General features: G+C 47.6%; 1 protein-coding gene across 1 annotated transcript; it reads right to left on the minus strand.

Annotated features, from left to right (window-relative positions):
• Window positions 1-1,197: 1,197 nt before the first annotated feature.
• Srrm4 (serine/arginine repetitive matrix 4) lies at window positions 1,198-101,987 on the minus strand. The gene is made up of 13 exons (XM_048340913.1): window positions 101,857-101,987; window positions 37,940-38,086; window positions 32,677-32,763; window positions 30,741-30,812; window positions 27,845-27,871; window positions 26,339-26,389; window positions 22,797-22,895; window positions 20,263-20,419; window positions 11,709-12,013; window positions 7,022-7,213; window positions 4,146-4,256; window positions 3,389-3,529; window positions 1,198-1,468 (listed from the first exon to the last, which is right to left on the minus strand). The coding sequence occupies exons 1-13, from the start codon at window positions 101,985-101,987 to the stop codon at window positions 1,198-1,200; spliced, it is 1,791 nt and encodes a 596-aa protein (XP_048196870.1).
• Window positions 101,988-144,179: the final 42,192 nt, after the last annotated feature.

Consider the following 144,179-nt stretch of genomic DNA (forward strand, 5'->3'; position numbering starts at 1 on the left):
CACTGGCCATGGCACTGAGGAATTTTCAGCAGATGGTCCCGTGGAATTAAGTTGGTGCCAGCTAGTAGCACTGAAGGAAATTGGGGGCTGTAGCTCAAGCTGTCCTGGCTGTGGTACTGTCTGTTCTTTCCTGTAGGGCTACGGGGCTCCTGTATACAGCCAAAAGGTTTTGTACCAATCGTGTGGGGGGCTTCACATAGCCAGAACCTGCTGAGACACAGGACAGATAGAAGACCGTCATCCTTACATGTTCGTAAATGTAACCAGAGAAATGAGCGCCAGTCTCCAGAGGTTCCCCCTCCCCCATTCTAATGTCTTCTTCTTCTTCTTCTTCTTCTTCTTCTTCTTCTTCTTCTTCTTCTTCTTCTTCTTCTTCTTCTTCTCCTTCTCCTTCTCCTTCTCCTTCTCCTTCTTCTCCTCTGTATGTTTGAGGACCTTTAATCTCCAACTCCTCCCCATTATTTTGTTTGTCAGTTGTAGGGCTTGAATTCAGGGCCTGGATGCTGTCCCTGAGCTTTGTAGTTCAAGGCTAGCACTCTACCACTTTGAGCCACAGCACCACTTCCTATTTTCTGGTGGCTCACTGGAGATAAGAATCTCACAGACTTTCTTACCTGGGCTGGCTTTGAACTGCGGTCCTCAGATCTCAGCCTCCTGAGTAGCTGGGAGGACAGGTGTGAGCCACCGGTGCCAGGCTTCTGACCCTTAATCATGGACCTCAACTGCCCTCCTGTCTCCAATCTCACCTCCTCCTGCTGTCACGTGCCAGGTGAAGGGAGGAGGAATGGGGATGGCATGGATTCCCCTTGGCCTTTGGGAAGCATCCTGAGAGCAGTGTTCTGGTCGCTCCATGTCCCTGGCCAAACCTAAACTTCCCAGTCACAGAACCATTGCTCCCCATGAAGCCTTGCGTGTGTGTGAATATGAGTGTGTGAGTGAATGTGTGCGCCCAGAGAGAATGGCTCTGCCCAGGCCTGGCGTGAGCCCCATGAGGGTGCTGGTAAGTCGAGGCTCCACGCAGCTGACATCTTGACATGGGGGTGGCCTCCCCCAGCTCCCCTCTCCTCCTCCCCAGGAAAAGCCGGAGGACGGGGTCCTGCGGCCAGGGAGGAGGCCGGGGAGGCAGGTGGTAGGAAAGGCCGGCGGGGCACGAAGCAAGGGGCCCTGTGGCAGCCGGTTCGAGGGAGGGCCCTTGCTTTAGCGCCTGGTGCTGGAATAGCTGTCCACCGAGCTGTAGCTGCGGCTGCGGCTCCGGGAGCCCAGGCTGGGGCTGCGGGAGCTGGAGCTGCTCCTGGTCCGGCTGCGGCTGCTGCGGCTGCGGCTGCGGCTTCGGCTGGGGCTACGGCTGCGCGAGCGGCTGGGGCTGGCGGCGCGGCTGCTGCCGCTGCTGTACCAGGAGGAGGCGCTGCTGAGGCTGCTGGACGACGAGGGGCTGGGCCGGTAGTAAGGGATGGGGCGCTTCCGGGCACTGCGGAGACCAAGGGGGCTGCGGTCGGGGCGGGTCGGGCCTCCTCCAGCCGCAGCCCGGCTCGGGGACGCGCAGCCCAGCCCGCCCTGACCCCTCCTTGGGGGCTAAGCAACCCCTAACAGGAATATGACATTTCCAGGACAGTCAGGCCACCTGCCCTGAAATGCCACAGGACGCCCCCAGGGCTCCAGCCCCCAACCCCCAACTGGCAATACAATCTCCATCTCAACTTTTAACCACAATTTTGTTTTGCTATTTTTTACTTTTACTAGAGCCTTCTATTTCCAGGATCTTCTAGTTTCTATTTCTAGCTTTTTTTTTTTAATAGTGCATCGTTTCTTTAAAAAAAAATAAATGTAGGGGCCTTTGTGAAGGGCATATCCATTTAAAGAAAATTATCTCAGCTGTCGTAGTTATGTAGTTACTGGGGGTGGGTGGGGAGGCAGAAGCAGTAAAGATGGACGGGAAGCATGCGCTGTGGAATATGGGGGGGGGGATGACTCCATGTCCAAAGAAGGCACATGTGACCCCAGGGGTCCCTGGGTTAAGGTGCTGATGCAGGACAGCCTATTTTTTTTTTGGGGGGGGGGTTGTCATTAAACCTTTCTCCCAGCTCTCAAGGCCTGAGAAAATCATTTTTGTTCAAACCACTAGCTCTCTCTGCCACAGCTTTACTGAAGTCTTACCCTAGTGCACTTTGCATTTACAGTTAGAGGAATGGAGGGAGGAAGGGTGAGTGAATACGATCATAATATTCGGTGTAAGTAAGTAAAAATGGAAGCAGGTAACTTGAGGTTGGCAGAAATGGGGAAGAATGATGAAAAGGTTGATGCTGATAGGGTGCACTGTACCATACTCGTAAACTGACAACGTTGAATTGGAACCCCTTTGTACAACTATTTTCAAATAATAAAAATTATATATATATATACACACGAACAAGCAATTAAAAAGAAGTGCATTTACATCTCTCTGCTCCCCTTCCAGTTCACCTGTATGATACTCCTGGGGTTTCATTTTTCCTTCTGGCATTTCATGCGAGAAAACCGGCTCTGGGAGGCCTCACAGCCAGGATTCAATGCCAAACCCAGTTTTCTCCCCCTCTCCTCGTGGTGTCTTCCTCTAGTTCCGTGCAGCAAGCACCTAAGCAAGCAATCCTGCTTTCCCTTCTCTACACTTCGGTCAGAGAATAATCAATCACACCTATATCGATTTAAGCCTGTCATCTGAGCGTGCAGGTCTAGGGTGAAGGTTGTTATCTCTTCCCAGAGGACAACCGTCAGGCCAACGCCTGGGCCAGTGGCCCTTAGCCAGTTGTTCTCCTCTCTCTCCCCAGTCTGCCTCCTGGGCCCCAGCTGGAACCCCCCAGCCTCTAACTCCATCCCAAGGCTAGACCCCACCTCTTCCCTCCAGCCCACACACTCCTAGAACCCCTCCTTTTGCTCTTAGGCCCTGCCTATATGCTCCCTTAGGTCCTCCCACCCGTCCCAGGCCCCACCCATATGCTCCTGGGCCCCGCCCACACTCTCCTAGACACAAACTCCCACTCTTCTGCATTTAGGCCCCCCCCACGCCCCAATACCCACTCACATGCTCCTAGACACATACTCATGCACTCAGACACCTAGGCCCCGCCCACATGACTCCCAAGCCCCGTCCACACGCCCCAACACCGGCTCTCCGCTCCCAGGCCCCAGCATTTATGCCTTAGGCCCCGCCCCTATGCTCCTGAGCCCCGCCCACGCGCACCAGCCCCGCCCAGCCCCCTGCCCCTTGCAGGAGCAGAAGTTTTGAACCCAAACCAATTTCAGTGTTTGGGAGGGGTGTCCCTGAGCTGCCCCAGTCTCCAGGGCCCAGCTCCCAGGAAGCATGAGGGGACCAGGGGTGGGCCGGCGGGTTCCCCCTGCCCTCTGGCCTCACCTTGTAATCCTTCGAGCCTCCAGGTGGCTCGGGGAGTCTCTCCGGCGCTTCCTCATAGGTGAGTAGGACCGGCGCCGCCGACAGGCTCGCTGGCGCTCCCTCTGCTGCGAGTCCTTCTCGCAGTATTTGGGGTCCCGCTCCCTGAAGGAGTGCGAGGGCAGGGTTACTGGGGAGCTAGGGCTGCGCTGGGCTCTCTGTGGGAGCACGTGGGAAGGGTGCGTCCACTTCCTCTCCTCACCTGCCCCCTCTCCCCGACTGGGGCTGGGAGGGGACTTGCGGGGAAGTGGGAGGGGGAGGGGGGCTCCAGGTGAGCACTGTGGTGTTGGGGAGCTGGGTGTGCGTGGGGAGGGGGGGAATGGGGGAGCGGCCTTCGCGGGGGCATTGCAGGGGTGAGGAGGTGAATGTCACCGGGACCCTGGTGTGGGTAAGAACGGGTGTGGGTGGGGGGGTGACGGGGGCGCTGAGCACAGGACTGAAACAGGAGAGGAGGTTGGAGCCTGGGATTTGAATTCTGGGGTGTGGTTGTGGGAATGGTCTGGGGTGGGGACATTAGGATGTCAGGGTAATATTTGGGCGTTATTGCTGCTCCTGATTGAGCGGAGGGAATTTTTTTTTTTTTTTAAAGAAAAGGGTCCTCATCCCTCAGTGTGGGGTAACAAAAAGGAACAGTTGGGCGGGGCTCGGGGGCGTGTCCGGGGGCGGGGCCTTTCAGAGGCGGGGCCATCCCGGGGCGGGACCGGCATGGGGCGGGGCCTACCTGCTGGGGCTGTAGCGTGAGTAGCTGGGGCTGCGTCGGGACCGCGAACTTCTGCTGGGCGGGCTCCTCTTGCCAGATTTGGAAGAATAGCTGGGAGAGCGTGAGTAGGACCTGGGAAGCAGGAGCAGACCTTGAAGAACCTTCTGCACATGTGCTCTAGGGTAGTACCTCACATCTAGGGTTTTGTTCACCTGGTCGCCAGGTGGGGGAGGCCCGCTCAGGAATCAGAGCTGATCAATGTCCCCATCCCCTTAAGTGGTTAGAAATAATAAGGACAATTCTCTCAAATATACTTGCTATCCTGGCCTTTTATTGGTGGTGTGACCTTGGGCAAGCGGCTTAACATCTTTGGGCTTCTTTTATCTATTCATTTTTTTTCTTTCATCTGTAAAATGAGAGTTATAATAGTACTTGCTTGCCCTGTAAGGTTGTGCAAATCAAATAAGCGAATTAGGGTAAATCGTTTAGTATATTGACATATTTGCTAAGTGCTAATTTAATTAGCACGTGGGGAATGTTAATTGTGGCTAGTTTATTATGTACCAGACATTGGACTAACACTTTCTCTGCCTTTCATTTCATCCTCAACCCATGCACCTTAGGGTTAGATACTATTTATCAGTTCCCTCCAGTAGATGGGGGACTGGAGATACAGAGAATGGATACATGAAATGGAACATTCCAGAAATAAACAGTCTCCTAAGTTTGAAGTTGTGTGTCAACTCTGAGTAGCAAAGTGAGGTTTCTTGTTGACCCACTCTGTATTCCCCAGGTGAATGGTTTTGACCAGACCCACCATCCACTCACTTCAGGGCTTGTTTGCAAGTGACCCCCCCCTCATTTCCTTACTAATGTTGCCCCCATCAAGGGTGAGCACAGTGGGGCTGGCAGCTCAGATTTGCCAGAGAGAAACTGTAGTGTCCTTCATATACATGGAAAGGTAAGCATTCTTCAGCTTACAGGAAAGCTGAAGTGGCTAAGATCTACTGTCTGAGCAAATCTTCCCTCAATGAAATTGAAGGAGAGGAGATCAGTGCTACCTTTACTCAAGCTGCAAAGTGCACCATAGGTGATTAGTTAAGATGGAAAAAGTAGTTATGATAGGGTTTGGTGCTCCCTGTGGGGTCATGGAACAAGTCTGCGGCAGACCCTGGGCCTGAGCTAGCTGTCGCCTCTGGGAAAGAGGCAGTAGTGCATTGAGAAATACTGTGTATATGCTAGCCTTAGGACTTGAACTCAGGGCCTGGGTGCTATCCCTGAACTTCTTTTGCTCAAGGCTAACACTCTACTATTTGAGCCACAACTCCACTTCTGGCTTTTTCTGTGATTAGACATAAGAGTCTCATGGATCTTCTGCCCCAGCTGGCTTCAAACCACAAACCTCAGAGCTCAGCCTCCTAAGTAGCTAGGATTTACAAGTGTGAGCCATTGGTGTGCAGCTCTCTTATTTCCTTTTTCTGGTTAATAATGTAACAATTAATGGAGTAATTTTTCTCTTTGCTTTGTCCACCAGGGAGCTCAGAGGTACATCTCCATAGCAACTATACATAATATGGGACAGGCCTTTGAGGATTTAAACTTCCTTTTGACTTAATTTATATTTTTCTCCTCAGTTTTCCTTCCTGCCTAATCTGTTCTCTCACTGACATCATGCTATCATGTGGAATGTGTGTGTGTGTGTGTGTGTGTGTGTGTGTGAGCTGCCTTATCTATGTTTTGGAAATAGATTGGTCTTGAAATAACCAACTACGTGAGCAAATGCATTTTAACCATGTGATTTCAGGAGAGGAATAGTCCTCCCTCTGTTGGGAGTTTTTTGTTTGCTGAAAAAGGCTGGTCTGGTTAAATAGGATGAGTAGAGTGTGCCAGTCCCTGAGGTGTGTGCCTATATACACCATAACATCATTACTCCCCATGAGGTTATCAGGTGATTATCAGTGGTTATTAAATTGGGAGGGGATGTTGTAGAATGGGAAAGGAGCCACAAAGATCATTCTAACTGCAGTGAGACTTTGCAATTTTGAGGGGCATTCTTGCATATGGATTAGTCTTGTGACTAAAATCATAGCTAATACTACACTCAGACTACATTATTAGTATACTGTATAGTGTGTATGTAGTATATATATGTGTGTGTGTGTGGTCTATACTATCATATAGTATAGTATGACTACATATAGTTTAATACTGTATATAATGTACATATCTATAGTATATATACATAATATGAAGTATATGTAGTATCTAGTCTATATAGTATATAGTGCATATGCACTGCATACCACATATAGTATGTACTTTAAATTATGTATTAAATATACTATGTATATAGAGCATAGATAGTGTGTATGTATGTATATTTAGTGTATATAGTGTGGTATATGTAGTGTACGTGTGTGTGGTACATATAGTCCATATACACTATATATATGTGTGGGTGTGTGGTCTATACTATCATATAGTATAGACTATATAGTATAATACTGTATATTATATATATCATATAGTGTATATACATAGTATATAGTATATGCACACCGCATTTAGTATGCATTTTATATAGATACTATGTATATAGAGTATAGTGCATTTGTATGTATACTGTATATAGTGCAGTCTATGCAGTGTACATACGTGTGTGGTATATATAGTCCATATACACTATGTAGAGAGTGTTTTTCAAGTACGCCTCTAAGCACGTTAGGCTTCTCAGAGCCACCCATCAGGAGTGGTGGGCTGTGAAGTGTCTCAGCTCAGCGAGGCTGACTGACTTCCCCAAGGCCATGCACGAGTCGCCCTGGGTGAATGGGTGGAGGCTGCGGCTGCCTCACCTTGCTGCTGGTGAGGAGTAGAGGGGAGGCGACAGCCTCACTCACCTTTCCTCCGAGGAGGTGGAGCGGCTCCGGGAGTACCTGGGGGAGGCCCTGGGATCAGGGGATCTGGAAGAGTGGCTGGAGGATCGCGTGCTGTCATAGGAAGGGCTGCGAGAGCACGCCTTCAGCGGGGGACTCCGCGCCGAGCCGGCCTTCTTCACCTCAGTGCATTCGGGACATGGAGACTGAAACCCCCTGTGGGAGGAAGAGCAAGGTCACCACCCAAAAGCCATCTCCTCCGAGGGCCTCTTCAGCTGGTACTCTCCTCTCCGCCTTTGCCCGGAGGACAGTGGGCTCCCCCAAGTCCAAAGCCACCCTCTGAGGAGATGGGCCACTGATGGCACCCCTGGGTGTCGGCCACGCACCCCAGGGCCACGCCACAAGCACTCCACGAGGTCAGTGTGGGCATGACATGAAATCGCCTAAGTCACACACGAAGGGATTTCTTCTCCTTCTGGTCTCTCTCTTTAGTCCCTGATGACATTAATGAGAAATCCATAGCTGAGGGTTCTGGTGTGTTCTTAACACCTCACTAGCACTTTGTAATCTCCCAAAGACAGGAGGAGGGAGAAGGTGTCAAGTTCAGAGCCTTGGACAGGAACCTAAAGGGGATGGCAATTCAACGCATTGTTTTTTAATCAGAGGTCATTTTATGGGGGGGTCTTCTAGGTCAGGTCAGTGACCTTAACCTTTTTCCTGTTTCCGATAGTACCATATACTTTCTTATAGAAACAGCGAGTCTGTTACGGTAACTAGATGACCCCACAGACATAGTAAAAAGTTTTAGAAAGGTGACCTATGGTTGGTTGAAGTTTGAGAATCTTTGATGGAATCTGTTTTGCAGAAGGAAGTATTGAACCCTCCCTCCCACCCCCCTCAACCCCCCCCAAAAAAGGAATGTGGGGCTGGGAATATGGCCTAGTGGCAAGAGCGCTTGCCTCGTATACATGGAGCCCTGGGTTCGATTCCCCAGCACCACATATATAGAAAATGGCTAGAAGTAGCGCTGTGGCTCAAGTGGCAGAGTGCTAGCCTTGAGCAAAAGGAAGCCAGGGACAGTGCTCAGGCCCTGAGTCCAAGGCCCAGGACTGGCCACAAAAAAAAAAAAAAAGGAATGTTTAGAAGCTTGGTCAGAATCCTTCCAAAAGACAAGGTCTTTGCCTTGCATTCTCATCCTGTCCAGGGCCATATTGGATGGTTTGGGGCTCTCCACCAAGACCTGGAATTGGGGCAGGAGTCAAGTTCAAGTTACATTCGTGTGGTTGCAGCCTTGGTGGTGAACATGCTCCTGCTCACAGCCCTAGTATCAGCAAGTCACTCCTCTCAGCTTCCACTTTGAATTGCAGAGTATTCATTCCTCCTGGACCATCCATCTGCTCTTTCCCTGGTCGCCTGCCTTCCAGGGTTGGGGCTTCTGCTCCTTCTCACTTGACATCTAGTTACGATTCTGCCTTCGTGTGAAGCCCCCTTTTCTGGAAATTTCCCTTCCACCCCACACTGGGATGAGGGTCTATCTACCGTAGACCCTATTCCCCAGTGACAAGGAGTCACTTGTATCTGTCCCCTCTTACCCTGCCCATCGAAGTCCTGGGGTACAGGGCTTATAAGTCCCTGGACACTGTCCTTGCACCTAGGTGGGTGCGTATGGCCTGTGTCATCAATACATAGGTATGGATGGACTCTTTGAACCTCTTCAGCATCATGTTATGGAGTCCTCCTGTCCACCTGATGAAACTGGTCTTTCAAGTGGGTGCCATTGGCAGAGGAGGCTCAGAAGGGCTAGCTACTTGCCTCCAGCCACCCGGAGTCTGAAACTCTGCTCCATCTCCAGCTCCCCTCTTTTCAGTGACTGTGACCCCCTTAGTTCAAAGCTGATGTCTGTGTGTCTCACTGAAGCCTTCTGCCCATGGCTGGTATGGGACAGCTAGCTGCTCAAGGATTTCACCATCATTGGTTCTGCATGACTTAATCCAACTGTCTATGGAGATCAAATGAAGCAGGAAACCTCTAGATGTCTCCTGGATTTGGTTCTGGAAACAACTTCATCTTTGGCTGATGATGCTGTCACTTATTAACTAGCTTTTCAATCACCCTGAGCCTCAATTTGTCAGTCATTTTTCCAAAAAGGTTATAACGGAACCCTTTTCACAAACCTCTGATGAGGAGCTAAGGTAGGCTATTTAGGGGGAAACACTTTGTAGAGCACCTAACATGTGCTGGGGCTCAATGAATACTGTCATTATTGTTCCTTATTATTTTTTGTGTGCCAATACCGGAGCTTGAATTCAAGTCCTCCTTGTCTCACTTGGCTTGTTTGTTCAAGGCTGGCCCTCTACAACTTGAGCCACACCACTGCTTCCAGCCTTTTTTGCTGGTTAATGGGAAATGAGCATCTCATACACTTTTCTGGCTGGCTTTGAACTATGATCCTTCAGATTTCAACCTCCTGAGCTAGGAAGACAGACAGGTGTGAGTTGCCAGAGCCCAGCTTGGCATTTTTAGAAAGTTGTCACCGTGACTATTGCTTTTCTCTGTTTTCCCTTTTTAGCAACACTTCAGTCTATCAGCAGACACATCTGCAGTCTCCCTCCCCCATCTGGGAACTTCATTGCTTGTTTGTGGACATGGCAACACGTTGACTCTGAACCAGCTCTGGCTCCCAGCCAAGCTTGGGTATAAGCAGAGGCTGAGGATGTCCTGAAGCGGGCAAACCAGGACTACAGATGGCTGCCAGGAGGGTTGTCCAAGACTAAAGTGGGCTGTGCACTGGGGACAATTGTCCCTCTGTCCTTGTAACAATCGTGCTCTGTTTCCGTTGCTAAGGCAGGCGACATCTTTTGAAAATCTTGGCCACTGTGAACAAAGACAGACTCCCATCACAGTAAGAGGCAAGCCTCCCTGTTGCAGGCAAAGTGCACCAGCCAAGCCCCTCTCCTGCACACTCATGCATGAGGCCCACCAATGAGAAACCCCAGAGGCAAGTGCCCACGCTGGTTTGAAGGCCTCGGCAGCAAGCCGTCAAGTGTCTGGCACTTCTGGTAACAAGCCGAGGGCTAAATAACTGAACAAATAGTGCAGACAGATGCTCTAAATGTGTTAGTGACTCTGTTTCTTAGTTTCCTCTCTGATTATCATTTTGCTGTGAGTTTTCTTTTAGGGGAGGGAGGGTAAGATAATAGGGATGAATGAAATAGTGGCTCTGTGACTAGATTCAACATAATAGGGTGGAAGTATAGTTTACAGGAAACTATCTTAGCTAGGTGTGTGGACATTAAATAAAATACCTCTACCTAAAAATTGTGCCAGTAGGTAGCTATCTGTCTGTCTATGCATTGGATTAATGAGCCTTTATTTAGAGTAGTGTCATTTTTTATAGAATAATAGAGTCATAAATGCATAGAGAAATTCCGTACACCCCACCTGCCAGACACACCCACCCCTCCTGGTCAGCAAATCCTCCCCCACCCCAGCAGGGACTATTTGTTGAGAGGGAAGAATTTAAATCAACCCCCCAAATCCATAGTTTGCATTGGTGTTGCAGCTCTTAGGGCCTGGAGTCATGTGTAGTGATGAACATCCATCATTGTCACTTCATTCAGAATGATTTCAGGGCCTTAAAGGACCTCTGTGACCTGACTCTTCATCCCTCCCTCTTCATCTCACCCCCTGGCACCCACTGGTCTTTTTCCTTGCTTCATAGCTTTCCTTAGCCCCAGCATGGCACTGAGTTAGACTGGCATCTTTCACTTGGTAACACACATTGAGGGGCCCTCCTTGCTTTTCCATGGCTTGCCAGCTCTTTCTTTTATTAACGACTCTTATTGCATTGTCTGGATGGATCATAGTTATTATTATTTTTTGTTTTGTTTGTCTTTGTTTTTACTCAGTCACCTACTGACGGGGTAGTTTGACTGCTCTTAAGCCTTTATTGATGATAAAGGAACCTGCTATGGACATACATGCGCAGGGCTTGGTATGGATATGTTTACAGCTCATTTGGGTAACTATTGTAGTGTATTCTTATTCTTATTATTTTAATGAGAGCAACTTCAGATGCCATTAATGTGAAGGCTTTCTCCTGAGATGCTGGGTAAAGTTGACATCTGCTTTTCCCCCGCTAGGCCTCCTTTCTTCTGGCTGCCAGCGCTCTGGCTTTGCCTGCAGAGGCATCTGGGAAAGCCAACCTTATGAGTCTCAGGGGGTGCATATGACACAATCCAGTCGGGGAGCTTTGCAGTCCCCGGGCCACAATGATTGGTCCAGGAGTGAATAAGTAACAACCTAAGCTGGGACAAGCAGAGTCAGCAAACACCTGGCCTGGCTGTTTGGGGCTGACATTTTTTCAGGGAGGAAGAGAGACTTCTTCTACTGGCTAGCTAAACAGAGTATTTCCCGCTTGTTCCCTGATGCTTGGGAGGCTGGAGAGGAGACCATCACAGTGCAGGGAACAGAGCCAGCAGATGCAATAGGAAAGACAAATGACCAAGGATATATATGTTTTGAGTTTCTGGATCCAGCTAGACCTGAAGCTACAACTCTAGGATTTAAAAAAAAAAAAAAGTAAATCCATTTGTTCTTTTCTCTTCAGCAAAGAAAAGAATTCTGGGGGACAGGGTGCCATGAGTGTGAGAAGCTGACATTAAAGTGGGATTCCCCCCACTTACCCCTGCCCACACCCCAGTACACTGACCTTGATTCTCTGCCCCTGCTGGTGGGAGAGAGATTCTCCAAAATGGCCCCCTTGTTCTGGGGTGAAGAGGTGGTGAAGGAGTTCCCTGAATCAGAGCTGTCGCCACCGTTGAGGTCTCCTCTCTTGCTCAAGCCCCCATGGGGGCTCCCCTTCTCCGGGCCCTGAGACCTGGCAGAGCTGGCTTGGGTGGAGGGTGGCGAGGAGGTATCGTTGCCGGAGTCGTACTCCTGGGAGCGTCCTCGGGACGTGGCAAGCCGGCTGGCTGCTTTGCTAAAGGGGTCAGCGGCAGGCTCAGACCCAGTGATCTGAAATCAGAAAGACCCATTGGACAACTGCTGAGCTCCGGGCTGGCTGTGTTTAATTAACCAAGAATGTTAGCCATCATGAGGCACTGGAATGATAGCAAAGAGAGAGAGGAGAGGAGAAAGAAGAGACGCCAAATAAAAAACAAGAGCACAAATTCCTGAAAGAATACCACAGAAATAGGAGATAGAGAGATAGATAGATTTCTTTTAAACCCCCTAATAGGATAATTGGAAGATAAAATAAAAATCTATCATGCAGAGAAAAAAGCATGCGATCCAGATGAAACAAAAGTAAAGAGAAATTATACAAAATTTAATTCCTAATGAATGAACTCAAACAAAAGAAACAACTTAATAGAAAGGGAGGGTGTGTGTGTAAACACCCTTAACCTAAAATAATAATTTTAAAAATAAAGGAAGGGGTAGAGGGAAAAGAAATAGGGTCTATGGGCCTCAACAAATATACCTTGGAAATTAAGAAAAACAAAGACAAAAAAATAGGAGATAAAGCTAAAATCTTGAACTTCAGCTAAATCCTCAATGAATGTAACATTTCTTTTTGGTTTACTTATTTTTTTTTTAAGCCAAAGTTGCCTGAATAGAATCCTGAGCAAATGTCACATGGGGAAAAGCAATGCAATAAAGAGGAGAGTTTTGTGTTTTGTTCTTTTTTTTTTTTTTTTAAATAAAGTCAAGGTCACAAACTGACATTTGAGCAGTTTTCAACTAAAGGGAAAAAGAAAGGAAAGGGGAGGGAGGGGGCAAAATAAATGTAAGTCAAATAGTTTGACTGAAAGCAAACAAATAAACAACAAAAAAGTCTCTACGGGTATTTGTGTGTGTCTTTTTCCCCTTTGTAGATCTTGAGTGGCTGCTAATAAATTCTCTCATGTCTTTGCGGATTATATCCACTTACCAAGCAAGAACTCCTCCTTTAGTAGGTAAGGTGTAAGAGAAAGGGAAGAGCGGGTAACGTGAGTCCATTATCAGAGTCTCAATGACAAGTAAAAACACACACCTTCCTGCACAAGCTCACACTCAGCCCTCAGCTTGGGAGTAGTGGCGCTCTCTGGACCTGTGGGGGCATCCATTCTGTTGGTTTTCCTCATTCATGGGGGGTCTAACTAAGTTAACCTAGTCCATCCCTTTATGCCTGGGTAGGTTTGAGATACCCCTCCCCCCCTTTGTGAAAACAGAAAGGGAGTGTGTCCTTACAACTGGGGGAAGGGGTTGGAAGGGACCTGGAAATACGGCTGGGGTGGGGGAGGGTCATTGGGATGGATGTCCAGGATGCTGTCTGAGGCTGATCTAGAACAGATGGCATACAGACAGCGAAGAGAAGAGCCCTTGGGAAGTTAGTCACCACTTGGAGAATGACAATGAATGGTTTTCCTCAAACATCAAGCCAGGATGGAGCATGGCTGAGAGGACACAGCCCTGGCTCCCAACAACACCACACTTAATACTATAGGCAAGAAGGATCCCCTGCCATGGGCCTAAAATTACTAGGACTAGCCAGCCATCTTTATGGGGATGGAAAACCTGTAGGGCCAAGAGGAAGCCATTGCACCCCCTAGACCACTCTGCATCTCTGCCATCCCAGAATTCTCTGTTCCCCTAGTCCTTGGGCACCCTTCCAGGGCCGTTGTATATCTCTACCCACAGAAAACAAGATGGCTGTCAGAAAGGAGGAGTCATCATGGCAGGCATGCCTGACCCTGGGACTGGAGCTCCTCCTAGGCCAGGGCATAGCTTGAGGATAGACTCAAGAGATCTTTGTCCTACATGCATTCATATTTTGGTGGCTAGTATATATTTGGTGGCGAATAAGTCAGGCAAGCCCACCTGGTAGGGAATGGGGTTGGCAGAGAGTTAAAAGGCGAGATCACCTAACACAGTGGTTTCCAGTATCTCCTGATCTCCTATCTGGGGACACCGCCTTGTTCTTTCTCTCCCAGGTTCTTGTTACCATCTTGACTACCAACTTCAAAGCATTTCCCTGATGCATCTACAGTCTCCATAGGCAAGGATTTTTTTTTTTAATTGGTCATGGGGCTTGAATTCAGGGCCTGGGTGCAGTCTCTGAGCTCTTTCACTCAAGGCTAGCACTCTACCACTCAGAGCCACATCTCCACTTCTGGTTTCCTGGTGTTTCCTTAGAGATAAGAGTCTCATGGACTTTCTTGCCCAGGCTGGCTTAGAACCTCAATCCTCAGATCTTGGCTGCCTGAGTATCTAGGATGACAGGTGTACGACACCAGTGCCCACTGGGCAAGGATATTTTGAAGGTGAGGTCCTTCCAGGCTGGCAAGTATTCAAGAGGACCTTGCTCTAGTTGTATTCTCTATCCTATGCCCTGAACTGGGGGGGGGGGGGGGTGTCACAGGAGTATTTTCACAGTGAGACCTGGCTGTGAACTCACTGCATTTAACTTGAGTGGTTGACACTAAGAATTCCACATGGAGGTGTGTGTTGTCACCAGAAAACAGAGACAAATAAAAGTAGTGTTGAAATGCTCTCATTGGATTAACCAGAGAGCTTGGAAATACCAAGCTCTTTAAAGCCCCAGTTCTTTAGATGAACCTAAGCCTTTTGATATGGCCTATGACATCCCCTACAACCCTGCCCTGCCTTCTTCCTAAACGTGTCTTGAAAAACCTCTCAGAACCCACATGGACTCCTTGGCTTTCTTGATTTTGCCAATACAACTTGGTTTTCCAACCCCAAGCCATTTGCACATTCTATTTTCCTTTTTACACAAGGCTCTGCCCCTCTCCCCCACTTCACACACCTAGGATAGCACAATACTGTGTACTTCACTCACTTGTCACTCATTCATCCACTATTTCAACCATTCTTTCATTAAAAAACTTGAGTGTCCTCTGTATAGTACAGCCCTGAAACTGTTACATGAGCTCTGAGAAGTTTTGCAAGGCATGTGACTAGAGCAGGAGATTTCACCTAACAATCTCATTTGGGATTATTGTTGAGAAGTAAGATCTGGGCCTCTAGCCTCAGAACTACCATCTTCTCTGCCCAGATCCTTGAAATCTCCATTGGATTATTGTCAAGGACAGAAACCAGGAGACTAGGTCAAGACTCGAAGCCACACGGAGATTCTCCAGCCACAAACTTAACTATGCTGGCCCAGTCAGAGGGATCCATTTCAGGTTTGTATTTATTGTGTTATTATCTTTTGTTTGGATAAACTTCTTTTCCTGAATTCATAGTCATTGAGGAAATGCTAATACATAGTTCCCTCTGAAGCCCCCAAATTCCATTCTTTCTATTCCTTCCTTCCCTCCCTCCTTCCTTTTCTCCCTGTATGCTTCCCTCCTTCTCCCTTCATTGTTCCCTCCTTCCTTTCTTCTTTCTCTTTTTTTCTCCCTCCCTGCCTCCCTTCCCTTTTTCCTCTCCCTCTCCTCTTCTTTCCTTCCTTCCACTCATAAATTTACCTTACCTCCTGGTTTCTTGCCATGCTTGAGGTTACCACTTGAGTTTTCCTAATAAGTAATTAAATCCCCTCACCATGCACTCCAGCTCCCTGGTGTTTCACTAGAAATCTCTCTCAGCCCTCCAGGGGATCACATACTGTTATTTATTGTTTTTGTTTCAAATCATTATTTAATCAAGAACCGGGGAGGGGGGAAAAAAGGCAACCTCTCACTTACACTTCAAAATTTAATTTCGGCTGAATTTGGAGATCAAGAGGCAGCTCGGCCTAATAGGTTACAAAAATACAATCAAGAAAAGATTTCCAATTAAACTGAACACGTCCATTTACAGAGCTTCAAATGGCCCCATGGAGAGAGTCAGCTATAAATTTTTTCCTTCCCCTCTCTGCCATATGGGAACTAGAAATTCTCGTGTGAGCAGAGCGAGGCAGAATAGAGTGTATAGCTAGAGGGTTCTGGTTCCTTTTTTTAAAAAAAAATTTTATTTCACAAAGGCATCAAGTTTATTTTCCTTGATGTCATTCATCTTCCTTTGTACACTAATTAGGAAGACAGCAAGAGAACAGATTCATTGACCTGTTGGGAATTCTTCTGGGAGGAAAGGGGAAGATAGGAGGAGGGAGGGAAAAAGGGAGGGGAGGGAGAAAAGATGTTTGCTGGAGATTATGGGAAAATGAAAAACCCATGAGGACAACCCAAGGGCCATGATCTTTGGTAGGGGGAGATGGTTTGACCTTCAGCAGGAGCCTGAAAGGAATTCTTGCTCCCTTCTCCCATGTCTATTGGGAGAGCACCCAGCTCATCGGTGTTTGAAAATCTCCATATAGACCTAATTAGATATATTTTCTCCCTGCCCAAATAGAAAGAGGAAAATAAGTTTGTTGGAATGAATTTTTCATCCAGCTAAATGCATTCCACTAAGAGTCTTGCCCTTCATTCTAAAGCCATGCCCTTCTGGTGATGCTTAAAAAAAACAACAACAAAAAAACCAGGAGGGGGTGTGTGTGTGTGTGTGTGTGTGTGTGTGTGTGTGTGTGTGTGCGCGCGTGCATGTGTGTGTTTCTTTCCTCTGTCTTGACTTAGCAAAAGCAAACATTGACAGTGATGTGTCATTTATTTGAGCTCTCCAAGGCCAGAGATCACTTCTGGGTTGATCTGGAGCAAGGTTTTCAATAAGCCTCTGTGATTTCAGTTATATTAGCCCCTGTCCTATTGGGAACATTGCATTTCCAAGTGTGGGAACCAACTTTTCTTCCAGATCAAGAAGCATTGCTTAAGCCTGGACCATGTCTGCTTTGTTCAAGGCAGCCTCTCAGTGCTTGGTACGTGCCTGGCAGATAATAGGTGCTTAGTGCACAGTTTACAAATGGATGCATACCTAGTCTCCCCCCACCCTGTCAGGAGCTCAATAAGCATGAGGTACCCATATCACCCAGGGGCTCACAGGCAGACATTATCTGCACCCAAGTCTGTGAACCATCAACTCTCTTTGGCTTCTTACAGTTCACAAAATTCCACTGCACTCCTTTATGGATCAATCCCCTTCTCTCTCTAGGTCTCTCTCTGTCTCTGCCTGTTTCTCTGTCACTGTTTCTGTGTATCTCTCCTCTCTCTCTTTCTCTCCCCCCTGACTCTCTCTTTCTTTCCCCCTCCCTCCCTCCCTCTCTCTCTCTCTCTCTGAGGTCTTGTTTCCTACAATTTCTTGTTGACAAGGACATGTGGTCCAAGCTAGCAAGACAAAAATGAGCCAAGCCCTTCTGGGTTGAGCTTTGGTCTTGGTTGGTAGGTACCCTCTCTGTGGCTTCCCCAGTGTGTGGAGACTTGGCAGAGAACTCCATGCCACAGGGAAAGGACCCAGGCACACCTCAAGACCACCAGCCTCCCTGTCTATCCAGTCTACCCTCCGTGATGGCTTCAAGGCTCTAACTCTGGCTCCTACCCAGCTCTGTCTCCTCCCAGTGGGGTGACCTTCCTGTGTCACTTTTGCCTCAGAGAACCTCAGTTTTCCCATCTGTATTGGGGGTAATAATTACACTTACCTCAAAGAACTGGCATGCATATCAAATGAGGAAAATCCTGTGTTGAGGATTTGATGGTGCTTGGCATATAGTTGTATTTTCCCCCCTTCTAGTCACCAGCCATCTCAAACCGACAAACTCCTGGACCATCCTTCATATCCCAACTCAAATAGTCCCTTCTTGGTAAAGTACTCTCAGACAATTTAACATTGTCCGAGTCTTCCTGCGTGGACTAACTCTGTGTTATACCTGCTTCCATCACTGCCAGGGGTGAGGTTCAAATTACTCTACAACAGGTGTGAAATATTCCTTTCTTACTCATCAGGTCCCCAGCCTGACCACCCACAGATGTCCAGTAGATGCTGATACACCTGAATGAATGATCATGATCATCAGGTGACCCAGTACATCTCTAACACCGAGGAAAACCTCACAGTCAGGACTCTGAAAACCTTTGCTCTAACTTAGAGCCATCTTCAGTTGTAAGAGAGAAGGTGAGAAGGGGCCACACATGGGGAGTGCTCAGAAGACCAGGTTTGGAGGCCACTGGATGGATGTGGGAAAGTGCCTGAGATTGCAGCTGGTATATTAAGATGGAAGGAAAAAGAAAAAACAAAACAAAACCCTGGTCTGGGCAGCAGGGTCCTGGATTGAGGCCCCTCTTAGCCTCTGATTTGCATGAGTCTGGAGTGAGGGTATAATTATTTCTGTTAGCTCTGCTATTACCATGACTTTCTCCATTGTCTGCCTTTGTTCTGCCACTAGCATTGGTGGCACACACGACATTGCATTTTTCTTATGCCTAGCACAGTCTAGAACATTGTCTCACACGGTTATAGCATCTCTGTAACAATTGTGATGTTCTGATTTTGAGGAGACAGAAACACAGTGAGTGGCTGTACCCAGCTTAGCGAGTTACGTGCAGAACTGAGGTCTTGAATGCTAATGATCAATTACCACACCACGAGTATTTATGGATATGTGTTCCTGAGCTAAATGCTGGGCTCAAAAGCTATCTTTGAAGAAGGGACTGTCACCATCTCTTTATATATTCATTTTACAGATGAAATGGTATCTCTGGAAGAGTTTGATCACAGAGTCAGAATCCCACAGCCCCTGTCAGTGATGTCTCGTCGGTAAGTCCCACTTTCCCCACTTTGAAAATCAGGGCTGTGAGTGAGATGAGCTCTTAAGGCCACCTTTGATTCCCACTCTTCTGATGGGGACTGAGACCGGGGGTGGAGGGAGGAGGGGAGCCATGGAAGCATCTCATTCTCTCGCCCTCTGACAGACCCATGAAACTCACTCTCCCTGTCCCAGGTGAGAAGCTGAGGCTGATGGGGGAGGTGAAAATCATCAGTCTGGACAAAACAAGATTCAAACACAGGCTGTAGAGGGGACTCCCTGTTTTTGTTTTTTTTTTTTTTTTTGGGGGGGTGGAGAGGAGAGACTTATGACCTGCTAGGGCTCCATCCACATGGGTATCTTTATAAAGAAGGGATCAGAGGGTGAGGGGGGCTGTGGGGTGGCTCCAGAAAGGCAGATGATTTGGAGAAAATTGGATGTTGGTATTACTTGATGCTCTGGGAGAAGAGTTTCCCAGAATGCCAGGCAGGCAACTATTGTGTGAACGGAGCCTCACTGTTTATCGTCAGTGCATCCCCTTTCCCAGAACTCCCCACAAGTAACCCTGAGGTTTTCCCTGCAAGGGGTGGGTGAGGAAAGGGAGAAAGACAGGGAAGGGGAGGGCAGCTTCCTGAAGGGTTCAAGTTCTCAAGTAGCTAGAGAAAACAAGTCCCCTGCCCAGCTAGGTCAACAGCTCCTGGCTTCCTCTTTGTTCCTTTAGAGTCTGCCCAAGGCCTTCTTCACCTACTTTATCTTCTTGTGATGCCCAACAATCCCGTGTGCAAATGGTTGTTATTTCAAGTTTACCAAAGTGAAAATCCAGGGCTACAGGCCTTGCCCAGAGCCACATAGTCAGGAAGCACCCCCAAATTAGGATTTCAACCCCTTCCCAACTGTCTCTACATCTCTTATTCACGTGTCCAGCTCTCTGACATCACATTCTACTCCTCCTGCCTTGTGGTTGACCCAGGATTCCATTCCATGCCAGGTGGCTAAATTGCATTCACTTAGAATCCTCTTCATTGCTTTCCATTGGGCTCTTTAACCTCCCTGAGCTCTGGCATTTCTGTATCATCACTGGGAGAGAAGAGTGATGGAAGTGAGCCTCTGTTTCCCTGACAGTTTGCATGGTCTCAGGAGAAGACATAAGGCCTACAAGCACTTCTAAGGGAAATTCTCATCCTGGAAACTCAAGGTGGCATCTGTGGGAGAAACCAGATTCCTGTTGTCAGCCAATGTGGCTGGCCAGCTGCTATGAAAGATCACTTTGTATAATGACCAGAATGCCTCCCTCGTCTCAAAGACCTTCCTCTCCGCCTCCCTTCCCAAAGACTCCTCCTGTGACATCTCACACACATGTGCTTGTGGACAGCCCTCTGGAGACCAGTATTTACTTTTCAACATGTTCCTCAGAAAAGAGCCTAGGTACTTTTTAGTTTTATCACCCTCTGACCCCCAAGTCCTCAAGCCAAGTGCTGCCAAAGGCTGGTGGATGGCCATTTGCTTAATCAGAAATGACATCTGAAGCCAGTGGGAGACGTTTCCCCAACCTGAAGTAAGCATATATCATACGCTGCCCTGAACTTGTGCCTCCCTCCGCCTCCCCCATGTGTCACGGCAAGGCAGGCAGAGGGACTGCGGTAATACTTACTACACCCCTGGCTGACAGGAAGCTGAGCATCTGGAGAGGCTGGCTGGGCAGGTGGCTGGACCGGGCCTCCGGACTGGACTTACAGATGGTCTTGGAGCAGCGGCGAGAGTGCCTTCGTCGGGACTTCCGCCCTTCCTCGGGGGACCGTCCTCGGTGCCTGGCATTAAGGGAGAGAAACCTGAGGGTCCTTTGAAGGTGAGCGTGACAGAGAGTCAGCTGAGAGAAAAGCACATCATCTAGAGAGGAGAGCATGTGTCAGAATATATGTGTCCATGTTCATGCTTTTGTCCTGTGGGGGGGGGGGGTCTGTGTGTGTCGGTGTCAAGTGACTTGTATGCATGTCCACCCATCTATCCATCCATCCATCCATTTTCCACCTCATCCATCCAATCACCTTCTCATCCATACACTCACTCATTCACCCATCCATCGTTCCGTCTAATCACCCACCTATCATGCATCTACCTTCCCATCCATCCATCCATCCATCCACCTGCCTAGTCACCCATCCATCTATCTTCCTAGTCACTCATCCACTCATATCCCCAATTATTTTCATCCATGTACATAGTTGCCCATCTATCCCATATTCACTAATCCACTCCTTCATTCATCCACCATCTTGTCTACTTACACATCCATTCACTCATTCATTCATCCATTTACTCACTCACTCATCCATCCACCTACCCATCCTCCCACCCACCCAGTTACCCCTATATATCTATCCACCCATCCATCATTTATTCATTCATTCTCACTTAACAAGTACTTAGGGCCCAGCTGGGAGGAGAAAAGAAGTCTCTTCCTTGATTTGGTTTAAGGTCCCTTATGAGCCTGTGTGATTGTCCTGCCACTGTGTGCATCTGGCTATATCCACTTATGCTTCCACCTGTTTGTCTGAACGTATAACTGTGTCTTCATGTATGTTACTTTACTATCTGAGAAATGGAGCCATGCCCTTGAGTGTCACCTAAAATGTTGGGAAAATAAGTGGCTGACAAAAGCAATGACAGCTCGATGCAAGCTCGTCAGCTGTAGAACCTGGTGTCTGGTCTGTCTGACTTCCCAAAATGGCCATGTTTGGATTCTGCACATCCTGAGTCACAGTAGTGAATCAGAATAGTGCTGTATGGATTTGCATGGACCTGGAGGGAACTCTGAAGGCATTTCACAGTCATGGTCACAACTTGAAGTCATAGGCAAGGTAAATCTCACTTCCCCATCCCACAGATGAGGGGGCTGAGGCTCAGAGGTGTTCAGGACGTAGCTTTAAAATGGAAACATCAGAATGGTTTTCTCTCCATTCTGGGTCTTCTAGATCATTCTACTAGATGTATGGCCCTTGTGCCAGCTTTCACTTTTCTTCCATGCCTGCTGACAAGTCTCTTCACAGTAAAGAACTAAGGCAGAAACTCCAGCAGAGAACAAAACAGGAGAAGAGAGCCTGTGATGCTGACATTTCTTTAACAGGTGCATTGCTGGGCCCCGCCTGCGGGGGGGTGGGGGGGGGGTGGACCTCGGTCATTGAGTGCATTCATCTGGGGTGGAGAATGAACCTAGTGTAGAGCTTGGCCATTGAGTGCATCCACCTGGGGTGGGGTGGGGGCTCAGCATGAACCTAGTGTAGGATTAGGGCTTGGGGCAGGCAGCTCGGGGAAGCCAAGAAAAGACTGGGGATTTGTCCTGAGTTGAACACTATTAGAAAGAGGAGGATCTATAATTGGGCAGTGGAACCAATCTTAACTGGAAAGAGAAATAGCCCAAGGCCTTTGATAGCCATTCATGCGAGCTGGGATGGAAAGATTTGGGGTTTGGATCAAGCTCTCATTTGGTTTCTGTTCAGACCTGCACACAGGTCTGATCAGGCACAGTGTGGCCCTGTCTGCTATGCTGTTCATTGCCAGTACTCAGTGGGAGGACTGAGGGTCTTGTCTGCTCTGCTGTTCACTGCTAGTGCTCAGTGGGAGGACTTGGGGTCTTGTCACAGGTGAGATGGTGGAGTTGATCTCTCTTCTTCCTCTTTCAAGACACATCAGAAGGTCCTCCCCTCTGGGGAAGCCTGTGTGTCAGCACAGAGATGTTGGAGCCAGGAGAAAACCAGCTTGGAAAGTCCTCAGAACTTGGTCATTTATGCTGTGTGGCCTTTGGTTGATGGCTCAGCTTCTTGGTGCTGAAAGCATTTCTCAGTGAGAATGCCATGTCCAGAGCCAAACTCTCTGGACTTCACACTCAGTTGCTAAGGGACGGTCGAGTTCCTGAAACCCTGGTGCCTCAGTTTCCCCATCTCTGCAATGAGGTTTGGCAATAATATCTCCCTCCAGTTGCTGTGAGAGGGGGAGTCACACAAGTTGATATGGAAAGTGCATGAGTGTTGGCTGGTGCCAGGCAGCCTCTATCTGCAGCCCTTTCTCTATGGGAGAAGAGCAAGTAGGCATGGCCCTACAGGCAACACTGTGGGGCCGGGCATAATCCTGTTATCTGGTTCTGGTCACTGGCTGGGGGTGAAGGTGTTGATTGAGGTGAGGGGTTACCTGCTCTCACAGCTGGACGAGCGAGACTCTGAGCTCTGGGACCTTGAATGGCAGCGATGGTGGCGGTGGCGGTGAGACTTTCGGGGCCGGCTTCGAGATCTTAGGAGAAAAGGAGGATGAGGAACAAGCCAGAGAGAGGAGGGAGGGAGGGAGGGAAGGAAGGAGGGAAGAAGAGAGGAAGGGAGGGAGGGAGGGGGAGAGAGAGAGAGAGATTGTCATCTTGTGACATATATATGTGCTGTGTACCTAAAGGTACACACATCTCTCTAGATTTGCAAGCCTCCTTCCTGTTGGGATCTCCAGCTGAGGAACACAGAGGGGGACAGGAGCTCCTCCTCCACCCACCCACCCAGCCACCCAAGCTACAACCATGCCCTGAGCAGGAAGTCACTCCCACACATCACCTCAGGCCAATCATGTAGCAGCGTAAAGGTGGGACTTAAAAGCCACCAATCAAAAGCTTGGGCTGAAACAGAGCCCTGCTCCCCACCCCAAAACTCTGGATCTGGTGTACTGGAGGCACTGACTTTCTTTAAAAAAAAAAAAAAAAATCAAAACAAATAATGTCAAATGCAGAGATATGTTCTTTTTAATGTAAAATTGTCTCTTTTTTTTTTTCCTTAATAGAAGTTCATTGAAAATACAGGGCACCTTTTGGGACAAACAAGACACATTTTTGCAGAGTAAATTAGGCCACAAGGACGCCGATTTGTAAACTCAGACCTGGAAAATTAAAGACCAGATCTTCAGCAGAGAGTTTAAAAGCTTTTCAAGATAGGTTACAGATATTCATGATGGAGTGCTTGAGTTACTTCTGAGGAATATAAATGGCCCAGAAGCAGTCGTGGGTAGGGCTGAATAAGGAGGTAGAAGGAATGTGGAAGGTTGGGAAAGTCAGGGTGAGTTAGAGATGACTTCCTGGTGGCTTATGCCTGCAAATCCTAGCTACTTACAAGGCTGAGATCCAAGGAGTACAACAAAAAGGAAAGTCCATGAGACCCTTGTCTCCATTTAACATCCAAAAAAACAGAAGTCGAGCTGTGATTCAAGTGGCATAGCACTAGCCTTGAACCAAAAAGCTGAGGGACAGCATTCAGGCCCTGAGTTCAAGCGTGGGCGAGTACACACACACACACACACACACACACACACACACACACACCACAGAGAGATGATTCGGGAGGGAGGGAGTCCAGATATCTCGAGGAAATGCTTAGATTCTTCTGATGTGAAATTTCAGACCATATTTCTTTTTCTTCTACAGCCTCGTATATCAAGTCTAAATGCTGACCTTGAACTTCCAGCTCTCTGAGGAGCTAGTCCCTGAATACAATCTCTGCTTTCACTGTTTCCTGTCTCCAGTTCAGGCTCAGCAGGCTCAAGCAATGTCTGTCTCTTGGCTCATGCATTTCTCAGTTCTCTGGTGCTGAGGGTAAAGATGATAAACCTGGACCCAACACAGACTTCAAAGTCAAGCTCTGGGTTTCCATTTCCTTTGGAGAACTCGTGCATTCCTTATAACCTATGGAATCAGTTCTCTTCACATCACTACTTGACAGATGAGGAAACCAAGGCCTGGAGAGTTGAAACTGCCTGTCAAACCTATCGATATTGTAGGAGGCCACCGCCCCACCAAGTTTTCCTTCTGTGCCCCCAGCTCCCCTCTGCCACTGCTGTTTCACGTCTGTGCCCAGTGCATGGTGGGCTCTCAGACTGGGAGAATGAATGCCCACTGTCCTGTGCCCAGTGCAGGGCTGCCTACACTCGGACTCCAACAAGACCTGCCGATCCATCCCTGTGTTCACTGGCTTCAGAGGCAGCTGTGGCCACGGGACCTGGTAAGCAACAGCCATTGTTTATCTTGGTGTGTGTGTGTGGTGGGGGGGGGGGGGGTTGTTCCCTGCTTTCCTTGCTCTTCTCTCTCCTGCCCCTGGTCTCGTATACCACTTATACATGCTTCTGATGCCCTTCTAGCAATTTCTGGGGCTCATTTAGCTCTTGCCCCTGGGGGAGGGGGATCCCTCAATGTCACCATCACCCCTCCAATGCTCTTGTGTCTGGCCAGCTGTGGTCCCACAGAACAAGACATGAGGGCATTTCTGAGATCATGCGCTCTGTCTGGGATCAGCATAGCCACATATTCAATGTGTACAAGAAGAATAATTTTCTCTTGACTTGAGCAAGCCTGGTGATGGGGAAGTCCTTCCCTGATCTAACCACAGGCTCTACATCTTCCTTTTAGAGTGTTTCCCAGATCTTTATGGCGGTGCTTGGAATGCTGTCCTTCACACTGACCTTGAGTGAAGGTCAAAGTGCCCTTGGGGCGGTCACGCTTGGCAGCTTCCCTCCCTCCTGTGCCTCTGCCTCCTCTTTCCTCTCCTCAGAAGCCAACTACCTTTCATTCCCATTAGCTTTGATCCTGTCTTTAGAAGCTTCTTGGAGGGAGATAAAATACTAGTTGATTGGAAAACACATGCACTCACATTTGCAGGGTAGAAAGGAGGTGGGTTGTAACCAAATTTGCTTTTAATTTGGTTGAGAACTGAACTCAGCAGGAAGTGCCGGCTAATTTAAATTTCTTTTTACCAGCTATCAACCGTGAAAACAGCCAGGACTGAGACTGAGGTCAGCTCCCCACTGCCAACTCCATACTTGTAAGCCCAGTGGTGTAGATTCACACACATGCACAGGTAAAACCCACCACACAACCTCCACATGTACAGTGCTGACAGACAAGGCACGCGAGCAGCGCTGAAACCGTTCTCATCGGTTCATGGTGCACCTCCAGCCACCCATTCACATTTGCGCTCACGCAAGCATGGGCACACAGACGCACACACCTATGATCACAAATAGAAACCACAAACACACACTGTATGCCCATGCTGCATGCATTTGTGTGCATACCTAGATGGTGCAAAGATGTGCAGACATGCACAATGCACAACTACACACATATACATGTGCACGTACAATGGACACATGTGCACTTGCATATGCACATAAACACACATGCACAAATACCCCATGTCATACACACAACCTGGTGCACCCTGCATATTTGAAACCCACAACGTCCATTGTTCATGCAGCTAGCTCTTGCTTCCTCCTTCTTCCTTCCCTTCCTTCTTCCCTCTCAGCCTCCTCTCCTCTCCTCTCCTTCCCTGTGTATTTGACAGCTAACAGTCAGGCTACTAAGAGATCTGATTGCCAGGCCTCAATGCTCATGCCTGTCATCCTATCTACTCAGGAGGCTAAGATCTGAGGATCATGGTTCAAAGCCAACCTGGGTAGGAAAGTTCATACTTATCTCCAATGAACCACCCAAAAGGCTGAAAATGGAGGTATGGCTCCAGGGTAGAGTACTAGTCTTGAGCAGAAGTTCAGGGACAGTGTTCAGTCCCTGAGTTCAAGCTCTAGGACTGGCACGTGCGTGCATGTGCGCACACGCCCGCACCCCCCCCCCCCCCACACACACACAGCAAAGGCTAGTCTTGCAATTCCCCAAACTGGAGTTCATGTTCCAGGCGGCACGTACTTACTGTTTCTTGTGTCTCTTCTCTTCCTTTCGTTTGCTTTTGGGGCTAGAGGAGCTAAAGAAGAAACAGTCCATTAATTCAAAGGTGAAAGAAAACCTAAAATGCAGTTAAAGATACAAACTGACAAGTTGATGAAGAGCTTGGACATAGAGCGGGGCCCCCTACACCCAGAAGATGGACTGCCATCACTCAGTACCCCAGAGCAGAGATCCCGCCGCCACACTGCTCCTTGAGGGACCCTGAGTCCCACCCAGGCAGTGGATTTGGGAAACTGAGGTACACATGCTCAGCTTTGGTTGACTGAGTGAGAGCAGTAGCGATAAACAATCACAGGAGTCAAATCTGTACTTTTGAGACTTTATTCTAGACCAGGTATGCTGCTGAGTCCTTTGTGGCAGCAATCTCATGGTGTGCATGACCCGAGCAGGGGAGACACGATTTGGTGACATCCCATTCTACAGATGTGGAAACTGAGCCACCGTGGGCTAAGACACTTGTCCAGGATCACACAGATGAGCTCTAGACTATGATGGCCTGAGTGCTGGCAAGAGGGAAAATAAATTTTACCCAACAGAGTCACAGCTGGATGGGGAGCTACAGGAATCTCCTAGTGAAGACTCAGCCCCAGCAGCAGAAGGTCCACTGATGCGATGGAAAGACTCAAACTCAAGACTCAGCTCTGTGGCTTATGGCTGCAGGACATCAGGCAAGTTCCCTGACCAGCCAGAGACCTAATTTCCTCAAGCAGGAGCTGGGACCATGACTCAGATGATGACATGGACCAGATGGCACTCACTGGCAAGCAAAGACATTGCCAACTTCCACCAGTCACAGAGAACACAGGTGCGGGGCCTTGCCTTCTGCACCTGAGGTGGAAGAAGCCATCATCACCTCCCTGGGTTTCCACATGGGCCCTGAGGCCATCTAGCTCTCTGTGGACCTTCCCATCACATCTGCCTCAGTCTCCCCATCTGTGAAATGGGACCGTCATCACAGCCCCCTGCTCAAAAATGGGGGAGATTTGAAAAAACCCACACAGTGGCCGGTCTGAGTGCACGAGCCACATTGTGGTGAGTTCTTACCCCCAGGTGCCAGCCCCCCAAGTGCCAGCCCTCCCAGGTGCCAGCGCCCCCCCCCAAGAGTCAGCCCCCCTCCCCCAGGTGATGGCTTGATTTGTGCAGGGTTTCTAGGAGCCTGTCCCGTGCTGGGACGTGGGAAGACTTTGATGGAGCAATGGTGGTGATATTTCTCTATCTGCTATGACCCCAGATTTTAATGAGGGGTAAACAACAACAACAAAAGACTCCGGCACAGCTAGTAGGAGTCATGAGGTGTGTCCATTAGGGCTGCTCCAAAGCAACATTAGGCCCCATGAAGGAAGGTTGAAGCTAGTTTGGAATAATTCAGGAAAATCAACCCCATCCAGCCTTTCATTGTGAGCAAGGCCCAGGAAGATGGAAGAGGGCAGAGCCGGGAAGAAGAAAGAGGAGCCAGGGGCCAGATTCTTACCTGTGCCTTCTCTTCTTGGAGAATGATCTGATTTCAGGGAGGACAAGGTGGGAGAGTAAGGGGGGATGTGAAGGAAAGAGGGAAGATACAAAGAGACAAAAGAGGAAGGAAACATGGAGGGAGAGAGGAGGGAAAAGAGAGAGGAGAGAAGAAAGACAGGTGAGTGTCCTGTGTCTGTAGTCAGGTCACAGCAGTAAGATTTTGCCAACCCTCCTCCTCCTCCTCCTCCTCTTCTTCTTCCTCCTCCACCTCTTCCTCCTCCTCCTCCTCCTCCCCCCCCCCCAATTCCTCTAGCATATTTCAAACAAGATGAAGGCTGCATGGGGGACACTGCTGTGCTTACTGGACATGAGTCTCCCAGCATTCCCGCCCTCACCACTCCTGTCTGGAGTGAGGTTGGACAAGGAAGGCATAGGACTTCCCCTTCCTCTCCTCCTCCTCCTCCCCCACCCTCCTCCTCCCCCCTCCTCCTCCCCTCCTCCTCCTTCCCATCCCCCTTGGCCCCCCCCCAGCATCTTGCAGAGTCCATGTTTTTCTAGGAAAGCTTTTTGAACACACCCCCTACCCCACCCCCACCACAGCAATTCCGAGGGCCACGTGGAAGTTCTGTGATGAGCACTTGTCATGTACAGTCTCCTCCCATCTGTCTCCAAGCCCTGGGCCACCCCAGCAAAGGCCATGTCCTGAGAAGCTCAGATAAGCTGCCACCTCCAGAGCAGCCCTCCTGTCTCTCCTCCTGTTGTGGAATGCTGTAGCCATTTTCTGAGCAGCTTCAGCTCATCCTCTCTGTTTCCTCATCTCTGGACCAGCTTCAGAGCTGGAGTGTCATTAGTAGGAGTCCAGGCATCGCCATACTACAATTACCCACGGTGTCTACTGCGTGGAGGGAAGCTGAGGGCAGAGGAGTTGCTTGTGGTTAACTGCTCTGCTTCTGGGGTCCTTAAATCTCATTTCATAACTCATAGTATGTGTTCAAGAAATAGATGTAGAAATGAGTTTTAATTTTTTAGGACTTTCAAGCTTTGTCAATTGAGAGAAGACAACATATCTCCATGACTCCCCCACTTCCCGCCCCAGCACCCATTCAAAAGAAAAGAAAAGAAAAATCAGCCATTCTTAATCAAACCTTGCATGACCCTCGAGAAACTGGAACAAAAGTATGGTGGTGTTCAGTATCTGAGACTTGGTGGGGGGCAATCTAGTCACAGAATATCCCATTTTCTCTCTCTCTCTCATGATTTTTTGGGGTCTTTCTAATGCTTGGACCCCTGACCTGACCAAGGAGAAGGGGGAATGGGGAAGCCTATTTCTAAGCTCTGGTACATAAAAATATCTTTCTTACAAGAAAATCAAATCTTGTGTGTGAAGTCATCTGGTTTTCAGGGTACAGATGTGGGAAAGTCTCCCAAGCTGGAAAGAATGTCTCAGCAAAGGTGACAAGATGGCAGTCGAGATTCATGGACAAGTCATCACCTCTCTAATGGCCTCTCAAATTTCTGACTCCCCAAATGAACTTATTTCCTAATTTGTCCATGTCTGGTTTTAACCACAAGTATGGATAGCATCAGAAAGGCTGGGAGGTGATAGCTACAATCAGTGAGAACATTCTAGCAGCACAAGGACTGAGCGATTATACGATGACTATTTTGCAGCTACTCTGAAGTGAGCTCGAAGAGGCAGAGGGAAGCCAAAGGGACTCCCTTACCTTTGACCTGTGGCTGTGTAATTGCACAAGTCATTCCACAGTTGGTGTGGGAGAATAGCAAGACACAGAGATGCAGAAATAAAATAATGAACTATGTTTTTCCTAGAGCCCTCAGCCACCTGGAAAGTGTGCGCAAATGGGTATGGCGTGCTGGCATGCCTTTTTCTGAAGGCACAGAAAGGAGGGCTGCCTCTGAGGATATTCCCAGGAACAGCTCCTTACAGAGAGAGACTGCAGCATTACAAAATTTCCCAATTATAAAATAGAAGCTTGGCCCACAGAGCACAAACTGGAACTCTCTAGGGTATACCTGCCCATTTTTTGAGCCTTTTTCCCCCTGAAAACACACACATGCTGTGTGTGTGTGCATGTGTATGTGGGCAAGAATAATAGATGTCTTCTGAAACAGATTCTCAATGTCTTTTTACCCTCCAACTCTGCTCTCCATCCACAAAGATGGATGACTATGGCCGCCATGTTGTTTTTTTTCTTCAACGTGATCCCATCCCTTAAGACATAGCTTGGACCCACACATCAGAGCCTAATTGGAAATCTGGAGTAAGGAATGAGACCCAGGAGTTCAGTGTCTGCTTATGACTAGGTCTGCAACGTGGGGAGTTGGGGCTGGGTGCATCCTTGTTCCCCAACATGGATCAGAGAGCAGAGCCAACTCAGGGTCTTGCTTGAGTTCCACCAGCAATCGCTACTGCTCAGTCCCCAGCCTGGCTGGCCCCTGATGCTCTCTTCCAACCAAGCCCTGCTCTGGTCTTCCCAACTACAGACTCAACTTATGCAAGATGCCAATAATAGTACATAGATAAAGTCAGGTGCTGGTGGCTCATATCTGTCATCCTAGTTACTTAGGAGGCTGAGATCTGAGCATTACAATTCAAAGCCAACCCAGGCAGGAGAGTTCTTGAGACTCTGATCTCCAATGAACCACCCAAAAAGCCAGAAGTAGAGCTGTGGCTCAAGTGGTAGAGTGTCAGCCTTGAGCAAAACTAAATAAAGCTAAGGCCCAGTGCCAGGCCCTGGGTTCAAGCCCTGTTATTGGCACAGAACAATACAGCAGCACAGAAACAGAATCATTCCATGGCACAAATGACATGAGATGCTTTCCAAAGGCAGTTGGGTCCCCAGAATCCTACCCCACCTGGGATTATCTCATTAGCAGAAGAGGAAAGGCAATACCTGCGTCGTTTATGTTTCTTGGAACTTTTCTTCTTCTTTTTCTTGACAGGCGACGGGCTATAGGATGGGGACCTGTGGGGGGAGGGGAGGTAGACTCAGAGGGAGGCTCTGAGAGGCAGGGGTTCACCTCCACACGTGCCCCCTTCATCCCTGAGGCAAGGTCATTCAGGAACACACCGGAAGGATCATCTCAATCCCCAGGGCGGTTTGAATTTTTAAAATAAATGTGACCTTGTGTGAGAAACAGAACTACCCTGCATCCATCACCCACCCCAGGTGTGGACTCTGACACTGGACAGTAGACTCCCACTGAAGGGTCACCTTTGGGGATGGCCTGGTGGCTTTCTAAGTCTGCTTTCCCAGGGACAGATCAGGGTTGTAGCAGGTTGCGAACCCGATGGAGGCAGGGGCCTCTCCTGTAACGTAAGTGAATGGGGCAAGGTGGAGGACAGCCGGGGGGCGAGGGGGAAGGACTGAGGGAACCAGCACAGCCCCGATAAGAAGGGGTGTCACCCTCTCTGAGAAGCTGTGGGTCTAGTGTGAGAATGGGGACTCCGGCTTTTCCATAGAAACTTCCAGAAGTCCCTGTTTGCCTAGGGAATCTGGTTTTTGTTTTTGTTTGTTTTTTTAATTGGCCAATAGTTACAAAGGAAAAACTCCAGGTGAAAAAAAAGGAAAGAAATTTAAAAAAAATCACCATAATAGCAGAGATAAATGTCTGAGCAACCAGTGTGCCTTGGAGGAATTAACTTTTTCCTTTTTATTGCCCCAAGTATATGCATATACTCAATGGATACCTATTGAAGAAACAATTAGTGAGCGGGAGAAAATGAGGGAGGAGGTAACAGTGTTTAAAAAGAAACGGACCCATTACTGTATTTATGTAACTGTAACCCCACCCATTCATCACCTTTACCATAAATTAAAAATAAATAATAAAAAGAAACAATTAGTGCATCTCAATGCTTGTTGTTTCCTGCCATGATGCAGAATGCCCATTCCTCCTACGACAGAGAGAAATGCAACTCTCTTCCATTCCTACATTAAAATGGCTGGATTCGTGGGGTCCCCACCTTTGTTCCCCACTCGGTCCTGATGGGCCTAACCTGAAGGAGAGTCTTGGAAAGCAACACCTGGAGTTGAGCCCAAGGTCCCGGCACTGCTCTCCGCCGCCCCCTGGAGGCTCCTATAGATACTGCCTCGGAGCCTCCACCTGTTACCCATTATGGGGCTTTGGTAGGCAAAAAGGAATCTCTAAATGGGGAGTGATGCCTAGTAGATCACAGTCAGGAATTAAAGGGAGGGGGGATCGTGTCATCTTGATGCTAAGCTCAACTTCCCCTCCAAATTCCATATTCGCTAAGTAATGAGTCAATATGCAACATTCATAGCAGTGATTCAATAGTCAATATTTGTGATGACCACTCAACATCCACGGCCACAATGACGCTCGGTGGCAATGGCCATTTAACAGCCAGCCTGATCCCATGGGCAGTGATTCTCCATCCCTTCCCAACCCCGGAGTGGTGTAGCATTGTTATTTTTATTATATATAATATACATAATTTTATTGTCATTATTGATGTGTTATACAGAGAGGGGTTACCACTTAGTAAGTCAGGTAGTGAGTACATTTCTTTTCTTTTCTTTTCTCTGGATAATGTCTCCCCTTCTTTCACTTTCCCCATTTCCCTTTCCCATCCCTGCCCAAAAGTTGCATAGTTCATTTTCCACATAAATCATTGCTACTTTTTTGGTTTTTTTTCCAGAGAAGGAAAAAGCTACAGGAAGGTGGCACAAGGTCACTCGGTGAGTGAAGAGGCAGAAAGAGGATTTGAACCCAAGAATGAGACTCATAGTCCCTGGATTCTGGCTCTTCTCCCATCTTTATGCTATCATGACTTCCTTCCCCCCACTCCCACCCCCATCCTTTTACCTCCTTCTCTTCTTCCGAATAGATTTCTTCTTTTTCTTCTTCCCCCTTGACGCAGGTGGTGGGGTCAAATCTCTGGTGTGTGAGACACTGTTGGGGGGGGGAGGAAGGAAGAGTCAGGGGGCATCGGAGTACCCAAGCTCCTTTGGTCCCCTGGCCAGGGCTGTTGCAGCCAGCAACCGAGGATGAAGGACCCATTGCAAATACCTAATTACCACCTCATGGTTGATTCGGTCCCAATTCAGATTAAGTGTCTCAAATAAGGACTTAATGTCGGCCTAATGAGACAGACGAGGCGTGTTACCCAAACACCAATTGATTATTTAAAACAGAGTTATCGAGGTTAACTGCTCCTTAATAGATTTATTATTGAATCTGAAAATGGTTCACCTCAGTAAATAAATCACTTTTTAAATAATTAATTGGCAGTCCTGCCCCTTCCCTTCCCTCCTTCCTGCCCCAGCCCATCCTTGCCCACACTTCCTGCTGGAAATTTAATAGAGGGAGGGAGGTGTAGGAAGAAGCAGCCGATTATTCAGTGTATTTGCAGAGGTCTAATGTAGAAAGATACATATCTTATATTGCCTCAGAAGTCTCTGCTCTTCAGGGATAATTATTTCCCATTCAATTAAATGCAAATGCTTGGGCTGCATTGAAATAAAGTCAACTTATCTTATTTTATAACTGGGGCAGGCTTCAGAAATTTTAAAAAACAAGACTAAACAAAACAGTATCCCACAGCAAAGACAGAGAGTGAGAGATGGTTTTGGATGGACCAATGATTGAAAATTAAACAACTCCAATCTTACTGGGAAATATACAGTGTTAATAATAATAATAAAAAAATAAAAACAATAATATCATTATTCGAGAGCTACATAACTAGCATTGATGCATTTATTATGTACTAAGCGTTGTATGTATTTTTTTTTTTTTGGTCAGGCCTGGGGCTTGAACTCCCGGCCTGAGAGCTGTCCCTGAGCTCTTTTGCTCAAAGCTAGCACTTTATCACTTTGAACCACAGTATCATTTCTGTTTTCTTGGTGGTTAATTGGAGTTAGGAGTCTCATAGACTTTCCTGCCTGGGCTGACTTTGAACCATGATCCTCAGATCTCAGCCTCCTGAGTAGCTAGGATTGCAGGTCGTGAGGCTTGAACTTGGGGCTTGTCCCTGAGCTCTTCAGTTCAAGGCTAGAGCTCTACACTTGAGCCACAGTGTCACTTCTGTTTTTCTGGTGATTTATTGGAAATAAGAGTCTCACAGACTTTCCTGCCCAGGCTGGCTTGGAACTGCAATCCTCAGATCTCAGCCTTCTTAGTCACTAGGATTGCAGGCGTGAGCCACAGGTGCCAGCTGGGTTTTATGTATTTTGGTACTCACAGAAAAGTATTTTTTTTTAACTGAGTGCCTATAATCCAATCCTAGGTACTTAAGAGGCTGAAGTCTGAGGATCACGATTCAAAGACGGCCTAGGCAGGAAAGTCTATGAGACTCTCATCTCCAGTTAGCTACCAAAAGACAGAAAGCAGAGTTGTAGCTCCAGTGGTAGGGCACTAACCTTGAGCAAAAAGACAACAACAAAAACCCAAAACTGAAGACAGCATCCAGGTCCTGAGTTTGAGCCCTAATACAGGCAAACAAGCAACAACACCCAACATTTTGAGTATGGCGTAAGTTTTGGAAGGAGTGGCAGTACTCTAGTTTGAAATCCATGCCTTGCGTTTATTAGGCAGATGTTCTACTAACTTGAGCTACATCCTTAAAGCTTTTTGCTTTAGGTCTCATGCTTTTGCCTGGGTTCAGCATCCACTGAAATCCTCCTGATAATGTTTCCTGAAGAGCTGGAATTACAACGGATGCCCCACCAAGTCCAGCTTTTGTTGTTGAGATGGGGTCTTGTTAACTCCCCCACCCCCCACCCCCTAGGTTAGTGTCAAACTGAGACCACTGATTCCCAAGGAGCTGGAATTAGAGGCATGAGCTGCCACACTTGACTAATTTTTTTCTTGTCTCATTTTACGGGTGAAGAAAAATGAGGTTTGGGAAGTTGAGTTGACTTGCCAAAGACCACACCATTGGGAATTTTCTGAATTTGAACCTGTGTGACTCAGTCTCAAAAAACAAAACAAAACAAAAAACAGTTGCCTTCTCGAACTTGTTTGTGTGCCCAGTCATCTGGAAATGACCCAGCTTGTTAGAGACTGTGGCAGTTAACTCCATGTCAGACGCTGCATTGTTAGGGATGAGTGGAAGAGTGATAGGTGATTAGAATATACATTAAGGTTTCCTCATCACCAGTAAATCATCATCTCATAGCAACATCAACAATGTTTTCTCGAGAGACTCCGTTGAGCAGGTTAAAAATAAACATTAGTCAGGTGTGGGTACCACATCCCTGTAAACCCAGTTTTCTGTAGAGACTGAGGAGGGAGAATCATGAGATCCCAGCCAGCCTGGGGCTGCCCTGATTTAGTGTCTCCAAAAACAAACACAGTGAGGGATTAAGCCCCTGATTGATGGATTCAGTGACAGTTCTGAAGCACCAAGCCCAGCACCCCTACCCAGGAATGCATAATCTGCTGTGTCCATGCAGGCAGGGGAGGGGGGGAGGGGGGAAAGGGGTCACTTCCAAAACAAGGCTTTTTTTTAACTCCAAAGAGTGCTTGACACACAATGAGAGCCTGATGATCAAATGATCAAGTGACCCAGTGAGCGGGAAGTGGATACAATAATGGAGCTGCTTGTTGAGAATCTCCTTGTTTCCCACAGACACATAATACAACAGCACAATACTGGTTCCCTAAGGGGAGACCTCAGTACCCCCACACGTGGTGCACTCTCACGCGTCTATGTGACCTAGACCTGAGAGTGATGGCTATGACTATGACAAGGGAGTAGGAATGTAAGCAGAGGACTGTCGAAGAAGAATCAGGAAGGAAGAAGGGAGGAGGGCTGGGACACTGAGTCCCAAAAGAGTGCTTAAGAGGACTGGATTACAATGTGTATATTATATGTGTGTGTGTATATATATATATATATAAAATATTAAATGTAATTATAGTACATATGGAAGGTAGGATGGAAGTACAAGCCAGGCATGAGCTTGCTCAAAGCACCAAATCTGCTTGTATAGAATCCCCACAACAAACTCCCCTGGGTTATTACTTTATGCTAATTCAAGAAAAGAGAGAAAGAGACCATGTTGGAAACATATTCTGGTGTGACAAAGATATGTACTGTATGTACACATGTAAGGTATAAAACCTGAAACTAGAATTCAGGGCCTGGGCTGACTTTTTCCGTAACACCTGTAGCAGATATGGTGGGCTCGGTAAAGACCAAAGGGTCCAGTGCTCAGAGCTGTCTTTGGTCCCTTCCTGGATGCTGACCTTTGGCCTCGGGGTCTCAGTGAGGCATCGGGCCCTCCCCTGCTGGCCCAGCCCCGGTTGCATAGCCAGTGCTTTGGAAGTTGTGTCCAAATCACTGACGGAGGGGCCAGATGCAAAGATCTGAGCTGAAATCATGACGTGGGAGTCAAAGGTCTGCCCCCACTGGTCAAGAATGACAGGGATGGTATTGGTATAAAAACAGATCGGAAGACCAGTGGATTAGAATTGAAGACCCAGAAATAAAACCGCACTCTTACAGCCAACTGATATTCGACAAAGGAGCTAAAGACATACAATGGAATAAACATAGCCTCTTCAACTACTGGTGCTGGGAGAACTGGGCAGCCATATGCAGAAAACTCAAAGTAGACCCAAGCCTATCACCATGCACCAAGATCAACTCAAAATGGATCAAGGACCTCAACATCAGACCTGAATCCTTGAAACTACTGAAGGACAGAGTAGGAAAGACACTAGAACTTATAGGCACAGGAAGGAACTTCCTGAATAGAGTCCCAGGGGCACAACAAATAGGGGAAAGACTCAACAAATGGGACTACTACAAATTAAAAAGTTTCTGCACAGCTAAGGTCATAGCCACCAAAATAGAAAGACAGCCAACGATATGGGAAAGGATATTTACCAGCACAGCAACAGACAAAGGCCTGATATCTGTCATCTACAGAGAACTCAAAAAACTAAGCCCCTCCAAGCCCAATAAACCTATTAGGAAATGGGCAAAAGAGCTAAAGAGAGACTTCACAAGAGAAGATATAAAAATGGCAAAGAAACACATGAGGAAATGCTCAACATCCCTGCTAGTAAAGGAAATGCAAATAAAAACAACCCTGAGATACCACCTCACCCCAGTTAGAATGGCCTATACTCTGAACTCAGGAAACAACAAATGCTGGAGGGGCTGTGGGGAAAGAGGAACCCTTCTCCATTGTTGGTGGGAGTGCAAATTAGTACAGCCACTTTGGAGAACAGTATGGAGTTTTCTCAAAAAGCTCAATATAGACCTACCCTATGACCCAGCCATACCACTCCTAGGCATCTATCCTAAACAGCAAAACCCAAGATATCAAAAGGACATTTGTACTTCCATGTTTATCGCAGCACAATTCACAATAGCCAAAATTTGGAAACAACCCAGATGCCCCTCCACAGACGAATGGATCCAAAAAATATGGTACTTATACACAATGGAATACTACATAGCGATTAGGAATGGTGAAATATTGTTATTCGCAGGGAAATGGTCAGAACTCGAACAAATAATGTTGAGTGAGACAAGCCTAGAACACAGAAAACAAAGGGGCATGATCTCCCTGATATATGACTGTTAACAAAGGGAGATGGAGAGACAGTAGAGACCAAGTCTGTGAACACTGTATATGTGCTTGATACATTGTATATTGCATATGGGTCTACCTGACCTAGACAAGGGATGGGAAAACAGGTTGTAAGATATCACAAGAAATGTACACACTGCCCTACTATGTAACTGCACCCTCTTTGCACAGCACCTTGTAAAAAAAAATTTTATGTTCAATTAATAATAAAAAAAATAAAAAAAAAAAGAATGACAGGGACAATGAACAATGGATCAAATCCAGCCTGCCTTTTGTTGTACAGAAAAGGTCTCAGTAGTGCCCGGGTGTGCATGGCTGTAAACTGCGTTTTGTGCCACAGTGTTGGCTGTTGTGACAGGTATTTATATTGGCCATCCGGTCCACTCCAGGATTCACTTGCCAAGCTGGGGTTGAAGGGTCTCAGGGAGGAGCAGGTAACAGAGAGAGGACAGGTGGGGCAGGAGGAGCCCACTGGGTGCTGCACCTGTGGTTTGGGGTGAGAGGAAGGGGTGGCACCTCACCTGCGTGCTCTGCTGGGACCCCGCTGGCGGCAGGCCTTGTCTCTCTCCCAGCTGTTGGTGCCCAAGGCCCGGGTGGCCAGACACTGGCCCAGCTTTTCTGAAGATCCATCCTGGGCTGGGACTAGGGGACTGCTCTGTGGTTCTGCCCTACAAAGGAGGAGAGATGATTTGAGGGCGTTAGCATTCACAAAACACTTCACCCAATGCTTAGACCTCCTAATGTTTTCCAGCTTGCCTGGCATTTGGGTGGTGGTTAGTAGTATATCTGTGGTGTCCTGATTCTGAGTGCAATGACATCACTTCCTGTTCCTGAGTCGTTGCTATCTTTCTCTTACACTGTCATACTGATGTTTGGGCTTCATATTCTAAAGGCAAAGCTGTCTGAAGCGGAGATTGCCTGAACTAGTTCAGATTTTTACAAGACAGAAAGAACCTGAACTAGCTGAAGCTACTCAGATTTCAGAGATTTCTTATTTTTTTTTGGGGGGGGCATGTTTTGGTGCCAGTCCTGAGACTTGAACTCAGGGCTTGGGTGATGTCCCTGAGCTTTTTTGATCAAGGCTAATGCTCTACCACTTGAACCCCAGAGCCACTTCCTGCTTTTTCTGAGTAGTTGTACTGGAGATAAGAGTCTCACGGACTTTCCTGCCTGGATCGGCTTTGAACTTCGATCCTCTGATCTCAGCGTCCTGAGTAGCTAGGATTCCAGGGGTGAGCCATGGATACCCAGCAGATTTCAGAATTTATTACTGCAGCATATCCCATCCTGTTCTGACTAACACACAGATTGATGCTGGAAGCCACATTTTCTCTTCCCGTCTTAAGACATCATTGGAGGCTAAAGCACAGTTCCATGCCATTTTTCTTCCTTCTTTGTCCCCTTTTATCTGAAGGTGGCAATTTGAATATGCTAAAGCTCTAAAATGCTTCCATCTGGTAAAAAATAACAAGATGATTTGAAAGACAGAGACAGAAAAACACAGGGGAAAAAAGATATATATATATATAGAGAGAGAGAGAGAGAGAGAGTATGAAAAGGAGAAAATATTTGTACAAGTTTTACTACAGTAGATTGTCACAATTTGTTCTGTTTTATTGATTATGAGTCCCCACACTGTGCCTGGCTCACAAATGAAACTTTCTTCTTGGCATATATATGTTGCAGGAAAAGAAAAGTCTGTGTGGTGCAGGACACATGATTCAGGCGTGCGCCAAGGAGCCCACAGCCCTAGTGGAGATGGGGTGTCCACTACCTTCCCTGTGTTAGCCTCTGTAGCACCTGGGACCAGCCACATCAGGGCTGTGAGTTAGTTTCCCTGGTCACAAAACAGGAACACCCCCATCAGTCCATGGGTGGTTGAGTTGTGAAGGGCAAAGGGAGATATTCAATGTGAGCAAAAAGAACATGGAAGTGGGATTTTTTTTGTTGCTTTTATTTTTTGGTTTGTTTCCTTTTACTTCCTAGTAAACAAATGAACCGTTTGTGGCATTGCTGACAATTCTGAAGTACACACACACACACACACACACACACACACACACACACACACTGCCACCGACATGGGCGTTTGATAATACTGGGGCATCATCAATGAGTATCAGCTCTTGATTTGAGGCCCAGGAGGGGACAAGACATTGTCTGGTGACCCAGCCTTTGGAGAGCCCATCACATAAAGTCCTGCCTCTGAACCAAATGGAGTCAGTTGTATTGGGGGGAGGGCAGGAGTAGGGGGTCACAGGTGTACTGTACATCCTGAGAACTCCCCCCACCCTACTTTCAGAACCCCAGGTGGAGCATCCATCAGACTTGTTAGAATGTCTACTGCAATTGGCACCTCAAGATGTGTTTTATGACTTGGGGACCAAGGCACCTACCCTCACTTCATTGGAGCCAGGCCCAGTTAGTATGGACCAAACGGCAGAACCACGCAACCATCTCTATCACCTATTTACTGCTGCATCTTGAGAAGTCGAGCCAGGAGACCCTGCAAGACCCAGGAAGGACGGTGATGCTAATCAGGATTGTCTAGTTCTCCGCCCTGACAACTCCAGGCTTCTAGAACTCTCTTTCATCTTGTTCAGTCTTAGTTTTCCTTAAGCCTTCCAGCCTCATTTCTCCTGTTACTCTGGGCTCCCTCTCCATGTCATTTTTCCTGCCCATCCATCAATCCCCCTTGGAATTGTTATCCTAGCTCTTCAAGGATAAATCAAAGCTTGCCATTTCTGCCCAGCTCCTGGCAAGGATAGCCTCTTCCTATACTTGTACTGGCCCAGACTAGCCCACACCAGTCATCTCCAGTTCCTAGAGTACTTATGATGTGTGCAAAGCCAGTTTCCAGGTGTGGGAGGCAGTGGTGGTGACCAAGACATTTCTGTGGTCATGAAGTGTATTTACAACCATCTGAGATGGGAGAGCATATTGTAGGTCACAAGATGGCTTACTGAGTTGTAATCAGGTGTGGAGAGAGTGAGACACCACACTGGGCTGGACAATGGGAAGGACAGGTGCTATTTGAGGACAGTAATCAGGGAAGAACTTTGTGATGAGTAGGAGGAAGTGGAGACGTGAAGGATTAAGGCTCAACCTTGAGGCTTGGGATAATTTAGGATTTGTTCCTAAATTCTTTGACACTTGGGCTATCCAGACACGGATCTTATTTCTCTCCCCATGATGATCATGTGAACACAGTGATTTATTTGTAATGGCCACAGTGGTATACAAGTGACTATTTGTGACTCCAACTGGCCATGAAAGGCAGTTCTTGAGCTATTTGTTCTCTTGGATGGTGTGGAAATTGGCCGCCATGTTGAAAGGAGGCTCACACAGCCCCTTGGAGAGGCCTGAGAGAGAAGCCAAGGCCGCGCACTAGTAACCAGCACCAACACTGCTGCTATACAAGCCAGCCATCTTGGAAGTAGGTCCTCCAGCACCAACCAAACTTTTCGAGGAAACCATATCTCATGAAAGATGGAAAGACAGAATCACCCAGCCAGATTCCCAGCTCTTAGAAACTGTGAAATGTATCTGGATTGTTGCTTTGGGGGCTACCAAATACTTGGGCAAGGGAAATTTACTGCACAATCCTGTGTGACTCTGTCACAGCTATCTGCAGAAAAGTATATTCCAGGCCGAAGGAAGACCAAGTACAAGACTCGGAGCACACATGAACACTTGATCTCAGCAATATTTGTTCAATGAACAAAGGTCAATAGATCATCTGAATATAAAAATGGCAAAGAAACACATGAGGAAATGCTCAACATCCCTGCTAGTAAAGGAAATGCAAATAAAAACAACCCTGAGATACCACCTCACCCCAGTTAGAATGGCATACTCTGAACTCAAGAAACAACAAATGCTGGAGGGACTGTGGGGAAAGAGGAACCCTTCTCCATTGTTGGTGGGAGTGCAAATTAGTACAACCACTTTGGAGAACAGTATGGAGGTTTCTCAAAAAGCTCAATATAGACCTACCCTATGACCCAGCCTTACCACTCCTAGGCATCTATCCTAAACAGCAAAACCCAAGATATCAAAAAGACATTTGTACTTCCATGTTTATCACGGCACAATTCACAATAGCCAAAATATGGAAACAACCCAGATGCCCCTCCACAGACGAATGGATCCAAAAAATATGGTACGTATACGCAATGGAATACTACATAGCGATTAGGAATGGTGAAATATTGTTATTCGCAGGGAAATGGTCAGAACTCGAACAAATAATGTTGAGTGAGACAAGCCTAGAACACGGAAAACAAAGGGGCATGATCTCCCTGATATATGACCGTTAACAAAGGGAGACGGAGAGACAGTAGAGACCAAGTCTGTGAACACTGTATATGTGCTTGATACATTGTATATTGCATATATGTCTACCTGACCTAGACAAGGGATGGAAAAACAGGTTGTAAGATATCACAAGAAATGTACACACTGCCCTACTATGTAACTGCACCCTCTTTGCACAACACCTTGTAAAAAAATTTATGTTCAATTAAAAAAAATAGATCATCTGAAGGGAACATGTGAGAAGTTGAAAAGCACTTCACAATGTTTTGGACAAATCTTGTTGCTTTTATAGTTGATGGGACCAGAAATCTAGACATAGTGAAACAACCAACCAGTGCTTTAATCTCCTGGATTGTTCAATCCCTTCTCTAGTTTGCTTCATATTTGTTTTGCTTGTATTCTTTTAGAAAGAAAAGGGATTAGAATGTTTTAAGTTGGCAATGTATGGGAATTTTGGACTTTGGGACATTACAGGAAGCCAAGATTCGAGTCCAGCTGTGTGTGAGTGGCTCCCACCTGTCACCTTTCCTGAGGATCTCAGATTCTTAGCTCCAATTAATCACTCAAAAACCCGAAGTGGTCCTGTGGCTCAACTGGTAGAATGCTGGCCTTGAGCACAAAGAGGCTCAGGGACAGCACCCAGGCCCTGAGTTCAAGCCCCACAACCAACAAAAAAAGCTGAAAATGGAAGTGTGGCTTAAATGGTAGAGCACCAGCCTTGAGCAAGAGTACAAGGCCCTGAGTTCAAGGCCCAGTACTGGCATACACAGAGACACACACACACACACACACACACACACACACACACACACACACACACGTCTGTACCAGAAGCAATCTAACTGGAGATGTAAGCGGGCAGGTGTGAGGGATTGTGCCACAGATACAGGCATGGTGCTGGTCAATAGATCTCGGGCTTGTGTCTGAAGGATTCGAAGCACACATGATTTGAAGTGGAGGGGAGGCTGGCAGAAGTCTCTGCCTTCCAGGGCACCAAGCCAGAAGCCTCAGAGTGGAGACACCATGCTCCCATATGCATTCACAGGAGGAACAAAACACATGGAATTGAGCCAGGCACTGGTGGCTCACGCCTGTCATCCTAGTTACTCGGGAGGCTGAGATCTGAGGATTGCAGTTCAAAGCCAGCCCGGGCAGAGAAGTCCATGAGACTCTTTACCTTCCACAAACCACCAAAAAGCTGGAAGCGGAGCAGTGGCTCAAGTGGTAGAATGCCAGACTCAAGCAGAAGAAGCTTGGGAACAGTGCTCAGGCTGTGAGTTCAAGCCCCAGGACTAACAACAACAACATAAAGACCCAAGGAACTGATGCATCATTGTGACATTGATTCCCTATTCTTGCACCAATCTCACCTTCCTGACCCTGAGTTTTGCCCACTTGGGATTTTGCAATAAAGCAAACAGAAATATGATACATTTACAGGGAGTTTTGAGGGGGAAGAAAGGCATCCTTCACAACATAACATTGAGGGTCTTTTTTTTTTTTCTTTTTTGAGATGGTCAGCACTTTGCTGCTCAGCTCTAACACCAACAGAGATTCAGAAAGCAAGTCACCAAGGTTTCCCAAGGTTGACACAGCATCAGGGTGCCAGAAGAAAACTGAAAAATAATATACATATTCCTAGGCCCTATCTTAGTTAGAATAAGTAAGTCTTAAAGTGGTAAACCCAGGATTCTGTGTCTTTAAAAAAAAAACTTTGTAGATAATTCAGTTTCCTATCAGGCCAAGAGTAAAGTCCAAAGACACGTGATCTGACGTCAGCCACTGCCAACCTCCCCCCCCCCCCCACTCCTCCCACTGCTCTAGCCACATGGCCTCCTTGCTGTTTCTCAAATAGGTCACAAGCTTTCCTGCCCAGGGCCTTTGCTCTTGCTGTTCCTAACACCTGGCCTACAGTTCCTCTGGCAATTTGCATGGAAGCTCTTCCTCATTCATATGTCACTTTCTCAGAGAGCTCTCCCTGACCCCCTAATTTCACCTTGTTCCCTTTTACTTGTGGTAGGAACCACAGAGCCCAATATAACCCTCCCGCCCATCCATCTTCCCTCCCGCCTTCCCTTTCTTCCTTCCCTTCTTCCTTCTCTCCTTTCCTCCCTTCCTTCCTTCCCTCCCTCCCTTCCTTCTTTCCTTCTTTTTTGAGACAGAGCCTCTCTATGTAGTCCAGGCTGGCCTTGAACTCTCCAACCTTGGGCCCCTGTGCCCAGCGTTGTCTGATTTCTCTTCATAGCATCTGCTTCTATTAAAAATGATCCTATTGTATGTTTATTGGCTAGCCAGTTATCTCTTGGACGTAGGCATCATGAAGCAGGCAGCAGGTCCTGTCTCCTGCCACGGATCCTCAAAGGTACAGAGCTGGACATGGTGGCCCTTTTGTACTCAGTGAAGGTTGAATGGCTGGAAGGAAGGATGAAAGGAAGGAAGGAAAGATGGATGGATGGATGGATGAAGATGGATGGATTGATGAATGAATTCTGAGAGCTGATCTCTTTCGAGAACTGTGAAGCAGGCTCCACTGTGTCTTCAAAGAAAACATCAGAGAGGTCCCAGGAGAAAGAGCCATGCAAAGTCCCAAGCCCCTCAAAGCGGAGTCAGCCCCCAGCCACCACCCCTGCCCGTCTTCCTCCCCTCCTCCTCCAGCTTTGCGTCCTTGTGGGTCTTCAGGAAAGTTCCCTGCTGGTTTTTGGCTGAAGAGGAGCAGCAGCTACCTCGTGTTCAACACACAGTTTGACAATGTGGCTTTAGACAAGAAAAATAAGTCCTTCTGGTGAGATCTTAGGGGATGGGCAGCAGAGTGGAGACCTGGCTCTCCCTTCCAAGGGAGGGGGCAGTGGTGCCCCACTCCTCAAGCCCCCCAGCTCCACCAATCAGAGGCTGTTGCTGACATAGCCATGGCAACCAGCAGATTCACAGCTTCAGATACAGAGACTGAGCTGAACTTTCCACCAAATCCTCTAAGAGGGCGGCCCGGGTCCCCAGCTGCCTTCCGGCCTCCCCATCAGAGCACGCATTTGTGGGACGAAGCTGCTGGCCCTCTGGTTGGAGGCAGAGCCCTGCCCTGAGCTAAGATCATTTGAGAATCAGGTAGACAATACACAAACAGGGAGACTCTCAAATCCAGCTTGTACCTGCACAGAGAAGGGAAACTGAGGCCTCAAGAGGCGAAAGAGACTTGTCAGGTCGGGTCAGAGCAGTGGCTGGAGCTGGGGCCTTTTAATGCACATTCCACTGCTTTTCCCCCACCACTTGGTCTGAATAACTTGCTTTTATCAACCACCTACTACATGCAGGGCATTGGGGTGAGCACCTCTCCCTCAGCACCTCCCTGAGGGTGCCAAGGGACATGGTGGTAGGCACAGTCCCTTTGTGTGTGGATGAGAAGACTGACATAGCCAGAGACATGAAGTGGCCAGAACCATTTATAAGAATAAACTGAGAAGCTGTTGCTGTTGCTTAGGTCTGTAAATGTGGGAGGCGGAGATGGGAGGATCTTGATTAAAGGCCAGCCTGAACAGAGGTTAGAAAACTCTGTATCAAGAACAAGACAGACATAGTGTTGTACACCTGTAATCCCAGCAACACAGAGGACAAAGATAGGAGGATTACAGTCTGAGGCCAGCCCAGAAAACAAGTGAGACCACATATGAAAGGTAACTACTGAAAGCTGGGCGCCAGTGACTCACACCTGTAATCCAAGCTACTCAGGAGGCTGACATCTGAGGATCATGGTTCGAAGTTAGCCTAGGCAGGAAAGTCTGTGAGACTCATCGCCAACTAACCAGGGAACCAGAAGTGGAGCTATGGCTCAAAGTGGAAGAGTGTTAGCTTTGAGTTGAAGAGCTCAGGGACAGCACACACAGGCCCTGAGTTCAAACCCTAGTACTAACAAAAAAGTGAAAAACAAACAAACCCAACAACCTACTGGAGCAAAAAGAACTAGAGGCATGGCTCAGGTGATAGAATGTCTGCTAGAAACCACCTTGAAAATGCAAGGAATTAGCTGGTGGCTCACACCTGTAAGCCTAGCTACTTGGGAGGTGGAGATCTGGAGGATGGTGGTTTGAGGCCTGCTGGGACCGAAAAGTTCACCAGATTCCATCTCTGAAACAACCCACGAGAAGTTAGGAGGCATGGCTCCAGTGGTAGAGTGCCAGCTTAGGAAGTGTGAAGTCCTGAGTTCAACCCCAGGACTACCCAAAGGAAGAAGGGGGGGTGGAAGGGGAGAGGGAGAGGGAGGAAAACACAAAGAGGTGAGGATCTGGGAGGAAAGGGACATTCACATCCCCGAGGACAGACTCGCTTGTCTGTCTGCAGAGATTTTGTGTCAGGAGCTTTGTGTCAGAGAGAGGATTTGGGACATCTCTATGCTGACCCTGATTACAGTCATCCCACAGTAGCTCTTCCCGTGTATACAGCATTCTCAAAATAATAAAATAAAATGAACTAAAATAAAAACACCCTGTCAGGTGTGCTGAGGGGCCAGCCTGCCTGTCTTGTACTGGGGATGGGCACCTGGGAAACCCAATGGGTTTGCTTTCCCAGCCACACTCCGGCCCCACCCACATTGTTCTGTGCCTGTGTCCAGGACCCCAGGGCCACCCATCCCCAGGCCAGAGCCCCTCAATCTGCTGATTTCCATGGGTGTCTAGAGCCCAGATCCTTGGGCCCCCACACCTGAATGTCACCCTGGACCACCCCAGGGACCCCGGAGTTGGCTCGCCTGTGTCTTGGCCGGAGCCCTTCAGAAGTGGTGTTATTATTATCCTGGCCCAAGATCTTGGCATTCCTGTCTTTGTCAAGGTTAATCTATTTAATGAGGCCTGGCTGGTAGAAGTCTCAGGAGCTTTGCCCTGGTGGCTGGAGCAGGCCTTGAACTTGAACTTGATGAATTGTGCAGAGACGCTGCCATGGGGTGTCACATGAACACTGGGGTGAGAGCTCACATGAGTCTTAGTAGAAGCAGAATGGAAACTAGGAGAGGAGCACAAGGATGGTGCTTCTCTGCTTCAGTCATCCTAGAACAGTTGTTTCCTGAACATCTCACAAGTCAGCCATAGTCTCTGTCCTCAAGTTGTCACCTTGAGCAGACAGGCAGGCAGACAGACAGCAGACAGATGATGGCTATGCTGGGAATGACAGCATGGGGAATGTTAGTGCAGGGTGGGCAGGAGAAGTCCCCATGCAAGAATGGAGACTGGTTGAGAATATGGGACAGAGGGAGGGAGGGAAGGAGGAAGGGAGGGAGGGAAGGAGGGAGGGAGGGAAAGAAATCACATGTACAAAGGCCCTGGGCCAAGACACAGCAGAGGCCCTTTGTGGAGTGGCTGAGGATGGCGGGAATCAGGACAGACTTGAGGTAGGGGCTTGGAAAGCAGGCATGGAGATCGAGGAGGAGCCCTTGGGCTCCCCACCATGCAAGAGACATAGGGAAGAGGGCTGTGGTCTGTGTCCTTGCCTTGCTGAGGACTGGGCTGTGGTCTGTGTCCTTGCCTTGCTGAGGACTGGGCTATGGTCTGTGTCCTTCCCTTGTTGAGTGCAGGGCTGCTGCAGGGCCCACGTTGCAGGCTGTTCAGACGCAGGGGTTTGAGATGCTTAAAGACTGAACGACAAACTCTAAGCCAACTCCATGTAAAACTGCAACCCTCCACCATGGTGCGTCTTCCTCTTGCTGCTGAAATCTCTTGAAGTACTTATTACACTCCCATCTAATAATGGGAGCTCCTAATTGTGACAGTCCCCCTCTGTCTGTGTGGTTCTCCACTGCTTCCTAGACCTGCCTGGCAGGCAGCAAAGGCTCAGTTAGTACTTGCTAAATGAATAAGTGGAGGCATTCAGGATTGCCCCCTGTGGTCCATGCTCTTGCTCTCAAGAGGCCAAGAATTCAGCATGTACATGGGGGCAAAAGTGAGTGGATATGATATGAGCTTATAACTCCTGATTGCTGTGTGGCTTTGGAGCAGGAGCTTGCCCTCTCTGAGCCACGGCTAGGGTATGATGCAGTAGTCGGTGTGTGGGCTGGGGGGTGGGGGTGGGGTGCTCTGGCTCCAATCCTAGCTCCAGTCCTACCTAGCCCAGTGACCTGGATCAAGGAGCTGAACTTCAAAAGCTCCTGTTTGCTCCTGTCTGACACGGAGAGAGAGAGAGAGCTGTGGGGTAGAGGCTGGGGTTCAAATCCTGGCAGTGAGCTCATGGGATGGGCTGTCTTTCCAGTAGCTCCTTTCCGCACGTAAGAAATACTCTGATTCTGGTCAGCACTCTGAAGGTGTTTGTATCGTATTTAATACTCCCTACAATGCCACCAGGACATTCTTCCCCCCATTTATTTGAAAGGTAAGGACAGTGAAGAACAGAGCAGAGCAGTTAAACAATTTACTCAGTCAAGGTCACACAGCAGTGCCAGGCGCCGGTGGCTCGTGCCTGTCATCCTAGCTACTCAGGAGGATGAGGTCTGAGGATCACGGTTCAAAGCCAGTCTGAGCAGAAACGTCTGTGAGATTCTTACCTCCAATGAGCAACCCGAAAACCAGAAGTGGCGCTGTAGCTCAAGTGGTAGAGTGCTAGCCTTGGGCACAAAGAGGCTCAGGGACAGTGCTTAGGCCCTGAGTTCAAGCCCCAGGTCAAGCAAAAGGAGAAGACTAATAGCCTTTCTACTTCCTCTCTGTCTCTGTGTCTGTCTGTCTGTCTGTCTGTCTGTCTCTCTATCTCAACAGAACCACCCAGCTCCTCCAAATCTCCATACCACCAGGCCACATGCTGACTTTTCCGGGTACTGTGGCCCCACCCACGACAGAGACAGCGTTCTTCTTTACCTCTGAGGCTCCGGGCTATGGATGGAGGGGAAATCAGAAAGAGACGCGCGAGCCGCAGGCGCCATGCCCTCTTCCTGGTGGCAACCCCCTGGTTGCAGGGGGGCCAGGGAAAAAATAAAGCAAATAACTGGGCCATTGCATTCCACCTGCAGCCTTGGGTATCTGATTCTAGAACTTTCCAGTGAGCTGCATGTTGTGGGCCCGCTTGACTAGTGATTGAGGATGGCGTCGCCTCGTCTCCCTGGAACTCAAGCATGGCATGGACAGTTTTGTGGGGTGCAGCAGCGCACGAGCCTTCGGGGGGGGATGGGGAGCAGTGGGGGGTAACCTCATCCTCCATCCTCTGTGGTACAGCCCGCCGTTCTCCCAGCCCTGTAGACCCCGGCTACCATGTGGCCGCCCCTGTTCCCCCCGCCCCCACCTTGGCTCCTTCCCCTCCACTGCAGCCAGAGCCATCTTGAGAAGAACCAATCCCCCGCGCGCCACTCTCGCCATGGAAAACCCCAGAGATGGCAGCTTCGGGGCTCGGGGAGGCCATCATCGCTGCTCCAGGCGGGCTTTGGGGTCAGCGCGCCGTCCTCCAATGATGGCCGGCCTCTCGCTGCCTGTCCCACTGCCCTGACTGCCCGGGTCTCAGAAGTGGGGACCCCTGGTCAATGTGCAGCCTCCTCCTTGAAGGAAGAGACCTCCCTCGGTTCGTGTGTCCATCTGTCCATCTGCCTCTTGATGCTTTGTGGCCTTTCTGAGGATAACCCAGGACACAGAGGCGGTCTGTGTGGCAATGGAGCTTTGTGGTCACACACACACACACACACACACACACACACACACATACACACCCCGCCTGCCTCAGTAGACCTGAGGTGGCCTGGTGCTAAGGGGGCGCCTGAGCTCTGGATGGCTGCCTGAGAGGGCCACGCCTGCCCCCCCATAAAGCCCCAAGTCACACCTCCTTCCCCTGAGGGTCCGGCAGAGGAGTTTCCATTTTGTGCAAAGTTTTTATAATCATTAAAGCTTGAGGATTTTATTGCCACCCTTGTTATTCTTGTTTTGTTGTTTGTTTTTTTTTTTATGGCAATACTGAGGTTTGAACTCCAACTTCGGGCCTCCTGCTGGTGAAGCAGGCAATTTCACCCCGGAGCCATGCCTCCAACCTTGTTTTTTGAGAGAAGGTCTCATTTTCCTGTCTAGAGTGGGAGCCATGGGTGTGAAGCTTCCTGGAAGCTGGGATGGCAGGTGTAAGGCACTGCATTTGGCTTTTTATTGAGAAGAGGGGCGGGGAGGGGGTCGTGGGGTAGGGGGGGAGGGGAGTGTAGGTCAGGGCAGGGGTTGTGGGGTAGGGGAGGGGGGTGTAGAGGGGGGAGGGGCTTGTGGGGTAGGGGAGGGGGTGTAGGGCAGGGTGGAGGTCGTGGGGTAGGGGAGGGGGTGAAGGCGGGGAGGAGGTAGTGGGGCAGGGGAGGGACGTGTAGGGCAGGGAGATTGTGATGGGGTAGGGGAGAGGATTGTAGGGCGGGGAGAGGGTTGTGAGGCAGGGGAGAAGGGGCACAGGGGAAGGGGATGTGGAGTAGGGGAGGGGGCATAGGGCAGGGGAGGAGAGTGTGGGGTAGGGAGGGGGTGTAGGGTGGGGAGGGGGTGTAGGGTGGGAAGGGAGTGGTGGGCTAGAGGAGGGGGTGAGGGCAGGGAGGGGATCATGGGGTAGGGGAGGGGGGTGTAGGGCAGGGAGAAGGGCTTGGAGCAGAGAGGAGGGAGGGGGACAGGGGAAGGGGACATCTCATGACATTTTCTGCTCAAGTTGGCCTTGAACCACTATCCTCCCTATTTCAACCTCTCAAGTTGTTGGGATTACAGTCATGAACCACTGTCCCCAGCTTATTGTCACTCTCTGGTCATTTCCAATGGGAAAAACAAAACAGAACCAAACAAAAGCCCAGTTTTCCTTTTCACCAAAGCTAATTGGGGAAAACATAAAGGAAACAAGAAAACAGGAAAGGGAAAACTTTCCCTGGGTCCCAGGAGGCTCGCAAGAGCTGTGAACCCGAGAGGAGCAAAGACATTCTGATACCAGCGCTCAGGCAGATGTGTTTACACAGTCAGGCTGATTACAGGTGCTAAAAATAAATACCCCCCTTTCAAATTTAGGATCACAGCACATCTCCCTAACGCTTCACCCAAAAGCAGCGCTTTAATTTTTATTTTTTTAAATTCATTTCCTAACCCCCACCAACTCCTTCAACGCATTATTAGTCTTGATGCCGGAGTCCCAGAGTGCGTTACTGAGAATCACAATGGCAAATCACCGAGACATATTCCTCTGATTACTCAGCTTCGGTATTCGGCTCTCCTCCCCCAGCCGCTGCCCCTCCTGGTCAAGCATTTCTCTGAATCAGCAGTGCCCCAGCTGTGTCCTTCTGCTGCTCTGGGGGTGTTTGAATACAGCAGTTCCCAAAATAAGCCTCCCTTCCAGGGTGATCTGCCCTCCTCCCTCCCTCCCTTCCCCTCTTCTAGAACTTTGTACTCCTGGAGATTCAGGACCTCACCCTTGCTGGGCACCCAGCCATATCCCTGGAGCCACGCCCTGTCCTTTGTGCTTTTGTTCTTTCTTCAATACGGCATTGCTTTTGTCTTTCCTAAGCCAACCTGGACGGTGAGCCTCCTATTTCTGTTTCCTGGGTAGCTAGGTGGGCAGGTGTATGCTGCTACATGCACAGAGAGGGCGCTGGCCGGCCTCTGCCTTTGAGAGAGGGCTCTCTTCATCGTCGCTGGATTCTGACCTCCGCCACTTACTAGACAAACTGACCTCTCTTTCCATACTAGCTTTCTTCTCTAGAAAATGCAGGTGATTATACCATCCACCTCAAGAGATAAGGATTCAATGAGCTCATCTGTGCACGGTGGCCAGACCATGGTCAGACTTTGGCAAATGGAGGGTGTCACTGTAACATCATCATCACCACCACCACCACCACCACCACCACTATCATCACCACCTCAATTATCACCACTGTTGCCATCAACATTGCCACTGGCAAGTAGTACTGATCACGTGCTCATACAAGTCATCATTATGTCAGAAAAAAAGGTTTTTGCCCTGTTCATATGATAATGATGATGATGAGGAGGAGGAGGAGGAGGAGGAGGAGGAGGAGGAGGAGGAGGAGGAGGAGGAGGAGGAAGGAGAAGAAGAAGAAGAAGAAGAAGAAGAAGAAGAAGAAGAAATAATAATACCTGGCATATATTAAGTGCCCAATTAAATGTTTGTTATGTGTATTACTCACAACTAAAAGTGAATAACATTCATAGTTTGGGCCCATCAGATGCTTGCCTCCCCTGGAGTGTTGGCCTGGGGACCGCGGTCTCTCCTGGGCCTAGCACAGTGCCTTGTCCCTCACACACGGGCCAGGGGTCTCCCTTGCTACTCACCCATCAGGCCCCGATCTCCAGCCCTCTCTCCATGGAGCTTCTCTCTCTGTGGAAGAGAGAAACCCTTCCTTCTGTCTCCCTTTCCTTACATGCAGTACAGCGAGAGAGCAAAGACCAGCATTCGCCTGCTGTGGGCAAGCTGCACACGCCGACAGGGCCAACGTATCGGCTTCTTTGTGGTAACTGAGGGCTTTCTACTCCCAGCTAAGCCTCCATGACCAGTGGCTTCACAGAAGAGTCATCTTGGCTCCTCTCAGATCAATGCAACCGTCTCCAGGGCAGGGTCACCGCCCTTGCAACGTGTCACCAGTGCATGGCCTCCTCGATGATTCTCCCGATGGACAGCATTCAACCCTTGCAGTCACATGCACCTCACACACCTAAACCAGAGTTATACCCAGGCAGAGCTCAAATGCAGCCCACCGGCGCCCCGCCTGGCGCAGGGCAGGGTATGGGTGCTGCACCAGTCGCCTTAGCACATGGATCCTTAGGGGTTTAGTCAGGGTGCATGGCATATGATCACCAGAATCTTTTAACTAAACACCAGGACCCTGGGTGGCTCATAAAGATGGCGCCTTTGACTCTTCTAACCTCTCAGAGTTTCCCTCCATCTGTACATTGCAGGTGAGAATGACAGCTCTTGCTTGGAGCCATTTATGGCAAGTGTAGAATGAGATATTGCAGGCGAAGAAATGCCCTGGAAATGTGAGAGAGTTATACACCAGCAGCAAGTATTCATAATGAGCTCAGCCTCTGGGTCTCTTTTTAAAACAATTTGCATAGGATTTTTTTTTTTCTCTTTGCTAGTCCTGGGATTGAACTCTGGGTCTGGATGCTGTCCCTGAACTTCAGGTTAGTGCTCTACCACTTAAGCCACAGCACCACTTCTGGCCTTTTCTGAGTAGTGTATTGGAAATAGAGTCTCAGGGACTTTCGTGCCTAGCCTGGCTTTGAACCCTGATCCTCAGATCTCAGCCTCCCAAGCAGCTGGGATGACAGGCCTGAGCCACCAGCCCTGGGCTGGATTATTTCTGAGACAATGGGTGGCCCTCTCAGGCAGCTCTTCTGAACATGGCTTTCTGCTGTGAAGGTGTCCTTGCTTGTGTGGGGGGATGGAGCGGTGACTCAGTCATGCTCTGGAACTTCCTTGGCTTGCCTCGCCAGGCAGTTACTTCATTGTGCAGCCATGGTTGGTTCAGTCTTTCCTTGGAATGCCATCTTCTTTCCTTCTGCGGGTGACCAGCTGAGATGACAATGACCCCATCTGCCATTCGCTGTCTCCTGTCTTCCTTCTCTTCAGCACCTCTGCTTCTAGCTACCAGTGCTGGATTCCCTCAGTGAGCATGGCCGGGCGTGGAGACCTGTGGGCCAGCACCTGAGTGTCGTTGAGCCTTGGTTATCCCTTCTGGACCATGGGGCTGATGTGCATCGATGGAAAGGAGTGCGACACAGGCTTTGCTTCGCCATCACAGGGAAGGGACTCAGAGCAAGCTCGTAAGTGATGGCAAATGGCCCTGCCATGTTGGAGAAGATGTTCTGGCTGCTCAGAGGCTGGCCACAGTGTGTCATGGTGGCTGACCGGCTGGCCGGCCTTTACCAGGGGTGTCCTGTGCCTCTGTTCAATTACCTCCGTTGGCAAGGAATACAGCCCTGGTGTAATGGGCTGATTAATCTCCTCATCTCCCTGAGCCCATGGTGTAATTACATCAGAGAATTTGGATCCCCAAGCACAACATCAATCAAAGAGGAGTGAGGAGCTTCGCCCTCCCTCCCTCCCAGCCTTGGCAGCTTGGGGGAGTTTTAAAAACAATCTTCCTTCCCTGCCCCTCCCATCCTACTCATCCTGTACCCTGCCCTCCAAGGAGAGACCCAGACCCACAATTCTGGGCAAATGGCGGCCTGGGGGGCAGGGAGAGGAGGAGGAGGAGTTTATTGTTTTTGGTTCTGTGACAGCTGCCATTCTTCCCATTAGAAGTTCGGTTGCTGTTGGAATTGGAAGAGAATACGTGGGCAGGGGCAGCACCCAATCTGTTTGCTTGTGCAGATCCTGGGGCTTGAACTCTGGGCCTGGGCACTGTCCCTGAGCTATTTTTGCTCAAGGCTAGCTCTCTACCACTTTGAGCCACAGTTCCACTTCCGGCTTTTTCTGAGTAGTGTATTGGAGTTGAGAGTCTCCTGGACTTTCCTGCCTGGGCTGGCTCTGAACAGCTATCCTCAGATCTCAGCCTCCTGAGTAGCGAGGATGACAGGCGTGAGCCACTGGCACCCAGTTCCACTGAGCTTTTTTGCTCAAGCTGGTGCTCTACCACTTGAGTCACAGCTCCACTGCTTTGATATTTTTGATGGTTAACTGGAGATAAGAGTCTCACAGACTTTCCTGCCCAGGCTGGCTTTGAACCGTGATCCTCAGATCTCAGCCTCCTGAGTAGCTGGGATGACAGGTGTGAGCCACAGGCACCCAGCTTGTTTTAGCTCAGGCGGGCAAAGAGGCGGCTTCTCCTGGAGTCCAGAGACCCTCCCTCCCTCACTAGCATGTGTTTGCAGCTTGCCTCCATTTTCTTTTCTAGAAAAAAATGGAAGTGTTAATAGCTCCCACCTCACTGGAGTGGTCGTGAGCTAATACATTTTATATACACATTATATCTTATTTAATATTATATATTTATATGAAGATTGGTGTGATTTCCAGGATCTATGATAAAAGGCTGAACAAAAGCAGGTGGATCTTGGTGGCTCGTACTGTAATCCAAGCCACATGGGAGTTAGGGACAATTATAGTTCAAGGCCAGGCCTAGACAAAAGTTAGCGAGACCTTCCCACCTCCTATCTAAACAAAACAAGGTGGGTAGCGTGGTGGCGGGCACCTGTAAGCCCAATTGGGTGGGGAGGTATAGATAGAAGGATTGTGGGGAGGCTGTCCCCAGTCAACTGTGAGACCCTATCTACCTGAAGAAATGCAAAAGAGGAGTAGAGGCATGGCTCAGGGAGCAGAGCACCTGCCTAGCAAGTGAGAGGCCCTGAGTTCAAACACCAGTAACACCAAAACAAAACAAGACAAAAATGACAACTATGACTGCACTAAGCCTAGCAGAACACTTGAGGTTAGAAGTGGCAGTTTCCTCTGATTGGTATCTTTATTATGAGCTACAAGTTTCCCCCGAGATCACATACCCCACCTCCAAAAAACAGATACTAGAAAAAACAAAATATAAAAGTGTTTCACCAACTTTCTGCCATGCAGATTGGTATGTGTTTGGGGCACAAAGAAGAGAATTGCTTACCAATAGGATCGAAAAGGCCTTGCTGTGCTTTTCCAAGCATGTTTATACCTTTGGTCTCCTTTTACTCTATGCCTTAAATAAACAGGATTTTTCTTAGCTTCATTTCCAAAGGAAAAGAAACAAGTCTAGAAGGTTTAGTGGCTTGCCCAAAGGTCACTTAACAAGTTAATAGCAGAGCCATGCTGAGCTGTTTAAAAAGTGTAATTCCCTGCCCCCTCCCCCACTACACCACCTGCAACCTACATTCCATTTTTTGGTTTCCCCCTTTTAATAAGGAGAAAACCAAGCTACTTCAAGCAACTTTTCTAGCTTTTTATACTCAGATGGCAACACTGAAAAAGAAAAGTCTACACGTGCATTTGGAGGGGGCTAGTGTAAATGATGCACTACTATCTCTTTAGTGTGTCAGCACCTTTCTTTTGTTTTTGAAATCTTCCTTCTGGCATTGGCAACAGCACTGAAATAGTTTATTTGCCAATAATGGAGCTTGTTAAATTTTAATCAAATGGAGCCTTGTGCACAGGTAGGTAGATTACCAGGCGGTGCCCACTCCCTTGGGATCACTTTAGAAATGAATTAATAATGGGAAATCTCTGGAAACCAGCATCAAATGGCCAATAGAGCCCTTGGTGTAGATGTATCCTGTTTGAGCTGTAAATTAGAAGGAGGTGGGCCTCACCTTGCCTCTATTAAAATTTCCTTGTTAATTATTTTTTGGAAAATAATAAGCTCAGCCAGATGTGTGTTTTTGTGTGTGTGTGAGGGGGGGGAGGGGGGTGATATCGTTTTACTTCTTGAAAAGCAAGGCACTCTTCTGTAAGTTTTTTTAAACGTGCGGCCCCAGGAGTTTGCCAACTTCTGTGGGGCAGCTGTCCTTGGTTCTGAACCGCAGCCTGGCTTGGCAAAGCTCTTCGATTTGTGCACACATCCAAGAGCATGCTAAGGCTACCCATCTTTTTTTTTTTTTTTTTTTAACCCTTTCCTAAACTCCATGTCTCCCTCTGCCACTGTCCCTGGAGTAAGTTAATTAAGATGCGGGAAACATGGCTACATGTCATGTCCATCTTGAAGAAGTTTTGGTCAGAGGTTGGACTGCTTTTCTTACACTATTCCCACAACCATCAAGGATTTTTCTACCACTGAGTATACATTCTGCCACATATGCGTGTGTGCATGTGCATGCGCATGCACACATACACACACACACACACACACACACACACACACACACACCATGAGTGTAGCCATTCTCAGCTGAGATGCATCTCCCAAAGAAGGGAGTAGGAAAAATTCTGAAGTGTTAGTATAGTTGTCGTCGTCGTCGTCGTCGTCGTCGTCGTCGTCGTCGTCGTCCTCCTCCTCCTCCTCCTCCTCCTCCTCCTCCTCCTCCTCCTCCTCCTCCTCCTCCTCCTCCCCTCTCCCCCTCCCCCTCCTCCTCCTCCTTCTCCTCCTCCTCCTCTTTATCATCATTTTTGCTGGTGGCTCACACCTGCCATCCTAGCTATTTAGGAGGCTGAGATCTGAGGATCATGGCTCGAAGACAGCCTGTGCAAAAAAGCTCTATGAGACTCTTACCTGCAAGAAACTACTCAGAGAAAGCTGAAAGTGGCACTGTGGATCAAGTGGTAGAGCACTATAGCCTTGAGCACAAAGAGGCCCAGGGACAGTGCCCAGGCCCTGAGTTCAAGTCCCAGGACCAGTAAAAAGGAGAAGGAGGAGGAGGAAAAGGAGGAGGAGGTGGGGGGGGAGGAAGGAGAAAAAAAGGTTAGAAGCATAGGGACCAGGTCTTAAAAAGACCTACAGACACAGCAAAGATTTCCTAAGTGAGCAGCAAACGTGCACTCTCTTGATAACTGGCCCAGCTTGGGAGGAAAGGAGCTTTCTGACTTCTCCATTGGTTCAGAGCCCTGTCCCCTCACCCCAGAAGGAGAGACACAGTGTTTGCCAGTGACTCGATTGGGTGGCAGCAGGCACACCCGGGTCCTGGTGGTGCAGTGCCAGGCACAGCGGCCCTGGTCAGCTGGCACTCAGATGAAGCTGGGCTGTTATCCAAGGGGAGAGAGCTCCTGCAGCCTGCTTTGGAGTCCTGATGCACGTAGCTATTCTGGGAGAGGCCGGCCGGAAGAGCAGAGTTATTTCAGGATGTGGCAGCAGGCCCTTTGTAGAGCCTGGGGGTGGGGGGGGGAGTGGCAGGAGGCGGGTACAGAATGAGTCTGCACAGACTGGAGGGACCCAGAGACCCTACAGTGTCTAGAAGCTGAAGGACGTCCCTAGGTGGCCCCAGAAGAGATGCGGCTTTGATGTCAATCAGTGCCCCAGGATGAGGCAGAGAGGGCAGGCATCCGCTCCTGCTCTGGGCCTTGTGTAGGTACGATGGGCTGGAGGCCTTGGGTGTGGTCTTCCTGGGGCCAGCAGGCAGGTGGTACCTCACACACACCAGGGCTCCCACATCCCTCCAATAATTTAAGAATGCAGCTCCTGGATGTCCCTGTCTCACGGTGGAGGAAACACGAGCGCAGAGGTAGAGTGGCTTGTAATACTGCTGCTGCTATTCTGGGGCAGAAGTTGTCTGTCCCACCTCATCGTCCCTGAGCCTGGAGCTCAGGGTCGTCAGAACCACGGGACAAGAAGGGACGAGCCAAATGTACCGGCAGTGCTGGACCCCAGAGCTCTCGCTCCTCGAACCTGCTCCAAGCACACTTCACAGCCCGACTCTGTTCCTGGTGGCTTGGGGAGGTGGGTGGCAAAGATGGAGCTTCAAGCCCCAGGTGGGACTGGCTGAGTGTGGACTGGGGGAAGCAGTTCCAGCCACTTAGTCAAGAGCCATGGACCGACGTGTGTTTACAGAAATCTAGTGGGGAACGGGGTATGGGGGGGCAAACCTAGGCCCCCATGCCTGGTGATTATAAGCAGGTTATTAAGGCGCGCAATCTCCACACTGGGGCCTGTGAGAGCCATGCTTCCAGGGCAGATGCCACGACCCGCCAAACTTGATGGAGTATCGGCCACCCACAAGCCAGAGGTGGCGTGGTGGCTCCACTTGAACTAAAAAGCAAAGGGACAGAGCCTCAGCCTTGAGTTTATGTCCCAGTAGTCATACACACACATACACACACACACATACACACACACGCACACACAAACGAGTTCACTGGCCTATAGCTAATGTTTGCTTTTGCTTTCTCCTAACCTATTTCCTAAACCCCACGTGGCTCCTGTCCATGTATGTACCTGTTCCCATACTATTTGCTTATTATTCTTATTCTTATTGTTGTTGAAACCGACTTATAATTTGACTTATTAGGGTTAATTAAAAAGGAAACTTCTGGTCACAATTACAAGTGGAAAGTGAGTATCCCATTCTTAAAGAGAAGACAGTCTTAAAACCAGATACAGTGGCAACAAAAGAACGTTATTAAATTCAAGCTATGCCTCGCTTGCCACCTGCCCCAGGCTCTGAACCTGATACCTGCTCTTCTCTCTCTCTATTTCTATCTCTCTGTTAATAAAGGAAGATTAACAAGTGTTGAGAGGTGTTAAAATTACAAGCTCCAAACAGAGAGAATGCTTCAATAAAAAGCCAGAAGGAGAGAGAGTGACTCAGGGGTGATCACCATGTGATTCCATGGTTTGTTTGTTTTTTTTAAAACAGGTGTCAACTAAGACCTCTCCAAGTGTGATGTGGGCCCAGAACTTCAGAAAACACCGCATCCCAAACTCCAATTTACACATTATCTAAGGACTCTCTCTGTATAGAATGCTACCCCCCTCCTTCTCTCCCTCTCTCTGTCTCCTCCAGTCGGATAGGTACTAGCTTATCGAAGTTGGCACTGGACATACCGGTATTGAGCTGAATGAGAAAGAGGTAATCTATAAGTTGCAACTATCAATTTAGAGATTACCTAAGAGACATCTTTACCAATTTAGAGATTATCCAACTGGGGAGAGAGAAAAAAGAGAGAGAGACAGACAGACAGATAGACAAACAGAGGATGAGAAAGAGAGACAAGAGAGAAGAAGAGGGGAAAGGAGGAGAAGGGAGGGAAGAGGAGGAGAGAGAAGTCAATAAGGAAAGGTAAAAAGAGAGGAGAGCAGAGAAGAAAAGAAATCAGAGAGAGATTGAGCAAGAGAAAGAGAGAGAGAGAGAGAGAAAATTCACTGAGACCTTTCTCTGAGTGAGTCTTGGACATGGTGAGTTGCACACTGACACATACACCTGACAAACACTAGCTGGACACACAAAAGCCAGTGACCTTTGTCAGTGGGAAGCCACCACTGGCCCACGGTCTCCTTGGGCTGACCATCCACACCACGGTTGCCACGGCGATGGCTTTAAACAAGGCAGGTGACATCACAAGCAAACACACTGGGTGCCTTGCAGACTCATGTGGTGTAGATCTGGACAGGACACCCAGGAGGAAGAGGGTGAAAACCCACCCCAGCCATGCTCTGACAAGTGAGGCTCTGTGTTGCAGTTGTGGCTGAATCACAGAGTCCACCCATGCCCAACGCCTCCCTCCAACACCAGGACTTGGACACTCAGAAAGTCACAGAAGTAAAGAGAGAGAGACCCAGGCTCCTCCCTTGAACACCAGAACTTTCCAGGACCACCAGGAAGTTACAGAAGTGAAGAGAGACCCAAGGGACAGAAACCATCCCTGGAGATGACCTACCATGTCTGACCAAGCTGTGTAACAGAACTGCCCAGCATGGGTTTCACCCAACATGGCTTCCACTGTAACCAAGAATGGCTCATTCCTTCATCATGATGGGGGGTTGTGTAAACCATGCGAGACTGGGAGATGCCACCAGGTTGAACACAAGTAACTCAGTTCTTTTGTGACTGCATGGCGGAAATGTATCCCCACAGGAAAATCTCATTTAGAATAAGATCAGAAGGACAAAGGAAGATGAACCAGTGTTGAGAGGTGTGAAAACCCAATCTCGCCAAGCTGAGGGAATGCTTCAACAAAACATCAGAAGGAGAGTGTGAAAGGAGGCTGGTCACTGTGTGAGGCCCTGGATTTTCAGTGGATTGGATGGTGCCATGTGAAATCTCTCAGAGTGTGATGTGGGGCCAAAGCTTAACACTTGTTGGTCTTCCCTTGTAGGTAGAGGCAAGATTTAGCTTATAAACGAATCAGGTGTTATGCAAGTATATACAAACGTATTCACCGAAACACAGTAGCTTCAAGGGAGATCTCAAATAGTGCAATGTCTTAGGAAGCCCAAAGCAAAATAAAATACCAGGTAGCAGGTCCTTGAAATGGGTGAGGTAGGGTTATGGAGGGGAAATGGGTGCAGGAATGAAGAGAAGGAGGGTAGGAAGTGTGGACAAGGGTTGGGGGGAGGGATGGGTGAGAATGTTGAAAGAGGTACCATAGATCAAGATGTATTGTCTTCATACACTGCTAAATGGTGACTCCATTGTACAACTACTTAAAAATAATAACTTCCAAACAAACAAATTTTAGGGGAAAAAAAAGAATAAGTTTAATGGGAGTGGAAAAACAATTGCTTCCACTTCCTGATGGATAGAAAATTCTTCCGCAGCTAGCAAAATAAAAGAAAGGGGAAAAAAGCACTTTTCCTATTATTCGTGCTCTCCAGTTCCATTTCTGCTCCTTCTGACGTGCACAGTCTCTCTGAACTGTGCTCCTTTTCTTTTCCTATAAAGTGGGGAGTAGTTCTGGCTCCATGTGTCGCCCCGGGTTGGGAAAACATTTAGAATGGCAACCACACCTTATAAACCTCAGAGCTCTGTGGATATGCCCTCTGTTACTCATAAATTAGCAACACCCTCTCATGTGCTTACAAACCGTTTCAGGCAAAAATCCTTAGGGTCAGCCCTCCTGAAGATAGGGTCTCTGAGAGCAGAGTTTCTCTACCTTGCCTCTAGATGGCTACATCTGTAGCACACTGTGCTAACAGTGCCTAGTGCATAGTAGGTCCTCCTCAATAAATATTTCCAGACACAGAAAATCCATCCTTATCACCTCTACATACAATTGCTGCCATTATTGATTCTCATTTTGACTGGGAAAGAAACAGAGGCTCAGAGAAGTGAGTTCGCAAATCCAAAATCAAATGATAACTGAGACCCAGTGGAAGGATTTGAGCCTAGGTTCCTTTGCCCCCAAGTTCTTATGCATTTAAACAGCAGGAGAGATTCAGAGACCAAATCATTCCAGACCATTCAAGGTAAAGAAAAGTCACGTTATCAAAGTCTTAGATATAATCCAGAGATTGGAAGACAGACTTTGGGCACTGTGGAATTGGAGACTGTGAAGTTAAAAAAAAAAAAAGCCAGACACTGATGGCTCATGCTTAGAATCCTGGTTACTCAGGAGGCTGAGATCTGAGGATCACAATTTGAAGCCAACCCATGCAGGAAAGTCCATGAGACTCTTGTCTCCAATGAACCACCAGGAAATTGGAAGCATCTCTGTGGCTCAAAGCAGTAGAGTGCTAACTAGCCTGGAGTGAAAAAGAGCTCTAGGACAGTACCCAAGCCCCGACTCTAAGCCCCATGACCAGCCAAAAATAAATTTAAAATAAGTAAATAAATAAAGAAAACAATAACATGTAGCTTCCCACACACACCATCCCCTCCTAAAGAAGCCTGGATCTGATCCCAGTTTTGCTGTACACTATGTGTTCTTCATCAGACTTTTTTCCTTCTCTGGGCCTTAATTAGCTACAAGATCATGAGGCTGATCTCTGGATCACTGATGAGCAGGAAGCTCCAGATATTCTGCACATTGTCTCACTTAACCTGTCCACCAATTCTTCTGGGGTCTGCTGACCTCCCATGACCCAGAGACATCACCTTAGGTCAAGTTTATGCACAACTAGACATCCACACTTATTCCATAGTCCCAGGGTCCCTTCTACCAACGCCTCGAGATTTTTACCTCCAAGAGCTCTGCTGTGGACAAAGCCCTAGAGATCTCCTTTCATGAGTGAGGAGGTCAGACTTGTTCTCTCACCTGACAGCCCAGGACTTCTTGGATGAGAAAGAAGCATCTCCTCTCCTTTCCTTTCCTTCTGTTCTGACCAGACTGTGGAGCGAGGTGGGAGCCTGGAAGCCAGTCCTGGGATAATGAATAGAGTCCAAAGCAGACCTTCCCCCTATCTGTGAGTTACTGGACTGTTAATTATTTTCTTTATAAAAAATAATTAGTCCTCATTGGGGCAGGAGCTCTTCAGCATCATAGCTCATTAGCTTCTCCAGCATCTTCCAATTCCATTTTTCAAAAGTCATGGAAATCAAAGGTCCCCACAGGTTCAGAATTTGGAGACAGATCCAATCTGTTCTACGGTCCTTTGCAGTCAGCCACTGAGCCCTTGGCTTCTGACATGACAGAGAAGGAGGGCGTGGGGTAGAGCTTGTATGTATGGGGGATTGTGGTGGGGAAGAGAAGCCCCCCACCACCTCTCCATTTGTGAATACTCCATATCCCCACCATTATGAGACCCTGCTGTCCACTTTCTCCAGCCCTGGCCCTCAGAGTCCCCACCCCACACCAGGAACTCCAGGAGCTGCTCCTCTGAGCACCTGGGTGAGACGGAGCTGCCATCATCATGCCATCGTCATGCCATCCGCCCCTTTCCTGTCCAGGGTTGCAACGTTGAGTCTGGTGTCACCCTAAGATCAGAAATCTGGGGGACATGAAGCATGTGGTCTGTCCAGGTCACACAAACATGCGTATACACACACACACACACACACACACACACACACACACACACACCCCACTGTTGCCCCATGCCTTTGGTGTTCTCTCTGTCCTTGACTTTTGCCCTCTGTCTCGGCATCTGCTACTCTGGGTGCTTCTGACTCCTTCAGCCTCCCAGGCTTTCTGAACCTCTCCTAACTGATCTTTTCCTTCATCTCTAACTCAATCTTCGTCTCCCTCACCTCTACTTTACCTCCCTCCCCCTGTGGCTCCCATGATCTCTCCCATACCCCTCACACACCCAGGTCTTTCTTGTTCTTTATCTCCTTCCTCCTCACCATGCTCAGTTCCCTCCACCTCTCTTTTCTCTGCACTTTCCCATTCTGCTTTATTCCTGCTCCCTTTCCCTGTCCTCCGTCATCTCTCTGCTCTCTCTCTCTCTCTCTCTCTCTCTCTCTCTCTCTCTCTCTCTCTCTCTCCTTCCCCACAGTGTTCTTTGTGGGCAGTGAATCCCACACATCAGAGGTGGGAATCAAATCAAACTGCAACTGAATTACACTAATAAACCAATTAAATACCATTCAAAAACTAATTTCCATAGCCTCCCTCCATGCTTCTTGCAAATCTAAACAATCATCTTGTTTCCTCCCCCATCTCTTTCCTTTCTTCATGCATTTTTCACTTCCATCCCCAATTCTCTGGTCTTCCTCCTTCTTTCCCCACCTGTCTACAGATCTGTCTACAGATCTCTGTAGCTTGCTCGCCCCTTCCCCCCTTCCCTCCTCACAAAACTCCTTTATGGTTGGGTGGTCAGACAGAAAGAACATTGGCTGAGTTCTTGTTCTGCTTCTTACCACCCTGGGGTACATGTTCCTGTGAATGTTTTGGAGTCTTTCTGAGACTGTCAAATGGCAGCATTGGACAGGGGGGCTGCAAAGGTCATTCTTAGCTCCTGAAGGCCAGAGTTGCACGACAGGAATTGTTAAAGGGCATCAAGATGCCTTGATTTTAAGGGCCCAGGAGACACCATTTGTTCCTTCCCTGTCTGTAAGCCCCCTTGTATTATTGGCCATGGGTTTGAACTCAGGGCCTGGGCATTGTCTCTGAGCTCTTTCGCTCAAAGCTAGTGCTCTACCACATTGAGCCACAACTCTACTTGTGGTTTTCTGGTGGTTCACTGGCGATAAGAATCTCACAGACTTCCTGCCTGGGTTGACTTTGAACCTCCATCCTCAGATCTTTGCCTCCTGGGTAGCTGGGATTACAGGCGTGAGTGACCAGCACATGGCTTTTCTGCTCAGTACGCTCATGTTTTGAGTGCTGGGTTGTAGAACGGAAGACAAGGCCTGTTCACATGCTGTCTGTGTCACACACCAAGGGGACAGCGGGACATCTGTGAGGGCCATTTTGGCTCATTTGTATCCTCTTGGCCCCTTAACAGCAGGTCTTCGAAAAGTGAGAGGCCATGAGAGAAGATCATAACAGCATTCTGTAAAAAGCCAATAATGAATAAAGCCTAACTGGCAACAAGAATGCCGTTGACCGCTGGCTGGAGACACCAGCCCCTTACTGCATTCCATGAGGACAGGAAAATAAAGAGGAAAAAAAGCCACCTGGAAGGTGAATTCACTCAGAATTTGTCTACTAAGGAGATCAAAGATCACATAGAAACAATGGGGAAAAGAAACTTGACTGAGTTGAAAAAAAACAACTTGTGTGGGTTAATCAAATAGACTGAGAAGGCTGCAGGAACACATAATAAGAAGAGAAGATAGTCGGGAATCTTAGGAGGAAAAGTGTTGGGTTTCAAAGGCTACCCCAAACAAGGCTATTAGCAAGACGAAGGAGAAAAGCTACTTATCTATTCTCTCAGAAGGATGTGGACATGGTGAAAATGAAAATAATATCTACTTGATAGTAAGGTCTAAATAAATATTTTGTTGGCTGGGCACCTGAGGCTCATGCCTGTAATCTAGCTACTCAGGAGACTGAGACCTTATGATTGCAGTTCAGAGCCAGCCTGGGCAGGAAAGCCCACAAGACTTATCTCCAAATAACCACCAGAAAACTGGAAGTGGCGCTGTGGCTCAAAGTGGTAGAATGCCAGACTTGAGCAAAAGAGCTCAGGGACAGCGCTCAGGCCCCAAGTTCAAGTCCCACAACCAAAAAAAAAAAAAAAAAAAAAAAAGCTGGGAATATGGCCTAGTGGCAAAAGTGCTTGCCTCCTACACATGAAGCTCTCGGTTTCAATTCCCCAGCACCACATATATGGAAAACGGCCAGAAGGGGCGCTGTGGCTCAGGTGGCAGAGTGCTAGCCTTGAGCAAGAAGAAGCCAGGGTTGGTGCTCAGGCCCTGAGTCCAAGGCCCAGGACTGGCCAAAAAAATAGGAAAAGGAAAGAGAGAAGAGAGAAGAGAGAGAGAGAGAGAGAGAGAGAGAGAGAGAGAGAGAGAGAGAGAGAGAGAGAGAGAGGAGAGAGAGAGAGAGAGGGAGGGAAGGAGGGAGAAAGGAACTTCCATGTGGTCCTGTAGCCCTTGGCCAGGAGATCTTGATTCACACAAATCTATTTTCCATGGTAGACCTGAGACAACTTTTTCACCCAGGCTGTACTGTGATCTTAAAGCACCCAGACATGCAGAAAAATGCAACAGAAGCCCAAGGCTCATTCAGAAAGGCTAGCGAAGCCCCCCGAACTTCTTCCACTCTCCCAGATTCTGTTTGCGTTATAGACAGGAAAAACTATTCTCTGGTAATGGCCCTTAACTTGGCGGGGGGGGGGGGGGGCACTTTCTCCCTCATATGTAGATTTTGCAGTCTAGGTAGCATTCATTCTAACCTTCCCTTCCCTTCCCTTCCTTTCCCTTCCCTTCCCTTCCCTTCCCTTCCCTTCCCTTCCCTTCCCTTCCCTTCCCTTCCCTTTCCTTCCCTTCCCTTCCCTTCCCTTCCCTTCCCTTCCCTTCCCTTCCCTTCCTTCCCTTCCCTTCCCTTCCCTTCCCTTCCCTTCCCTTCCCTTCCTTCCCTCCTTTCCTCTCCTCTTCTCTCTCCTCCCCTCCCCTCATCTCCTCTCTTCTCTCCTCTTCTCTCTCTTCTCTCCCTCCCCTCCCCTCTTCTCCTCTTCCCCACGCCATACACCCCTACTCACTCCTATCCTCCACACCCTCCCTCCATTCTCCACCCCCAGACCAGGCAAAAGCAGCCACCTACCCCCTACCCCCAAGAAAAACAATGGAGTTCCTTCTCATGTGGACACCAGGGGGCGCACATCTCCACTGGAGGCTGCCAGGGAACCATGGAGTCTTCTATGCCCAACAGAGTGCAGAGGCTTCTCCAGGGTGCTCACTCAGAACACCACCCTGGTGGATCCTGCTTTTCTGAAAGCACCCCTGGAAAATGGTGGGTGACCCTGGAGGCCTGGGACACAGTAGGTGGCATCAGTGGGTGGTGACTGCAGCGCCAAGTGCCAACATCCAGCTGGACAGCCCAGCGCGTTTGGTGGGGCTGCCCTGTCTTCTCTCTCTCCCGGTCTCCCTCATCTTTTTCTGCACTCGGCTGCCTCTTCCCTCCCTTACTCCTGGGTGACCTGGTTCCCTGGGATGCTGCTCAAAATCCAATAGGCAAACAAGAGTCACTCAAGGATGCTGAGCCTCCATATACACCTGCTGGTAAGATTACCCATGGTGTAGACACAGGGAGGGAAGACTGCGTTGTTCTTGTATCCAGCCAGGAGCCACTGCTTCTGCAGGGAAGGGGCACTGAAGAAGAGCAGCAGGTGCTATGCCCCTGTCGGGGTGAGCAGGCCACCATTTGCTCAGAACAACGGGCCTGGATGCCAGTGGAAGAGGCCAGGCTGAGCCTGGTTGGAAGCCAGGATGAACAACATACTGCGGAGCACCTCAACGGCCCAGAAAGTGAAGGAAGATGAATGGGCACAGACAGTAGAGCTGGGTACTGATTCTCAGTAAGCTTGGAGATGACCTCCAGAGGCCATCTTGCTGACCAAAGGCTGGGGCCACTTGTGGCTTCTTACACACAACAAGGGAGGAAGCCTTCCACAGACAATGCTTCATGCCAATAGCTTTGGCCCCAACACCTCTCTTAGCTCTCCAAGCAGCTGAATCTCTGAAAAGAGAAATTACAATGCAATCTACAATGGGTTTCTTTCTTTTCTTTTCTTTTCTTTCCTCTTTGTCTGGCCAGGATTATTCCATCAAGGATCTACTCAATTCCTCTTCCAATCCACATGGGTTCCCCAGTGCCCGAGTGTGTATCTGGCTCTATGAGCATACACACATGGATCACTATGCTTGGCTCTGTGGACAGAGGAAGAGGAGGAAGAAGAAAGATGCAGTGATGGTGTCAATACAAGAAGAAAAGTCAAGAAGGTTTCTTGATTTGATGCACAAGGATACTGTATCTATCAATAAAACTAGAGAGATGGCCAGGCACTGTTAACCTGGCCTGTAACCTTAGCTACTCAGAATCTGAAGAGCACGGCCCAAAGACAGCCCAGGCAGGAAAGTCTGTGAGATCCTTATCTCCAATTAACCACCAAAATGTTCAAAGTGGAGCTGTGGCTCAAATGGTAGAGCACCAGCCTTGAACAAAAACGCTAAGTAAGGTACAGTGACAAAACTCTCAGTTCAAGTACTAGCGCCAACATAAAAACAACATAAATCGGCAACAACAACAAAAAACTAGAAGGGGGAATCTGTGGTACCTCTAGAATCTATAACAATGTCCTAGAAACAAAACCATATTGTCCAAATTGAAAACAAAATTCCAATAGAAATACTGAACAGTAGATCAAATTTATGGAGGCCCAGATAAAACATTAAGACAAACTTCAGACAATCTCTCCTAAGTGAGAAATATTGAGATGATAAAGGAACAGGAAAAGATTGGGCAATAGATTCACAATAAAATAACTTTTTTAAAAGTATAGAAAAGAGGGCTGGGAATATGGCCTAGTGGCAAGAGTGCTTGCCTCCCATACATGAAGCCCTGGGTTCGATTCCCCAGCACCACGTATACAGAAAACGTCCAGAAGAGGCGCTGTGGCTCAAGTGGCAGAGTGCTATCTTTGAGCAAAGAGAAGCCAGGGACAGTGCTCAGGCCCTGAGTCCAAGGCCCAGGACTGGCAGCAAAAAAATAAATAAATAAATATTTTTTTTTAAAGTATAGAAAAGCGCAAAGAACCAAGAAATTAGGAGGAAATCCTGGAATTGGATTATTCTACCTACAACTCCAACAGGCTTATCAGGTTCTGAGAATACTATTACTACTACTACTACTACTACTACTACTACTACTACAAATAATAAAACAACCACAACAATGTAGAAAATATCTGGAGATACTGGTGAATCTTTACCAGTTTCAATGACAAACATTTTTACAAGCAAGGCAACAAACATTCTGATTTCCATGCTGGTTAATGTTCAACCTCTCACTATCCATAAAAGAAAGGCAAATCAAAACAACATGGAAAACAACAAGAAAACAAGCAACAAAAAATGCTAATGAGGATGCAGGGGAAAGCAAACCTCAGACATCTTACTGGGAGGGAGCAGGGGAAGAAGAAAGGGGAATAGAAAATAAATAGAACTGGAAAATAACAAAAATGTGTGCCAAGGCACACCCAGTGATGTAGCAGACAACCCAAGGAAACCCAGAGGTTGCAAACATGGAACCCAAGGCAAGAACAAACATAACAAACAGTATTCAAAGAAAGGATTCAAACCAAACAAAAATAAAATGTTGCAGATTTTTATGTTTTGAATGGCACAGCTGCAAAATGTATCAAAGACTATTAAAAATGAAAATCCATCTGGGCACTGGTGGCTCACACCTGTAATCCTATCTACACAGGAGGCTGAGATCTGAGGACCTCACTGTTTGAAGCCACCTGGGGCAGAAAATCCCATGAGACTCTTATCTCCAATCAACTACTCAGAAAAGCCTGGCTGTGGAGCACTGTGGCTAAAGTGATAGAGTACTAGCCTTGAGCCAAAGAAGACAGAACCCAGGCCCAGAGTTCAAGCCCCAGGACCTGCAGAAAGAAAGAAAAAAGAAAGAAAGAAAGAAAGGAAAGAAAGAAAGAAAGAAAGAAAGAAAAGAAAGAAAAGAAAGAAAGAAAGAAAGAAAGAAAAGGGAGGGATGGAGGGAAGGAAGAAAGAAAAGGGAAGGGAGGGAGGGAGGGAGGGAAGGAAGGGAGAAAAAAGGAAATATAAGACAAACAACCAAATTACATATTCTTATTAGAGTTATCTTTAACATTTTTTTCAACAAAGGATGGAAAAGTGAGTAATTTTTGAACAATATATATATTAGATTTTTAGCAATGTAAAGAGGAAGTGTGATTTGAACATCAATTGGTTATGGTTTGTTGTGTTGTTTTTTAAAGTCTCTCAAATTCTGAAATTATCTTAATGGTACTGGAAACCAGGGTGCAAACACACCATGGGGACCAACTTGTAGCCAATTTCTCATGTCCATGATGAGTTTTCTCTGGGTTATAACTCTCCTTCTCCCTGCTGGCTATGAAGAAGGCCATGGCCATCCACAAGCTGACCTGCAGAGAAGACTACGTGGAAGGAACGACGGGAGGTCTTGATCAACAGCAGCAAGGAATGAAGACTCTTGGAGCTCTACCATTTGCCAGGAACAGAAGTCTGCCTACCACCGCCTCCATGCCCTCGAAAGCCGCTCTTTCCCCAGACAAGTCTTCACGTGAGATCACAGCCTGGCCTCTACCTTACTGGTCAGCCACGCCTCACATACGGAAACTATAGGATTTGGGGAAAAAATTATATTAAGCGAAGAGAGCCAGACCCAAAGAAACATAGGTTGTGTGGTTCCCCTCATTTATAATCACTAGAATGTGCCTATCGATCTACAAGTAAACCCAGTGCAAAGTAAAAGACAAACAAGTAATATTTGGACGTGATAAATTAAACAGGACTCTAAATATCGACACAGTGAGACCAAAGGAGGATATTCTTCAGAGAGGACCACAAGGGCTCAAGAGCTATGTGCATGTAATTGTATAAAATGATGCTTATCAAATTTAACTCCAAGAGATGGAAACAGGTCTTTTAATGTAGCATTTGTGGTTCATTTTTCCCCCTTTTGTCACTGGTTTATTTGATTGTAAAGGTGATTAATGTACAGAGGGGTTACATAAGTCAGGTAATGAGTACATTTACAGTATCACCTCTCCCTCCTTTTCTCCCAGTTTTTTCCACTCCTTCCCCCTCTCCCTGCTCAAGTTGTATAGTTCATTTCCAACATTATGTCTAGGGAGTATCTCTGCTGGATTCAGTCACCCTTCATTCTACCATGTCTGTGCTTGATTTCTGTACCCTTTGTGTTGTATGTAAGTTTATGATTTGAGGAAAGGAAGGGGAATCACAGAAACAGCAGAAGAAAGGGTGAACTAATTCAGCAGTGAAACTCACTAGACACTATGTTGGAAATGAACTTTACAACTTGGTGGGGAGGGTGGGTCAGGAGGGGAAAAACTGGGAGCAAATGAGGGAGGGGTGACACTATTCAAAAAGAAATGCACTCTTTACCTGACTTACGTAACTGTAACCTCTTTGTATATCACCTTTACAATAATTTTTTTTAAATAATAATGGAATAATAATCATAGAAATGACAGAGGTCCAGACACAAGGAAGTTCACTGTAATTTTTAATTATTATTATTGAGAACATTGGAGTCAGTCTAAATGTCAGTTTAAATGCCAGAGAAGTCAGTTATAATGTAGGTGAACCATATGAAATTATTTTCATGGGTCCAGAAGGATCGAACATTGCTAATTTTATGGGTCTCTACTCCATGTGTTCACATAATGAAGACATTAAGGGGTTATTCACGAGAAATACTTTGAGGTGGAGGTAGAGAAATGTCATGAAAACACCCATGACACATTATCAAGTGAGGCAAAAAATAAGAGTATAAAAATAAGATTTTAATTTTGTAAGAGACACGTAAGATATGTATGGGGGGCAAAGAATGTGGGGTTTCCTGTGAAATTTTGAGTACTTGTTTTGAAATTATTGGATTTGGGTGATTTCTCTCTCTCTGTGTGTGTGTGTGTGTGTGTGTGTGTGTGTGTGTGTGTGTGTGTGTGTGTGTGTAGATCCTAGGACTTGAACTCACAGTTTAGGTACTAACCCTGAGTTGTTTTTCTCTCAAGGTTATCATGCTACCACTTGAGCCACAGTTCCATTTCTGACTTTTTTTTTTTTTGGAGTAGTTAACTGAAGATAAGAATCTCACGGACTTTCCTGGCCGGGCTGGCTTCAAACCATGATCCTCAGATCTCAGTCTCCTGAGTAGATGGGATTACAGGCATGAGCCACAGGTGCTAGCTTCTCTGTCTCCTTGCTCCCTATACTCATTAATATGTGCTCCTTGTATATTAATTTTTCCACAGTGAGTGTACATTAATTTTTTCTTGTCCTCAGGAAGCAGGGTTAATTAGTGCTATTAAGTCAACAATGAGGTAAATTCCTCAGCCAGCCCTGAACTGTCTGCATAGAACTCTGGCCTTTCTTTCTCACCCTCGCGGACTGTTGTGCCCCAGCTCTGAGGATTACAGGATTGGGCGGAGAACTCTCTTAGAAAAGCTCCATGCACTCATCAAGGGTTCTTCAGGCTCGGCCCTCTCTGAGTTCTAGAAATCACTCGTTCCCTTTGTGACAGGTTCTTCTCGTCTCGTGGCATCGCCTTGGCTCTGTGGAGTTGTTCTCTCGGAATCACTCGGCCTGTGACATCTCGTAGTACTGGGGGCCGTGAGAGAATTCAGAGGGAGATGCAGGAACTCGCTGGGTATTGCCTTCTCCTTTGGTTACCTCTGCCTTTCCTGGCAGCTCCCCTTCATTTGTTACTCAGCTAATGGCCCGAATAGGAAGCTGAAAGGCTCCCAGCTCCAGAAGGGTTGATGGATTTCATCTTGGTCTCCCCTCTCTCACACCTCAGGAAGACCTTGGGACAGCTGTGTGAATCCCTGAGGGATGAACCATTCGCTGGAAGGTTGTCCTCACTAAGCGTCCTACATCAGGATGAGAACTGACCACGCTCACCCCATGAGGTCCGCTCACCCCATGGGGTCCGCTCACTGTGACCCCAGCCTTGTCACACCTGCCTTTAATCCAGAGCTCTCACCGCCTGGAGGAGAAAGAGCTCCAGGCCTCGTGCTATTGGCACAGCCCGCGAGTGGCATCGTCCCCACACCATGTCAGGTCACGACAGCACAGGGTTGAAAGTGAACAAGGGTTGGTGGCAGCGATCCACATTGTCTCTCTCTGCGTAAACCCTTTAAATAGTGCCGAACTTCAAACAGCCTACGTTGAAACAACGTAGGTTTAAACCAGCCACGATGACCAAAAAAAAAAAAAAAAAAAAAGACCATTTAGTTTTGACTCACCAAGTTCCAATGATCGTGGTTGGCACTGCAGAGGCTTCTGGAAGCTGGTTGATGAATGACTCAATAACCGATGACTGGAAGTCATGAGGAATGATGGTCATTGTCTTCCTGAAGTCTGGGATTCTTACTCATGAACCCAGTCTTGAAAAGCACCCAGCACAAGCCTGGCCTCCCCCACATGGGGGCCTGGCCATGTCGTCTCACAATGCCAGTGACTTTCTGTCCCCAGGCTTAGTGTTGTGCAGTGTCTCTGATCCATCTTGGAAGAATAGCACTTTTCGTTTCACAACAAGTAAGGCGCCACTGTCTCTGTCTTTGCTTGGCGGAAGAAGTGAGGGTGGGGATAAGGGAGCGGGTTTTGGAGGGAGTGCATCCGAGCCTTGCTCCTTTCTCAGACGTTTCTCAGGCGTGCCAGCAGGGTGAGTGCAGCTGTGTCAACCCTGCCCTCGGTCAGCCCTTTCCCATGTCACACTCCCCTTCACAGAGCCAGGCTGTGCTCCTCAAACAGGACCTCCAGACATTGAAATACCAACACCCCACCCACCCCGCATCACAGATCTGACAGAGGACCCCCGATAAAACAGAGGGGACACTCAGTACAAGTCTAGACACAAAATGTGGACTCTAATCCCTGCAAACCAGGAGGACATGTTTGTTTTCAAGCCCAAGCCATCTCTTGACCCAGTATTGAGTGACTTGGGTTCCATCTGTCTGCCTTTGTGTGTGTGTGTGTGTGTGTGCTCACACGCGCGCGCGCACATGCGATACTCATTCCTTCTCCCTCTCCCTCCCACTGGTCTACCTTCAATGACTTCATTTTGTAATAATGTCTATTTGTTTTTTTCTGGTTCTGGGGCTCAAACTCTGGGCCTCTCAGCACTATCCCTGAGCCACAGCATCACTCCTGGCCTTTTCTGAATAGTATATTGGAGATGAGAGTCTCACAGACTTTCCTGCCCAGACTGGCTTTGAACAATGATCCTCAGATCTCAGCCTCCTGAGTAGCTGGGATGACAGGCGTGAGCCACCAGCGCCTGGCTTTGTTTTACTTTGTACACAGGAATTACTCTTTGAGTAATTTGAGTAATTTGATGGGAAGGATGGACTGCTGGGCTGATCCTCCCACCATTCTAAGATGTCACATCACATAGCCCTATCTGTCCCCTCCAGACACTGGAACATCCAGAAAGAGAGAGAGAGAGAGAGAGAGAGAGAGAGAGAGAGAGAGAGAGAGAGAGAGAGAGAGAGAGAGAGAGAGAGAGAGAGATCCTACATGTATTGGAGGAAGCCATTTTCCCCAAGCCCACTATAACCACGGTAAGCCTGTGAGATGGGTGCATGCTGCCTGTTACACAAGGATGCTTATAGACATGGCTCTCATGCTCTGGCCTTCCCTTCTTTGAGTCCTTTCTCTCAGGCTCATCCACCAACTGACAGGCATTCTCATTAATAGAACTTTAATTTGTCCATTTCTCCACATGACCCTATCACCCTCCAAGTCCAAGTCAACACCCTCTCTTTTCTATGATGGTTCCTCCCTCACAATTTTGTCTTGGCTGCCCTTTATTATGGATCTATTCTTACCTATCGCCTCCATCTCTGCCAGAATGAGATTCTGTCTTTCTCTTTTTTTTTTTTTTTAATCACATAAATTGCTTAAACACCCTCCATGGCTTGGCTGCCCAGTTCTCCCCAGAATAAAACCAAGCCCAGCTATGATGGGCTAGATGAATGGATGTCTGAGAGATTTAACCTCAGGCAGCAAACCACTGATCAGGGATTTCTGTGGTGGCATCTTGACCTTGTGGAAGGTCACATGGCCATCAGTGGTTGTCAGCCCATGGCTGGGTGGCTGGAGTACTAAGGCAGAGGCACAGTGGACTTGTCTGATGGGGCTCTTTAGACCCAGAGCTCTCCAAGAGCCCTGCAAATCTATCTACCTTAGACTGTGCAGCATGCTGAGACGGTCCTGCCCTGGTTTTCTCCCTCCCCTTTCTTCTTTGCTAACCTGAATAGTGTTCAAAAGGTCTCCCCGCCTCCCATCCCCTTCCTGCATAGAGGTAGTTCTAGTAAAAATCCTGATGTGCTCATGCGCTGGCTGTCGACCACAGACCACATGTAGGTTCCATGAGGAAACAGTGGAGTGGAGAAATGTCTATCTTCTGGGGAGTCGTTACTGTCAAATGTGGAAGCTGACCACAACACTCTTGTGTGTTTAAGGGCACTAATAAACAAATTTACTAAGCCCGGCGCTGGTGGTTCATGCCTAGAATCCTAGCTACTCAGGAGGTGAAGATCTGAGGATCACAGTTCAAAGCCAGACGAGGCAAGAAAGTCCATGAGACTCTTTTCTCCAATAAACAACCAGAAAACTCGAAGTGGTGTTGTGGCTCAAAGTAATAGAGCACTAGCCTTGAGCAAAAACACTCAGAGGCAGCACCCAGGCCCCAAGTTCAAGTCCCATGGCTGACCAAAACAACACAAAACAAAAAACCTATTGCAGTGCATTTAAATATAAAACATACTATTAAGTACTGTGTGTAAGACATGGTAATGATAATAAATGATTGTGTTGGTGGTATATGTGTTTAGCTAACATTTGTTATTTTAATGTCCACCCTTCCAACTTGTTAAAAGGAAAAAAAGTTGACTGTAAAGCAGCACGCCCTGTTATACTGGCAGAGGACTGAGACATCCTGTGCCTTACATCTACTTTGCAAGCAAGAGGCCATGTCAGGGCTGGGGTGCTGCTCACGGGTGGCACACCTGACTCGCACGCAAAAGGCCCAGGGTTCAACCCCAAGCACACAAAAGGCCCAGGGTTCAACCCCAAGCACCATCAAAGAAAGGCTGAAGAGAAAGATGGCATCTGAGGCAGAAGTGCCTGGCGGGCATCTGGGATCCCAGCACTTGGGAGGCTGGCCAGGGAATGGGTGAGTCCAGGAATTCAAGGCCATCTCGGGCAAGGATAGCAAGACTACCGAAAGAGAAGAGACCACACCAAGCGATCAGCCTATGTCATTGATGCTCGTGGGCACAAGCGGGATGATGCTCAAAGACCAATGGCTTGAGAGGCATTTCTGAGACCACATCCCTGCCATTCACGGATGCATGACTGTGCTGGCAATTCTGTTTTGGTATCCATGTCTGAAAGGACCAGAACTAACACACCTCTGTGATCTGTACCAGCCTGCCTGCCCAGCCTCATCTCTAACACTAACCCCTTACCTTAAACGCTCCAGACACCCTGAACCATAGATGGCTTCCTCTTTCCTCCTGGCCCTTGCTCCTGTCACTTCTGTGCTCCCCTACTGCCCTTGCCATTTTAGGGTCTCCAGGTAGCTGTCATTTCTCTAGGGATATATATATATATATTTTTTAAATTTTCTCTCCCTCTACACACCTGTATGTACTCTCTCTCTCTCCTGCGTGGGTACACACCCCTACGCACATGCACACACACAGAGTCATGCACACGTATGCAGCTGACAGTGTCTCTTCACCGTAGCCCACGATATTCTCCCAGACCTACAACAAAGCACTCGTTAGCCAGTGCTGCACGTTTGGACCCCAGTGCTTTGCCACGTAGAACATAAACTCTGCACCAGGCAGGACTGTGTCTTCTCGTTTCTCCATCCACGAGATCGGACTCAGCATACAGAGTTAGGGCCCTCATGGGTCCCCTTCCTCTCCTGTGTCCCCAGTTCATGGCTGGGGAGGCACAGAGAAGGCCGAACGACCCTGAAAGTCACCCTCGTGTCAGCCTCCCACTGTCAACCTGGCATGGAGGGAGAGGATTTGAGAAAGCCCTTGAGGCCTTGCAGATCGAGCTTAGAGACCCGGCTGGCTTGTCTGTCCCTGGCTTTAAACAGCAGCAGGTCTCAGGCCCCAGGGAGGCTCAGCTTCAATGTACGTCAATCATGCTTTGGCGAATCCTGGATTAAAAGATCAAAGCTGACAAGTGGTCTAGGAGGAAAGGGGCCGTCAGGAGAGAGAAGAGATGTCTGGAGTAGAACGCCCACCGAGAGAGGGCTGATGGGAGGCAGGCCTTCTCTGCACATGTGGAGTTGATGGGTTACCACAAAAAAAAGGGGATGTGGAGAGGCTGTGATGGCCACGTGCAGAGTAGCCATTCAGAGACCACCATGAGTAATGCCATGGAGATACACCAGGAGCCAGAGGGGGGATGGGACTCCAGTGAAGAGCCTGGAGGTGGAGGCAGCAGGGTTGTGTAACTGATTTTTTTCCAAGCCCAAGGCAAGCGGAAGACTGCTGGGTGAAATCACCTCCAGCTAGGTGCCACTGGCTCACACCTATCATCCCAGCTACTCAAGACGCTGAGATCTGAGGAACGCGGTTCAAAGTCAGCAAAGACTGTGAGATCTTATCTTCAATTAACCACCAAGAAGCTAGAAGTGGCGCCTTGGCTCAAAGTGGTAGAGCACTAGCTTTGAGCAAAAAGAAAGCTCAAGGATAGTGCCCAGGCTCTGAGTTCAAGTCCCACAACCAGCACACACACACACACACACACACACACACACACACACACACACACACACACATCCAGGTCCTTGGAAAGTTCTGGTCTGCCCAGGATCCATCTGTCCCCTGGATCTTCATTCTCTGATCCCACCTCTGCTGAAGGCAGGCCCTCACCTGCCTGCAGGTGAGCTGCTCTCTCCTGATGCCCTCTCCACCCCACCCCGCCAGGCTCCACTGATGTGGAAGGAAGGCTACTCTGATGGAATACTGTGAGCACATCTATTTTTTAACCCAAACTATTGCACTGAAACAAACGATTGCATTCCTACCGAAGAGTGCCTGAACTATTGAGGTAGAACTCAACAAGTTTCTACCCATGGAGACACACCATCTTTCTCCCAAGCTTGCTTCTGGTGATTTTCCCTGTCCCTCTTTCTTGACTTTCCTGACTTTTGGAGTTTGATCTGGATTTTTTTTTCGGGGGTGGGGGAGCAGTAATGGGGGCTTGAATATGAATGGAGCCATACATTAGATATTCTTTGGGGCAGGGGTTTCTTTGCGTCAACATGAAGTTTCTGAGATCCATCCTTTGTGTGCAAAGGAGTGGCCATTCTCTTTCTACAAAGCAGTTCAGAGAGGGGCATCACAAGGCCCTGAGACAACAAATGGACCCCACTGTGGGCTCCATGAGGTTCCTGCTGTGCCCACAGTGCCCTCTATGGGCCAGCCAGCCTCTCCCTTTCCCCTCCCTACACCCTGCAGGGCCATTTTCTGTCTGAAAGAGACTCCCCTCTTCCATTCCCACTCCACCCCTAAGCGCTTTGTCATTCTTGGTTCCAAAATAAAATCCTCTTTTATTTCTCCAGCTCTTTTCCTTTCTGTGCTTGTGATATAAAAACCTTCCACCAGCTCTGCTGGCAATTACTGCAGAGAGAAATCTCATCTATTTTGGGGCGATTCGTTTACGCTTTCACACCGGGGCTGTCGTTCACACACCTGAATGACCCTCTCTCTTCAGGACAGCCTGTCCCTCTGACTGTACCTTTTCAAGGCCACCATCTCCTGACTCAAGACGCCTCCATTGGGACGCCAACCCTCTGGTTGATATAATTCCTTGCACTGTTGGAAACAGTCATTCAACCCAGACAATACTGATAAGAGGGATGGATGGCACTTCCCTGCCTGGGGCCCCTGGGTTTACCCACAAGTCTCAGTCAGCATCTTTGACAAGGATTTAATTTAGATATGTAGACAAAAGATTTTTATCTACCATGCTAGTGGAACTGCCTCTGAGTAAGCATAACCTGTAAGCTATTTTATCTGGAGAGGGGTCAGGGCCTATGGTGTGTGGAAGATTAAAAAAAAAAAACAAAACCAGAATCAAGATGCTCAGTCCAGGCACAGAGCTCACTGTGTGACCTTGAGAAAGTCTCTTGCCTACTGTGGCTACAGGACTTTGTTGGTGAAATGAAGGGAATGTGAATTAAATCTGCACAGGGGTAAGCTTGTCTTGTGTGCAAAGTCCACATAATACCCTCACTCTCCATTGTGCAAGGTACAACCTGCCCTAAGATCTTGGAGGATCTGTCGGTGAAAGGCTTGGCCACCCCACCCAGTGGCACTACTGGGAGGTGGTGGATCCTTTAAGCAATGGAGCCTAGTGGGAGGAAGTGAGGTTACTGGGCGTGGAGACTAGGGGAGGATGTGAGGTCACTGTGGGTGGAGCCTAGTGGGAGGAGGTGAGGTCATTATGTAGGGACTAGTGGGAAGCAGTGAGGTCACTGGGATCGGGACTAGTGGAAGGAAGTGAGCTCATTGAGGGCGTGGCCTTGAAGGGAATATTGAGACCTCCGCTCATGCTCCCTCTATTTTTCTTTCCCCCCCCCCCACGCCTTTATGGTAGCTATGATGTCAACAAATTTTCTTCACTCCTGCCCCCACCATGATGTGCTGTGTCACCAGAGATCCAAAGCCACAGGCCAAGCAACCATAGACTAAAACCAAGAGCACAGGACATCCTTTCTTCCTCTTAAGTTGAGAGTCTCGGGTATTTTGCCACAGTCACCGAAAGCTGGCCTACACACAGACCCTGTGGGGGGTTAGGTAAAGAACTGGACTTCAGCGTCCTCCTCTTACCAAACTGTGCCTGCAGAGAAGGGGCTTCCTTCCCCAGCTCACACAACAGGGTGGGTAAGTGGCAACCTTGGAATCAGGGCATGTGCATTGTCTTTCTGCATTGTCTTTCTGGGGAAACTGTCCAGACTTCTTAAAACATCTCAGTCTTCCAGGATTGAAAACAAAACCATCATTCGTTACAAGGTTTCTCCGCCCCTTACCATTCTATGAGTTTTGTCAGTATTTCCTCTTGCCTTCAAACTCACCTTTTCCTACCTCTGAAATGATCAATAACCGGCAGAACCCTACTCCTCAAATAAAATAGGCATGAGATGTCAGGCAAAGGTGTCACTTCTCAGCAAAGCAGCGTGACCCCAAGGTGAGACAAAGGCCAAATGTTCATGAGCAGAGAAAGGCACTCTTGAGAAGTGTGGGGTTAAAAAGTCCGTAAAATGTGTTATTTAGAGGAGGTTTCAGGGGAAAGTGAGAGATGGCATGAGAGGTTGCTGGTACTTGTGGTTTCAGGTTTAGAGCCAAACATTAAAACAGATGCAGCTGAGGTGGGGAAATCAACTCAGGGAAACTTCAGCATCTTGCTTAGATTTCCTTTTTTAAACCCATATTGACTAGAAGAAAGGATTGCAGGCACTCCAACCCCCTACCTCCTCCTTCAGAATTTCAGAACACCCATTATTTCAAGCCAGGATAGGCAATGTGGCTTTTGTGAGGATTTGATCATTCCCATTGCATGAAGGATATTGTGCTCAGCTTTTTGAAAGCCACCATTAAATATTTAAGTAGCAGGGAGGGGGGCCCCAGAGCATTTAAATTAGGATTTGATTTATGTCGAATTGATTTACACACCACCTTTGCCAATCAGATCCTCTCTGCAGGAAATGTGAAATCGGGGCCTGGGCAATTTGGTCTGTCAGCTGTGAGGAGCAGATCCAGAAGGATCTGAAGGAGAACTAGAAACTAATCTCTCATTTGGGGGGAACAGGTGGGTTCTGGGGGCTTTCCTTGTGCTCAATCACTTTCTTTCTGCTCAAGCTGCATGGAAGAACTTGTTGGATTCTTGCAACTACCCCATCCTAAGAGAGACACACATAAATGGGTGACAACTGTAGGGAATGTTGGGGGGGGGGAGTTAATTTCTAGAATCTTCAGAGGCATCATCATAAATTCTTAGGGCATTTGGGAGTAGTTATACTTCACTTTGAATAAATCCAATGTGTGAAATCTCCACTTTAGGCAAGGCAAATAAAGTGGGGTAATTCTCTTTATGATACTAGAGTTTCAGTCATGGGATTCTTTTCCAATCCTCCAGCCACCTAGTATGTTTCATTAGGTCCAGTCATTCTGGTTCTTGTTCTTCAAGTGTCTGAGCAAATGTATTTCTTGGTCTCCCCTCTCTTTCCCTCCCTCCCTCCCTCCCTAACTCTCTCTTCCCTCTCATGATAATTATAATTGCTGTTATATGTTGAGTCACTAACACCGTAGCATTGTCTGGTGTCATATAGACAGCAATCCTCCTAGTCATCTCCCTTCTAGGTTAATGATGAAGAAGCTGGGGGTGCTGGTTGGAAATAACCTACTCAAGGTCATAATGTAGCCCAAAGCAGCAGAGCCAGGATGTGAACCCCACTTGATCAGAATCCACATGGGCCAGAGCAGAATTGCCAGTCTGGGAGGAGGTGAGAGCAGGACAGGAAGAGGGGGATGTGAGGCAGAGGGGAAGCGCTGTGGCTGGATAGAGCCTATTGGGAGTAGACAAGGGGAGTCTGAAGGAGTTTGGCTTGAGTAAGGAAGAGAGAGAGACCTTCCCTCAAAGGATGCTGGGAGCCTTCTCTGAACTTCCCCTTCCGTGGACCCCACTCCTCTGTGACCTGAAAGAATCTCCCCGTCTGCAAGATGCTCTTCTCCCTGTGTCATTTGCATAGCCCTGCTCACCCCTCCCCTCTCAGCCCTGCCCCTTCCTCATTTTCTCCTTTCAGCTCCAGAAAGCTGGGAGTGTCACAGTTTCCAGATGAGAGAGTGGATCCCTCACGGCACAGTGTCTTCCCCATGGAAGAGCTGGGTTTCACCTATTCATTTAACCAAGGTTTGTCCAGTGGCTGCCATGTGCCTGTTACAGGAGCTGGGTATAAAAAACTGGTCATCCATGGCTTGTGGGCTACACCAGTTCATGTTGTCTTTGTGACTGTGTTACACCAGGCCAATTACCAGTGGACTACAGATGCTCCAAGTTTTGTTGTCATTGTTGTTGATGTTATTTACTAGTGGGCAAATGACTACCAAGAAAAGCGAGAAACCTACTTGACTCCAACTTTCTTATTTGCTACATGTGCAAACAAGGGTTTCTTGTTTGTTACATGTACAAACATGGGGCCTGAGCTTGGAGTTCATGTCTCTAGGTAAGGAAACAAAATGGTGTGCTCCCCACTAAGAAGGTGTATCTGGAGATGTTTGGGGTGACCCAATTTTTCACCAGTTACTTTCTGGTGATTCCACCTGTGGCTTAGGGCATGCTAGGAGCAAATGGCATTACCTCTCAGATGAATATAAAACACTCAGTGAGCTGTCTCTCTGGAGACTTCTAGAAAATTTAGAAGGTAACTACGTCATTCTGTGTGCTGTCAACAGAGACTTGATAAATGTCATGTAAACAGAGGGAGTTGCTAAGTAAGGATTATCAGTAGGGACAAGAAAAATAGAAATGTTTAGGTGAGAAATAACTGACTCCCCCCACCCCTACAAAAAAAGCAAACAAGCAAGCAAAACTAGTAAAGGAACTTTGGAAAGTGCTGTCAGAGACTCATGAATAAGGAAGAAGGATGGGTGCCATGATGGATGGATGGATGGATGGATAGATGGGTAGATGGATGGTTGGATGGATGGATGGATGGTTGTGTCGGGATCTGAACGATCCCCTTCTCCCCGATTCCACGGGGAGACTGGTGAATCCTGAAATCTATGAAAGAGCACACGGCCTTGCCCTCTGCCGGCGGAAGGCCAAAGGTGTACTCACATGGACCTGCGCTAAGTTGAGGAAAGGTTGCTGAAGCCGCCCCTCCCCCCAGTCCCCTCACATGTTACCAAGAGCGGGGGCGAAAAGGAAGGCATCAGGGACACGCTGCAGTGGTGGGATGCATCTCAAAAACTTTAATAGGGAAAGGCATTTATATAGAGGCAATGGCGGGAAATAAAGGGGGCTGGCCAAAGGGCCAGTCATAGGATAAGGACCATGTCCATCAAGTGATAACTTTCCTTTGTGGGCGGGACAACCCCATCATGGTGGCATACACGTGTTCACCTCCCAAGGGGTGGAGGTTTTCTTTTCCGGTTGAGGCCAGAAGGTGGGAGGAACTTCCTCCCACACTACCCCAGAGCTGGCGGGGAAGGGCAGCGTCTTGGGGGCTCTGTGCCCTTCCCCCTTCATGGCCGAAACTGAATCCCCAACAGGTTGGATGGATGGAGGGATGGAAGGACTGAAAAAAGAAGCCAAGAAGAAGACAGCCCATTATAAACCAGAGCACCATGGAATAAAGAGGGAGAATCAGATCAAAATAATCTTCTGGGGGGATAGAGGTGGTGGTGGGGAGGTATGAGATAGGCCTGTCAAAGAATGGGCAAAACAAAATCACTCTCCACTTTCTCTACCATGAGGTCAAAAAGGAGAGACCGAGCCAGGGCAGAGACAGGGAGCATCAGGCAGGAGAGAAAGTCTGCAAGAAGCTTTGTCTCTGAGGAACATTGCTCAGATGGGGGATATCCTGGGAATTACATCATGGGAACCTGAGTGAAGAAAAAAACAGATGCAGGCCAGCGCCAGCCCGACGCCAGGGCTGTGATGGAGGACCTGGAGCTCTCCACTCTGGGGACTCTGGAGCATCCTCATCTTAAGGAAATATATTTAAAAACAAATGAGTAAATGAGTGAATGAGTAAATGAATGAGGCCTGTTTATTTAGGGGGAACACACGTGGTCTCGCCAGGGCATGACTCCAAGGAGGAAAACACACACACACACACACACACACACACACACACACAGAGTCCTGGCCCTCTTCTGCCATGAAAATCTCAATGGCTTCTGTTAGGAATTGTCTGTGAACAACTGACAAAGATCGCCACCAAATGAACCCTGGGTGACCACCCAACTAGATTTCAGGATGGTCTGAGTGCTTGCAGACACCCTCAAAATCTAACCTATCTGGTGGCATAGTAGTTAGTTTTCTGCTCTCTGTGACAGAATTATCTGACATAAATAAACACCTTAAAGGGGAAAATGATTTATTTTTGTATACTTCTTGTTTTGATGGTTATTGGGGTTTGAACTCAGAGCCTGGGCATTGTCCCTGACCTTTTGTGCTCAAGGTCAGTGCTCTACCACTTGAGCTGCAGCTCCACTTTCTGCTTTTTGTGATTAACTGGAGATAAGAGTCTCACAGACTTTTCTACCCAGGCTGGCTTTGAACCACAGTCCTCAGATCTCAGCCTCCTGGGTAGCTAGGATGACAGGCCTGAGCCACCAGTGCCTGGTGGGTTGGTACCTTTTACCTCTGACCATTTGATCTAGGGGCCATTCAGCTCAGAAAACAATTCCCAAGTACCTACTATGCACCGGGGCATGGAGCTTCAAGTGGTCCCTACACAGAAGAAATCTGCTCCCACCAAGAAACCTTCACAGAGCAGCGGAGCCTGCTGCTTTGCTGGTGACCATTGCTGGCTCCTGAGGTAAGAAAAGGCAAGTGGGGCTCTGACTCGCCGCCCCCCCCCCACTCCTGACCCATGGAACAGGCATGCAGCAGGTGCTCAGCCTGGAACAAATGACCTCGGCCTTGTCAACCTCGGGAGCCCTCACTGCGGTCATGGATCTAACCCAGAACTCCAGGAAGCTGTTCCCTATAGGTGTGCACACACACACACACAGCTGGCTAGCATGGGGTGGAGGGCAAATTAGAAGCCAGGTGCTCACAGTCCAGCCTTTGGCATCAGCACTGGCATGGGCTCCAAAGGTCTCCATGACAAAGTCCCCCCAGAGGCCAGCTGGAAAGGAGAGGAAAAGGGGAACTCCCCACCCCCCAATCTCTGCAGCCCGGAGGATTTGAGAGGTCAGCTCCTTTGAGACCTCCAGCTGCCCATCCCCTGTAGGTCCAGGTTGTCTGTCTGCCCCCACCCCCACCTGCTGCCCTCCCACTGTCCCATCTGTGTCCAGCGGCTGCCAGCCGGCAGTAGGATAATGGGAGTTCCTCCCGTCAGTGCCTGAAGCAGGGTGGGGAAGGATGCACAAAGGCTCCACTAACAGCTGTGTCTGGAATCTGAGAGAGAGTGTGTGTACGTGTGTGTGTGCGCATACATGTGTCCATGCTTGTGTGTGTGTGCGTGTGTGTGTGTGTGTGTGTGCGCGCGTGTGCACGCGCCTAGCCGGCCTGCACCCAACCTCACCCTGCCCCCTTGGTCAGAAGTCTAAGTTTCATTACCCATTTCTCTCCGCTGAGAGAGGAGGGAGGGGACAGGACCAGATGGCAGACAGGCGGGTGGCGAGGCTGCCGGCCCTGCCTCCTCCTCCTCAAGCAGATGCCCTCAGAACAAGGGCCCGAGGCAGAGGCAGGATTAGAGGGGGGAACTCCATATCAATTAGTGTCAAAGGCCCGGAGCCAGTGGGGGCGGGGCAAACTCACAGGGCTGGGAGGGGAGGGGAAGGGGAGGACGGGGGAGGACAAGGGAGGACAGGTGGGGGGAGGGCAGGGCACAGCCAGCTCTGCAGCCACCACTGGTTAACACACACTCACTCTTCAAGTAATCCAGGGTCTCACCTGCCCTTCCGAGAGGGGTGAACTGAGGCTGGGGGTTGGAGCAGGAGGAGAAGACACAAGCTTGAGATTTTGTAAGCCCGTAGATGGATGCTGAAACTCCTATTAGAGCTCTAGCATGATTACATATTAATTACCTCGTGCTAATCAATAGTAGATTGTACTATTATTGCTCTTCCTGAACTATGAAGAACATCAGTTCCAGCAGCAATGGACACATGGAACATGTACTATGCCCACCACACTTGAACAGTTTCCCCTCTTGTCTTCCTGTGTCACGAAGAAACGGGAGCTCAGAGAGAGCAGCCAGGTTGCCCAAAGTCACACAGCCAAAAATAAGAAAATGGGGCTGACATGTGGAGCAGCTGAGCAAACCCAGGAAAAGCAAAGCTGGTCCTCACTCCTTTCCTGCAGCCAGAGTCCATGCCGGCTTAGAGAACAACACTTTATACATATATATATATATCAGTCCTGGGGCTTGAACTCAGGGGCTGAGCACTGTCCCTGGCTTCTTTTTTGCTCAAGGCTAGCACTCTACCACTTGAGCCCACAGTGCCACCTCTGGCCATTTTCTGTATATGTGGTGCTGAGGAATCGAACCCAGGGCTTCATGTATACAAAGCAAGCACTCTTGCCACTAGGCCATATTCCCAGCCCGAGAACAACACTTTTTTTTTTTGGCCAGTCCTGGGCCTTGGACTCAGGGCCTGAGCACTGTCCCTGGCTTCTTCCCGCTCAAGGCTAGCACTCTGCCACTTGAGCCACAGCGCCACTTCTGGCCGTTTTTTGTATATGTGGTGCTGGGGAATCGAACCTAGGGCCTCGTGTATCCGAGGCAGGCACTCTTGCCACTAGGCTATATCCCCAGCCCCCGAGAACAACACTTTTAAACCCTTACTTCAACACCCAAGACCGAAATAGAAAGCCTCAGTGTTATCTCTGAGCTGTGTAGCTTTGGTTCAGTCGGGAACCTCTCTGAAGTAGTTCCCTCCATGTCATCTTCCAACAATGGAGGGGTAAAATATCTTGTTGACACATCGTTTTCATGGAATACTGTATGAGCAATACAAAGAATGAAATGGATGGTTATTGACTTAGGATGGATCCTCAGACTGTAGTATTAAGGATGGCGGTTCAAAGCTAGCCCAGGCAGCAAAGTCCATGAGGCTCTTATCTCCAATGAACGACCTAAATGTGGGAAGTGGAGCCGTGGCTCAAAGTGGTAGAATGCTAGCCTTGAGCGAAAAAAGCTCAGGGACAGCACCCAGGCCCTGAGTTCAAGTCCCACAACTGACAAAAAATTTTTAAACTCTCTAATGAAACTGCTTGCTTACTTATGATACCACACTGACAAAGACCCCCGAGGAAGAAGAGTGAGAGAAGAAAATGTGAGCTTGTGGGGGGCTAGAATCACAAAATGGACTTATTGATGAAAGTGACATGGTTTACAAATATGTCTGTCCCCAATACCACACACGTGACAGCAGTGGCTGGGGCGTGGGGGAAGATCCAGTCTCCAGCTGGGTTTGAGGCTTTGGGCCCGTGTCTTTTACCCGATCAGGGAAGGGGAGAGCGGGGAGAGAAGGGTTAAGGTGCACAGCCATACGGCTGACCCCGGGGTGGCCCACTTAGGAAGCCATCTGCCCGGCAGCCTGCAGCTGCCCATCCTGCCAGGGCCCCCCCTGGGATGTCCAGGCTCCTCCCAGCCAGCACGCTCAGCCTGGCTGATGCAGCCAGATGCCCAGCCTGGGCCTCTCAAGCCCTAGTGGGTGGGGGTGGGGAAGGACTGATCCCAGCCAGGGGAGGGTGCACGCCACCACCAGCTCTCGTGGCCCAAAGAGGTGATGTATGCTGAGGAAGTGGAGACTAGAGCACTCTAGATGGCTTGGCCACTAACCTAATTCTACTTGGGAGGCGGCCCACACTCCTGAGGGAAACAGTAACCCCCACTCACCCCCCCCCACCCCGCCATCTGTATTTCCCCACAAACAAGGCAAGAACTGGAAGGGAGCCATGAGACTTCAACTTAGGGCCTGGGCACTGTCCCCTAAGCTTTGTTGTTTTTTAAACTCAAGGCTGGTGCTCTACCACTTGAGCCACATCTCTATGTCAGGCTTTTTTTTTGTAGTTCATTGGAGATAAGAGTCTCACTGACTTTCCTTCCCCTGGGGCTGGCTCTGAGCTGGGATCCTCAGATCTCAGCCTCCTGAGTAGCTGGGATGACAGGCATGAGCCACCAGTCGTCCCCCTCCACCCCCCCCTCCCACCGTACTTGGAGTTTTCTGAGTGTCTCCTCCCTCTGTACCATCTCCCAAGCCTGCCTCAGAAACAAGGCCAGAAAAGAGTTAAGCTGAGGGACAGATGGAAGAGGACAGAACCCTCCCTGGAAATGGCCCAAATGTCAGGCCCAGCGGCTCAGGACTGGCAGCCAAAGGTGGCAGAGAGAGAGGGGACAGAGCGCTTCCAGAGCAGATGGCCAGCCAAGGCACCAGGGGGAGGGGCTAGCCGTCATCATCATAATATCCCAGATTCCTCTGCCCGTTCCTAAGCTCGTTCACACCCAGGATCTTTTTGGACTCTCGGAAGTCCCCTAGGCTATAGACAGCCAGGGGCAGAGACACCCAGCCCGGAAACTAAAGAGGAAGCAACTAAGCTCAGATTGGTTAGGAGCTCTGCCCAAGGTCAAGCAGCTCATTTGCTACCAGTGTGGTCAAAAAAAGAGAATCAGATCTCTAAAATGCTAATTCAACTACCCATATACATGGGAGCTGATCCTCCATAACTTGGGATCTTGAAATGATGACATACGTTACTGATAAATAAAATAAAAACAAAGTCAGTATGCACTGGTCACTTACTGCTTTAAGGATCTGATTAGATATTATCTCATTTAATCCCTGTGCAAGAGAGACATTACCATTAGCTCCATTTTACAGATGAAGGAGACTGAGGCTTTGACGACTGAATTCACTGGCCCAAGGACACTATCTATCTATCTATCTATCTGTTCTTGTTTTTGTTTTTTTGTTGGTCGCGGGGCATGGTCTCAGGTCCTGGGGCTGTCCCTGAGCTCTTTCACTCAAGCTCTCTACCACTTTGAGCTGCAGCGCCACTTCCAACTTTTCTGGTGGTTCATTGGAGATGAGAGTCTTAAAGACTTTCTTGCCCTGGCTAGCTTTGAACTGTGATCTTCAGAGCTCAGCCTCCTGAGTATCTGGGATGACAGGTGTGAGCTGCTCGATGCCCCGGCCCAAGGACACAATTTGAAAACACGAATCCCCTCCCTCCCGTATCACGTCAGCTGTTCCCAGCATTTGGATCATGAAGGGAATATTTTCAAAAGCCAGACATCCTGATGTTCCTCAGGCCCTTTGAGTCTGAAATCCCGAGGTGAGACCCAAGCACTAAAATATTAAAATATTCTGATGAGCAGCCAAATGTGGGCCCTCCCCCGGCACAGTGAGCCCCTGAGGCGCTGCCCCACTTGGTCATTGCAGAAGAGCTGGACAGAGGCATTTGCCTCTGCCTCCCCATCTGTAGACGAGGCTCCTTCTGCTTTGACCAGCCAGAGTTCCATCCGCTCACACTCAGGACAGGGGGGCTTGAATGTGGGGAGCTCCCAGAGGGCCTGTCCTCAAACCTCTATGAGGTGTATCTCAATAAAAGCTTTCTGTGTCTGTGTCTGTGTGTGTGTGCAACTGTAAAAGGTGGACTCTAAAGCCACAGATGGGAGCCCCTTCCATGCTGTGCTTGAAGCAGAAGGTTTTCATCTGCTCTTGAGTGAGCCAGCCCAGTGCCAGTGGAGTACAGAGAAGTCATAGCAGAGCAAGAAAGCTCCAGCAAGCCCAAGGGACAAAAGGAGTGGGGTCCTGGGAGCAGACTATGGTGTGGTGAGAATGGGGTGGGGTGGGGAGACTTCTAACTTTGCAGACATTTAAAAGTGCCTCACTTGGTCCTCAGCTGGAAGCAGAGTGTGTCTGCCTCTCTCGGTAATCTCCTCTCTGAATCTAGGGAAGGAAAAATAGAAAGAAAGGCATTTTCTCTCCTGAGTCCTGTGACTCAGCCAGGCCCATTTGGTTCACGAGCTTCCATAGGCTTCTGCCATGCTGTGGTCAGTTTCCTTGCTAGCAAAGGAAGGGCTTTGGAGCAACTTTTGGCTAGTAGGGGAGCTTGTTTCCTCCTAGCATCCATGGGCTAAGAGACACAAAGAAGCCAAAGGAATGAACACACACACACACACACACACACACACACACACACACACACATACACACGAGGAAATCCAGGCTCTCACAGGGAATTCTTAGAAGCAACTGTATATGTCCTAAAAATATAAACTTGCTAGGGTCTTGAAGATCTTTCCTGGCATCTGCAAACCTGCTTTACCAGGGTTGGGCATTTCTAGAAAGTCCAGGAATCAAATGCCCCAGTGAACAATGCACCAAGCAGGTGAAATCCAAACAGTGGGAAGATATCTCCTTCCCCCAAAGTGTCAGCTGGTGACCAAACTCAGCTTTCTGGAGTGCAAAGCATGCACAATCTTACAATCTCAGGGCCTTTGCATCAGAGTATAACCAGACAGCTAAGGAGCCCCAAGTGTACAGGAATTTACAAGCTCTCTTTAAGAAAAAGAGTTGTAGCATGGCACCAATGGCTCACACCTGTCATCCCAGCCACTCAGGAGACTTCCATCTGAGGATCACACTTCCAAGCCAGCCCAGGGAAGTAAAGTCCATGAGACTCTCATCTCCAATTAAACACCCAAAGCCAAAAGTGGCTTGAGCACAAAAGCTCAGGGACAAACCAGGCCCTGAGTTCAAGCCCTAGGACTGGCCCCCACGCGCGCACGCATACACTCACACACACACACACACACACACATGCACGCACGCGCACACACACGCACACACAGACAGAATGCCCTGCCTTTCCAGAGTCTTTCTTTGTCTTCCTAATTCCTCCCAGAAATCCACATAACTTCAGGACTCAATGATTCAACAAATGCTTGTCCTGCACTTCATTTGTGAGCAAACCTCCACTTAGATACTTCTTGTTAGATATATACTCAAATCTCTTCACTGCGAACCACACTTCAGGGTGTCTAGCACAATGCCTATTAGCAACTGTAAGTCGAGATGCAGGCCTTGAGCGTCAGCTGGGTCCTGAAACGGTGCTATCTGATGGGAGTATGAAGATAAATAAGAAAAAGCCCCTTGGCCAAATACATACATCCACACACTAATTAATGGGTTCCAGGATGGTTTCTCTATTGACATTTCTATTCATCAACCCCAATGGTTTATGTTTTTCACAGTAATTAGCGGAGCTGGTTAGCCCCTAGTTAGCTTCTTTACCCTCCAGCGAGTCACATTGCCTTTCTCTGTTCTGTTTTCCTTCCTGCAAAATATGTGTGTCTGGAGGGGAGGGGGTATAAAAGTTAAATAAAAAAGGGAAGGTACAGTGCCTACAGCAGTTAGAGCTTGATCCACTAAGTCAAGGCAGAAACACATTTTCCTCCCCCCTACACGGGTGGCAGACATCACTAATCAATCAAAACACTCTCTTTTTCTGATCTCCTATCTGGCCCCAGAATCCATCTCAGCACCGGCCTTCCGGCAGCCACGACTGATTGATGATGCCATTGACACACTGTGGAGCTTTGCCATCCCGCCTGTTACCAGCCTGGTTAGGCACAGAGTTCTGTAGCGTGTCTGGCACTCTAAGGGGGTATGTATCCCTCTGTGCTTCACAGGTGGGTCTCGAATATGGAGTGTCTTTTCCCCAAAGATGGGGCTACACCTGTCTGAGGCTGGGGTGTATGCAGGAGCCGCCTCTGACATGCAGGTACCAATTAATGTGCTCTCCTCTGCATGCTAGCCTCTGTGTTTCTGAATTGTCTTAGGTGAGTCCCGTTTTCTCTGGGGACTGTGTGTGTGTGTGCGCGCGCTTGTGCTCGAGTGCATGTACATATGCTCCTTAGAAGGGGTGTACAGCAGAGCGTAGTCACAGACACCGGGACTGTTTGCCTTACAAGCTCAGGGTTGAAGCCCGCTGTTTGACCTTGTGTGTGGGGGGTCACATGTCTTCCTGTGCCCTTCACCTTCCCACAAGCCCTTGGGGCTTCAAGGGGAGGGCACCTGAGCCATGGTGGATGACTGGGCCATGCTTCTCTATATTTTTGCATTGAAAAAATAATTTAAGCAGGTGGCTGGTTCTAACCCCACCCCACCCCCACCCCCGCCTCTGGGAGGCACAGAAAACAGGGAGAAAATGAGAATGCTTTCATGTTTTAGCATTTACTTTCCAGGAAAGTTAAAGCCCCAAGGGGAAGGAAATGTATGCGTTTGAGAGAGAGTTTTGAAGCTGCAGAAAAGAGGAAGGATTCCTCCAAGTAGAGGGGAAGCGGTTCCGTCCTGTCTTGGAGGGGGGAAGGGGGAGAGAGAGGAGAGAGAGTGAGAGAGAGAGAGAGAGAGAGAGAGAGAGAGAGAATGGGAGGAGAAGGGGAGGGGGAGAGGGAGTGGGAGAAAAGGGGGAGGGGGGAAAGGAGGGGGGCGGACCCCTACATGTAGCAGGAAGGCACCCCCTGGGCAGGAATGATATCCCTCCATGGTAACACATGGATGTAGACTGATAGCCAATAGCAAAAGCTCTGCCAAGCTTCGTGGCCTTGGGCAAATGAAATAAGCTTTCTGGGCTTGTCTCCTCTTGCCAGTACAAGTCATCCTTTCACTCATTCGGGGTGTGGATATGGCCAGTAGACCCTAGGGCTTAGCAAATGTCCACCTCTCACCTGAGACCCCGTCCAGGGGTGCATGTGTCCCCGTGGGACACCATCTTGGAGTTTAATTCTGGTCAAGAACATATGTGGCTGATGACTAACACCTCTTGTCTCCTGGCCTTGAAAGGTCATCTTCCTCCAAGGAAGGTCCGAAAATCTCCTCTTTCTGGGAAAGTGCTTCCCAGCAGGGCTGGCTGACCCCCCTGCTGAGAGATATACCAGGCCTGAGGGCTCAGTCTCCCCTTGGGGCAGACCCTCCCTCCTTTACCCTACCCAGACTTGAGGAAAGCTCCCACAGGAGAACCAGTCAGGCTCTCACCCTGGCTCTGGGTAGGTAACACAAGGAAAGTGGCTGCTGGCCTCGCTCGAACCTGCATTGGGCTTCCATGCTTCCACTTCTGAGATTTAACCAACCTTGTACAAGCCATTAACTGGGCTCCCCTCTGCAGAGCACGGGGGTGAAGAGAAGCACACACGGGGCCCAGTCTACCAATAGCGGACGCACACAAGGCAGTTCCACTGGGCCAGTGAGAAGAGTCACAGTCAGTAGTTGGCGGGAATAGGGCTGGAACTGGAGACCCTTGTTTCAAATAGCATAAGTAAAGCATAGCGTGATGTCTCTCATTTGTAAAAGGTAAGGGAAAATGAAAAAGAGAAATTAAACATATACACACCAAGACTCAAGGTCATAAAATGACGAGAACAGGCACAGAATGGGTCAGGATGGGAGGTGAGGGCTGAGGCTTGTCCTCTGTCTGGAAGGGAACCCTGGGGGTGAGAACAGAACTAGTCCCGAGTGCCCACTGGCTGAACGCTGGCTGGAGCTGGCCGAGACCGTCTGGCCCTCTCTCAGTGGTGGATCCAATCTCAGTGCTCATATCCTTGGCGTCCAAGATTTTGTGCCCACCCAGACACAGCCAACTCAGAGCCTCATACTTGCTGGGCTGGTGCTCTGCCACCGTGAACAGCCAGTCCAGCCCTTTTCATTTGTGGCGTTTGTCAGAAAGGATCTTGTATCTGTAACCTGCCATCCTCCTGTTTGCAACAGGAGACATGCCACCACCACTGGCATGGGACTCTCTTCTGATGAGGACCAGACTGCTCCAATGCTCTTCCGGCACCTCAGACTCCCTTCCCTGTCTGTGAGAGGAGCCAGGTGTGTCTGAGTTCCCGCCTATGGCTGCCCCAGCACCCAACCAGAGACTCCAAGCCAAGGGGAGATGACAATGGCGTGCAAAAAGCTGACAGTTGGAAAACACCAGGAAAATGATGGTCTCTGTGTTATTCCCCCTCCTGTAAATACAGCATTGAACCCATACTAGGCTGTAGCTCAGATACTCTTTCTCTCTCTTTATGTCTCTCTCTCTCTCTGTCAGTGGGCTGAGTCCCAGCGACACCTGCCACCTGGCCAGGGAAAGGAGACCAAAGAAGGAAGATTAGCCAGACAAAAGCCTCTTATCTTCTAGAAGCTCTGAAACCTGATCCCAGAAATAGCCAGGGTTGCTCACCTGCTGTGCCAGGCTCAGGCTTGGTGCAGACCGGCTTCTCTGGGGCTCATACACCAGCCTAAGCCACAGGAGGCCCTGCAGGGGCTCGAGGCCACATCTCATGGTGGGTTAGAGATGACAAGCTAGAGTGGTGTCTGACCACAGTACCATAGCTATGAATTCCAACAGAAGCCAGGATGTGGGGCAAATCCCACTGAACAGGGCCAGAGCTCGCCAAGAGATGGACTCAGCTGTAGGCTTTGAGTGGCTCTCTCTTCCCCTTGTGGATTTCGGGCTGCATAAAGAGCTGCTGGGTTGGATCCCTGGACCCCAAAGGTTTTTGCTTCTGTTCTTGTTTGCCTCTCATCTCTCTTACTAAGAAACTCTGAAATGCCAGTGTGCTGTGTGTTCATTTGTAATTTCATAATCTATATACACTCTGTTCTAATATATTATATACCTTATAAAACTTATCCACCCACCCCTCCAGTCCTCTACATGTAAAATAGGAGATTAGAAGACTAACAAAGTCTCCTTAGCTCCTCAGTCCTGATGCTGGAGCTCTGGGGGTCTCTGAGTTCCCTCAGGTTCACTTGAGCCATCTTGTTTTCATTGGTTATTCAGTCAGCAAACATTTCCTCACCAACCCTGACCCTCCCCATCACATTGGAGGTGCTGGCATGCTACAAAAAATGAGTCACAGTCCCAGACTCAGTGGGTCACACAGGCTCTCGTGGGAGTCAGACAGAGGCAAGAAGAAACATAGTTAATTTTGAAGGCTGGTGATTTGTGTCCACCACTTTTGCATGTCTGTAACAAAGAACTCAAAAATAACTGAAAGTTTATTTGGGTCTATGATGATGACTTGGTGGGGAAAGCATGTGGCGATCACATGACTGGGAAGTGAAAAGGAGGAGACTGGAGATCCACTATCCCCTTCCAGGCCATGCCCCCAATGGCCTAAAGACCTCCCACTAGGCACTGCGTCTTCAAAGTCCCACCACCTCCAAAAAGGACCTAGCTGGACACTGAAGACTCAAAATACCACAGCAATTCCAAATGGTTCAGACCATCATGATGCAAAGAAGTGACCAGATGATCAATGCTACAGTTTAATACATTCAGCCAACATATGTCCTGTGCTAGCAAGCGAGTGCATGGAGGAAATTAACACAGATCATGACGGGCAGAGAACAGGGCCTTAGGAATGCTGAGCTCAGAGGCCACCTCCCTTCCCGCAAGCAGGCGTCTAACTCTTCTGTCCAATGCCAACTTGCCCTTGTCCGAGCTGAGCTTCTAATGAAGTGAGAGAGGGGCGAGTCATTGGCATTTCCGCTTGGTGATGCCATTGGTGGGATCCAAGGCCTGGGGTTCGGCAGCCCCAGGAGCCTCTGGCTGAGAAGCGGATGGCATCCTGGTCATTGCATTCATATTTGTTTTGACCAGACACATGTAGACATGAATTGCTTAATCACTATTTTAGGGCGCTGCATTGTTCTTGCGTTTGGTTTGGCTTTTGTCTCTGTGACATCTTAATTCTGTGTTTTATTTCACGGAGCTCTGCACCCAGGCTGCTGGCACAGGGGCGCTCCCTTGGCAAAATTTTATGGGAGGGGTTGAGGAGGATGGGGAGGATGGGGGAGGGGCGAGGGAGGGAGCAAAAGCAGGCTGTAGCTTTCAGGTTGTGCGGCCCAGGGTGGGCCCTGGGTGCGGGGGTGGGGGGGTGGAGAGGGGAATGTCCAGTATGCGGGCACAGCTGTAAGAGACAGACGAGACTCTTAACTGCCACCACGGGAACAAATTTACCACTGCGATCTGGAAGTCTAAACAGTGTCCTTTTCAATTTCCTAATCTGATGGATCGCAATCAGAGAGATTGTAAATTTCATGCTTGTCTATAACACATAGAGGCGCGGAGCCAAGCTTCTGTCACGACTGCTCGCAGCCATGGCTGGCTATGACTGGAGTCAGAAGAGAATCAGGGCCTGGACTGAAGTGACAGGAGCTTCCTGGGGCTTTGCCACTCGGGAGCCAAGGACCTGGGTGGTCCTTCATTAGCGCCAAGACCCCACTTGATCTTCTATCACTCCCTTCTCACTCACCCATGCTGGGCTGGCTGCACTACCCTCCTCAAAAGCACTAAGCATGCATCTACCTCAGGACCTTTGCACTTGCCGTCCATGCCCTCTGCCTCAACATCTTCCCCCTCTCTTATCCTCACAACTGGCTTTCTCTCTCCCTCCCTCCCTCCCTCCCTCTCTCCCTCCCTCCCTCCCTCCCTCCCTCCCTTTATCCAGGTCCTGCACCCAAGAAGGCAGCTCCATCCTTCATCCTATGCTCTTTCTTCTCCCTTACTTTCTTCTTCTTGAAAGCACACACCCCCCACCACCACCTCCCGGCATTCTTCCACAAAAAGCAAGAATTTCCCTGTGGGCTGTTTGCCGTTGTGTTGAGTAGCATCTCAATAAAATGGTGGAATGTGCAAACTCGTGTAAGTACAACTGCAAGGACGGAGCCCCAGTGCCGCGTGCCTCTCACCTTTCTGCTCCCTCATTCCCTGTGGCTCACTGGAGCTACGGTCACTGGCTGCTCAGAGACAGCAGACTGGGCTTCGATGCACTGCAAGGACAACAAACCCAGTGGCCTCCCCAGAGGGAAGTTGGAAATGTTCTATGCTCAATTCCTCCGGCAGCTCCACGACAGTGAAGCTCTGTTCAGACAGGCTAAGTCTTTCATCAGTTTTGAATGTGTTGCTTATTCCTCCTGGGAGATGAAAAGGCCTTGGAGACTCTATTCAGAACTCAGAATTGGTAGATCAACAATAATGAAATAAGAGAATCGTACCCATTTTACAGAGGACAGGACTGTCCCACCGAGAATCTTTCCTCTGTGCTCCCAAATTCTTCTCTTTTTTTAAACAATTATTAGTAACAACAGCAGCTAGCCTTGATGGAGCTCACCCTTCCTGCTTGCCAGCTCGCCCTTCCCCCCCAAGGCGTTAGCTCTTTTTGCCTTTGCTGCAGCTCTTGGAGGTAGAGGCTATTCATTATTCAGTCCATTTCATAGATGGAGAGGTTGAGCCTGAGGTCCAGGGATCTGCTCAAAATCTCATAGCCTGGGCATGTTCTGCAAATGGTACTAGGAGATGTTTCTTTAGGTTTGCCATAGAGGTTGTCTACCAGTGTGTGTGTGTGTGTGTGCTTGTGTGTGTGTGTGTGTGTGTGTGTGTGTGTGTGTGTCAGCCCCACAGATCTCAGAGGCTCTTGAGAGAAGTACAAAAGCATGAAGAGCAGAGTGTTGAAGTGGGCTCCTGGCAAAGCTGGGGAGCCAAGCACTGCCTGCGAACAACGCCAGCCCGGGGCTGAGGGCTAGCTAGCCCTCTCCTCCAGGAGCCGGCATCAGAGCCACACGAGTGCCCACTCGGTGTTTTTGACAAGGCCTTATTCTGGGTGGGCACTGGGACCATGCTCTTTAAATAAACTATTTCTTACTACCATCCCTGAGAAATATGTCACCAACAGTCAGGTACAAAAGCATTGTGAAGTTGGTTCTGCAGCTCGGACATGTCAGAGCAGGGTGGGAGCCTGGCCACATCAACCTTAGAGGCCAAATTCTCTTGGGCCCTTCTCTTTCTTCTCTCTTAGAAATACCTTTCTGTCCAGCCAGGTGCTGGCGTCTCGCACCTGTCATCCTAGCTTCTCAGGAGGCTGAGATCTGAGGATCACAGTTCAAAGCCAGTGTGGGCAGGCAGAAGTCCATGAGACTCTTATCTCCAATGGACACTCAGAAAACCAGAAGCGGAGCTGTGGCTCAAGTGGTAGAAGGCTAGCTTTGAACACAAAAATGTCAGGGACAGTGCCCAGGCCCTGAGTTCAAGCCCCAGGACCAACACACACACACACACACACACACACACACACACACACACACACATACCACACATGCATGCACACATACACCCACAAGCACACACACTTCCAGCCACTCTGAATGAAAGGACATTGCTCAACAGAAATGGATGGTGCTCCCACAGCCTACCTTGTGAGGACACAGATCCAGACTGACCTCCTCTTTATAGGAGCTAGGACTTGAGGGACACTCCGCCCTCTTTTGGGGTAGCCTGGAGTAGGGAACGGAGATCATGAAGATTTGCTAGCCTCAGAAAGCCCTTGTAGGTAGCTTTCAATACCATCTCCTGTCCCTGTAGCAGAGAACCTGCGAGGCAGACGTCTTCTCGAGGAAGCCTCTCTGATGGCAGCTTCCTTGGCAGCCTCTATGTCACTCGGTGGCATTGATTAGAATCCCTGGGGCCGGGGTGGGGTGGGGGGCTCAGGATGGAGATAGGACTGACCAGGAGAGAGCTAAGCTGTTTTGCTAGATTAGGGGCCACGAGCAATCAATCAATGCAGCCAGCATGCAGTTTGCCTCTCCTGCCATGTTCTCCATGTCCCTAACCTCATGGGCTCAACCACACACAAGCCATCAGAAAATCACCTCTCAACCGCCCCCTGGGACTTGCACCCCAGGCTCCAGTCAGCACAAATGCACTAACTCGACCTCTCAGTTCCAAAGGGAGCCCAGAAGAGAAGATGCTTTAAAGGCCTAGGTTTTGGGGTTTTTTTTTGTTTTGTTTTATTTTATTTTTTCCTGCCTGACCATTTGGTCATCTTTCCCTTTGTACATTGTAATCTCCAATCATTTGGGATGTTTTATCCTTTGGACAGGGACCAAGGAGTTGAAGTCTGCTTCTAGACTATTCTGCAGAGAAAGGATTTGGGAAGAAAATTAATAGCTTGCCAGATGAATGGTAAAGGCAATGTGTATTCTAGCTATGGACGCTCCCACATCCACAAACAATTCATATGCTAATTTCAAATGATTTTTTGACATGTTCATTAAGTCCCCACTACAACGACTCATCAATATGATTCCTGTGGCTGGTGCTGGCTTCAAACACAAAGTCTCCACAGAGCCTGAACTTCAGAGGTCTAAACTTCTGTTGAGTAAATCATTAACAACAGGAATTAAGTGAATACTAGGTAACTACACTTCCTTGGCAGGGATTAAAGAAGGTCTCCTCTCCCTCTCTCTCTCTCTCTTTCTCTCTCTCTCCCTCTCTCTCTCTGTCTGTCTCTTTCTCTCTCTCTCTCCCCATTTCAGACATCTTTCTGAGTTATATCGATTGGCTTCCTTCCATCTAGAATGAAATGAGTTTTGACTATGGTGAAATCTCATCCTGAATAATCCCTCTTACATTGTTTTCCATTCTAAAATAATGACAAACACCACCTCTCATTCATTCATAACACTTCTTGCTATGAACTACCCATTAGAGAATCACTGTCAAGTTGATAAATTCAGATATATATATTTGTTCCCACGAGGAGTTTGAGCTTTTGTATTAGACTGGTAAAAACTGCTCTTCCTTCTTGAAACCCAAACAAGACTCCCTAGGACATTGCACCAGGTGATGGTGAACCCAGCCACACAGCAAACTTGCCCTTTGAGGGGAGGAAGAAGAATGATGGGGATACATCCCCCACAAACACACACCCCATTCCCATTACATGTAGACTCATTCTACCCCAATGTCAAGAGTTGAAATCTCTGAGGTGTGATTGGCAGTGTTATTTGAGAGAGAGAGAGAGAGAGAGAAAGAGAGAGAGAGAGAGAGAGAGAGAGAGAGAGAGAGAGAGAAATGGGTAGGTATGGAAAATAATACTGAGTGATCAATCACTGGCTTCCTTTTAGCCATTCTAAGCTTGAAGATGGAACCCGTGCCCCTCAAACTTGTGTGTGCCAAGCATCATACGGACAGTGCTTTGCAGGACTCTGCCCTCACAACCCACCCTCTTCTCATTCTATGTACAAACTAAGCAAACAGGTGGAATGAGGTGGAAGGGGGAAGCCATGCAGGCAATCAAGGGGCCAGGGTGCGATTTCCAGGTTCTCTCCTGCTTGTGTCAGGTCTCCACCAGGGTGATTTACAGTCTTCCACTCTGCTATGCTATTCTGACATCACAGTCAGACATCTGCGGGCAACTCCACATAGGATAAAGCTCTTGCCTCATCCAGGATGGGGTGGGGGGTGCCGGGGAGAGGAAGAAGGCGGAGGCCGGGCGGGGTTTGGCTCAGCGTGCAATTGTGCGGTGCACGCGTGTCTCTGGGAAGCCCACAGATGGGACACATGCTTGCTTCTATCCGGGTGCTGAATTATCTTTGGAAATAAACTTAGCCGATCCTAGGAAAGCTTGCTCCCAGGGAGGGGCCCTCCTCTCCTGGCAGGGTGGCTGGGATTCATCCGCCCCTCCTTCCTCCCTCTTCCTGCAGATGGCTATTTGTGCTGATCTGCTGAATGTGAGCCCCGCTTGACTTAGGAAACTAAACATTTCTAATGAGACCAGCTCCCAGATTGCCTCAGGAGGAGGTCACCAGAGGTCAGCTGATGTCATGCTCAGTTTCTCTGGCCCTCTCCTCCCCCCACAGCTCCCCTTCCTGGTCTCCCCAAGAACTCCACTCCCAACCATCACTAGATTCAGCTGACTAGATTTGGTTGAGAGCAGGCATGATTCTGGATTTCTAGTCAGTGGATGAAAACTCCAGCCAGCATTTCCCAAGGATTTGAATACACACATACACATCTCCTGCTCACGAGTGAGTTACTCCAAACCAAGAGAAACGTTTATGAAAGTGAGATCGTGTTCTACAGCGAGGCCACGCCCGCTACGGAAGTGTTTCAACAACATCTTTCTAGCCTGACGTAAGCCAAAGGCTTCCATAGCTCAGACTCCTGCTCAGGCTGGTTTCCAGAGAGAGAGAGAGAGAGAGAGAGAGAGAGACAGACAGACAGACAGACAGACAGACAGACAGAGAGAGACAGAGACAGAGAAACAGAGCTAGAACCTTGAAAGATGCCAAGAGTGAAATCATACTAGGGCTGTTGGGAGGGGGAGGCATAGTATAAAAATCTGAAGACCGATTAAAGTAGAATAAGGACAAAGCTATAGACAAGGAGAGTGGTGGAGACTTGTACCTCATTCCCAGGATTGAGACAACAGTCAAGGATAGGGCATGCCACACATAGATAGACGTGTCAAAGTAGAAAGGTTGCTAACCAGACAGACATGAAAGAATAGTTTTCCGGCTGAAAACATCAGGTAGCTACTTCTCTCATGCCTCCCCCCCAATCCCTCAAAGAGATAAAGACCCTGGATTGAATGCCACACTCCAAGTTTCGAGTAAAATCTCCCCTCTGCTCTCTTACAAGGACGTTTTCTTTGGCCACAGCACTTGATGTGTCAACACTGGGTTGGTGGAGAATCAGGAAGATAAACCTGCTGACGTCAAAACTGAACAACAATCTCCCCCACCCCCACACTCCCAAGCAGAGACACTTTTAATGGCACTTGATGTAACTCCCCCCCCACACACAAATCAGTGGCCTTCCCCTCCCCTTTCTCCGTTGGAAAAATAGGGAGGAAAGCAGCCTGCTGCCCCCACCAGCCCATGCTATGTTTCTTGTCTATCCATTCCAAACATGGAGCGCCCCATTTTTCTCTAAAAATCTTCTCTCCACATGAGGAAGAAAAGTTGTCTGGGATGGGTTTGACGTCTCATGTTGGAATTGCTTCAGGGGTCCAATCCACAGCTTTGGGAAAGTTTAAAGACAGCTATAACCACACTAGGTCCCCTGTCCAAAGCACTTTTGCAGACATATTTCCAGTCTGTCCCCTAATGCAGCCTGCATCAGGCAACTTAGAGAGTTCCTCATCTCCTCCTCTTCCTGCTGCTCCTGCTCCTCCTCGTCCTCCTCGCCCCCCCCCCAGAGAATTGCACAGCCAACTCCAGCAAAAGATGAGTTTTCATCCTGCCTTGATTTTTTTTTTCCTCTGACAGAAGGCACAACCTTCTCACTTCTATTCTCAAACTCTTCCTCATTAAATGATGTATGAAAAGAATTGGGTTTTCTCTGAGAACACTTCACCTTTCCCCAACCCCATATGCTCCTATGTTTCCTGTCTCTGCCTTTCCTTTCTCCCCTTACCTACCCTCTTTTTTTTTTTTCAATTAGTACCCCAGGATCTGTTCTCATCCCCGAGTTCAAAGCAATCAGATTGATTTTTTTGGTTTGTTTGTTCTTGAGAAATCACACCAAGCTCTACCAAGACCAAGTTTACAATCTTAAAAGATTCCCCCCACCCACCTTCCCCTGAGCGCTGAGACATGGTTTTTGCATGGGGGAGAGGGAGAAAATTCAGGGCAGCAGCGGAAAGCCGAAGGTGGGTGCGGATGGGGTGTATTTGAAGGAATACCATATGGACATATTTTTTTGTCTTTTTTTGTCTTAGCGATCCGAGCTCATTGGCTTTCGGAGTTGAGGATCGACATGTGCAGCTGCTATTTCTGAACACCGCCTGAGAGGTGTTTCCATCCTTTCTTGTCCAGCAACCCTCCAACCCACCTCAAGCCCCTCTGCCCCTCTGCCCTCTGAGTTCTGGAAGGAAAAACTTTTTCAGCCAAATTGTACCCCCTCACACACACACAAAGCCTGCCTAGACAATTATGGGGGTTCCTAGAGTGTTGCTCCGCCTCCAACCCAAATAATATAATCAGCTTCTTTCTTACACAAGCAAATTAGTTCCCCTGGTGCCAGCAGGAGATAGAGAAGAGTGAGGAAGGACGGGCGCGCCCTGGCCCAGCTGCTTGCATCCAGCCCTGGGGTGGGGGACACAGGCCGCCAGACAAGGCAGGCGGGGGGAGGGGGGCTTTCCCAGGTCTTTCCCCTCTGGAGAAAGAGGTCCTTACCGTGGTAGAGGCTTGCGGGCTGTGATGCTGGCGACGATGATGCTCTCCGGGCGCGGGGTGGCCACCGCTTTGAAGGTTCCCCTCCAGAACTTCTCAAAAAGCTGCTTCTCGCCTTGCTGAACGCTGGCCATTTGTCAACCCCACGGGGGACCCGAGCGGCGCGGGCGCTGTCCCAAGTGCTGAAAATGTGCGATCCGAAGAGCGGTGCGGCTGGGGTCCGGGGGGCTGGTGGTGCGCCCCGAGGCACGCGCTGGGATGGGAGCGACGGATGGCGAGTGCAGGGCCTGCGTTTGGACAGGCAGCCGAGAAAGAAGGATTGATCCACACCGGCTTTCTTTGCCTTTCCCCTCCTGGGTTGCCCCTGAGCTGCGCTCCGAGATCGAGTGGAGCCGAGCGACGCGCCCCGGGGAAGGGAGACGAGAGGCCGGCTTCTCTGTTGCCCGACGCCCGGAGAGAGGAGGAGCCCCGATCGTCCGCGGTGCGAGCGCGTGTGCGCCCCGGCGCGCCCGGGTTTTGTCTCTCCAGCAATGTGACGTTGGTCGCGCGAGCTGCCCTCTCCTCCTCTCCCCCCTCCCTCCCTCTCCTCCTCCTCCCCCCTCCCTCCCTCTCCTCCTCCTCCTTCTCCCTCACCTCCTCCGCCTCCTCCCGGCGTCTCCCCTCCTCCATCAACTCCTCCTCCCCTGGCTCAGCCTTCCGCCGCCATCTGCATAACAAAAGCCCGCAGGTCTGGGGAGGAGCCGGGGCGGGGCGTGCGCCTGTCACCGGGCGCCCCCCCCGCCCCCCCGCCATCCGCTGCACCCCGGTCCTGCCCACCGCTTCGCGGCGCTGACCCCACCATCGCATGGACCAAAAAGAGATCATGCTCCCCATCCATCCTCGCAGGCCTTCCCCGCCCTCCTGCCCCTGCCCAGGGGTGCCTTCGAGGGGTGGGGGGCGCGGACACCTCCCTTCCTGCCCCACCTCCCTTTGTACGAGTATCCTATAGGATCTTCTCCTGGGAAGGGGGGGGGGGAGCACAAGTAAAACAAACTTAACCGTTCGCGCCTGAGCCAGCCGCCCCCTCCCCACTTCTGGGAAGGAGAGGCCTGCGAAGCGGGGTGTGGGGGGGGCAGGGGGCGGGGTCCCTGCTATTCTATGCGCCGGCCCCTCCCCGCCCCCACCCCGCACCCCAGCGAGATCCCCCCCCCCCCAGCCCAGAAAACGCTGCTTGATGGACAATCCCCCTTGCACCTCGGCGGCTCCGCGCCATCTGCCGAGCCGGCCCCACCCGCGGAGGGGCGCAGCGCTGCATCTGCGCCCGAGGCGCTGGGAAGGACGCCGCCTTTGTGCGGGCGCGGCGTCCCCGCGGCCAGACACCAACCCGGGGCGGGGGGTGGGGGGGAGCGCCCCTCCTCTCCCCCTGCCCTCCCCGGCCCCCTCCTCCAGCCGCGAGGCGGGGGGGGGGGGGGGGATGGCGCTGCAGCCACTTTTCTTAACACAAGGAGGGAACATGGTTTTTTGCTTTGTTTTGTTTTGGGAAAAGAACCTGTGAAAGGGGATGTTTGGGATGGGAGGGAGGGTTGGGGGGACCTGGGGACTGAGGGCAGGATCATAACTTTTTCCTCTACTCTCCCCATCACCCACCCCCCCACCCCCGCCCCCGCAGCAACACTTAATCGTAGTGAAAGTTCGGGATTCAAATAAACTCGGGGGCCCGCGCCGGGGCTGGGCGCGCCGCCGAGGTTTTCATGGAAGAAGAGGCCTCGGCGGGGGAGGGGGCCGCAGCGTCCCGGGGCTGCGCCCTCGACCCCTCCGCACCCCGGCCTTGGCGGGCCTGGCCTCCCGGCGCCCGCACTAGTCCCGGCCTGTGCGCGCGTGCACGGAGAGGGGTCCGTGAGCGTCGTGGAGGGAGGGGACGCGCGCGGGGCCGGCACGTGCCGGAGTTTGCACTCGAGGCCCGGCACGCGCTGCCATTTGCCACCCCCCCCCCCCGCCGCGCGCCCAGTCCCGCTCTCCGCGCCCACCGCAGCCCGCGGGTGAGCGGGTGGGGGGTGGGGCACGGGCTCCGCGGACGCAGCGCCGTCCCGGAGCGAAGGCTGCGGGCTGCCGCGAGCGGGGCGCGACCGAGGGGAGCCGGGACCAGGCAGGGGGCGTCCGCCCAGAGCAGCGGCACCGCCGCCGGGCGCTCGCAGCGACCCCTTCCGGCGGAGGGCGAGCGGTGCGACTGCGGGCCTTGCTCGCCAGGGGATGGGGTTCATCCTGGAGGATAGAGAGGGGGAGACTGCTGTGCGCTTCCCACCCACGTGGACCCCGTGCGGAACCCCCGCACCACCACTCAGCCATTGCCCTCGGGGCCTAGCTCCCTTCACCGCCCGACCTCAGTGTCACTGTAAATACAGCTGGGGGCCCCCAGCCCTGACGCTGGGGTTGTGAACTGACTCCCTGGCAGGGAGAGGCAGGTGGGGTGCAACCCCCACCCCACGTCAACAACATCTCCTCCCCCTACACCCACTCACAGCTGCAGCCCTGATCTTAATGTCTAGGCAAACATGGCCTTTCCCACACCCCGCAGCAGCCAGGTGAGGCCGAAAGGGCAGCCGTCCTTCCTTCCAGTGAAAAGGGGAATTGAAGTCCCGGGTGGATGCGCGTGGCGCTCCCCCACCCCTCGCACCCCCAAGTGATTCTGTGCAGGCGGAGGAATCTGGTTCTGGCTTGGGGGGCCCGAGTGGGCGTGGGCAGTGCCCCTCAGACACTGGAGAGCCACTGGGGTGCTTACAAGGGAGAGATTCTGCTCATATATCCAGTGCTTGGGAGCTAGCCTGCCTGGGTTCAAATCCTGTCTTGGTCTCTTTAAGCTGGAGGAAGTGAATTCCCCACCTGTGTTTCCGTTTGTCCATCACTCACGTAGAGATGATGCAAAGATGAAATGTCATATGTTTAAATAGGCCAGCTGCAAGGATGAAAAGGATTAATAGGTGTACCAGTTACCCCTTACATAGCAGTGTCAGGAGCATAGTTTACTGAAGAATATCCATTTTATTTCTTTGTTTGTTTGTTAGATTTTGCTGGGCCTGGGACTTGAAACCTGGACTTGGGTGCTGTCCCTGAGTTCTTTTCGCTCAAGAGTAGCCAAGTCCTCAGTCACTTGAGCCACAGCACCACTTCTGGCTTTTTCTATGATTCACTGGAGATAAGAGTCTCATGGACTTTCCTGGATGGCTGACTTCAAACCACGATCCTTAGATCTCAGCTTCCTAAGTAGCTAGGATTATAGGTGTGCACCACCAGTGGCGGCTACATTCTCTCTTTTGTGATCCAAAGAGGCCACAGTGCCACCTCAGAGAAATAGCCACAGGGACTGCCAGGGTAGCCCAGATTCTACCCCACTCATTCACATGACTGTGTTTTCTTAGACAAATCCCTCAATCTCTCTGTTTCTAGGACTTTCCTGAGTACAGGAAACAGTACACTATCAACCTGCATGCAGGGAATTTGACAGTTCATCCTCATATCCACAAGTCCAGTGAACAGTGAAAGATTCTAATAATTACTGAGATAGTAGGAACTACAATGTAGAATCATGAGACCTGTCTTTGTGCCTTTGAGGGGACCAGGCTAAATCATTCAAATGATAGGATTCTTTATTTCTCTAGACCAGACATTCAAGGAGAAACCAGGACTGTCCTAACTCAAGGTTTATCAAGCATCATTTCTTGGAAGTCCTACCTTATATCTTACCTGAATTCTACCTCTGCTGTTAACTGTGCATTTCTGTTCCAGAATTCTGAATGTCCCTGGACAATAATAATACAGATAAACCAGGAATATTCTTTCTCTGGTTGAACAGCTCCCAATGTCTATTTCTTATCCAGGTCACGGGTGTCTGTTTCAGGAGTGGAATACTATAGAGGTTGTATAATCACTAGTGTAAGGAGTAGGTTTCATCTATAGCATACAACAGGTAAAACTAACCCACAGGCAAAGCGGATGACTGATGAGAAGTGACAATGCAGCGCTCACACTGTGTTTACAGGTATGTGGGAGTTTATGCACACCCTGTGTCCATTAGCATGACATCCATCACACTGTGCATGAGTCTGGTCGTGATTGTCACTGTAATAAACTTTGCAGACAACACACACTTTAGACACTGCATGATCACACACACACACACACACACACACACACACACACACACAATCACTACGGCTTCAATCCTGCCTCATTTTTACCTGAAAGGCAACCAGAAAAGCAGAGAGTTAAATTAAGTAGTCCTTGGAAAGGCAGCTCAGGAAAGTCCATCCAATTTCCAGAGTCTGTGCTCTTATTTTATACACTTCCTGTCATAGGTCTTTAGGTTAAAAAAAAAAAAAAAGACATTCATGGGTGTGTGAGCGTGAGTTGTGCAGAGCATTCCTCCAGGGATGAAAGGAGGCCTTGCTCCTCGGAGCTTAGAGTCTGTTATGAGAAGGGAGAAAACAGCCATGCTTCAAAGTAGAAGTCATGCAAAGCTGGGTAACAATTTACCAATGCACACACAGAGGTGTAAAACCTCTCTGAGACAGTGACATCCATCTGAGAGCAAGAAGAAAGGCATTCCAAGTGCAGAAGGAAGATGGCTGTGAGAAGCAGGGTCCCGTGGGTGCTGAGATCACATACACAGGCTACAGACACCCGGAAGACAACAAGGAAGAGCACACTCCATGCTCCAGAATTTGACCTGGAACGTCACTGTTCCTTTTGAATGTAAAATCAGAGGACCCTCTAGAACAGCCGAACACACAGATGAGGCAATCATCTGCGCCCCCATTTGTTCGCAGGGCTATTCCTAGCTCTTGGCTCTGAGGGAGGGAAGGGAGGCCACTGGAGAGGGACCCTTGGAAAAGCTGCTGCCAGTCTGCCCAATTGTCCTGTCTCATTTGCTTCCCGGGCTGCCATGATGCAAACGTTGGTTCTGCTCTGAACGACCTGCCATGATGTGTCTCTCACCATGGGCCTTGCCCTTGGCTGACAAATTATGAACTGTGAATCCAAGACGATGGGCAAATTCAGTTTACTTTTAGTCTGGAAAAGGCAAAATGGATTCTTGATCTTTCTTGCTTTATTTTCTAGGTGAATGAGTTGAGGGTACAGATGTTCTTAAAGGTATTTTTAAATTGTCTGCTTATCTTTATGAGTCATCATGACTTTCAATATGTCCCAGGAGCCCTAAGTGGACACTGTTATTTTTATTTTATTTTGTGTCCATACTGGGGCATGAACTCAGGGCCTCATACTCTCCCTTGACTTTTACCATTTAAAGTGTGCGCTCTACCACTTGAGCTACACCTTCCTTTCCACTTTCCTGCTGATTCATTGGAGATGAATTTCCCATATTTGTCTACCCAGGCCTCTGGCTTGCAACTGCAATCCTCAGATCTCAGCCTCCTGAGTAGCTGAGACTATAGGCGTGCACCACCATCATGGGCTTGCTGTGTTTATTCTGATTGATGCTGAAAGTGCCCGACCTTTTAGTTGAGAGAGCTTTCCCCAGTGAGCCCTTTGTGATCACTAGGAACTCATCAATAGCTTTTCACGTTCTGCTATATCAAGAGGTCCCAGGTGAAAGTATAAATTTCCTGGCTCCGATAGGAAATCAACCATTTCTTAAATAGTCCTGGGTCCTCTTTAGTAGCCACCACAATTTCTAAGCACAGCTAGTTTAGTTACTCAGTACTTCTAGAACATTTTCCTGTACAGACCAAAGAAATCATATTTGAAGACCAAAAAATAGACCATGAATTTTGTATTTCTAGTTCAAACAAAGGCTTCCAGGGAGTTCTTCAAAGCGCCCTGTATCTTAGACTTGTGTTCCTTTCTCATGTGGCACAAAGCCACAATTAGTGATACTAGTATAAATGCTCATTTCCTTTGTTCTGCTTCCACCACACACCCATTTCCAGAGTAAAGATGCTAACATCCCCATCTAGAATAGAACTATCAAGATGTGGAATATTTGTGTATGTATCTATTTACTTAATTTTGTTTCCCTCTTTCTTGGCTATGTATGTAAATTACTGTGTTTTAAAGTGGCATGATCTTGAGTTTTATTTATTGGCCTTTTTTGAGGGATTACCTTTTCTTATAACTTTATTCTTTCAACTATTTTACAAGGCTCTAAAGTGATGATTAACAAAAAAAAAAAAAAAAGGAAATTCAGACAACTCAGAATCCTATTTGACCCTATCCTTTCCTTCTCCAAAGGCACTATGTGTATATATATATATATATATATATATATATACACACATATATATGTATATGTGTGTATATATACATACATACATATATATTGTATATGTGTGTGTCATTGTTTATTTTCCCAGTGAAAGTATTTTTCATCCAGTTATTCCATTTTTGGTAGCATATGTTAGTTGTATAAAGAAGAGTGGTTGTGATGTCTCCATAGATGCACACATTATACCTTGACCCATCTCCCTTCTCCCCTCTCCCCTTCATGGAATAAATTCAGCAGGTTTTGTTCCATTTTCCTACGGTGTGGCAGTGTCTGCCATATTTCCTCATCCATGCCCTCTTCTTTCACCTCCCTCTTCCCACTGGTATCCATGTTCACCCAGAACCTATTTTATGTTCCTATCCTTTTATTTATTTATTTACTTCTTTGGTGCCAGTCCTGGGGCTTGAACTCAGGGCCTGGGCACTGCCTCAAACTTCTTTGGCTCAAGGTTATCATGCTACCACCTTAGCCCCAGCACCACTCCCAGCTTTTTCCAATTTATTGGAGATAAGAGTCTCACCGACTTTACTGTCAGGGCTGTCTTCTAACTGTGACCCTCAGATCTGTCTCCTGAGTAGCTAGATTATAGGTGTGAGCTACCAGCATCCAGCTCTTAATCATTCATTTTTGAGAACTAGACTACCTATGAGGGAGAAAATGAGATATCTGACTTTTCCATTCTGGCTTATTTTCCTTACCATGAGGTTAGCTCTCTAGTTCTACCCATTATCCTGTAAATTATGTGATTTCATTCGTAAAAGCTGAATAATACTCCTATCTATCTATCTATCTATCTATCTATCTATCTATCTATCTCCGTCTGTCTGTCTGTCTATCTGTCTTTTCCAAGGATAGAAATAGTATTTATGTCATCTGATTCAACAGTCCCTTTACACACAGGTATTTAGCCTAGGTCCATTGGGTATAAACAATATATGTATTTAGAAATATGCATTATGGTAGGAAACTCAGACACAGTAGTCAGACACTTGCCTTCTTTCACAAATTTGTTATATCATCCATTGTACTATTTGTTTAATGTTTCAACGTGGGTGTACAAATCTGTGTTCCTATAAATAGGAAGATGAACTTGCTGAAAAGATACTAGTTTGTTTTAAACATCTAAAACCTGTCACAGTTCACTTCCTTGGGTGTGTACATGTGTTTGTGTGTTGTATGTATATATTATATACTGCCTCAAGTGTTTTCTGCTTTTAAAGCTGGGCAGTGACTCTGAATGTAGCTCGCTTTGTCTTGTCTATTATTTCTTTCTTACCGAAAAGAGTACAGAATTCTCTCCCGGAAGGCTTTGAAACAGAAGACAAAAGCAGCTGACCTTTGGTGTGGAGAGAGAAAAGACGACAAGGAAGAGAAAAGTAAGGAAGGAAGGCTGTTTGTATGGTAGATGGGAGGGTGGGGGGAGACAGTTGATATTGTATATGCTTCTCGGCTTTGGGGCCGGCTCTTTGCAGTAGCGCCCTTCTCACCGTCTTGTGTCTGGATTGGGAATGGCAAAAATAATTACCAAACAAATCGATTGCCCGTGTTGTGATGTAACCACAGTTGTTAATGCATTATTTTCTCCTCCTGGAAACTTAGTTTTCCTTTCAGGCAGGGCAGGTTCTAGACAAGGTCCCTGACAACTCAAAAGCTCAGAATAACACGCAGAGCATTTAATTATTCCTCTTTGTATGGGCATGTGATCAAAAGATTTGAGTTTTATTTCTTACAGTGTGCCCTTTGAAACAGGCTTCGTTGACAGTCAGATGGTCAGAATGTCTGTGGTGCATCTGCCGAACCTCTTTCCTTTGGCAGCAAGAGTTATAATAATTGTGCCATAGAATTTGGATGGTTATATGCATGTGGTGTGTCTGGGGGTGTGTGTGCTAGTACTGGGGCTTGAACTCAGGGTCTGATGACTTTTCCTTCACTTTTTCACTCAAGGACTGAGTTCTACCACTTGAGCCGCGACCTCCACTTCCAGCCTTTTGGTGGTTAGTTGGAGATAAAAGAATCTCACCTGCTTTGAGCCAGGATCCTCAGCTCTCAGCCTCCTGAGTAGCTAGGTGTGAGCCACTTGCTTCCAGCAGATCAACACTGCTTTTAAGACTTGTTAGACTTTTTGGAGAGAATTCCCTAGGCCTGTTATTCCAGAATTTGAACTACAAGCTTACTTCCCCCCGCCACCTCTCCCTCCAGTAGAGCTTTAGATGCATTGGGCAATGCAGGAAAGGACAGGATTCTTCTCTTCATTGAACTTGAGCCACTCAGAGTCCTAACTCAAGGGGGTAGTTGGAGTCTTAGAGGTCTCAGACTGCAGCCCACAGGATGAAAGATGCCTGCAGATCTGTAGAGTTTAATGGATACAAATAGAGACTCTGAATGCCCTCAGGCAAGGGAAATGCCTCCCCCACACACACACCCCCTGCCCCCCAGTTCCCACCACTCTAAATCTCACCATATCCAAGATTCCACAGGCATGTGCATTTCTCCCTTCAAGCCTTATCATAACTTCTGGCTCTGAGGATTTCTAAGGACCTTCTTAAAGAATGAATGTCTGTTTCCTTTCTTTCTTTCTTTTTGTGTGTCAGTTTTGGGGTTTGAACTCAGAGTCTGAGCACTGCCTCTTTGTGCTTAAGGGTAGCACTCTACCACTTGAGCCACACCACCACTTTGGGTTTTTGAGTAGTTCATTGGAGATAAGAGTTTCATGGAGACTTTTCTGCCTGGGATGGCTTTGAACCTTGATCCACAGGTCTCAACCTCCCGAGTAGCTAGGATTACAGGGTGAGCCATCAGTACCTGGCTTCTTTTTTTCTGTCTTTCTTTCTTTAGACTCTTTCTTGCTATTTTCCTAATCCTGAGCTGGGGGAACAAATGGTCCACTCAGGTCTCTACCACTTTTAAGTCACAGAGACTGGTTGGGCAGAAAAAGGATGGAAGAAGATAGTCCCAGAAGAAATAGGAATGAATGAAACTATCTTGTTCCCCTCAGGTGCTTGGAGGAAGGTCATCTGAGCTTCCTGCCTGGAATGCCCTTTCTCAGCCCTGGTTCCACCCATATCTCACCTAATTAATTCTCACTCATGGACCCAACATGCTTCCAGAAGCGCAGCCTCGCACAGTTTCCCAGTAGCTGTTCCCTCCTACTCCACACCCCACCGCTACTCCAAATCAACCACCAGTGCATAATGAGTGACATCACCCATCATGCAAAGCTCTGTCCTTACCTTGCACAGGTACTAAAATAAGCACTCCTCCTTAGAAAAGGCAAGGTCAAAGTTCAGCAAAATCAAACACCAGGAAGCAAGTCCTGGAATGGGGATGGGGTGGGGTCAAAGGAAAAGGAGTGGGCAGAGGAAGAGAAGGGGGTGGGGGTGAAATGCAGTCAAGAATCCAATATATATCTAATATAAATTAAGGGGTGACATTGATTAAGAGCTATCATACTCACAAATTGCTTTGTTAAATGGCACCTCCTATGTCCAACTACTTAAAAATGATTTTTAAATAAAAATAAAATAAGCACTCCTCCTCAGGGACATATCTAATCCATCTGGTCCACAGATAAGATCTCAATATCCTGAACAGGTCCAAACACAGAGTGGGGACTCACTAAATGTAATTATTGAACTAGTATGTCAATATTGGAATGAATGGATGGATGGATTCACATAGTTGATTGTTATTACCTGAATTATCCTCCTCTAAATTGTGACTCCCATCTACTTTTGTTTTTTGCCAGTCTTGGGGTTTGAACTTAGGATCACTGTCCCTGAGCTTTTATGCCCAAAGCTAGCACCTTACTACTTCAGCCACAGCTGTGTTTCTGGCTTTTTATTATTATTTTTTAGCTGGGGTGTGGGAGGGGTTAATTCGAGAAACTAGTCTTAGGACTTTCCTGTCCAGGCTGGCTTTAAACCTTGATGCTCAGATCTCAGCCTCCCAAGTAGTTAGAATAACAGGCATGAGCTACTGGCCCCCCCTGCCCCATTTTCATTTTGTATTGGAAGCAATCACCCTCGCAGATTATATTGTCATTATGTAAATGAAGAGTCACAGAAGAAGGAAACTAACTGTAGCCAGCTGCTTTCCTAAGCCGTCTGTCTCTCAGGTATTCTGCATGCCAGAATTCTAGAACCTTTTCAAATCATCAGAAATCAGACTGGAGGCATGGCTCAGATGGTAGAGCATGAGCTGTGGGGGCGAAAGCTAAGCAGGAGCTCGTGACCTGAGGTTCAAGCCCATCAAGCCCCAGTACTGGCACACAAACATGCCCACACCCATGTGTGTGCACAACACACACACACACACACACACACCACTCCCACCCCAGTGGTCAGAAAAGCCTATGCCTAACCAATAGCATTATGTCATCCACAAGTTTTCTTTAAGATAAATAAATATGGAGACTAATGTTAAAATAGAAAATAAAGTGGGGGGGGGTGAGTTGAGAAAAACTGTCTCTTCTATCAAAATGGGTTGCTGGAGAGCTCCTACTTTGGCCTGATGGCTTGGATCTTGTTGATTATTCTGTCAAGACAAAAATCAATAAACACAGAAAGGGAAAGAGGAACTGCTTTGGGATAAGGAAGGAAACTTTCTTTCTTCTTTTCTTTTCTTTTCTTTTTTTGCTAGTCCTGGGCCTTGAGCTCAGGGCCTGGGCATTGTCCTTGAGCGTCTTTTACTCAAGCCTAGCACTCTACACTTGAGCCACAGCACCACTTCAGGCTTTTTCTGTGTATGTGGTACTGAGGAATTGAACCCAGGGCTTCATGCATGCAAAGCAAGCACTCTACCACTAAGCCACATTCCCAGCCCAAGAAAAGACTCTGGAAATGTAAAGTTTTGTCATGACCAGTTGTTCCTAGATGGAATTAGGATTCACCTCAGAAGACACACCTCAGCTTGTTCAAGAAATAGCAGAGGCTGTGGGTGGGTGTTGAGATTGCCTGTGTACTGTTCATCTTATTTCAAAGTCCCTTAAGGATCACCTTATGGGAATACATCTGACCCTATTCAAACTGGCCAATCAGGAGCAGGTTGTGAGCCTGAGATGAACCAATCCAAGAACAGGGGCGGGGCCTGGTGTGTTAGGGATAAACAGGGAACAGCCTTGTGCTTGCCTTGCATACAAGAAGCCCTGGTTTAGATTCCTCAGCACCACATATATAGAAAAAGTCAGAAGGCCAGAAGTGGTGCTGTGGCTCAAGTGATAGAATGCTAGCCTTGAGGAAAAAGGAGTCAGGGACAGTGCTCAGGCCCTGAGTTCAAGCCCCAGGACAGGCAAAATAATAATAAAAATTAATAAATACATAAACTGGTACCTATTTTCTGATGCGCAGGTTACCTGGGACTATTTTCATTTGCTCTAGATCATCCTGTAAAGAAGAGAAAGGAAAAAGAACAAAGAATTGTTCACCTTACACTATTAGCTTTGGGTTTAATATTAGAATAAGGATGAGCAATCCCTGAAAGCAGTCTCCCAGTGGGTGTCAAACTCCTCCTTATTCTAACCCATTCCAAAAGGCAGCTGCTCCCCTGAAACCTTCATCTCACCTCATCTAACCTAAACCTCCAGGAGCCTCAGCTTTCTTATTTGTGAGGTGGGGAGAACAGGAATGGCCTGGTGGATTTATTGAAAGGATTAGGTGAGGGACTGGAGGAACATTCTCACCCCATCATCCTCTCTCCCACACATCAGCCCACACTTGGAAGCAAATATCAGAATTAGCATACACAGTCAGGATATCCCAACAAGACACAGGGCAAAAATGTGAAACGGTGCAGAGGACGATTCATAGACTAAGAGTAGCACCCAAGAGGGAAAAAACAAAGATGTAGGCTTCACTCACCCAAAAGGTTGAATTGTGTATGTTTAACCAACAGGGAACTTGCTGTTTTGTTTTGTTCCCCCCGGCCCCCCCCCCCACCCCGTGCATTTCTCCTTCGAACTGTCATTTCTTGGTTAAAGCTGCTGGAACAGAAAACAAAAAAAAGGGGGGGCAGGCGGAGAGAGAAATGTGTAAAAGTCACTTCTTCCTGTCTTCAAAGGCAACCCCAATTTGATCCCTTTAGTGAATGACGCTGGGTAAAAGACCCACTTCCGGGTGCTTGCTGTGATTAAACAACTCTCTGGTTTGTCAAATGCCAGAGAAATAGGGAGAAGAAAAGAAAAAGCAGAAAGCCCTTGTCTCTATGGTGAGCTGTAAAGATGTGCCTGCTCCCTGCTCTCTGAGGATGAGGCTCTGCAGAACCTGGCAGAGGGGGGCACCCCTTACTTGGGAGGGAGACTAAAGGGGGAGAGGCCTGAGGGAGGGCTAGAAAAGCTTGCACAGGATTATGGGATCTTCCAGTTGGGACCATGCGGGGGGGGGGGCGAGTGGGGCCTTGTGTCCCCCCACTTCTCCCCACCCTCACCCCTCGCCCCACACCAGGGACATTACAACATTTGAAAGCAGACTATTGCATGACATTCTCCAAAGAAGAAGTCATATTCTTGAGCAAAACAAATGGACCGTTCAGAAAGACTGGAGGAGAGTGCTAACCTAAATCCATCTTGCTTCATTCAAATGGGTTTGCTTGGCAGATTAAAACAAAACAAACAACCCCCCCCCCCTGCAAAACAATACTTTTTATCTAAATCATCTCTTAAGTGCTCAGCATTCTCCTTGGAATGTGCATGCAAATAAATAGGTTGGCTTATTGGAAAGGTAGACAGATGTAGCAAATAAAAATATAGAGATTTTATAACACAAGATTAGCTTGGCATTTGTGATTTTCTTCAGCCCATCCTCATGATGTAATTTTTTTTCTATTTCATGATATGTTTTTCAGCTCTCCTTACTTCTGGTTATCATTGAACATGGAGCCCTTCACCTGGTCAAATATAGAAATTACAGTACAGTAATTTCCTGTTTTCTGTCTCTCCTCACTAATCCATACTGAAAGCACTATTCCATGTAAATTCATTTTCTTCTCTTTTTTACTTTTTAATGTTCTTTTTTAAATTTATATGTTTTTAAATTTAAATTTAAATGTAAAGTGATCTACAGAGGCGTTACCATTACATGAGTCAGGTAATGAGTATGTTTCTTTTTGAACAGTGTCACCCTCTCCCTCATTCTTTACCAGTTTTTCCCCTCTAAACCCCTGAAGCCCCCAAGTTGTAAACTTCATTTCCTTCATAGTGTTGAGTGAGTATTGCTATTGAATTGGTCCACCCTTTGTCCCACCATTTCTGTGCTTCCCAATCCCCTCCCCCAATCAAATAAACTTATATACAAAACAAAGGCTACAGAAACCAGAAACAGTGACAAAGGAAAAATAACCATAAACAGTACAATTAAAAATCTTTAGTTTCCATTTCTTGAAGCTCATGTCACTAAACATCATTTTATATAATATGCAGAAAGCTATTCAGCCTTGTGGTCTTCTCCTAAGAATATCCTCCTTTGTTCTCTGTGTGAATGTTTAATTAATCATGTCCACATGTAATTTTTTGTTTTACTATAAATTGGATTTATTTGTAGATTCACAGGTATATTTCTAATTATTGCAAATGAGGGAAACTGGTATATATACACATTGGAATTCTATGCTTCCATCACAAAGAATGGAAGCACCTTCTTTGTAAGGAAATGGAAAGACTTAGGAAAAAAGTTATATAGAGAGAAGTAAACCAGATCCAAAGAAACATAGGCTCCATGTAAGTTCTTAAGCTGCACCTCTAATGCAGGGGGGAAAACAAAAAACAAAAAATAAGAACGCTCAGTTAAACTTGAATGTCAGATGAGCCACAACTGTTAGGTTTGGGGGTTTCTTAAAATTTATTTTTCTAACATAGGAAAAGTATTTAATGGGGCCTAACTTATACTGAAAAAGTGATTCACTGTGTATCTGAAATTCAAATTTAACAAGGTGCCTCGTATCTTACCTAGGGACCCTCTAACCCCAGCTTGCATTTCCCAGCTCATTTGGTTACAGAAAATGATGTGGAGGAGAATGGGAAGGGAAGAGAGCCACTGTAGGCATTCTGAGGACGTACCTGGGGCACTCCATGCATGGCTTTGGATGCCAGGCTGGGCTGGATTGAAAGCCCAGACCTGCATCGTGCGTGCGAGGCTCTCCAGCAAATGACTCCTCCCTCCCGGTCCTCCTTCCTTTAGGGTGAAGAGGAGATCCTAAGTTCGTATGCCAGTGTGTTTGTAGAGATGACACACAATGACAGGAAAGCACCCAGCACGTTGTCAGTCCTGGGTCAATTTTTATATCTCTACTTCTCTAGGCCCTCTGCCCTCTCCACCTGCAAAGCCTTCTCCATCTTCCTCTCTCAACCATGCACTGACTCGAACCTCGAAAACTCCACAACACTCTGGGGTTCTGTACTGCTGTTGGGTTTATAAATGTTTTCCCAACTACTATGTGATTTTTTTTTTATTGGACACCATGCAGTCATCATCTTATGGCATTTGTCACAGGGCTTGACAAATAAGAGCAGCCCGATATTTCTTTGACTTACGTGCTGCTCAGACATGAACTACCAGCCATGAATACCTCAGCATAAAGCTTCATTCAAATGGGAATTAGCAAACCAAACAAAATAAGGTCGTTGGAGGCAAGTTTCCTATAAAGCTAACTCTAACCTACTTAAAGCATGGCCTTTCACTTGAGACTATCATTTCTTCTTTATTTGAAGTTGGAAAAAAAACCACAAACAAAAAACGGACTGGGATGTAGCTCAGTGGCAAAATGCTTGCCTAGCAAGTGCAATGTCCTGGATTTGAACCCCAGTACCAAAAAGTAAAGACAAAAAACAAGCCCATGTCATTTACAGAGTAATTTTAAAAGGTGTGTGTGTGTGTGTGTGTGTGTGTGTGTGTGTGTGTGTACACACATGTGCGCGCGTGTGCATTCGTTTGTGTTTTCTGGTCCTGGGGCTTGAACTCAGGACATGAGCGCTGAGCCATTTGTGCTGAAAGCTAATGTTCTGCCAATTGAGCCACCGCTCCACTTCAGTTTCTAGTGGTTAACTGGAGGTAAGAGTCTCATGGACTTCCCTGCCCAAGCTGGCTTTGAATCACAATTCTCTGATCTCAGCCTCCTGTGTATCTGGGATTACAGATGTCAGCTACTGGCTCATTAATTTGAAGGGAAAATAAAAACAACCCCCCATCCCCCCAAAATAAAGCAAACCAAAAAAGGAAGAGTTGGACCACCTCCCTGTTGAAATATCCTTATATCTCTACATTCCTGTCTCTACCAAGATCTCAACATCAAAATCTCAGCATGGGAAATTGCGATAGCACTAGAAATTCAAAGGTAAAATCACTGCTTTATCAGAAAAAATAAAAATAAAAAAGCAGCATGAGAGATTTATTTATTTATTTTTTTTTTGCCAATCCTGGGGCTTGGACTCAGGGCCTGAGCACTGTCCCTGGCTTCTTTTCCTCAAGGCTTGCACTCTACCTCTTGAGTCACAGTGCCACTTCCAGCTTTTGTTTATGTGGTATTGAGGAACTGAACTGAGGGCTTCATGCATGCCAGGCAAGCACTCTACCACTAAGCCATATTCCCAGCTCCATGCATCAGCGAGAATCTAAAGCAGGTACTGGTTGAGGCTGGGACGAGGAAGAAGGACTCCATAGTAAGACAGGCCTGGGAAAAGACATGTCAGTTGAACAACAGAAAAAATAAAAGTCAAAGTGGGAGTTGAAGGAACAAGACAAAAGATTGTGTTTTTGTTTTCTAAGCCAGCAAACTTTCTCTGCTTCTCACCTTACCTAAGACATAACCTCACAATCGCTGCTAAGGATCTTGATCTGCTGGGGGCTGAAGACCTTTCAGATTGTCCCTCCCCCCACTCACTCAGGTCAGCCGCGTCCTTCAGGCCACTGACCTCCCAGGTCACTCTTGCCTTCCCACTCCATGTCTCCTCCCCCTGAGGAAGACCACCCTGCCCTGGCCCAAGCAGAGTCTGGGAACTTGCCCTGGCCTTGGAGCCATTCATTCCAACTACAGAGCTGCGAAGGCAGTTCCTGAAAGCCCAGTGACTCCATTGAGAGGGACCACGGCCATTGTGAGGTCAGTGCTTCACCTCCCGCTGCCACACCCCCTTTGTGTCCTCCTCTAACCAGTTGAACACATCTGTCTCATTTATGTGCCCACTGGACATCTGTCATGGTCCACCACCATGAAGACAGAGAGGAAGAGGCCACCCGGGGAAAGGTTTAGACATTTCTAAAGTCTTCCATCCCCCAGAATGTTGTTATGTCTCTCATCTTGACTTACAAATAGTAACAAGAAAAAATCAGGAGAGAGGGAGAGGGAGGGAGAGGAAGGAGGGAGAGGAAATAGAATATTACTTTTGAGGACTGGAGGTATAACTCAGCCTAGCAAGTGTGAGGCTCTGAGTTCAACACCCCAGTACTAACAAAAACAAAAGAAAAAACTCCAAAAAGTATTCTTAAATTAATATTAATATTATTTATTTTTTTGTTTATGTGGTACCCAGGAATTGAACACAGGGCCTCATGCATGCAAGGCAAGTACTCTACCACTAAGCCACCTTCCAAGCCCCAAAAGTATTCATTTTGAGAGGTCATCATGTGACAGGTGCTAAGCGAAGTATTTTAAGTCATTTATTTTAAGTCATTGAATCCTTGCAAAAAATCCGATGGGGAGATACTTGAGTGTTACAGGTGAGAAAACTGAGGCTTAGCAAAATCAGATCACTTCATGGAGCTTCTAACTTGATAAGTGGTTGAGCTAGAAGATGGACGGGCAGGGTCCCTGGTTCCAGACCCTGTGCTTAACTGTTCTCCCTTTTGCTGTCATTCAACCACCTTTAAAGTGGGCTGTCTACCAGGTAGAACTCACAGTTCTCATGAGCGTTCAGGACCCTTACCACCTGGCCTTTCTCCTCCTCTACCACCCTATCCTTTACCAACATTCTCCCAGAATCTCCTACAGCAGGTGTGGTTCTGTGTGTGTGTGTGTGTGTGTGTGTGTGTGTGTGTGTGTGTGTGCATGTGCATGCCACTCTTGAACCAACACCCTCAGATCTCAGCCTCCTAAGCAGCTAGTATTACAGGTATGAGCCACCGGAGCCTGGGCATAACCAGTTTGTGAGTCTTTTTTCATTTTCTTCACTTTTTTTTTTTTTTGGTCAGTCCTGGGGCTTGAACTCAAGGCCTGGGCGCTGTCCCTGAGCTTGTCTGCTTAAGGCTAGTGCTCTACCACATTGAGCCATAACTCCACTTACAGTTTTCTGGTGGTTCATTGCAGATAAGGGTCTCACAGATTTGCCTGCCTGTGCTAGCTTCAAACTGCGATCTTCAGATCTCAGCCTCATGAGTGACTAGGATGATAGGCCTGAGACACCAGCACCCAGCTTGTTCCTCTTTCTTTAGTGTTCAAATCCAGCCATACTGCAAGCCCGATTTCAAGATCTACTTTCTCAGAGTGCAGGACCTAACATAATGAGTGCACCTGCATGTCAATCTCTCAACAGGTGCTGGGGCTGAAGCATGTGGCACCTGCTACAGGCGGCCCTGAGCATTGCCTTATCGCTCACAGGGAAACTTATCTCCCCCACATCCATGTCACATCCTGTCACCACTGTAGCTCTTACTTTCCTGAGAGCACAGGAAGTGTCATCAGTTTCTCCTCTCTTGTCCCCTCCCTCCTTTCCTTCCTTCCTTCCTTCCTTCCTCCCTCCCTTCCTTCCTCCCTTCCTTCCTTTGCCCCCCTCTCCTCAGCCTCTCCCTTTACTATTCCTTCCCCTTCTTTGGCCTCCCCTCTCTATGTAGGTAGCTGTTGCCATGGCTCCTGGTAACCCCTGCACCCTATCATTGACAGCATTGTGTCATGGTTTCCCCTTGGTGCAGGCCATGACAGTAACTTGCTTCTAATGAACAGAAACCAGTAAAGGTAACAATGTGCCACTTCCACGCCTCTTGGGCCACTGCACATGGTATAACACGGTGTGCTGGCCCTCTACCCTGCCTTTTCTCTTGATTCCCCTGCACAAGGCCCACTCCAGGTCATGAAACGCTCTGCAGAGATGCCAGAATGAGCAAGGAATCAAGGAATGGCTTTGGCCAGCAGCTCCCGAAGAATGGAGGTCTCAGTGCAACAACCCTCAAGGAACTGCCTCCTGCCAATGACCACGTGACCGAGCAATCTTGGAAAAAGAATCTTCCCAAGCCTCAAGAGACATTGAGAGCGGAGGCCAGCGCTACAATATGCTCAGATTCCTGACTCACAGAAGTGGCGAATAATGAATAGGTTGTTTTACAAAGATCATTTTTTAATTATTAAATTTTATTGACAAGGTGATGTACAGAGGGGGTACAGTTACATAATAAGGTAGTGAGTACATTTCTTATCATATTTGTTACACCCTCCCTCATTTTTCTTTCCCTTCCCTAGTTAAGATAAGCATATATACAATATCCAGTGTACCAAAGTCATATACAGTGACCACAGGAAATTCACCTAGTATGTAAAACCTAATGACAACAATAACATCCTCCTGTTTCCATCTCTTGGAGTTCGTTTTGCTTAGCCTCACCTTATATAATCATATGTATGTAGCTGTTGAGCTCTTGTGAACCTCTGATAGGTCTATCCTAGACCTTTTTATGCTTATTCAGTAATTGTTTGGTTTTAGAGACATAATGTAAAGTCACTGACCAAAACATGTAGAAATACCATTTGAAAAGAAGTTTGTTGTTTTATAGACATGATCTCTACTGTTCTCCCCTCCCTGCCCCCCGAACAACCACACATCAGGAAGACCATGTGCCTTTGTTCTCTGTGCTCTAGACTACAAAGATCATTTTAAAAGAAGTAATAGATAACAAACACATTGAGTCCTCATTTGCCCCAACGGTGGTCAAGCATTTCACATAGCATCTATATTGAATATGGGGCATAAAGTGGACATGAATCTCTAGTTGGGAAAAGCTATAGTGAAGCTGGGACTTGAGAGAGAAGTTATCAGATCATTGGAACACACACACACACACACACACACACACACACACACACACACACACACACGGCCCAAACAGCCTGGGTGCTGTTCCTGAGCTCTTCAGCTCAAGGCCAGTGTTCTACCACTTTGAGCCACAGTACCACTTCCAGTTTTCTGGTGGTTCATTAAAGATAAGAATCTTACTGACTTTCTTGCCTGGGCTGGCTTTGAACCATTATCCTCAGATCTCAGCCTCTTGAGTAGCTAGGATTGCAGGCATAAGCCACCAGTGCCTGACGAATACCTCAATTTTTACATCAATAAAATTATACCTAATTGAAGAGTCAAAGTGACAATCAATTACTGATAAACAGAAGCAGTGAGGGTCAAAGCCTATACATGTTAAAATCTAGTAAAAGAGAGGAGAGAGTCTCATAAAAATATCCTCAAATTCTACTGGGTGACAGTTCCAAATTCTTCATATTCTTAAAACCTACCATGTTCTGAGATTGCTGATGGAGAGCCGCATGGAATGAAGAGGAACACTTCTTCTGCACTTCTCATGTTTCCCTATAGGGGGACCTCTAGGTCAGTAACACTCTTGGTCTCTTGCTCTCACCTTACAGGTGCGGCTGGAGAAGGGGAACTGAATGTATTTGGTGCCATTTTTCACCTGCCCTTGAGATCTGCTTGCCTGGGTTAAAAAAAACAAAAAACAACAACACACACATTCTAGGCTTCATTCCTCCGTCTGCTTGAGATTGGAGTGGAAGACATTCAGTCCTGGAGTGTGTGAACAAGCTGTGCCCTCCAGAAGAGAAGCTCTATCAGTGATAAAGCTGACACAGTGATCTCCCTCCGACTGACTCTTTCCTGTCTTTTGCAGTTTGTGTTCACAGCACCCTGGTAAAGGTTCCCACTTCTCTTTCTCAGCTGCTCATTCAAGTTCTTTGTGACATTTTCTTGTCGAGGTTTTAGATGGTGATCTTAAGCAAAACTTTCTGCAAAGCTAGCTCTTCCCTTGGCTGCTCTTCTCCCCCTGGGGTTCTGGCTCCTCCATGCACTCGGGTCCTGAATCACAGAGCACAGACTGGCAGATTCACTTCTGTACCTCTGCTTTACTCCCTGCCAACCTCGCAGACGCCCAGGCACAGCCAAACCTTTTCTAATTACTTCTTGGCTGATAACTTCTCTTGCAATTCCTCTGTGTCTGGTTAAGTGGTCCAATGTCTACACTTTCTCTTTCTCATCAAATACTTTAAAAAATAAAATTTTAAAAGCTCGGTAACTCTGGGATTTTGAAGTCATTTGGAGTCATTGCGTTAGTGGTGTTGGATTTCCCATGGAGAACTCTTTCCTCCTGGCTGTGGTTGGAAGATCCTCCCGGAGGTTTCTTTCCCACCACAGATGTGAGGACTAACTTGGACTAAGGTACTGGAGAGCAGAACACATGACACCAGGAGGGGCTGCCAGGTGCAGAGCGCTGGCTCCGGGATCCCACACAACACTCTTCCAGAGGCTGGCTGTTCCTCTTGTCTGTTCTGAAATACCATCCAAGAGTGACTTTTCTGAACAGATCAGAGGTCCGCAGAGCCTCCAGAAATAATGTAGATGTTTACAGAGAGAGAGAGATGGAGTGATCCACTGTTTTCCTCTCACTAACACACAGGAGATCCATTTATTTTTCTCTCTTAGATGAACTAATTCACCATTAACAAAGACTTTCCTTGGAGAACAGCTCCAAGAAAGGTGTCTTATGGGAAATGCGTAGTAGAGGAGTGGGAGAGAGAGAGAGAGAGAGAGAGAGAAGAGGCTGGTTTCAGGAGAACTTTCTAGTAGGGCATTTGGTGATAGTGGAAATAAACTGTCTGCCCTGTTTCATATTTTAATCACCAACCAGATGCAACATGGTTGGTATGACTGCAGAGCTGATTTTTTTCCTCCCATGCTCTCCCCTTTCCCCTGCATTGGATTTTATTTTAATTAATTTAAACATAAATAGCCACCTGTGATGAATGGTTCCTCTACTAGATAATGCTCTTGGTCCCTGATATGGTGAGGTAGGAGCACTTGGGGGCCTTGAAGAGATAGAACCTAAGCCTGGCTAATGCCTGTCATCCTAGCTCCTCAGGAGGCTGAGATCTGAGGATCATAGTTCATTGCCAGCCCAGACAGGAAAATCTGTGAGACTCTTGTCTCCAATGAACCACCAGAAAATCAGAAGTGGCACGGTGGTTCAAAGTGGTAGAGCATAAGCCTTGAGTAAAAAGGAGCTCAGGGACAGTGCCCAGGCTGAGTTCAAACCCTACAACTGACAAAAAAGAGAGAAAGGAATGAAGAAGGAAAGAAAGAGAAGAAAGAAAAGGAAAGAAGGAAGGAAGGAAGGAAGAAAAAGAAAGAGAGAGAGAGAGAGAGAGAGAGAAATAGTACCTGTGGGGAAGGTCTTCGGCCATCGAGACATAATATTCAGAGGACAGTGGTCCATCTTGCTCCCAGAAACCAGGGTCAAGGGTGAGTGTTATAATCTCCTCATCTATTAGGGAACCAGAACAATCACTCTCATGGATATTTCATGTACAGGCCACAGTTTTGCGGGGGAGGGATATCTACCAACTAAACCCAGTCTGTAGACATGTTTGAGATTTATAATTTTAAAATGCTTTCCTTGTTAGCATTTTAAAAAAATTCAAAAGATTTCAGAGCAAGTCTTGAATATTCAACAGGAAAAAAGAAAACACCAGAAGCTCCCATGTGGAGATGTGCGGTGGAAATGAACAGTAGACACCCAGGAGGTGTTTTCCTCCATTCCAACAGCCTTCCTGGCTCCCTAGGGGCCAAACCACCCAGGAAGCATGTGTGGGGGGTGTCCTTGTGTCATAGTGGCAAGTAGGCGCTTTGTCTGACTTCATATCATCTTATTTTGGATCCCACGTCTGTCTTTGGGGCAAGCTATGTGAGCTCAAATAAGCACCTTCACCTCTCAGAGCCTTGGCCTCTCCATAAATAAAGTGGAAAAGGTGATATTTCCACCCTCAGAAGGTTGAACAACATTTGTAAGACTTGACACAGAAGCAGGCTCCATATAGCTGTTGGAAAGAGAAAAAGGAGAAAGAAGAGACCAGAAGAGGCAGAGGAAGAAGAGAAAGGAGAAGAAGGGGTGTACGTGGGGAATAAGAATTCCATGTCAGTCTCCAAACATTAAATCAAACAGTAAGAACATACTGTCCTCAATAAAAGATTTTTTAACCCTCTCCACCTCCCTTTGGTTTCGCTCCAACATAGTGCCACAACCACCCACATTGGGAACTCACACGCAGGGGTAGGGGTGAGGGGTTGGATGAACAAAATTAAGGCAATAAATCAAGCTGACCTCAGGGACCTTTGCCCTCTGATCTATAACCTTTGCCCCGAGCATCAATTCTCATGCCCACTTCTTAGAAACACTTGGGGACCTCACTACAGAAATACCAGAAGCTCTGGAGCTTCATAAATCCTATTGGAGGCTCAAGTTCTTTCTCTAAGTCCAGCATTAACAATCAGAGAGAGTTCCAGGTGACATTAACTCATGCAAGTTGTTCCAAAGAAATTAAACTCTTTCTGAGTTGAATGGTTGTTTGCAGAGATAGAGAAGACAGAAGATAGATAGATAGATAGATAGATAGATAGATAGATAGATAGATAGATAGATGGATGGATAGGTAGAGATGGATGATAGATAGATAGATAGATAGATAGATAGATAGATAGGCAGAAGAGTATGTTTCATTTTCAAGCAGATATGATTTCAGATTATTTGATTCAGAAGATGTTGGGTGAGGGATGTCTGCAGTTCTGCACTTAGATTCTTAGATCCAGTCCTTCATTTGGGGTCTGGGGCTAGAAAATCTGCATTTTGTTTATGCCTCTGTTTTGACAAAGCATGATGGCACTGGGGACGCATACATGACCACGTGTGAACAGCTGGCCTCTGGGGAAGGGAAAGTTCCTGCAACTTGGAGCGGGGTCTGTCCAAATGATTGCCTATCCATCTGCCCATCTACCCACTGGTACTTCCATCTTTCCATCTTGCCTTTGTGTGTTTATCAAATCTATGTAGCCAACAAGATACCAGACCTTCTGGAAAGTTCTGAGGATACAAAAATGAACAAGAAAGACATGGTTACAGGATGGATTATGTTTCATCTTTCCATGGTCTCTGTCCCCTTCAAAACTCATGTGGGAACTTCATACCCAAAGACACATGGCCGCCAGGCCCAGAGGCTCCGGGAAGCTCATTAAGGTGTGCCAAGGTTCTCAAAGCAAGAGTCCTGTTGTGTCGGTAGCATTATAAGAGGAAGAAGAGGAGCCAAGTTGGATGGTGGCTTTGCCCTTGGCACATGAAAGAATACTTGAAGAGTGCCCTTGAAAGGTTACAGCGAACCACAGGGTCCTCACCAGACACAGGGCAGATGCTAGCACCCTGCCTCCATAAATATCATTTCCTTATACATGCCCCAGACTGTGATCATCTGTGATATCAATGTGAAAACCAAACTGAAACACCCTGCAAATTTACACACATATCGACTGCAGTGTTTTTTGGAGACAGGGACCTCAAAAGAGATCATGTGGTTATGATAATGTTATGGCGCTGGGAACACTGTCCAATGTGAACAGCACCCTTATAAGAAGGAGGATTGGGACATAGAAAGAGGAACCAGGCATTCGCAGAACAGTGACCAAGTGAACACACTGTTAGAAGACAAGGGGAAAGTCCTCAGGAGAGATCAACCTGCACACCCCTTGACCTTGGACCTTCAGCCTCTGGAACTGTGAGAAATCAAATTACTTGAGCCATGCCCCTCCCCAGCCCCCAAATCTCTGAGTATTTTGCTATGGCAGCCAGTATTTATGAAAATTAGCACTGACACTAGCACACAAACAGGTGCTCACAATTCAGAGGCAGAGAAAGCAAATCCAACAGATCATCAGAATTCACTCATAGCTCCTCATCTTGCTTGTGTAAGCCCATCAATGGAGCTGACTCCATTTGAATTCAAGGTTGCACACTCATGAATCCAGCCATACTTATTGAGCACCTACTATACTGTTGTAGGACCAAGGAATAAAAAGCAAGGTAGATAGATCCATTGTAAATTCACAGGCTTCTAGACTCAAGTCATGAGGCTTGAACTCAGGGCCAGGGTGCTGTCTCTGAGTTCTTTGTCTCAATGTTAGCACTCCACCAATTGGAGCCACAGCACCACTTCCAGTTTTCTGGTGGTTAATTAGAGATAAGAGTCTCACAGACTTTCTTGCCTGGGTTAGCTCTGAACCACAATCCTCAGAGTTCAGCCTCCTGAGTCACTAGGATTATAGGCATGAGCCACTGTCCCCCCAGACTCTTCTTTATATACTTAGCACTCTTTTTGGCCTAGGCCTTCACAAAGTGTATGTGATATCATCCGAATTTTTTAAAATGTGGTTTTGTTCTTGACTCACACAGACCTGTGAATACAATGCAGTGTTGCTTTTCAGCCCCACAGATGGCTCTTGCTGGTTAAATCGGGATAATTTGCATTTCCCCTCAGTGTCTCTCACACTTGGAGTCCAGTAACATGGGTATGAATTCAAGTTATCTCCTGAGGAGCTTCACAGTCGGAGGCAAACCATGTAGCCAGTCTAAACTTCAAATTATCCTAAAAGGGCAACTGCCATCTCCGGGTAAGAGAGCTGCAAGAACTGAGCCTGGGCAAGACCACACAGCAGCAGAGCTCTCCACAGCTCCTCCGGGCGCTCACCCGGCATTCTCCAAAGTGGGGCCCGTCAGATAATCATGATAAATGCTATCGCTAATACAGAGTGCTAGCCGGATACCAGAGATCTATAAGTAATTTGCACATAGCAACTTTTTACATCTAGAGAGCATCTCTTCTACCTGGCCATTCCTGGCTGCTGCTGCCTGTGCTGCTCCTCCCCCCACTTCCTTCTCCTTCCCTCTCCTCCTCCCCTCCCTCCCCTCCACCTCCTCCCTCCTCCTCTTTCTCCTTCTCCTCCTATTTTCATTTTTGTCTACTCTAAAATTTTTTTATTAAAAAATCTGTATGAATTAGGTAAATGCTAAAAGCAATGTAAGTAGAAGTTTATTCTTTTTATACATTTGGATAAACAGATTCTTAGTTGTACATGCAATACTATGTCCTCACAATTTTACTTGTGTAGAGCATATTTTTGAAACAATGATTTTTATTATCCTTTTTTCATAAACCTTCTTGCCAAGTTGTGGGTTCCTCCCCCTTTTTTAAGATTGTTATTATAAAGACAATATACAGAGGAGTTACAGTTACATAAGTCAGGTAATGAGTATATTTCTTTTGCTTGTCTTGGTTGGGGCTTGAACTCAGGGCCTGGGTGCTGTCCCTGAGCTCTTTCTGTTTAAGGCTAATGCTCTACTACTTCAAGCCACAGCTCTACTTCTGATTTTCTGACGGTTCATTGGAGATAAGAGTCTCACAGACTTTCCTGCCCAGGCTGGTTTTGAACCATGATCCTCAGGTCTCAGCCTCCTGAGTAGCTAGGATGACAGGCATGAGCCACCGGCGCCCAGCTATGAGCATATTTCCTTTTGGACAATGTCCCCCCTTTCCTGGCTCTCTTCTAATCCAAGTTGTGTTTTATGTTGATAAACTTGACTGTTGTAGGACATGGCATTTTAAGATATTTATTTATTATCTTTAAATAGTTGTACAAAGGAGTTGCCATTTAACAAAGCAGTGTAGGAAGACAATGCATCTTGATTAATGTCACCCCTTTCCACGTTCTCACCCATCCATCTCAGCCCCACCCTTCCCTCACTGCTCTTAATTTTGTAGGATATGCACTGAATTCTTGACTCTATTCTTCCCCATGCACCACCCCCCCCACTTCTCCTCCTCATTTTCTACCTCTCTTTTATTTGTTTTTAATTTTAATCACTCCAGGAAAAGCAACTGAAGACCCAGGAGTTTTTGGAGAAGAGCCTGAAAGCCTCTATGTGTGTTTCTCCCATCTGCCTTCCCCGTCTTTCCCTCAATACACCTGCCCAGGTAAGCCTGGGAGAAATGAGTGGAGGGTGTGAGCACACAGGTTCTTCCTTCTAGATGCACGCACCGACAACACATTTGCTTACAGTTCCCCATCTGTGTGGTTGTGGCTGTCTCTGTGCCTGCCATTCTGTTTTGTAGTTAAATTTCCTCTAGCACCATCGGGTAAGGAGATCCACTTTCCCTTCCCAGAAACAGCAGACAGCAAGGAGACATTATTATGGAAACCACGTCTCCCCTGGGCCCCCAAGGGGCACTTCCAGAAATGGTTCAGAATCTGATCACAGTCTTCAAGCAGGAAAGCCGTGGTTAAAAGCTGTTATTTCCTTGTGTCTGATAAATGGTTGTTGGGAAGCTGCCAGCTCTGGTTTGGCGTTGGGAGGGGGTGGGGTGGCAGATTGGGTTGAGGTAGGGCGTGAGTTAGGAGAATGCAGATGGAGAACAGGTGAGGGTGCTCTCTGATCTGCACAGCACCCCTAAACTGCATTGGAAGGTTGGAGGTGGGCTTTCATGGCTGAGAGTTGAAGTTACGGGTGGGGATTTGCCCTTATAGATAGGAAAGGAGAAAGACTGTGAGAGGTTGAGAAATCTGGATACAGATAACTGATTCTGGGGTCTTGAAAAAGAACTTCAGACACAAGAGTTGTGGATGCCAATGCCTACAGGTGCCAAGGCGCTAGTGAACGTGAGGAGGACTGGATGCTTAGGAGGTGCAGGAGCGCGCATGCCTGGTGGACGGGCGGTGGTGATCTTCCGCTCCAGGTGATGGCTTGCTAAGGATGGGGTGGGTCTGATGCCTCAACACCAGCCAATTCCATCATTGTTTTCCCGGGAAAACTTCCAGACCTGGAATTCCAACTCAAATCTCCCCTTACCCCACCTCAACAGAAGCTGTGAATTCAAACATCTTACAATTGCATGGAAACCCCAACAAAACATTCTGAAGGTCAAACCCAGTCCCTTCAAATACAGCCGGTTCTTCCGAGCAAGCTTGGCTTTGAGGGCTGGAAGGGAACCTAGGGTCCCAGGGGTAGAAGGGTTACTTATTCTGTCCTCAAGAATGATTATGAAAGCAGGGCAGGGTGGGGGTGGGGGGAGATTGTGATGCTTTCAGGATTTATTGTGTGCTCAGCTAATTCACTGTATGCTCACCACAGCCTTGAGCGTGTAGGAAAACTTTAACCCAACACACAGATGAGGAAACTGAGAACGGCAGAGGTAAAATAACTTGTCCCAGGCTTAGCTTGGCTACCTGGGGATCCCTGCAGATGAAGTGATCTCCATAGATGGCCCCAAACATCTGCAAAGGCATCTTCCTTCTCCTCCAGGCTCATGTCATCGGATACACAAGGGATCGTCTATAGTATGTGTTCTTCATCAGGGAGGGGGGCAATTTTCCCCTGCAGAGGACACTTGGCTGTGTCTAAGGATGGTTTGGGTGGCAGGAAGAGGTACCACGGACAGGAGGAAGAAGAAGCCGGAGACACTGCTCTGAATCCTGAAGCACAAGGTGAATCCCACCACAGAGAACCCTGCACCCCAATCTCCTCCAAAAGGAGGAGGAGAGGGCAGCTCAGCCCGTCGTCCATCCTTCCCTGGGTTTTGTGCTGATGGCGCCTGTATGTACCATCCTGGCTCTTCTGATTGGTTGAGTGAGAACCCAAGGCATTATGGGAAGAAGTGGCACTGTGGTGACGCATGTCAGACACATTCTATTTTATTTTATTATTTTATCTTTTTGTGGGTCCTGGGGCTTGAATTCAGGGCCTGGGCTCTGTCCCTGAGTTTCTTCTGCCTGAGGCTTGTGCTCTACCATCTGAGCCACAGCACCACCTCTGGCCTTTTCTGAATAGTTTATTGGGAATTTCCCTGCCTGGTCTGGCTTGGAACCACAACCCTCAGATCTCAGCCTCCTGAGTAGCTAAGATTTCCAGGTGTGAGCCACCGATGCCAGCTTCTTCTCTCTCTTGAGGAGGGTCTCACGTCTGAAACCAGTCAGAGCCTCCTGCTCGTTCCAGAAAGTCATAGAAGCTTTTTCTGGAACTAGCCTGTCATCTCGGTACCCAGCTTGTCTCTGGTCTCAGTACCTAACTCAGCCCCATCTCAGGAGCTCCATCAGGGGCTGCCTGCAGACTGGTGCAATCCTCCCCCCCCAGCCCCCACACACCACCCCACTGCCCTCCACATCTCCCCTCCCCCCCCATCTTTCTCCCCAGCAGGCCTGCAGTGATATTTACACAGCACTTTACAATCTTCCCTGGTTAATCTGGCATGTTCCCTGGTCACCTCTCATTAAGTTAGACATACCCTCCTTTCACTTGGTCTGAATTAAAGTGTCACTTTACCCAGCAAGAAGCCGCTGCAGGTAGAAAAGCACCAGTGCCAGCCTGGAGGGCCAGGGAGGGAGTGGGGACAGCCAGCTCCCAAGCCCCATGCCCAAACCCACAAAAATCCTACCTTTCATCACCCCAAAATTAAACAGAAGCAGTTCCCAGTACCCCAGAGATTTTTATTATTATTTTTTTTTAATGCTGGCTCAGCTGGCGTAAGAAAATATTTGACAAGAGCAGTTGGGCCTAATAACATTTTTCTTGATATTTCCAGGCTAGGCCATGATCCCAGCTAGCTGCACAGCCTGAACCCACCCGGATTGTTTGAAGGAGAATTCACTCAGGAGAAGCCTGCTGCTCTGATTTTAGCGGTTCCCCCATCAAGGAGCCCAGAGGCCCAGCTCTTCCTGTCTTCCAGCTGGATCTCAGGCCACAAAAGCCAATTGCCTCCCCGGGGGAGGCATTCAGTGACTGACAAATTGCTGCTCCAGCAATGGGAGAAATGTTGCTAAACCTCCCTCTGGCAGAAAATCCCGGCACGGGGGAAGAGAGAAAGAGAGAAAAAGGAGCTGCAGTATTTTAAAGAAAAGAGTTGCGCTTAAAATCCCCCAGCTCTGGTTTTTCCTAGCTGTACAAGTAACTCCAGCATCTCTGAGTCTTGTTTTCTTTTTTCTATAAGATGTTGTCATCTGGGGCAATCTGTCTCCAGCTGTAATTTTATGACACAACAGTGTCTTTAAAAAAACAAACACTGTTTATTTATATGATCCTTAAATAGTTGTCTACAGAGGTTTTCAATTCAACATATCAGTTGAAAAGTACACTATATCCTGATCAATGTCTCTCCTTCCACCATGCTCTTCTGTCTTCATTCTTTTTTTTTTTTTTTTTTTGAGAAATGTAATGTGCAGAGCTGTTCATTTAAGTGAGATGAGCAGGCCAAACACAATTCTCTTGATAAACTTGAGGTTTTCCTCTTTTTGTTATTAAAAAAAAAATGAGTACACAGGGTTATTATAAGCAAAGCAACCTCAGACCTTTAATGATATACAGCCAATGAGACTGGCGGTGTCAGAGTCACAGAGACAATACTGACTGGTGAAGACTCTGGCAAATCTCAGGATATGCATCCTTTCTGAAGAGCATGGCTCAGCTCTAGTACGGCTGCCAGATTCTCTTGCATTTTCCAAGGGGAAAATAACCCCAGTTAGTGTTTAACATGAATTTTTCCCAAATTTAAAAGCAGGTGTAAGGAAAATCCAAATAACAACAACAACAATAATAACCACTATGCAAATCAATGACACACACTTTAATATCGAATACAGCCCAGAGGTTGACAAGGTCCCTTCCTAGTTGTCTGTCAGTACCCAGCATGCACTGTGTTTGTTTACTCAAGAACCCTGGGCAGCCTAATAAGTATTCCAAAGTGGTCTTTGTGTGAGGATGTGAACCAGGTGCTCAAATGGATTCCAGCCTTGCTGAGGGCAGGGGCCATGTCCCTAGTTTGTTTCATTGGAGTTGTTTGTGACTCTGGGATCATGTGGTACAGCCCTTTGGGGGTCAGTGCTTAAGCATGGTGGGGCCGAGAGAGCCTGACAGTGATTGTCCTCAGGGGACAGTGGGGGGCCCGGTGTCCTCCAGGGCTGGAGCATGGGAGGGCAGCTTGCATCACTCCAGGCGTAGCAGAGATGAGATGAGGGAATCGGGGTTAATGACTTCCACTTACATCTTGTCTGCCTGGTTTATAAATGAGGGCTCGGGCCTTTCGGGAGTCCTGCCTAACTGCTGCTTTGGCAGAGGGGAAGTGGCTTCCTCCAAATTGTCCCCAGGGAATAAGCAGATGTGTCTGGGTGCTCCCTCTTTGGATGCCCTTTGCCATCTCTGCTGTGGCTTTACATGGTGTGGTACACAACACAACAGCATGCATAGGTTCAAATCCCACTCACCATTAGGCAAAGCTGTGATTGGAATCCAGACCCTTCCATCTTAGGATTCAACAGATTTCCTGATCATCCTTGTGTTCCTACATAATAAAGAATCCAGTTGATAAAAACATAACTAAAGCCAGATGCTGGTGGCTCACCCCTGTAATCCTAGCTACTCAGGAGGTTGAGATCTGAGGACTGTGGTTCGAAGCCAGCCCAGGCAGGAAAGTCCATGACTCTTCTCTCCAACAAACTACGTAAAGACTGTGGCTCAGGGCTGGGAATATGGCCTAGTGGCAAGAGTGCTTGCCTCATATACATGAAGCCCAGGGTTCGATTCCCCAGCACCACATATATAGAAAACGGCCAGAAGTGGTGCTGTGGCTCAAGTGGCAGAGTGCTAGCCTTGAGCAAAAATAAGCCAGGGACAGTGCTCAGGCCCTGAGTCCAAGGCCCAGGATTGGCAAAAAAAAAAAAAAAAAAAAAAGACTGTGGCTCAAGTAGTAGAGTGCTAGCCTTGAGCACAAAAGCTCAGGGACAGTATCTAGGCCACAAGTTCAAACCCCAGGACGGGGACATAAAAACAAAACAAAAACATGGCTCATGTTCTCTGCCCCTCATAAATTGATAGTCTGAGGACACTGAATAAAAGCAGCAAAGACACAGAGCATGTTACGAAAGGTTTAATATGCATAATGTAAAATAAATGATATTACATACTACAAAAGGTTTAATATGCATAATTTAAAAGAAATGATAGTCTATAGCAGTAAATGAGCCTCGGCAAATGAGTTATGCAAGCAGTAACATATGTGCAAGAAGTGGGGAGGGCAAGAAAACAGTAGTATTCACATACCATGGTTGAGGCTTTACAAATGGCTGGAGGTGGCTAAGGGGGTAGGCAATTTCAGCAGGGAAGAGAGAAATGTAATGGTGTCGAAGGGAGTGGGGATCCCCCATCCCTCCAAGAGTCCACCACTCAGAGACAGTCTCAAGTAAAAAGATGGATTTATTGGGGAAGTTCCAGATGGACCGGTATGAGGTTTCAGAAAAACATATAACACAGAACAGGACAGTGGCACAGAGACTTACTTCCAGAGGATTTCCAAGTACCAACAAACCAATTCAGCTCCAATGGAGAGCTGACTTGGGATGCCATGGGGACGACAGACACAAGACTCGAATATGTGCCATGGCATAATGGCACCTGAGCTGGCCTGCCCCTAAATAGGGTCAGGTCAGGGGGCAGGGTCACAGGAAGCTCCCAGTTCTAAGCACTTGACAGACAGGTTCAGCAACCTATAGGCCATGTGCTGCCCCTGTCTCTTGGGGTTCAGGAACTCCCATTACCTGGGGATGGGGCTTCCCTGGGGCTTCCCTTCCTGTAGGAATCCAGGCATGCCCATCAAGAATTGGTGCTGATTCAGCAGGGGCACTATTGTTTACAAGGAGAGGGAATCTTCCTGGGCCTCTGAGCAGATGGGGCTGGGGAGCTAGTGGAGATGGAGTCAGCTGCTGCCCTCTTTCTCTGGCCAGATCTGACCTCCGTATTACAAGGAATACATGTGAAATCACTTTGAAGAAGACAGGCCTTTGAGTCAGACCCAGATTTGAATCCTGGATTTGCCATAGTATTCTTGATTTCAAATGGCAAAGACTCACTCAGCTTCCACTGGTATAAACAAACAAGGGTGTTTGTGGTACCCAGAAGAGGGGACGCTGACAGAACAGACCACAGTAATTAGGGAAGCTCCAAGGATATAATACACTGGAGGCTGCTGGGTTTGCCGGTGTTGACCCATCTCATTACTGCTCTGTTCTCAGACTCTGCTACTACACTCAGCTGCTCTCTGGCCTAGGAAACCTATGAGCTCTGGAGAAGAGCAGGCTTTCAAACGCTATCACCCAAAGTCCCAGGGAGGATCTCTGATTGTTTTGCCTTGGCCATGTGACTTAGCAGCCAGAGGAGCATAGTCTTGTGATTAGACAGGCGTGGGCCATAAGTAAATTCTGTGATTGACAGTTCCACAGGAACTGTAGTAGCTGGGAGGGTGTGGAGAGCCCTCTACTTCTCAGAGAGGAACAGGATATTTGTCAATGCTTCCTTTAAAAGGAAGAGCTCAGGAATAACCCAGCTCAGTGATTTCTGCCCCTAGATGAGCTTCAGACTGTATGCGGGCACAGAGGCTCAGAAAATTGTATTTTTTAAACCAACTTTCCAGATGTCTTCTGTGATCTACTAGATACAAGAACCACTGGCTTGCCCTAATCCTGGTATTTTACTGAGGGAGAAACTGAGGCATGAAGAGGAAAGCGATTCACCTGAAGTCACACAGCCAGGAAGAGGAAGTGATGGAACACTTGAGTTCTCTGGCATTAAAGACCCGCTTGCTCTCCCCCTTACTGCTCATTACTTTCCATGTTTTAATTTCTCCCTCTATCCAAGAAGGAGGCATGATGGCCAGAAAAGGGGAGTTCTGCAACTGGATTTTTTTCTTACATTATTCTTTCCAACACCCCACACAACAAATCCCCCCCCCTCACAATTTGTTTTCCCAAAATACAAACTAAAATCTAGCAAACAGAATCCAGTGAGAGGAAAGAGAGGACCTAGGAATTTGATATGATCTAAGAGGCTGAAGAGAAAAACACTTCAGGTAGAGGGACTGAAGGAACAGAGGTTTGAGGCATAGAATAGGCACAGAAAATGCAGAGAATACATGTGTTGTCGGGCATCGGTGGCTCACACCTATATAATCCCAGCTACTCAGGAGGCTAAGATCTGAGGATCACAGTTTGGAGCCAGCCTGGGCAGAAAAGTCCCTGAGACTCTTATCTCCAATGAACCACCAGAAAACCTGAAGCAGAGCTGTGGCTCAAAGTGATAGAACGCTAGCCTTGAGCAAAAAAGCTCAGGGTCAGGGCCCAGCCCCCAAAACAAAAAAAAAAAAAAGAATGGACATGTCTGTAGCTTGAAGGAGGATGCAGGGGAGAGGAGGTACCATTGTGGAGGAGTTCAGTGTCACATTCCTGGATGAGGAATTGGAGAGGAGAGGGTATTTGCCAGCTTCCCAAATTATGTTTATGCCCGCGTAACCCCAAGAGAATATTCCTTGCAAAATAGAGATGCTGTATAATAGCTGTATTCAATCGCCTATGTTTGTTCAATGGTCTGCTAAATGAAGAAAAATATACAAACTGGGTGCTGTTTAGGCACTCTGGTTATGTAACCATGAAATTCCCAAATGAGAATTTTGAAATATTTTGAGAGACTGTAGGGCCAAATTCACAATGTTTTCTTCCCAACACTTGCCGTGCGAGCATTCTGTTTCTGAAGGGCTCAGCATTGGGAAAACCAAATAGAGCAGGGAAGTCTGCAGGCCTTCGCCTCTTTCATGGAAAATACCTCCAGGGTGACGAGCAGATTAAAGGCTCTGAGAAGTCCCGTGGGAAAGAAACCCATGGAACTTTGTGGCATTCAGGGCTCCCAAACCTGGATCACAGAAATCCTCTTTTGATTAATCTGATTAACATCCTGCTGTCAGTCAGCTATTTCTTCTCTACCTGGGGTGAGAGGAAGCTTTTTATGTCCCTCATTTATTACTTTTAGATAAGCCAGGAAGGAAACAAAGTACATGGAAAAACATTTATAATGCTGCCCCTCTACTTTTCTTCTGTCTCTGTGTGTGTGTGTGTGTGTGTGTGTGTGTGTGTGTGTGTGTGTGTGTGTTAGAGAGAGAGAGAGAACTGGGGCTTGAACTATGGGTCTGGATGCTGTCTCTTTTCTTTTTCCTCACTCAAGACTTAACATTCTGATCTGGGAGTGTGGTAGAGTGCTTCCCTAGCACGCATGAGGCCCTGGTTCAATTCCTCAGTACCACATAAGCAAAAAAAAAAAAAAAAAAAAAAAGCCTAGCATTCTACTACTTGAGCCACAGCTCCACTTTTTCTGGTTAATTGCTGATAAAGAGTTTCATGGGTAGGAACTGAGCTGGCTTGGAGCTGTGATCCTCAGATCATAGCCTCCTGGGTAGCCAGGATTACAGGCGTGAGCTACAGCAGTCTGTTTTTGTCTTTTTTTTTTTTTTTTAAAGTGATACTTCAATTTCATTCTCAGTGCACATGCACATATTGAAGGGGGGAATGAAGAATTAAAGTAAACCCCATTTTCAGGCAGCCCCCGTTTTGTTGTCTGTTTAAACTATGAGCAAACCCAGGGCAAGCTTATTCAAGAACTCTAACCGCCTGGGAATGCTTAACTCTAACTGCCCCCAGAATGCCTCGAACCCTGAGCCAATCAGATTTGTACCCGTGTCCTAATCTTGCTTGCTTGAACACCTGATTGTTGTAACTTTGTTTTTTGTCTTGCTTGAACACCTGATTGCTGTAACTTTGTTTTTTGCCTTTATAAGCTCTGTGCAATCGCAGCTTGGGGCTGGCTCCTAACCTCCGCTGTGTCGGTGGGTAGGATGAGGCCCGGGCCACGGCCTGCTTGAATAAAGCCTTGCCTTGCTTTTGCATTTTGGAACGTCTGAGTCTCAGTGGCCTTCTTGGTGGTCTTCTTGCGACTTGGCATAACAATATAGCTTCACATACAGGTAAGCAGTGGATAGCATGTAGGCAAACATTGAAATGTTGCATGTGACCAAACACGTGGAAACAAAGGTGAACATTTGCTGAGTTGTGTTGCCAAAAGATCACCCCCAATCTCATTCATCCCACTTCCAGAACCCATTGGGTGCCTGTAGCAGACTTTTCAACAGGCTACCCCCCTGTCTTTGAAAGCACCCCCAACACAGAATTCTAACATGTGCCATGGACATAAATGGTTTGTTTAGTCTGGTCTATGTTCATTTTTCCTTCTTCTGGAAACAGTGTAAGGTATTTCTTTGGTAATCCATTTCTTTTCAGATCTTCAGGCCAGGTGCTACAGGTGAGATTAGATTGATACTTCTTTGCCTCCTGAAGGAAGAGCAAAACCTCATTGTGGCCCAAGTATTTCCTCTGGTGACTAAGATTGGCTGAGAGATGGCCACATGACTCACCCTGGACCAATGATATTTGACTCTGGGGTTTTACTAAGTAGATCACATACCTTTAGTTCAGCCATCATGATCTTTCTTCTACCTTAGAAGTAAGCCAGGGTCGGGAAGAAGTGAAGCTGGGTTGGAGGGAAAGAACAAATAATAATTATTTTCCTTTGGATTCCAAATCCATCCGTTGTTTGGATGTTATTTTCAGGCAGAGCTAATACATATTTTATCTTCAAGTTAGTTTTGGTCATTCAGAAGGAAACAGGCTAAGAATAGATTTTTGATGTTTTCATTACACACTCAGAAAATGTTGGTGAGATGACAGTTTGTCAGTTACCTAGATTTGATCTTTCTATAATGTATATACACAGATCAGACATGGTGCCTTGCAAGTAATTATTTATTTATTATCTGTCATTTAAGAAACAAAGCTTTGCCAGGCACTGGTGGTTCACACCTGTAATTCTATCTACTCTGGAGGCTGAGATCTGAGGGGCGTGGTTCAAAGCCAGCCTACGCAAGAAAGTCTTATCTTCAATTAATCACCAGAAAAACAAAAGTGAAGCTGTGGCCCAAAGTGGTAGAGCACTAGCCTTGAGCAAAAACGAACTCAGGGTCAGCACCCAGGCCCTGAGTTCAAGCCACACAACCAACAACAACAAAAAGGAAATAATCCTTTATGAAAAATTGGAGGAATTAATTGTGGGAGCGTATCTGCAGCTTACTAGAGAATCACCCTACAGTGTATCAGTCTTTTTACATCTGGGCAGGGAGTCCTTTCTTAAAAGGAGATCTTGAATTTATCTGTGTACCCCATAATTCCCAAATGAAAGAGGAATTTGTTTTCTTCTTTTTCCCCCCTAGCTATATAAATAATCTATGCCCATTATAAAAATTTCAACAACATAAAACAAGTAAATGGAAAAAAGGTAAAAAAGTCACCTATAAGTACTAGCAATTCGAGAAAACATCTTGTGTATTTTTCTATGCATAAACATATATACGGGTATTTTATGTAAACAGTATATTATAATGCAGATTTTATAGCTAACTTTAAAAACCTAATCACTTCTCTTTTCACTCTCTTAAAAAATATTCTCAACACCTTTTCAGTCCTCCCTGCCCTTATTCCACATAACCAACATCAATAACCCAGTACATGACCGCCTTGTATTTTATGGGCATGTAAGCGCTGGAAAAGTACTTTCACAGAACATAATTATTTTTATCACTTTCACCACAGCAAGCACCTTTGATAGGTGGGAAAGGCGCAATTTATGCCTTTGCATCCACAATTCCAGAGGAGAAATCCAGAACCCAGAGAGATTAGGCGATTCCTCAAGAAAGTGCACCAAACTCCCAGCTGACGGAGCCTAGATTCCAAGTTCATTTTTCTCAACCAATTCTTTTTTTTTTTTTTTTTTACCATGAACTACGTCTTAAATGCCTAGCAGGTCTGCTGGGGCCCATGAGTTCTCACTGGGTGTTGGGGGGTATGTGTGGGGGTGCTGATGGGTGGCATGAAGGAGTGACTTTCCCATCCCAGAAAGCAATCAACCTAAGTTCTGAAGGTCATTCTGAAGGTTGAACACCCTCACGATGAAACTAAAACAACTGGAGAAACAAGAAATGACAGAATCTAAAACGACTAGGAGGGGAGAGATCACAAAGATTAAAGAAGAGATAAATCTGATTGAAAATAGAAAGACCATTCAACAAATAAATAAGACTAAAAGCTGGTTCTTCGAGAAAATAAACAAAATTGACAGACCCCTTGCAAGACTTACAAAAAAAAGAAGAGAAGAGACTCATATATGTAAAATCAGGGACTCCACCGGAAAAATTACAACAAGTACACACGATATTCAAACAATCATAAGGAGCTATTTCCAAAACCTCTACTCAGCAAAAAACAATAATTTTACAGAAATGGATCAATTCTTAGAGAAGTACAAACTGCCCAAACTGAACCAAGAAGAAATAAATCAACTAAATAAACCAATAACTTACGGTGAGATACAGGAGGTAATCAAGAACCTCCCTACTAAGAAAAGCCCAGGCCCAGATGGATTCACCAACGAATTCTACAAAACCTTTAATGAGGAGCTAATTCCAATACTCCTCAAACTCTTCCGCGAAATAGAAACAGAGGGAGAAATCCCAAACTCATTCTACAAAGCTAATATCATACTCATTCCCAAATCAGGCAAAGATCCAACAAAAAAAGAGAACTACAGACCAATATCACTAATGAACACAGACGCAAAGCTCCTCAATAAAATATTAGCTAACAGGATCCAGAAACTGATCAAGAATATCATACATCATGACCAAGTAGGCTTCATCCCTCAGTCACAAGGATGGTTCAACATCCGTAAATCAATCAACGTAATTCACCACATAAACAGATCTAAAATTAAGAATTACATTATCTCAGTCGATGCCCAAAAAGCCTTTGACAAAATACAACATCCATACTTATTAAAAGCTTTGGAGAGAACAGGAATAGATGGAACATTCCTCAAAACAATAAAAGCCATATACAACAGACCAACTGCTAATATCATATTAAATGGAGAGAAACTTAAATCATTCCCCCTAAACTCAGGAACAAGACAAGGATGCCCACTCTCCCCACTTCTGTTCAAAATAGTGCTGGAATCCCTAGCCATAGCAATAAGGCAAGAGGAGGACATCAAAGGGATCCACATCGGCAAAGAAGAAATCAAGTTATCCCTATTCGCAGATGACATGATCTTATATCTGAAGGACCCAAAAAACTCAGTACCCAAACTCCTACACCTAATAAACCAATTTGGCGAAGTAGCAGGATACAAAATCAATCCACAAAAGTCAGCAGCGTTTCTGTACTCCAGCAACAGACAAACAGAAAAGGAAATTATGGAAACAATTCCATTTACAGTAGCCAAAAAAAGAATAAAGTACCTAGGGATCAACTTAACCAAGGATGTGACGGACCTATTCAATGAAAACTACAAAAATCTAATAAGGGAAATCAAAGAAGACACAAGGAGATGGAAAGACCTCCCATGCTCATGGGTAGGCAGAATCAATATAGTGAAAATGGCCATATTGCCCAAATTGTTATACAAATTCAATGCAATACCTATCAAAATCCCAGCCACATTTTTCACTGAAATAGAGAAACCAATCCATAAATTCATATGGAACAGCAAAAAACCTAGAATAGCCAAAGCAATTCTAGGCAAAAAAAATAGTGCAGGAGGTATCACAATACCAGACTTCAAGCTCTACTACAAGGCCATCATAACAAAAACAGCATGGTATTGGTATAAAAACAGATTGGAAGACTAGTGGATTAGAATTGAAGACCCAGAAATAAAACCGCACTCTTACAGCCAACTGATATTCGACAAAGGAGCTAAAGACATACAATGGAATAAACATAGCCTCTTCAACTACTGGTGCTGGGAGAACTGGGCAGCCATATGCAGAAAACTCAAAGTAGACCCAAGCCTATCACCATGCACCAAGATCAACTCAAAATGGATCAAGGACCTCAACATCAGACCTGAATCCTTGAAACTACTGAAGGACAGAGTAGGAAAGACATTAGAACTTATAGGCACAGGAAGGAACTTCCTGAATAGAGTCCCAGGGGCACAACAAATAGGGGAAAGACTCAACAAATGGGACTACTACAAATTAAAACGTTTCTGGGGCTGGGGATATAGCCTAGTGGCAAAAGTGCCTGCCTCGGATACACGAGGCCCTAGGTTCGATTCCCCAGCACCACATATACAGAAAACGGCCAGAAGCGGCGCTGTGGCTCAAGTGGCAGAGTGCTAGCCTTGAGCGGGAAGAAGCCAGGGACAGTGCTCAGGCCCTGAGTCCAAGGCCCAGAACTGGCCAAAAAAAAAAAAAGTTTCTGCACAGCTAAGGTCATAGCCACCAAAATAGAAAGACAGCCAACGATATGGGAAAGGATATTTACCAGCACAGCAACAAAGGCCTGATATCGGTCATCTACAGAGAACTCAAAAAACTAAGCCCCTCCAAGCCCAATAAACCTATTAGGAAATGGGCAAAAGAGCTAAAGAGAGACTTCACAAGAGAAGATATAAAAATGGCAAAGAAACACATGAGGAAATGCTCAACATCCCTGCTAGTAAAGGAAATGCAAATAAAAACAACCCTGAGATACCACCTCACCCCAGTTAGAATGGCCTATACTCTGAACTCAGGAAACAACAAATGCTGGAGGGGCTGTGGGGAAAGAGGAACCCTTCTCCATTGTTGGTGGGAGTGCAAATTAGTACAACCACTTTGGAGAACAGTATGGAGGTTTCTCAAAAAGCTCAATATAGACCTACCCTATGACCCAGCCATACCACTCCTAGGCATCTATCCTAAACAGCAAAACCTAAGATATCAAAAAGACATTTGTACTTCCATGTTTATCGCGGCACAATTCACAATAGCCAAAATATGGAAACAACCCAGATGCCCCTCCACAGACGAATGGATCCAAAAAATATGGTACTTATACACAATGGAATACTACATAGCGATTAGGAATGGTGAAATATTGTTGTTCGTAGGGAAATGGTCAGAACTCAAACAAATAATGTTGAGTGAGACAAGCCTAGAACACAGAAAACAGGGGCATGATCTCCCTGATATATGACTGTTAACAAAGGGAGACGGAGAGACAGTAGAGACCAAGTCTGTGAACACTGTATATGTTCTTGATACATTGTATATTGCATATGTGTCTACCTGACCTAGACAAGGGATGGAAAAACAGGACGTAAGATATCACAAGAAATGTACACACTGCCCTACTATGTAACTGCACCCTCTTTGCACAACACCTTGTAAAAAAATTATGTTCAATTAATAAAAAAATTAATAAATTTAAAGAAAAAAAAAAAGCACTCAAGGACAGCACCCAGGTCCTGAGTCCAAGCCCCGGGATTGGTACCAAAAACAAAAACAAAAACACACACAGAAGATGTGGGATAGATGAATAAAGAGGAGAAGTGGGTGGGAGAGGAGAATGCAGTCAATAATTCAATGTATATCCTACAAAATTAAGAAAACGGAGAGACGAGAGATGGGTTGGGAGAGATGGGTGAGAATGTTGAAAGGGGTGACGTTGATTGACCAAAAGGCATTGTCTTCATAAAATGCTTAGTTAAATGGCACCTCCTTTGTACAGCTACTTAAAGATTTTTAAAAAATTAAGTCCGAAGTAGAGCTGTGGTACAAATGATAGAGCACTAGCCTTGAGCAAAGAAGCTCAGGGCCAGCGCCTAGGCCTTGAGTTCAAGCCCCAGGACTGGCACCAATAAAAAAGAAGAGCAAGACAAATAACAATGTTACTTGTTACACAACAGTAACAGACCATATTTATAATATGCTTGTATTGCCTTGGGCAGGGATGAGGGAAGAATGTGCCTGGTAAAACGGGAGCTCTTGCTGTCAATTGGATTGTTTGCAGGAATATGCCTGTTGATGAATTGTTGGTTATCAGAGACATCCAGATCACCTCCAAGTTCCCAGACATGAATTTGCCATGTCAGAGAACAGAAGTGCTGATACAGGTCTCATTTGAGTTCAAATATTGGTCTCTTCCTAGCTTGGCCTGGTTTTCCTGGCCAAGTCATATGAATTCCCTGGCCTTCGGATTCCTCACCTGTGAAATACAATGATGCCCACCTCCTGGGTGAGGGTGGTCAGCGTTAATGCATGTGAAGGGATTAGTGTTCTAGTTATTACCCACGGTTCTCATTCCTAGTAGTAATTATTAGTAACGATTCTACTGTGACTGTGTTACTAATATCATAGTATAAACCCAAGTATTGCGATGATTCCTGGAGCTGGAGGATTTCTCTTATTTAGAATATTCTCTCTTTTTTTTTCTATTAAGCTTACCTAATTCATAAATCAAATAACTATGTACAGTAATTGACTTTATTTTACCTGGAAGCTCTATCCTCTCTTGGTCTGAGGTAACAAGGATTCTAACTGATATTCATAAAGTGTAAAAGTTACAGACTTTCAGGTATGAATCCTTATTTACAGGAGGAAGAAATTGGGGCTCTCTTTCAGTTTGGGAGATGTAAAACCAAACCGAAGCTAAATCCATTCTCTTTCTTCAGGACTTGTCATAGCCTTTTCAGTTGCAATAGGAGTCGTGCTTGTGTAAGAGTAGGTATGATTACATACTGATTAAGACATTGCAGTTGCTAAGTGGCAGAGCCAGCTGGAGCAAGAAGAAAATGGAGTGGTTTGTGTGACTCTGAGTCCTGGGATTGTCTATCCTTCAGGTTAACCAATCCATAGGTTTGAGTTAATACTGTCTCATCCATGCCCCCAACTTTCTCTCTGACTCTCCTTTCCTTCCTCTCTCACCCCTCTTCCCTAACTCGCTCCTCTGCTGTTAGATCTTCTTCTCCCCTTTGTTTGGCTTCATTGTTAGGCTTTTGCATTTCACAGCCACCTTGCTCCATGGCAGTTTCAAGCTCACAACACAGAGAGAAAGAAAAAAAATGGAGTGACAAGATGGGTGACATTAAATAAAACAGGGCATAGTGGAGATTGTGACAGAACCCAAACATCATCACCTTCTCCCTCAGATCTTTTCTCAAATGTCACTCTCAGCCCAGTGCAGGTCTCGTCTTAAATCCTTTCTATCCTCCTCTGTCAGTCTCTTACTTTTGTTACAGTGGATCACAGATTTCCTGCCTCG

This window comes from Perognathus longimembris, chromosome 3 (genome assembly GCF_023159225.1).
Source record: "Perognathus longimembris pacificus isolate PPM17 chromosome 3, ASM2315922v1, whole genome shotgun sequence".
Classification (NCBI taxonomy): domain Eukaryota; kingdom Metazoa; phylum Chordata; class Mammalia; order Rodentia; family Heteromyidae; genus Perognathus; species Perognathus longimembris.

What these genes read in the sequence shown, in the direction of transcription:
- Srrm4 (XM_048340913.1), bottom strand. Translation starts at nt 101,987, where the DNA reads ATGGCCAGCGTTCAGCAAGGCGAGAAGCAGCTTTTTGAGAAGTTCTGG. An exon ending in ATTCGGAAGAAGAGAAGGAG is followed by an intron (nt 30,813 to 32,676) that starts GTAAAAGGATGG and finishes CTCCCCCCACAG; the next exon opens with GTCCCCATCCTATAGCCCGT. An exon ending in AAGAAACATAAACGACGCAG is followed by an intron (nt 27,872 to 30,740) that starts GTATTGCCTTTC and finishes CCCTGAAATCAG; the next exon opens with ATCATTCTCCAAGAAGAGAA.